At 40.5% G+C, this 144,179-nt stretch overlaps 1 protein-coding gene across 5 annotated transcripts; it reads left to right on the top strand.

The window, feature by feature from the left end:
- Positions 1–1,523: 1,523 nt before the first annotated feature.
- Positions 1,524–114,368, top strand: FAM110B (family with sequence similarity 110 member B). Of its 5 annotated transcripts, none has more exons than XM_038126568.1 (4): positions 1,524–1,938; positions 31,837–31,966; positions 95,471–95,537; positions 110,846–114,368. In XM_038126568.1, the coding sequence occupies exon 4, from the start codon at positions 111,152–111,154 to the stop codon at positions 112,262–112,264; it is 1,113 nt and encodes a 370-aa protein (XP_037982496.1). In that variant the 5' UTR covers positions 1,524–1,938; positions 31,837–31,966; positions 95,471–95,537; positions 110,846–111,151; the 3' UTR covers positions 112,265–114,368. The 5 variants fall into 5 exon arrangements, with proteins under 5 accessions (XP_037982496.1, XP_037982513.1, XP_037982505.1 ...); XM_038126585.1 differs by lacking the exon at positions 1,524–1,938 and adding an exon at positions 1,987–2,455; XM_038126577.1 differs by lacking the exon at positions 1,524–1,938 and adding an exon at positions 9,752–14,898.
- Positions 114,369–144,179: the final 29,811 nt, after the last annotated feature.

A 144,179-nucleotide genomic window follows, 5' to 3' on the forward strand; every position in this document is an offset into this window, starting at 1 on the left:
TGGCCAGAAGTGGTAATCTAATTTCACATTACAGTTACTTTTACTTACTCCTCCCCTTATTACATACATCCTGCCTAAAGAATGAAGGGCACAATGCACGTCCCACAAGAGGTGGGATGCCTGTGGATTGGACATGTGACAAATGACTATGCCATTGTGTGGCAGAGGCTCCATTCAGCACACGCTGCAGGGCTGATGGCTGGCTTCTGGCCCTAGTGCATAATGCAGCAAGGAGATCGCAATAGCACCTAGGATGTATCTTACATCTCTAGCACACTGGCCTTTTTTAAGGCTGACTGATGTCTTAGGCAGGCTTCTTCATGCTTACTACACTGTTTTACATTTTCAGACTTTTTACCCCCAAGCACATAATTTTTTAATTTTAAGATAAAACAAAAATTATTCCCCTCCCAACAGAGCTACAGGAGTAAAGGTTCAAATTCACATACTTTTCATTCTCTTTTTCTGATGCAGCTATGCTAACACATGCAGGAAGCAGATCTGTGTGGGTAATGCAGAAAAGCTCACATGCCACGGGTTCCACTCCTTCCTCACACACCTCATAGACCATGAAGAAAAATTCTAGCTAATTAGCTAGGGGAACTGATAAATCATCTGCTTCTTTGGAGCACAAAAATGCAACATGGCCTAGTACTAAACCAGAGGAGCTGGCTTAGCATCTAAAGCTCTGTGTTGCTCTGCCCCTCTCAGTCTGGGAAGCAGAACTCTGCATAGTGAGAGCTCCCAGGTGGGATCTTTTAACTGCTGGGGCTTAATGAGCATTATGTGAAAAGACCTCTTAAAAGAGGCTGCTTAGCGTTTACTCCTGGTTATAACAACCCTAGGGTAGTCTACTTTTGTTGCTGCCTTCTTAAGAGTCCACTTGTGGATATACAGTGGCTGCTCATTCCACCTGTGTGCAAACGACTGAAGTCTAGCTATCCTTCAGAGAATGCCCCACAGAAGGGTATTTCTGTCAGTTTCTTCTAAGTTAGATGCGAATGAGGGGAAATTCTCCCACTTCTACTGTTTTAATTGGCGTGACAGGACTGCATGTGTTAACCTCAGGTACCTGAACTGAATGACTAAATCAGTAAGCTTGGAGGAGATTTATAGGATGAGCACTAAAACACGGTGAAAGACAAAAAAAGAAAAAAGCTTTGAGAAAGGTACGTTAATTGGACATGTAGATCAATAAGAGCAGCTACGTTTGAAAGATCTGTGCCCTACCACAGATAATGGGGCAAAGGTACATCTGAAATTCGTTTTTCAATGCTTCTTGGCTGCTGCCAAGCACAGACTACTAAGATACCAATCTTTGCGATGCCATCTACCTTGAGCAATAAAAACCCACCCTTAATTTAACAGGAGTCACCAGTCAGCTCCTGAGGCATAAACAGGCAGCTGAAGCACCGCGCGTAGGCTGACTTTAGTGCTGGATGCCGAGCAGCGTCTGGCACAGGTGGAGGAGTTTTCATCACAGACCCAAATTAACTCCGGTGAAGTTGTTCCGCGCCTGCCAGTGCCGGAGGAACAATCTCCGTGCGGGAGAAGCGCCCAGCGCGCCACCCGCCGCCCTCCCCTCCCGGCGCCGCTCGGCCGAACAAAGGCGACAGCGGCGGGTCCGCTCTGTGCGGCGCGGGCCGGGCAAGGGGCGAGCCCAGCGCCCGCCCCGGGCTCCCCGCCCGGCCGGCTCAGCCCGGCCCGGCTCGGCTCGGCAGCGCGTCGGAGGAAGCGCCGGCTGCGCGGCGGGCGGGCGGCTGCCAGCGGCCCCGGCCCTGCCCGCCCCCGTCTCCTCCCCTCCGCCGCCGATCCTCCGCCCCCTCCGCCTTCTCCTCGCGGCGGCGGCGGTGGCTTTCTCGGCCCCGGCTCCTCGCGGTCCTCCGCCGCTTCGCCTCGCTCCTCTCCGGGGGCTCCCGCGCCGCGCTGGCCAGCACGGTAAGGGCGAGGCTCGGGGCCGAAAGTGGCTCCGTCCCGCGGCTCCCCCGCTGGCTTGGGGCGGCCCCGGGAGCGGGGGCGGGCGGGACCCCGCAGTGCCAGCCCCGGCGGGTGTCTGGCGAAGGGGCTGCAGCGGGGCAGGGGCGCCGCGCTGCCCCGGGGCCGGGCGGGGGGCTCGCCCCAGCCGGGGGCTGCAGCAGGAACCGCCCAGCCCTGCCCTGCCCAGCCCAGCCACGCTACCGGGGGTCGGCGGGCGGGCGGCTCCCGCGGGGGACGGAGCGCAGCCCCGCGGGGTGGGTGCCGCGGGTGGTGCCCCACCGGCCGAGCCGGCTTCGCCCCCCGCCTCCGGGGCGGCGGCTCCTACCCCCAGCCCGCGAGCGGGTTCGCGGCGGAGCGGGTAGGGCGGTTTGGCTCGTCTGAAATGCCTCGCTAAATGGCAGGGGAAAGCATATGGCCCAGGAGAAAGCCGCTGGAAGCGATAGCTGTTGGGAGTCCTCCGAGTTATTTCCCCGAGTCGGTGCGTAGTGAGAACTTCCTCCCGGGATGCCCTTTCGGGGGGATGCGGGGCTGAGCACATGGCTGCCTCCCCTGGGTCTGCCCCGCGCCTGTCACAGCACCGCCTGCCAAGGGGCCTGCCGGCGCCTGCTCTCCTTTCGGAGTGCTAATCTGACCCCAAGAAAACTTTAGCTGGGCGAGGGAAGGAGGCTGCTCCAAAAGATAATTTACTTAATCGTTTTGGGTTTTTGCCCTGCTCGTCTTCTTTCCCTCGCTCAGGCCAGGCATCTGTGAAAAGGAGGGAAAGCAATGGGATTACCTCTAAGGGTCCAATACGTATGGCTGCTGATAGTTCTGAGAAGAAGGTTAAAATCTGTAAAGACTTGGCACTGGCAAATTAACATCTTCAGTGAATCATAGTATTAACTTTTTAAGCTTGAATTTTATGGTCCTTTGCATGTTGATTGTTCCTCGTGTTTAAAGTCTCTAGGTGCTCAGGTATTTAAGGATGAAACATATTCTTTGTACTTGCAATGCCAATGTTGTTGCACTTTGTAAACATCAGGACAACTTTTATCTTTAATGTAGACCCTTTTATCACTCAGCTGTATTGAGCTGTACTAAATACTTGCGCTGTTTGTAAATCTGGTGCTGATTTGTCGGGTGGCTTTGCAAAGGTCGCTTCAGTTCATCCAATACAGGCATTTTTTGTAAAACGCCTGTATTGATTTAATGTGGTACAGGGTCAGACTTGGCATTTATAAATTATTTCACATTTGTACTTGTGTGCTGTAAGAGCCATGCTTAATAAAGCAACTATTCCTTAGTTGATCCTTAAAGCCTACTGGCAGATCTTGGTGTGTGGTGTACAGGAGGTATTCAGCTTTGTGGGCATCTAATGTTAAGTGTCCTACTTATTTAAAAATGTTGAGAGCTCTAAAAGGGTCAGTGTAATCCATACCACATGTGTGCTCAACTGACCTAGAATTAACAGGATAAAACACTTTTAAGCGCTTCTGGAGTGAAAGGTAGGATGCTGTTTCCTCGTGCCTGGCTATCAATGACTTGCTTTTTCGAGGTGTCCAGTGCCATCCTCCCCAGTTCAGAGGGTGGCAGGACACCCACCCCGCTGCTGGAAAGGCTTGGCTTAAACTGGTGAGACTGGTCATGAGAGCAGAAGGCACCAGCAGCCTGGAGGTGCTCCACGGGGAGATGAACATGATGGTGGCCAAGGGAGGTGGATGCAGAGACCACCATCAATCCTTCATGGAGGGTGGGCAGCCCTTGCCGTGCTGTGGGGCTGTTTGAGCTGATTGAGCTGTGTGCCCTCTGAAGGCCCCCATTTCATGTGGGTTGGTAACTTAGCATGTCAGTTGCTATTTCATGCTGTGGTACTGAGTTTCCCCTCTGGCTTTCAGGAGGCAGCAGGCAGGTGCCTGTGCGCTGCCGTGTAGGTGCAGGCATACCAGGAATGTGGTGGTAAGTGTGATTTACTGCCTCGATGGGACTGATAGCCTGTGCCAGCAAGTTCACTCTGCTGCACAGAAGACCTGGACTGCCTTCATGCCAGTGCATCCATGTTAAGCAAATTGTATCACAAGCTAAAGTTAAGAGGGAAACCCTGTTTTCCAGGTTCTTGTGGAGATCATTCAGCCCCTCTTAGGCTTGTGGTGACCATGCTGAAGATCCAGTTGTTGCTGCACTTAATATACATGCCGTCTTCCACTGGATAGGAGACGGTTTTCTGTTAAAGGTTCATGCTTGTTTCAAAATCTGGAGGTCTAAGGTTGATTTAGCGAGGTGAAACTGAGTCAAATTGTAGGATGCAACTTTGCAAATATGTTTTGATTGCTCAGAGCTACAGAGCTCATTTTGGATAGTGTGCTAGTGGGTAAAGGGAAGGTGTTTCTCAAGTATGCTTTTTTAAGTATATTTCCCAGGGCTGACTAGTTAAGTTAGAAGTCAGTACACTGAATTATCATAGGGCAGATTTTGGCCATTAATTGTAGTGGAATGCAGAGTGAATGAAGGCTTATGTTTACAGCCTGCCCAGAACTAGAGGGTGTATCTTTAAATTCTGGAACCTCTCTGGTCTCTCACTGGCTAACAGTATGTCATGTTTTCTGCTGCTAGATTAAGGCTCCCTTCCATAAGGCCTTAAGCACATGTGTTGATCAGCCACAAGTTAATAATTTTGAATTAAACTGAAGGGTAAGTATATATCAACTACAAAGTGTTTCAAGGAGGCTTTATTTTAATAGGGCAAGTTCTGAGAAGTTAGAAGAACTAGTTTGTGTTGTCCACGGAGCTAAAGGCCTGTAGGAGTTGGAGGCTTAAATTGGAAAAAAAGAAAAAAAGCTTGGACTGTCTTAAGTGGAAAGTACAATAGCTGCTTGGAAACTGCATTTTAAGGAGAATGAAAAGCTTGCCAAGTTGGGCTGGGGACCTTGCTGTGAGAATAAGATACTGCAAGTTACCAGAAAACCTAAAAGGAGGGGATTGATTGTTGGAGAGCAGAAACTGCAGGAATAGCATGTGAACTGCCAAAAACTAGAGGATGAAGAAATTTAAGATGAAGAGACGGGAAAAAAAAAAAAAGAAAAAGAGCAGAAGAGAATTTGGCTATGATGTTGTGAGGACCAGGCTGTGTGAAAAATGCTTGATGCCTCTAAAATTATCACTTCTTGTTTTAGTTGTTTAGTTTTAGATATGCATGGGGATTTGAATGTGGGAGAAAGATAGGGTGCCGAATGGAAATGACTGGAATAAATGTCTTATGTCTGCTCCCAGTCAAACTAAGTCTAAGGGTCTCTGCTTTTGTGCTCTGAAAGAGCTGGGGCAGGGCACTGGAGCCAGGTTAAAAAATAGAATTGGGTGTTATTGGTGAGGTTGAAGGTAGCAGTTGTGATAGCAAGATAGCAAAAGATGTATAGTTCCATTTCTTTTAAAAGGAGAAGAAAAGGATATCTTCACACCTTTTACTCTGGTCACAATAGAATTTAAGGATTTTTGAATAAATTTGGAATGGAAAAAGTAATTAAGTATACAAAGCTAAGTGGAAAACAGGATAAAGAGCATCATGTATTTGCCGCAATTAGGTCATGGGAGACTAAAGTCATATTATTACTGGTTAAATACTGAATGTCCTAGACAGTAGGAGCAGAAGGCTTCAGTTCCATGTATGTATACCAAAAATAACTAAATTGGAAGTGTGAGGCTTAGCTAAAGGTGTCTCCTGAAGGAGAAATTATGAGTTTGTCTGCCTGAATAAAGGAATTATTCATGCCCTGCATCAGTATTAGTAAAGAGACCAGCTCCCCACTTCACCGTACTGGCTGAAATAACTGTACGAGAAGGAAAATTGCTGATGAGGCAAAGTTGGGAAACGTAGTCAGCACCGGGGTTGGTTGGATTATTGCACAGGAAGAATTGAATGTCTGTGATGACTGAAACAATAGGAATGCCAGGAAGTTGAATAGCTCTAAAGACAAAGTTATGTACTGAGTGATTATTAACAACACAGCTGCTATCAGCTGGCAAGTCATCCCTTAAAACAGGTTTGGAGGAAAAGGCCTGATGGCCATAGTCAAACAGGGATGACTCTCGTTTGATACTGACCATGAAATGGGAGCAAACGTGGTGCTCTGGAAGAGCTCTTCAGTGAAGATAGACAAGTTATTAGGCAAGGCATTAGGGTGACTTTTTGTCAAATACTGTACATAGTTCTGGGCACTTATGTACAGAAAATATTAAATCCTAGTGGAACATGTAGATGGACATCCAAGCTACAAAGATCATGTAGCTTGAACAGTCTGGAGTTAGATGAGAGACCAAAACAACATAAAACTACTCTGGCTTTTGTGTCTTAGTAATAGCAGAGATGGGAGATAGCAGCTGCTTAAGAATTCCCTAGAGCAAATTCTTGGAGGAGAGGAAGGGTCATAACTGAAGATTCATCTGTGATTTTGGGTTAAAAACTTGATGTACAGAAGGGTAATTTGATGGATGAGTACAAGAATAATGCACGTGGGGAATTTGAAAGGAGTTTTCTTACTGTCAGATTTTGGATGCCTTCCTAGCTGTATGTATCCTGAGTCCCAGCTAAGTGTCGAAATTTGCATGTGACTGTTCAGGAACGGAGCAGTTCAGGTAACTGAAACTGCCATATTTTATGCTTTGGTGTTCACAGTTAATCAACAGAAATAGAAGTCACTTCAGTAAAGGAGGTGTGATGAGCAGAAGCACTTATTTTTGGGGAGCATGTGTTGTCTAGTCACATGATGGTGGATGGAATTTATAGCAAGTAAAAACACTTATGTATGACATTAGTAGCTGTTTTGTTCTCTTTTTAGTGCATAATGGAGTGGAATGAAGCTTAACTCATAAAATATTTAAGATAACCGCAAATTAATATGTGTGGGACAGAAAATGCATAAATGGACATGCAGGCTGGTGGTCAGGTTGGCTGACTTGCACCCATAAATAAATAAAAGGGTTCTCCTGTCGAATGAGTGCCTGTGTTTATCCTCTGCCTGATTTCATACTCTCTGGTCTTACGAGTGTTTCATGGCACTGGCTGCCTCCTCTTGTTGGGGACTGTGCTCCTGGGCATAGGAGGCTGCCTGGGGAAGAGACTTGGGCAGAGCCTTGTAGGGTAGATGACGTGCAGAGCTGTTGAAAACCCATGGTGGAGGCTCTCAGATGGGGGATCGTGTGCTTGTGTGTGGCTTCGTTTTGCAGTACCTCACCTAGGTGTTGGTGCTGAGCTATGCAAAGGCCAGTGGTTAAGACACAACCACTGGGAAGAAATGGGGGTATGAGGCGTGCCAGTTGAGACACACTTTGTCTAGTGACAGTGCTGAAGACTTGACTGGTTCACAGTGAAGAGTTATATGCCCCATTGAAAGTGTAAAGATGGTGCATGTGGTTTGAATGAAGGCTGTGCCATGTTGACTTTGTTTGGTCTTTGCCATAGTGTCAGTCTCTCTTGGTTTATAAACTATCCTGTGGCTGGTCTGTGTATGCCCATTGAAACTTCTGGGAGTTTTGAGATGACTTCAAAAAGAAAAAAGAATACGTCACCTGTGTGAATGTATTCAGAGAAGAACCATTGAAAAAATAAGATGCTTTGAGTGTGTTTGTACATCAAAGCAAGATGAATATCGTGATATTAATTTATGACTATTTGTTTTGAATTTATAAGGCAGGTATCCTACTTCCTTAGAAATAACTCTTAGAAAAAACTCCCTTCCAATGTAGATTATTAAAAATCTGAACTATTGAATTTTAGGTGTTTGCTCTAAATGCCTGTGTATTTTTTGCTTTAAAGAGGAGCTATGTAATGAACTCAATGTGTCAGCATGCCCCATAGGAAGTAATTGTGAAAAGATTGTGTTGAGCCATCAGAAGAATAATTTAAAAATCCCAGGGAAAATTGAATGTATTGTCCTGGTAGCTTTTAGCATGTATTATTAGGCTGTTTGCTTACTGTTATTTTTAATTTACTGCTATTGCCCTATTATACAAGTGTGGGGTTTATAGTTTAAAAAGATGAGAATAGGGCTGTGGTGGTCATTATAACCTCTTTACTTGACAGCCTTCAAGTCCCAAATATGAATGGATGTGGTGGAAAAGTTATTTAATGTTTACAAGGGAGAGATTCAACCTAAATTCAAACAGTCTTTAGCAAACCAAAGAACAGAGCACTTGTCTCTTGATGCTTTGCTGTGTTCTTTAAAAACAAAAATCGCTCAAATAATTTCCTGTTACAATTTGAGGTCTTGAAAAAGTCTGCATTAAGAAATGGGAGGAAATGTTTTAAGACTTTACTGGGCAGGGAAGATAATAATTGAGTCGAGTATTGTCTGTGTTTTCTTCGTCTAGTACCTCTCCACAGTACTAGACAAGAATGTTTTAAGTAATTACCAAATTCATGAGTGGACCCAGACCTTTGGATTTGTAATGACCTTTGTGTGTTGTCTCTCTCTATTTGACAAGTTAATCTGTGCATGCTACATGCAGGCAACCACAAGGAAACTGTTTCTCCTGTATGCATGTGCATATATAGATATATGCAGTTTAAATTAGGATGGAGGAGAATCATTTAAGTAATGCTTGGGTAGAACACTTTTGAGATGATGGTGATGATGATAAAAGGAATTTTATTTGTAGTTTATTTCATATATATAAAACTTAATGTTGCTCTGATATGTTTGTCAATCTGTTAGTTATCTGTCTAACTCCAGTGGGTTTGGACCATTTTTTAAATCATACTTAAGAACCTTTTGTCACTTTTGTTGCATGCAACCACACACTTCAAGATTATCTTTTGAAAAATTCAGATTTATTACTAACATTTGTAAATTACTCATGTAAGTACAAGTAAGTAACATGATGCGTTCCACGCGCATGTTGTATTTAATTGCATTTAATATTAAGATTCTTATTATCTGTATTGTGTTGCCTTTTTGAGCTGCAATATTGCTGAATTTTATTACCGTTGGGTTGTCCCAGTGTGTTAGTTTGGGTGTTCAATGATAATTGCAGTGAGTATAAATCCTGAATGAGTTTAAATGGTAGGCAGTGTGAATGGGACTTCATGGTTTGCTTTTGCTCCATTTGGATAGATGTTGTTTTGTCACTGAAGATCACTTGTGATAGTCTCTCTACATAGTAAAACTTGATACAATATGTAGGGACTTACTGATAAATCAGTTAATTTTATTAATTAGTATCTGCTAATCAGAAATTAGAATCTCAGTTCCATAATTATGATGTTTGCAGTGTGTTTGTACAAATGCTTGGGGAGCATTGCAGATGGGAAGGCCTGCTTAATCAGATTTCCTGCAAGGCCTCCATATATGCCTTACTGAAGGATTTCAGGTGTTCTAGTTAATTTTGTCTTTATTTATTGCTGCTGTGCTGTCTCCATCTTGCACTATTTTCTCTGCAAGTTTGGAATTTACTCCTGTTGTAATATTGGGTCCTATTCTCTGCAAATGCAATGATGCTTATTAGGTTGAGCTTCAGAACTTCTAGCTGAAGTGAATCCCCCAAATTTTTGTGTATTTAAAACCACAGATTTCAGGTCTTTCCCCCTCGCACCCCTTTCTTTCTGTAGGAGTGCACAATGTTCTCTTTATTTGAAGAGAAATGTTGTTTTCCTCCGATCTTTGCTGTAGTAATTTGAAGTGTTCACTTGTGACTAAAATAATTTTTTTTTTTAATTTTGATTTTTTTCTGATGGCCTGTTTATTATAGCAGGTTTGTGGTATCACACAAATTTCTTTTAGGACTGAGAACTTTTTTTTCCCTGTTTAATTGAAAGATGATCGGTATCATTTCTCTCTTCCTTCCCTCTCAGTCTCTCTTAAACCAAAACAAACCCTTCAGTCCTTAAACAAAAGTGTCTTTGTTTTTGCATTTGTTTTATGAAATTGCTTGAATCCTCTGGGAAAAGCTTTCCTCTCACAGGAAGAGAGGGGAAAAAACCCCCCACCCTTCTAAAGCCAAAAACAGCAAGCCTGCTACCAGACATTACTTTGTTTTGCTATCTGAATAGTAGCAGATTGCATAAAAAAAAGCAATTTCTCATCTTAATGAATGAAAAGTGCAATTGCAGAAATGCACACAAATAGACAAATGGCTTTCACTCGGAAAATGTAAAATTGGTAGTATTCAGGGCAATAATTTGCTGCACGCCCTTCTGGGAGCTTCTTCACATTGGGAAGTGGAATTTTAAATGGGTATTTTGTAGTTTTAAGAGGTGCTTAGAACATCAACTGCTCTTTGGCCTTTCTGATTTTATTTTTTGATACTGTTTATTCCTAAAAGTCTCTTGGTTGTACACCTTGTACACGTGCTGTTCTGGTGCCATGGGCCCATCTGTGAAGCCATCCATCCTGTCAGACTCAGCAGTTGGGTGAAACACTGTCTCTTGACCTAGGAACCTGGAAACTGGCAGCCAACATGAGTTAAATGAAAGATAGGACCAGGAAGACAAAGAATTATGTGAAATATCATCCTGCTAGTTTGTCTACATGGGCTTTATCCAGAATATATACTAAAGAACAGAGGTCCTGATGAGATAGAACACATTTATTGCAGCAGACTTTCTCCCAAATGTAATAAAAATGCAAAATTGAGTCAGTGGCCTACTATTCTTGATCACCTGTATTATTATGCAGGCTGGAGGGATCAAGAATGAAGAAAAATTTTCTGAGTAAATGCTGAAGGTGAATGAAAAAATAAGGAGGCCTCCCTTACCACCAGGAGGTAAGGGCTTATCTGATGAAGAGTGAGAAATCAGACACTGGGCTGAAAGAAGTGGTACAGGACTGTCCTAGAGGACCCCTTTGTAAGCATTATATGGAGAATTAGGAGTATGGTGGCCTCTCTGGGTTCCAGTGACACCTTACATCTTAAGCAGCTCTTGAATTTTGCTTGACAATCCCTCTGTTGGTGTCCTGCATTGCTACTGTCCCCCTTCTGTCCCCAAAGCCCATGCTGTATCAACTTTATAGCTCATGCTGGGCTTCCATGTGTGTGCAGCTGTGAAACAGCTGTGTCCTCATGACTAGCTTATCCATAGTGTCCTGGTGAAACCTCCACGTCATTTCCTGGGCTTACTTTTTATATCCTAACCTTGCAGGTACACCTGCTTGTGCTTCTAGTGCCTGGGAAGAGAACTGTATGCTCTTCAATGCCTTCTGGAATAGCATCCATACCTCTTATAAACAGGCATGTGCAGAGACGATTATATGGATGTTCATCTTATATTTGAAACATTTTTAAGTGCTCGTCATGAAGACTAGACCAGAGAATTATAGGCTTTGGAGAGATAGAAGCTGAATTAACTTGTGCTTTGCTGGCTAAGCTGCATTAATGTTTTCATTACTTGCCCTAAAATGCAGTAGGCAAAAGCCATAGGGAGAGGCCCTGTCCCTATGCTGAATTTAATAAAATATAGGATTTCTCCTTGTAAACTTTCATTATCCAAGAACCTCTATGAACGTATCAAATGATGCTGTTTAGATTGTTGCAGTCAACTAATTTGATTTCCATATTACTTCTGGGTGACTGTTGCTGAAAAGATTTTTTTTTTTACAAGGTGCCTTGCCCCAGAAATCAGATCCTCACACACCCCCTCCTACGTATATATTTCTAGATTGTGTGGGCTGTGCTACTGAGCCAGAAAGCAGAGAGGAGTATTGGCTTCCCGTGCTGTCATTGTGGTCAAGGCTAATCAAATGCTACTAGTGACAGGAAGGCTTGCTTTACTGATGAATAGCAGGATGGTATTGTATATTTTGCTCAGAGGGGTTCAGCACAGATGCTGAGTAGAGGAGCTGCCCACCTGACAGACCCATGCTCACTCTTGCTCACCCTTTGTTCCAGTTTGCTGTGTGCCCAGAACACTTTCTCAGAAAATGCTGTTCCCTGTAGATGCTGCAGCTGAGCTGGGACAGCAAGGTGCAGACTGGAAGGACAGAGACTGCTATCCAAAAAGCCCTTGCAGTGGACATGGTTAGTATTGCAGCTCTGCAGGCCAGAGGCTTTCACATGTTGCTGCAGGTTCAAGCCTGAAGGAATTGCTGGATGACTTGGACATGAAGGCAAAGAGGCAGCTTGTATTATGGTAGTTGGGATACAGACACTGTCTAATGTGAAGTTGCCTGCTGTGAGGTTCCAGTCTTTCTCCTACGTCTTTCCCATGTCTTGAACTTTTACTAATTTAAAGCTGAACTTCTAATGAGAAGCAAAAAAACCTGTTCCTTAATCAGTGTGATTTGCTTTCATGGAATACATCATTCAGCTTAGTGCAAATTGTGAAAGCCATGTTTTTATATTTGAAAATTATGTCAGCCGTACTTGACATTGAACCAGGCAGAAGAGTGCTGACAATCCACATGAAGTCTGGCTTCAATGAAATGTAATTTAGTACCATAACATACTGAGGTGAAAGAAGCAATAAAATAGTCCTTCTTGTAGTCCTTTTTGCATTATAGTTCTGGAGTTGCAACTGTGGATTTCCCATAGTTTCCTTAGTACCTTTCTCTTCTTAATAGGCAATATATAGAATACCAAACTCCTAAAATTCACATTAAATGTTATTAGGATAACTGATATGTTGGGATGGAGATAATGGCCTCTTGTTTCTCCATAGAGCAGTCACATGGGCACAAATTCTATCTTTTTTTCTTTCTTTCTTTGAGGTTGTTTTGCAGAGTTATGCAGAAATGCAGAGAATTTTCCTAGGCTGGGATTTTTCTCAAGTCAATGTCAGAACTCACTTTTTCATAATCGCAGATTGTGGTCTCCGACAACAAGATAAACAGAACTGAGGTGAGGTATATTTTGTTCACCAAGTTGAACACCTCTTACAATTTTTTTCCATGATAAACTAACTCATTGACATGGCAATTAATAAAAATGTAAATAAAAATGTCAGAAACTCTGTGATCACTGCCCTATAAGCTTCACTGGCACCTATAGAGGGTGTTTTCCAAGGGTAAAGAAGAGGCAGAGCTGGGGTATGCAGGAGGGAATTACAGTGCTAGAGTATAGTTAATTGTGGCTTCTGTGCTTTGTACCTCCGAAGGCATCTGACAGTGGAAGGAGTGTGCCGTTGCGTTGTTGCCCAGTTTCTCTTTCTTTTAAATACTGTGATATCTGTGATCACAAATTCACAGACTTTGAGAGCTTAAAGTATAGGAGAACTTTCCTTGATGAGAAATTACAGAACATATCTGCTTATGTGTTCTGAATTACATGATGGTTTTTGTTTTAACCAGCTCTTTTCTGACTTGGGAAGAAAGGGGATATGTTCTCATGAAAAGAGATGTATTCTACATGGAAACCATGTACATAGTTTTCAGGTGATTTAAAAGCACATTTCAAGACAGATCAGAGCTATCTTGATTTATATATTTGGTCTTCAGCCTGACTATGTACAAAATGTAAAGTGAAATAAAATTAATTAATCTGGTTTATTATGTTGTCTACTCATAAAATACATCTAATTGTTCACAAGGGAAAATTTAATTGGGAAAAAGATTCAAATGAAGTACCACGTTACTGTCTCTGTTGTTACTTTTCTGTTGTCTTAATTTTTTTTTAGGTTTTTTTTTTTCCCTTCTGACAGTGCCTAGGATGTGTATTTGAGCTAACCATTAATGCTTCATTTTTGATGTCTGTAGTACTTTTACCTGTATGCTATTGTATGTAGATGAACAGGCCAGGACTTGACCTATATAATACAAGTGCTTTAATTTACTCCTATGTACATTCCAGGGTGTGGGTATTTAAATAAAAGGGGAAAAGATGAGCTGGTGCCTGGTAAAGTAATTCTAGCTGGAGACTGATACTTGTGATAGTAGGGCAGTTATCAAAATAGCCACCATCTGATGCCAGTTTTTCCCATTCCTGCTGTAAAGGAAGCTCATGGAGAACCTCTGCAGCCAGGCAGAGGCCAAGGGCCTGCTTGGGCAGAGTCATTCTTCAGTCCTCTGTTCCATCTTGATGGCAGGATGCATGTGCTGGGCTTGTCCTGGCAGCAGGGTGCACCTTGCAGCTGTGCTTCCCAATGATCTTTGATTCCAGGCAGCTCCTGGAAAGCACAGAGCCTTCCTGCTGTGCCCCAAGTTCAGGCTTCCTGCAGGAGCTCACGGGACACGGCCTGGCCTGCCTCTCCCTTGGATTAGGGCATGGCTGGCCTCTGGGTTGGACCACAGGATCTACCTGGCCATCCCTCCTGAATCCTTTGGTGTCTCTAGTTCTATGACACGCACTTAACAGGAGAATGACAGATGATTCCTTGGATGCTGTGCCAGGAATTCAGCAGTGCAGAGTGCTTGCAGGTCATAGTTGAGATTTTGCATCTTAGATAGAGAGAGAAATAACAAATCCTTCACGTTAAACAGGATGAGAATACACAAAAGAATGTTTCCAGGAAAGCATGCATGCATGAGATGGGGAAAAGGAGTTGATCTGGTTTCTGATGTGCGCCATTAACTGTGGGATCTGCAGCATTCCTCAACAGTCAAGAAACGTTTTGTGGATGTCTGCAGGTGATCTTGAGTCATCTTGGAGACAGAAGACTGAATCATCTATCCCTTGGTATTCTTTCTGTAACATGATGGTGTCCACATGTGTCCACACACAAATAATAGTCTTTGTTTAAAAGTCTTAAATGATCTAATCTTCTAGATGAGCTTTCCCTTTCTGCAGCTGGTTTGGACAGAATCTGGGGAAACAGTTCCAGTACATGGTCTGCATCCAAAGAAAAGCGTTGCTCCTCTGAGGACTGTTAGCTATGGTAGGAACGTAGTTGTTAGCAGGAGGGCTGGGCTCAAACTCTTGCCCTGCCCAGTGCTTTGAGCAGTTGTCCATGAATTCTGAGCTACAGCATTGCTCCCCTAAGTCTTCTGAAGGGTGCTGAACAGACTGTTGACAAGGCATACTGAGGTAGGCATCCAGTGCAACGTATTCCCCACGTCCCTCTCCCAGGTTCTCTCCTAAAATATCTGAAATGTTCTTAGTTTTATCCTCCTATCAGTCCTCTTACTTGGATTGTCTGGAAATAGTTACTTTCTTACAGTTCTTGCTGGTGGTATAAGATGGCTTGGCAGCATCTATGAGAAAACAGTTATATGGGGAAGATTTGAGATTTTTGTCTTAACTGGAAAAGTACCAAAAGCTGGGAAGTGCAAAATACATGTGGGGGTTTTTTTTTCCCCTGAAATTTCACACCACTTTTCAAAATAAATTCTTCTGCCTTTAAGTGGGTGAGTCCTTTCTCAAAAGTAGTGATTCCCAAATGTTCATATTTGAGCCAAGAATAAAATCTCTTTTTATGCAATCTCTTCAGAGCCTGCCTTTGAGGAAGAAAAAAAGATTTTAGTCTTCTTTTAGAGACTTTATTCTCTTTATGGAACATAATGAGTTTGCTTTTCAAAGGAAAAACTGAGAATTGCAGTGAAGGGGCTCTGTAGTATCTTGGCTTGATTTTATGCAGGATAAAGCTGTTTAGTATTTAATACAGTAAACTGTTTAAAAGGATAAGTTATATAATTACCATGAACCTTTAAATAACGATTAGTATTAGTACTTGATTGTCAGTTAAGGCTGTGGCTTTGTAAGTGGGAAAATGGTTGCGGATATATATAGTCAGAGCTTTTAAAGATTTTTTCCCCCATCCTTTTTGTTTATCCTTATTTGCATATCTTAATTATGTAAACATAACTGTTTACAGTTTGAAACTGAAATGCTATTTTATTTCTCCAAGTATCTTTTAGTATCGGCTCAGTGGCTTCCAGTTTTTAGGAGCTTGTTAACTTGCCTCTGACAGTTTCTTCATAGAAAGAAGAATATATTCATATGGCAGCTGATGTCTGAGAGCTTTAAAATAATAATGAATGCCATAAAATTCTTTGTTTGCTTAGTGATGTGATCCTGTAGCTTGATTTCAAATGAACAAGCATCCATATGGTATATGGGAATAAGTGAGTTGTCCCTTGCTGTGTGATACCTGTGGCTGCACTGCAGCTGACTCTTCAGGCAATAGAAGATCCTAGTGGTAGAGTATGAAGTGGTATGAAACCACTCCTGATGGCAATCAGCTTGTCATGCATGCTTGAGGGAAAGGGTCAGAAAGTAGCCTCCAAGCATTTCCACTTCTCGGTGTTGAATTGTGGTTTCATTATTGTCAGTATTTGGCTAATAATGCGGTAGGAGTTGAACCCATTTTGTGGGTATAGTCCACCAAATTCAGTTCTACTCCGTTTCAAGAGAAACAACACCAAATAGAAGAAAAATATCTCTTGCTCTGTTAGTATTTAAACTTTTGTAACAAAATTACTTAGGACTGAAAGCAGTAGTTTCAATCTCAGAGGCAAACAGATGCTTCCCAAAGCTGCTGCACTGGAAAGTATATTTGTCTCTGGCTCTCTTTTCATTGTACTCTATGCTAAACTTATAAACACAGGATTTAGAAACCCCTGCCATGCACTTTTTAGTAGTGACCCAATCTTTCCATGATACAAAACAGATCTGTGGACTTGAGAATGTTCATTTAGCTCCCAGATAGAGACAGCTGGAATTCCTGAGGTGCCAAGCCCAGCTGGAAGGTTCCTCCTGCAGCACCTAATGTAGTAGTACGAGAGTATCAGAAGAGGTTGTGTGAGGCAAAAGGAGATGATATTTAAAGATTACCCTTGTTCTTTTACTAGTCATTTTGCAGCACCAGATAAATGATAATTTTATTTAATTGTAAGGGGAATTCCATTGTGTTAGAAGGATTCTTCCTGTGCTCCTCGGTTTGTTGAGACCTTTACCAAGTGGGTAGACTTCATCAATTAGTGCAGGAATTTACATAAAGGTGATGCAAAGTTCACAGAGTAGTAGTGTGGTGTGGCTGTCAATTTGAACTGTTTAATATGTTCACAGCAAAGGGGTTTTTGGTTTTGGTTTTTTTTTGTCTTTTCTTGAACTTTTTCCCCACTGTCAAGTCAATCCGCAGGAATGATGGGTTGTGCATGTGTCATATCCAGGGTATCATTCTAATCACTGACAAGCTGACGTGTATGGTTATTGTTTGTTTTTTGGAGATACTCTACTTCCTAAGCCAAAGAGAAACTTTTCTCAGAGAAAACTTGATCTCTTTGTAAGTACTTTTAAATCCTGCCTGTGTATTGCAGGTGCATGCCCAGACCACATGCTGCCTGGCGACTGCTACTTCTGTGAACACAAGGATTAGAATAAAGTTTCAGCATTAATCCTGGGTTTCCTGCACTGATTCACTTAACAGTCTTATTCCTGTTTAGTTGCCTGTGTGTTAAAAAACATGTTGTTATTTATACTTGCTGTCACAAAAAAAAAAAATCCTGTGTTATTTTGGTTTTTATTGTTGATGAACTGTGTAAAGATTTATGCCTTCCCCCTACTCAGACTCTTCACAAGGTAGTAATTACCCATGTGCAATGCAAATGCATGCAGAAAACAAATTGGTTATGCGTTAATTAAAACTAAATTACAACAATTTTATATTTAGGTTACTTTAAAGTGCCTAAATGATTTTGGATTTGAAGTCTTCAGTGTTTTTCAATGTATGCCTTAGTCCCCTCTTTGTTACTTTCAAACTCTATAGTAAATGTATATGGTTTCTTATGTACAGAATTATATGCTATAATTAAAAAAAAAACCAAAAAACCACCAAAAAAACTAAACCAGTGTTTTTCTTCTTCAGGGCTTGACCTGACCTGAAGAATTTTGTGAAATGTGAAAAATAATTGTTCACTTTTTTAGTAGCCTTGCTTTCTGTACTTTTATGATCTTTGCAGTTTTAAATGTGGTGTGCAGAAATTGAACTGCATCTAAGATTTAATATTGGCCAGGACAAGATCTTGCAACTAAATTTGTTCAGCAATATGTTTAATTGACAAGAAGTTGGTAAAAGGCTATTTTCTTGTTATGCAGTCTTTTGTTTATCCTTGAAAGTTTTGCATTTAGGGAGCTGTTTCAATCATCTGTCTTTATAAATCAATAGCAAGCATACAAGATGGTTTAAGCAACAGGAAAATTAGTTTCTTGGTGTTCTAACAGATTTAAAAGAAATATTTTTGAACTGTGTTGTAATGGCATAGGATGGTTTTTTGATTAAAGAAAACATACTAGAAACATGTGTTTGTGGTGGGTTAATTTTTTTTTCAGGTTTTCATGTCTTAATTTGTTTCTTTACCAGTTTCTTTGTTTCTTTCTATTGCAAAACTGGGCTCAGTGCCCTGGTGAGTCCTCTGAGGGTTGTGTGAAAATCAAAAGTGTGTGAAAATTAAAGTCAAAATTTCAGGGGTTTCAAAACCACTAAGTCAATAAGATGTTTGACATGGAGTTAGTTTGCATTTGGGTACTACAAAAGTATAAATCTGTGGCTAAGGTGTACAGGAAAATGTATGGTGGTAAATAAAGTTGCGGGGGCCACTGGGGAAAATTTGAGATGTTGACAATTTCGCTGATGTGTTTCTGTGAAATGATTGCCAGTGTTCCCTCATTCTAATGACTCAAAAAGGTGCTTAAGTAAAAATTAAGCCTGTTGGGAGGAAGTGCTGATTAGCTCTTGTGTCCCATATGATGGAGTCAGGAGCTTGCCCCCCCGCATGGGGAGGGAAGGGAGGATAGGGAATTCTTCCATCTCTGATCCATATATTTGTAATCTCCTGCTGTTACTTTTTCAGAGGCCTAAAATATATTTGGATTCTGCTTCAAAAAGAAGATTGAATACATGTTATTGTAGGAACAGTGTTTTAGGTAGTTTAGGCAGGAAAGCAGCTGTTGTGTAAAAATGTGTATATAAGTGTAGAGTCTTCCTTTGAGACAAATAAATTTGTTTTCTATACAATTGAGTGCTGTTGGTTTGGTTTTTTTTTTTTCAATTCTTAATAGAAGCTCAGCAGTAAGCCTTGACCACAGAATAAATTCTTTATCCTGTGTGATTTGTGTGCATTTGTCTTTTAAATCTGTTTAACAAAGTAGTGCAACAAATTTGGGATTAGCAACATGCTAGTTAGCTTTGCTGGAGGAAGCTGGGACAGAAAAATGGGGAAAATCATGTTTTTTGCATTAGGTGTGATGAGCTGACACAAAGATTAGCTGTATTGGGCATTTCTTTTCAAATGGTTTCTGACCTCATGGGTGCAAGGAAGTTGTGATTCAGCTGTAGCAGGATAAATTTGGCAAAGAAAATAAGCATGGGTTTTGTGCTGATTTGTATATTGGCAGAAAGGCATTCTCAGCTCATAGACTTTCCTTTTACCTCTCACAGATTTAAAAATAAGATTGATTTAGTGCCAAATTCTTTTGCAACACATGCCCTTGTATTGTATTTTAGTGCTCTTTACTGTTTGTAGTGCCTCAATTTTTCTCTGGGTCTGCTCTGACATGTATGATATGGAGGGCTGTAAATGCAAGTAAATCAGGTACTGCTCGCAAAAGTTTCTGATACGTTATGAAACACACATTTTAAATTTCAATAACATGAAATCTGGACTGTAAAATCCTACTTTTAATCTAGGCTTATTTGGTTAGGCTATGTTAAATCCACTCCTAAAAATACTCAAGCTTTCTTGTGTTATTGTTATTATTTTCATTTGAGATCAAATCTCTTTGAACTATGTAGACACGCACCTGTGCTCATTTTAATCCCTGTGTAGTTTTCATCAATTATCACAGCAGGCAAGAAAATCAAATTCAGAAATGCTTTTGAAAAGTAAATACATGCAACTTGGGTTCAGGTTTATGTTTTAATCAAACATCATCTGTATTTGTGTTCTTAAGACAAAGCTGGGTGAGGGAGGAGCACAAAAAGCCTTTTTTTGTTATCACTGTGAAATATCTGAAGTGCTTTGCTATATGATGAGTGTAATATGTTTGTGTTTGTAGAGGAAGGTTGCGTTGTGTGTGTATATGCTTTTTTTTTTTTTTTTAAGCTGGAGAAAATCTAGGTCAAGAGATTTCATTCTTATTAATAACTTAAAGCTTTATTCCTCAAAAATTATCCTCCATGGCTAGAAAGCTTCCTCACTGCGGAAGCACTCAAACATGGATGGGAGCATTTTCCTTTCCATCAAGGTGTTAAGATGTTCACCTGAGATTCGTAGAGTCATGTACTTTTGAAAAGACCTCCAAGGTCATTGAGTCCAACCATTAACCTAAAACTGCCAACAGAGTCCACCACCAAACCATGTCTCTGAGCGCCACATCTACACAGAGGTGTCGTGACTCCATCATTTCCTTGGGCAGACTGTTTCCAATGCTTGACAGCTCTTTTGGTGAAGAATTTTTTCTATTATCCAATCTAAATCCAATCTTTACACAGCTTGAGGCAATTTCCTTTAGTACTGTTACTTGGTAGAAGAGACTGACCCCCACCTGGCTACAGCCTCTCTCTCAGCAGTTGTAGGCAGCAGTAAGGTCCCCCATGAGCATTCTTTTCTCCAGACTAAACATCCCCAGCTCCCTCAGCAGGTCCTCATAAGACTCGTGCTCCAGACCCTTCACCACCCTGTTGCTCTCCTCTGGATATGCTCCAGCACCCCAATCTTCCTTCCCCTGTGTAATGTTGAAGACCATCACAGAACCTCACAGGAGCCTGTTCTTTGTGGGTTTATCAGTGTGGGGCCAAGCTTGGGGCTGGTCATCCTTGGCATTTCTCCTTGCCTGCTGTCCAGCTCCATGCCATGTCCCCAGCTCCTGGCCCATGTGTGAGCACACTAAACCCAAAAGAGGTCTTATGGTATTCGTATAACAAAATGGGCCACAGGACTGAATTTTTGCTTTCCTGAAAACATACATCCCCATCAGCAAAATAAATGAATGTGGAAGCTTGCCAATTCTTGTAGTTCATTGAGAGATGCTAAAACATAAAATCTCTCACTTGGCCTTGTCTAGCTTTCCTGTTCCTCTTCCTCAGCAGCTACTGCCCTGTGTGTTTAGCTGCACAGCACCAGTGAATTGGCCTGGTATTATATATCTAAACTGGAAACCCTGGGAAGAGTTGAAACTGAAAGAAAAGAGAAATTCTTGACTCTTACAGATAGAGTAATCTACTGTATTAGAGTTTAAACAGACTTGGGGGAAAATAGTTGATGAAGCCTTTAATTTTATCTTAATCTTTTGTGTCACTGTAGCCCTGAAAGCAAAGGTAGTTAAATTAGGATAATTAATCATGGAGTAACTTACATAGGAGAATGTAATGAATTTTCCATCAATCTGCAAGTTATGTAAATCAAGATAAGAGTCTTCTCATAAACATTCCAATTGCAAGCTATGGACAAAAAAAAAAGGTTAATTTAGATGCTCTTTGTGTTGGCATTTTGAAGTTGTTTCTGGTTTACTTCCTTCAAATATTAGAATTTAGAACTTTAATTTTTTGTGTTTTGATGTCTGGCACTGTATGAAAGAGGGCAGACTTGAGGGAGAAAGGGTACTTTTTAGTTAAAATGCTTGTGTTAAGGATTTCTGTATTGACTTTCTCCTGTTCCTGCACAAGATCTTGTGGATGTAGGAGAGATTGGACAGGAAACTGTTTATGTGGTGCTACAGGACCTGCAAAACTGGGTTTGTGCAGCAAGTCAAGAAATATATTTACTGCTTTCAGGGGAAGTCTTTCAATATGTGAAGTTGCAGGTCCTGACTTCCCAAAGGGAGATGTGCTGAAGCCTTAGACATCGTAGTCAGCCCATGTGATTAATATAATTGCATCTTCTTTGTGAATAACTTCTGTAGATGTGAAGCAGACTTTGAAGCAAGTCAGTTGACACCCACACAGAACCAAATTATAACATCCTGATTAAAGTGCTATGCAGTGTAAACGCTCAAGTATTGTCAATACAAAGAAAGTTTGTTCCCAACAACTCTTGAAGTGTTGAAATTCACTTGAAATTTGCTCTATTAAAAAGTTAACTTGCATAGTTAGGTTATTTGCATGTAAAATGAGGAAAGATTATCAGGATCATTAAAACCATAAAATACATGAAAGAATAATGTCAAATGTATTTTAGGAATACCTGTCAAATTCTGTTCACATCCCACATACTTTATTTTAACTTTTTTTAGTTAGTGATCAAATGGTGACTTTTGGTACACTACTTTTTCTTGAAAATATAATAAAATAATTCTCTGGTTTGTGTCAAGCAGATTGAAACATATTCTGTTTGAATTGCATCATATGAAACACTTTCTCAGCAGGGTCTGAGAAAGCATGCTTCTGAAAATTTATATCCTTTTTATGATCACAGAGCAGTGGTAGATGCCACATCTCTGGAAGCATTCAAGGTCAGGTTGAATGTCTGAGCAATCTGATCTAGTTGAAAATGTCTTTGCTCATTGCAGAGGGGTGGAACTGGATGGCCTTTGAAGGTCTCTTCCACTGCAAACTCTTCTGATTCTCTGGTAATAACTGGTCATTTAAATGCAATGTTTGTACACTGTGTGAGTGTAGGAGTAGAAATTATAGTCCTGCAATAAGAATTAAAATAGATACCTCTTTAGATGTTTGACTTATTGTTAAAGTTTGTTCCTTTTGTCTGTAGTGCTTTTGATAATTTTGATTAATTTTATGTGTTGCACAAGCGTCTCCTTTGCTCATACTGACCTTCAGAATGTTCAAATTGCATGTTTGGGGTTTAGTACTTGTTTGGGTGCCTGTCTTCCTAAATAACTTGCACAGAATTTTCTGCAGGATTGCCATATTGTCAACTTTCACAAGGAAGAATGCCATGTCAACACTTTATTAGCCTGCTGAGATCATCAAAATGCACATCTTTTGGGATATGTGGGTGCCTCCAGTGAAAAATACCTGTTTTGATGTAGAAAGATGTTGGGTTGTTTGTTGGGGTTTTTTTGGGGTTTTTTTTTGGTTTTTTTCTTAGGAGATTTTTTTGGTTACCCTAATGACCAGCATAATTTTCTTAGCTGTAGGTTCTTTTGAGATTCCAAAGGTTAACCAGTGTAAGTGTTAGCAGTCCATCTCATTATTTTAGAAGAATTGCTGGGTAGTTTCAGGATGAGTGACAGGATAGGACAATATCTCTCAGTTGCCCTTTGGCTTCAGGGTAGAACAGCATCCTTGCTTGATGGACTGATGACGTGGACTCACTAGCTGCAAGCTCCCGTACACCTTTCCTTTTATGACTGGTGCTTTGAAGTAGCTATCTGCTTTGTGAAATCTGTTTTCATTTTGTAAAGTTGGGGCTTTTTTTAAAAATTCTGCTCTTTCCTTCTTCCCTGGACTCAGTGCTATTAAATGCGGGTGAGAGTTGTCAAAGGAAGACTATGCCTATGGCTGTCCATGGCTTTTTGTCCTGCATCTGGTGACATGATGTGACTGCTTGATCTTTTTAAAGTATAAGAAAAGTGTCAAAGTTCTATGTTATCTAATGCTACGCTGAGTTTTGTTTACGTCAGAACAGAATGAGATTGTAGTCTCTTAAGTTTTACTTTTGTTTTGTTGTTTGACAGTCGAGTGGCTCAAATCAAGCTCAAACCCTTGGAGGTACTCTGCAACTGTTTCCCCTGTCATACTTTTCCATAGTGACCTGATACAAGGTTGATAAATGTTTCTAAAAGAAGCAATAAGTGGCTGAGTCCTCAGAAAGGAAGCGTGAAGCCTTCTGATTCAAACTGTTGATTTATGCTGCTCTTAACAGTAGTGGCTGGTTTGGCTGCTCGCCCCTTGCTTGTTTGCCAGCTTCCTGCTACTTGGAGATGAACAGGGTCCTGGATTTGCTTTCTCTGGAGTACGGAAATGCTTTGCCATTGCACTGAAATTCTGGTTAGTAGAAATTTGCATAAACAAGAAACTTTTTTTTTTGATAACTAGCTTTAAGCAAAGAAAAATAATCAATTGTGGCATCTTATGTATTTTCCTTCTGTACAGAAGTGCCTCAAAGGGCCTGTCTCTAGGCTGGAGTTGCATCAGTAACTACATTGCTGTTTGCTTTTCTGTCTCAAAATTGTGGTGTGCAGGACGCAAATGTTATTATTAAATACCTCTGATGAAGGTAGGCTTTTGCAGAGCTGGCATCTTCATTCCTGCTTTTGTGACCATCTGATGAGTAATCCTACATGCTGAGCCCATGGCCTGGAGATGGGCTCTACTTCTTGTCGTCCAGGGAGGAAGGCCTTTGGTAGGACATCCCTTTTCCATGGTGTGCCAGGCATGATGCAAGGAGTCTTTCCACAGCCTCATTAAAGTTAAATCATCAATATCTTATAGCCAGCACTCTTTTCCCCTGCAAGTGTGATACTGTTTTACTGTTCCTCTCAATGATGATGATAGTGTAGTATTGGAAGAGGTCACAAAGGGAAGCAATAAACTCCTTGTACTTTGTTGTAGTCCAGTATTAGGTATATTTAATAAACAACAGTAATGATTTCATGTAGTTTTTAGGAAAAGTTTTTCATGTGTGTTCTCTGAGGCATCTTGACTTGAGCCTTCCTGAATCCCCAGCTTGGTCAGTAGTGTGGGTTCTGGGGTACTCCCCAGTTTTATACTGTCCTGCTTTAAAGCCTGGATGTGAGAGCCAAGTCCCCCAGCTTGGCTGAGGATAGGGATTGGGTCTGACTGCTGGAGGAGGCAGCACATCTGTGACTGGCTGACATCTGCACGCCCTTGTACTTGCCTCTTTTTCAGTGTTGATATGTTTTCATAAATACTTCCGTACTCCCTGTCTTGTCCTTTGGCAAGTAAGTTTTAGAAATAATGTCTGATTTATATCCTCTTTGTATTTTTGACCCTGTGGCCTGACCCCAAGTCAAAGCTTTGTATATCTTCTCATTCCCAGCGAAGTGGACTGTAGGGTTTTGTTTTGAAGCCCAGCTGTAGATTTAGTATTTCCTATCATGGGTAATGTGTCTGTTTCATGTCTCTTGTTACTAACATTTCATTTGTTGATTGATTTAAAGTCAAAACTGAGGTCACCTGTTTGTATCTTTTCCTCCTCCAGCTGTAAAACATCCAAAGAGAAACAATTACAGTTGAATAATCAGGAGCTGAGTTATTCTTCCTGGTTGTACTGAGTTGTGAAGAGAGAGCTGACAGTCTGAGTATGAAGCAGGGTAAGCAAGTGGATGTCCTCAAGCAGAGATAGAATAGAGATTAAAGTGAATTCTTGCTGCTTTGGGGTTTTAATAACTTGCTGATGAAAAGTCTTTATTTGGAAACTTGAATGTAGAAATATGGGCTGGAGAGTTTCATTCCAGAGGAAGATTCATCTTTACAGGCTGTAATGTCCATCTGTGTTTCAGTCATGTGTAATGAATTGATAAATCAATGACTCTTTACCTCAGCTGACTCCTCCTGCTAGTTGTCTCTTACTTCTTATGAAGTACCTAACCTTTTTGGGTCTAACACTTTTGAAGTGTTTTGTTTGAGGTTTTTTTGTGGGAATTTTTTTTTGGTTGCCAGAGGGTGGGCTGGTGGGGTTTCCTCTGCATTTGCAGCTATCACATTATTAATAATTGTGCTTGTTCTAGTTCTGAAGCTTATATAATAAATTCAGCTCTTGTTGTGTTGGCCAGTGAGCAAACAAAGGTGACCTAAAACTCTTCCAAAATATGTTGGTGTTCTGTAGCCGTTTGGCACTTTCTCACTTCCTGATTTCCCGTAGGCCTGATGAAAGTGTCGTACTGCCTCTAGTCATTCAGGTACTTTGGAGAACCACTCTTGCAGTTCCCTGGCATCATTCCCTGGCAAAATTGCTTGGGCAGGTTTTGCTTCAGCATCTAACTGTGAGTTGAAAACCTGAGAGGTGCCTTGATCTGATTATTTAATGGAGTTGCATGTCACGTTTATTGCTTTTAATGTTGGTCACTGTCCCTTGGTCACACCCAAGAGAGAAGTAATGCATCTCATATGGGGGTTCACTACCAGGAAGGGTTAGGATTCTCATGTCTCTTGTGCAGCTTATCTAATGCAGATCTGCCAAGATGATGGAAAGATTGGAGGCTGCAGCAAATTGGTTTTATAGTTTGTATAAAAATCCTACTTCTCCTACTGTGGCTGGATTTGCAACAAAAACAATCATGAGTCCAAATCTGAAGTCATTAAGGAACATTTGTGTAACTTTGATGTTGCAAAGACTTTTGAAAGTGTCTGTGTATTCCAGACTATCATTCTTAAGATGATAATGGCATCATCACTATTAAAAGCTAGAGGTGTCACCCATGTTAGATCTAAAGTCTGTCTCGTGCATAGTTTTGCTTATATTTCCATGCTTTTCTTATGCTTAGTAGATTTCCAATTCTGCCCATTCCCCCTGTTCTCTGTTAGAATGCAGGCAGGCAGTGTAACATACGTGTTTCCCCTTTGAGCTGCAAATAATTAATTGCTCTCATGTATATTTGCATCAATGTCTTGTCTTCAGATTTTTCCAAATAGCAGGCAAAGATGGTGATAGCATATGGTTGCTTCTAATGTTTGTTCCAAAGTCAAACCAATTACTTAGCTTGCATCTTAGGAACAACAAAGTGGTTATGATTTCATGGGGACTATGAAAAATGAATGAAGCTAAATGGCAAACTGAAAAGCAGGACAGTTCAGAATTTGCCTTATTTGTGGGGTTATACCCAGGCTGTCATTCAGAAACCATTCTATTTAGGAAATAACTTTGAGACAGAGTATACAGACATCTTCCTTGGATCATCAATGAGGTCTCAGAGAGTACATTATGTTCTGAAAATTTCAAAATTAACTACTTTAATGATATCCTTTTTAGGAGCTTTGTTGACTTTTTATTTTTAGCAGATAGAGAATTCACCGAAAACTCTTACAAAAGGTCTCTTATTTTGTCTTAATTGCAGCTTCTATTCCCTGTTTTATGGTTCTCTGTAATGTTTGCAGTAATAAGGTACTGTGGCATTTTCCTATTCCCTTTCACAGTGAAAACTTGAGAAACCCAATTGTTTTGAATAAATTTCCTGGTCTTATTTACTTAAAATTAATCATGGTACCAGGCCCCTTCTTAAGCCTATCTTCTGTTGTCACTTTGTGCTGGTTTTGGCTGGGACAGAGTAAATTTTCTTCATAGTAGCTGGTCTGGAGGCATGTTTTGGATTTGTGCTGAAATCAGTGTTGATAATACAGAGATGTTTTTCTTATTCCCAAGCAGAGCTTGCACAGTGTCAAGGCATTTTCTGCTTCTCACACCACCCCACTCTTGAATCATTACACTTGGTTTTCATCATGTGCCTCATTTTCGTCTTCTTGCAGCCTTTCTTTGAACTCTTAGTTGGCTGTTGTCACCAAACCCAGGAACATTCACAAGTTTACAGGCTTTCTTCTTTCAAGTCCCTTGGCAAGAGGTGTATATTCACAAAGACTGAAGAGGGTAGGAAGTGGTACATTAACATATAAACACAGTTCATAAATTCCCAGTTGCAGTTTTTAGTTGGTACCCCTTGAACTGTGCTTTCAGGTCCCCACCTGTACTTTCCATCATCTGCTGCTTTTCTGTGGAGTTTCTTGTAGGAATGGTTTTCCATAAGAATTATGTTTATCCTTTTGATAGCCACCTGTCTTAGCAGACCTAATTCTGATTGCTTTTTTGTTGTCATTAGTTTGTTTGGCCTCTGACTGTTGTTCCTCAAGTGCACAAAGAAAGTGACAGCGTGGAAACCCATCAGGTCCATCCATGCTGCTGCTTTGTTCAAGTACTGTAATTTCCCTGCCCTTCATTCCCCTCTACAACAATTCCTCCCTCAAAAAGCACACCATCCGTTTTTGCTCATCTTTGGAGCCCTGTTTTACTAGGCTGCCTACTGATGCTTAAGGACTCTAATTACACTGTCATTATGTCTATATGTATTTTCATTTATTTTTTTAACTTTAGAAAAACAAATCCTATCCTGTAAAACCAGGTAATGGGCTGACCAGAAAACCTGTTTTTCTGTGTTCTTTTTTTGTTGTTGTTGTTGCAATTATATTTTAATGACTGATACAAACTGTAAATGAAACCCTTAGTGTTGGAGAGTAGAAAAGAGTAGCTGAGAATGTGTGCAGAAGACTAATAAAGGTAAAATGAAGATCTGCTTTTTTGTATCATCTTGCAGATATAGTTCTCAAAACCAAAAGTATTAATGTGTTGGACTTGGGGATCTGCTTCTAATTGAAGCTTCATTTCAGTATAATTAACATTTAGGAGATTAGTGCGCTTTTGTACTTCTGCAAATGTACTGTAACTTTCCCTGACAGTGGCTAGATAGCTGTGCTGAACCAGAGTCTCCTAGTGGGATACTCACAGCAGCAAGAATGGTGGAATGGTGGTAGCAAAACCTCGAAACTTTCAAAGATGTTGCTACCTTCCAGTTGTCCAGTGGATGTAACTCCTGCTTGGGAAAATTAGCAGTGTTTTCATCAAACTTTGCAGGGAGTAAGGCTCCCCTTAGTATCTTGTAGGTGTCTACTTTGCAATGAAATTTATTAGTCTTGTTCTGAATTGGGATGAACACTTCTAACAGCTGGGTACAAAGTCAGAAAACATGAATGTTTTTCTACCTCAGAAGTAAAACCTTCAGTACTGAAGATACTTTTTACTAGCCAACAAAAGTAATATAGAGTAATAATTAAAGTAGTGGTGTGTGAAGTATGAATGTATTAATATTAATTGTGGGAAGTGCCTGACCTGAGATTTTTCTGTGTCTCCTTAATTTGATTCCTCCATCTTTTCAGGGGCTTAATGCTGAATATGGGAACAGATTGCAACTTAATTTTATTGTTGATGTAAATGAAATAAGTCTGTCTGCAGGAGTAGAAACTGCCAGAGTTAGAGGATATGGGCCCTTTCTAACAAAACTCCACTGATGTTTATGAAAATTGTGTTCTCTAAATTGACTATACCTTTTAATTTATGCTTGATGTGAGATTTTTACCTGAAAATTATAGAGAGATGTGAGAGTAGTGAGTCTGTACCTACTGCCTGGGAAAACGTAGGGTCTGCATTAAAAAGGTTGAATAGTTTTCAACAATACGCATTGCCAGATATTCCCTTGTTTCTAATTCCATATAAAGCTGAGGTCTTCTTTACCTCTTCTGCTTTGGTAAATAACTTTATTCTCTCACAGAGGTTTAGCTGCAGAGAGCATTCATATATATATATTTTTTTTTTGACACAGAAAGTATATCTTACTTATTTGAGTAGCTAGATTCCTCCAGCTGCCTAGTTTCAGTTTCCTGACTTACGCTTCTCCCCTGTGACAGAGGTTAACGTAACACCTTATCAAAGCAGCAAGTTATCAAATGCTTAATCATATGCTGCTGAGCTTCCATATCAGCTTGTTTCTTTCTAAGGAAATCCTACATTTTTAAAGACTTTAGTTTAGATTATGGAAACCTCATGGTAGACTTGAGTCAGGTTTGAAGGTTTAGATTGATGCCTTTGGGATTATTAGAATAAGAGTGCCATTCATTCGTTCATTCACGAATCCTTCTAAATTACATTTGGCTTCTCTTCCATGAGATGTGTATTTTTGTAAGTATTAAAACTTTGATTTTATACTTAGCAAGAGAGGAAGAACATAGCAATTGAGGATGAAAAGTCCTTTCAGAAAAAAAAGTCTTTAGACTTGTTGATACTGGACAGCAAAGCAGGAAACTACATGTGTCATGAAAGGCCCCAGTTTGTTGGATAAAGGCTGAAACTCAGGATGTAGTCTATAAATACAAAACAGGTTAATAAAAATATTTTTAAAGTGCAGTTCTGAGCACTTTAGAAAAGCTGACTGATAACTATTCAGCTATTTAATATAAATATATTTGTGCAGATGCATACACACGCACTCAATACCATACTTTCATTTTTAAACATGAATATATTCAATTCAGTGATATTTATTTCCTTTATGAGACTGGTAACATTACTAACACCAGATATAAATTTGGGGCCATATTTTTTGCAGATTCTAAACCAGCAATTTAGTAGAGAAGCGAAATGAAAGGAACTCTAATTTCAACAGGCAGAAGGGAAGGAATTTGTGAAGCTGAATATTTACCTGCACAAAAAGTCACAACCTTTTTTCCCTATAGTATTTTGTCACAAGTTTTTGTTCTTAAGCAGTACATCTAGCAGTCTTCTGGGGGTTTTGGGATGTCTTCTATCCTGACCAGTTGATAGCTGTTAAAATTTGTCACTCGACTTGGAAATAAAAGTGTTTGTACTTGAACTTGCTCAGGCTGTTAGCCAAGCAACATGGCTGGAACAGATTTACTAGCTGCAGCTAATGAGCATGTTCACTTTTTTCCCTTTGACTTGTCAAGTATGAACTTACAAGGGATCCTTTTGCTTACATAGTTGCTTGGTTTTTAGACTGAAAGGACCATAATTCAGAATTGCTGCTTAAAATACAGTAATTTGGATATCAGAATAAGTTGTAATAGTACAAGAGTGTGTTTCTGGCTGATTATCTGTTGTTGTGCTTTGCTGTACTAAACAGGACAAGGTTAAAAAACATCTTTTTTTTTCTTTCGGTGTTTTAATTTTTTTTATCTTTTACCAAATACCATAATAACACTACTACAGTAGGCTCATAATGGTTGTGTAATGCTATGTCACTCTGAATATGCTTAAGCCTTCATCTTCCTCTTGTTATTTTTTTCTAATTTTAAGTATTTACATGCAGATACTAATCTGTCTGAAATCCCCCCATTGTTACTTGTTTCTGTTGCACAACTGTTTCAAAGGCAGCTTCCCAAGATGAGATTTCGTCCACCCACCCAACACAAACCCTTATCTTCAGTGTACTATTGTCAAGACCCAAACTCAGTCAGATTTGATGTCAGGATCTAAAGACTGTGAGTGAAGAAGCCCAAAGTAATTGATATCTGACTAACATTGCTGCCTGTTTGGTTTGTTAACAGTATAAGACCAAAAATGGTTTTTTTGAACTTGTGCTTAAGCTGTTTCTGCATGTATTTTTGAGATTTTTGTTAAATGAGCCCTGTATTTCATCTCATGGTCTGTTACTTGACTGCAGTCCTGTTTCTAGAGTGAATAGCTGATTAGAAAATTAAAGTAATTTGAAACCACTCAGAATTGTTAGCTTAAAGGAAGCTGCTGTGCCATCTGCTTGTGCCAGTAAGGGTGCTGGACCACATACTGTCAAATAAAACCAGACCATAGAAATCTCATGTACCCAAGTACTTTTCTGTGTGATTAGAGCTGGTCTTACCTCAGGTGGCATTTTGAGCAAAAGAATATAAACAGAGATTTAGGTCACAGCTTGTAAACTACCAAACTCTGTATGGCTGTTTTGCATGTAAAAAGCATTCATTTCAGGAAGGCAATGTCGTTACCCTTCCCTTCTGGTGGTGGAATTTAAGGATTTTTATTTTTATTTTTTCTAAGCATAAGACAGTGTTTTGGAGTGGACTTTTAACAAGGGTTGCTTTGTCAGCTGGGTGGAGGTCACCGGCAGGGAGGGTGGTGTTTCTTGCCTGCAAGGGCACAGGACTATATGAGTCCCTTAAGAAGATGTGTCACACTTGTGCTCTTTGCCCTGAAGCATTTCCAATGCATGTCTCTGAGCAGATTCAGTGTGGGGAAAATAATGACGTGACAGAAATTCAGAATTGATACCTGTAGGTCACCTGTTAAGTGTCAGAGCTTGGAGATTATGCTGTTGTGACTGGCAATATAAAGGCTAGAGACCATCTATAGCTGACTCAATGGTTATCCAGTATTGTTGAACACTTCTTTGCAGCCTTTAATTCTCCAAAAGAAGATGTAGGGTTCTAATTTTGGAAATTTACATTGTTTAAACCAAGATGCAGTCTTTAAGGACACTGTTCTCTTATCCATTCTAAAACTGTGATTTTGATGATGAAGCTAAATGCCTTCCCTATTGCTGTGTCTCCAGGCATTGCTGCAGGGAGCCTCTGGCAGTTCCAAGGTGAAGAGATCAGCCTTCATCTGGAGACCTCTGCTAAAGTGAAGACCTCCTAACAGGCCAGACAGCCTTAGCCAGAGTTCAGAAGTCTTACACCAAGGTAAAGTGGTTCATTTTTCAAGCAAATTGAATTGTCTGATACAATTCTCAAAATAAGTATTTTTCTTCTTGTGGAATAAACACTCAAGTGTATCTCTGAGCATTCTCCTTCTTTTGTGTATATAGCTCCTTGCTACCTGATACAAATGTTGTAATAGCAAATTCTGGGGGAGGGGAGAGGAATACAACATCATATGCATTGTAGGTTAGAGCCAGAAGTAATTCCTTAGATTATTAGTAGGAAGATACATCTACAGGTTTTTGTTGGCAAGGGAACAGGCTGTTTCTGAGCTCTACAGCATGCTCTGTTTTTAGAAACATATCCCACTTCAAGTGCCGCATTCAGAGCTTGCTTTGAGTGGCCACAAACATATGGAAACACTCTTTGGTATCTTCAGCAATGGGAGAAGAATGAGGTTTGTATATGATGATTTTCTGTTTATCAGCACTGTGGTAATTTTTTAGCATCCACAACCCAGTCTTGCTTGTATAGGATAAATACTGATGGAAGAAAAGGACATGTGACCCCAAGAACTTTGTTGAACTTATCAATGTTACAGTTGCACACATTTGGGGAGATTTGACTATGCTATGGTTTTGTTTGGCAGAGTTTTGAATGTAGTGATGATATATACAGGATCTTTCCTTCATACTGGCAAGATTAATTGAAGTGTAGAGAGATGGCTGAAAAAAGTGAGTAGTAATGGAAATGTTTCCTACAGATTTATTTAGGATTGAATGTAGGTGCTTCTAAAATTCTGTCAGCTTCTCCATTTTTAAAAACTACCTGTTGCAAGGTGCTAACTTCATTGTTGAAAAGCTTCCTAAAGGAATATTTCTTGATTCACCTGAGAAGAATTGCAGATTTTTCTAGTTAATCCTTTATTGATCTTAATTTAAAATGAAATTAGACCTCTGAACTAGACCTAAGTTCATTGTCTTTCCATCTGTGGAGTAAAATCTAAATTGTTGTTAAGTTGTCCCATTAGCAGAGTCAGTGCCTCAACTCATAACCTTCCCTCATTATCTGCTATACACATCTGGGGGTGAGTGCAGTAGGCACAGCTAGGCCCCCTCATCCCTTTGTTGCACCATGCCCTCTCTCTTTGCTTCACATTTCTTGGATTTCAGCTGCACCCATGTTTCTCCAGTCCACTAGCAAGGTCATCTTGAACAACTGAGGACACTGTATTCAAACCCTGACAGAGCAGAAAAGCTGCTGCTGATGATTACAAAGTTATTTCAAACTGAAAGCAAAAAACCCATCCAGAAATACTTATCTCTGTAATGTTTCCCTTTGTTACATTTGCCTTAGGAGTACACAAAGCAGTACAAGTTGAGATAACCATACATTACAAAGACACAGCATTTCTTCTGGGAATTATTTAAACATTTGTTTATTTTTAAAGTGCAGTTTTATGCATTGAGAGAGTAAAGACTTCACAGACGGTATCCTCATAACCCCATGGGGTGCGTGGATTTATCTAGGTGGGATGGTGGTTAGGTTTCAAACACAGCAGTATTAGTGTAGTGTTGGGTTTTGGTGATGCACAGCATCCATGAGTGAAACACAGCCTTGAACACTCTCACTGCTTCCAATAAGGCAGTTTGTTCTGTGCCTCTCTGTCTCGTTTCCCTTTGTTGGAGGGGTTTGTTGCTAACTAGAAACACATGATATGAGACAGCCAAATGTTCTGGTGAAAATCAAGGACACTTCATAGTTGTGAAGATTTTATATTTGCCTTAGATTCCTTTTTTTTTTTTTTTTTTCCTCATTGATGCAGCTGTAAGTGTTGTAAATTATATGAATAATTGATCAAGGAGTTCTTGTTACCTCAAATCATGTTATGGTTATTGCTTTTTAGAACTGTGCTGCTCTTTGTTGTACTACAGCATTGCTCCTATGCTGTTTTGTGTGTGTGGTTTTTAGGTCTTTAAAGTTTTCTTCTGCTTCTGACCCTTTGCTCTTCCCCTCTTTCCCTTTCCCTGCAAGAATGTGTTGTTTCTGCTTCAGTATATTCCGTGATCTAAGTAAAAAGCAGAGTCCTTTTTAATCAACAGTAACACGTTTTAAAAGCCCTTCCCAGCCCTGGGAACTGTGCAGTGCACACATCTGGTTTCACATAAGCATGAATTGCTGGCTTCACAGACACGGAGCATGTAGTCCTTGCCACAGAGTTAGCTAAAGTGTTCTGTAACTTGAGCCTCTATTTGAAATAAAAACAAAATTGTATAGCTTCTTTACCATGCTAATGGAAAACATTTAATTTGCTTTTTTCAAGCCAACCAAAAAGTATGACGCAATGCTGCTCAGGCAGATTTACAGTGCCTTTTCTTCCCTAGAAATCAATATAGCTTGGAGGGGCTGCTGCGGGAGCTGGCTAGCTGACTGCAGTCCAGCTGCATTCAAATGTAAACTTCTGTACCACAAACCAAAACTGGTGATTTTGATTTATTCAGGCATCACTGTATCTCTGAGAGTGTGGGGTTGGATTTTATTCTTTGCTTTATTGCCATTACTACTAGATTGGATTTCAAAATAGCAGGTTCAGTGGGCTTATGATTTTTTTTCATGAAATCTTTTAGTGATTTTCTACGTTTCCTGAATTACAGTACTTCAGTCTGTGGTAGTGATAGCAGCAAAAGCAGATGTTTATACATGGCCATGTGTGTCTTTCAGTGGAGTCCTTTTGCCCCCTTAAAAGTAAACAAAAGAAGGAGCAACACCAAAAAGCAGGCCCTCATTCATTGTGAGCATTAAAGGCTAGCATAAGCATTTTCTACTTTGCACAGAATAAGCCCTGAATATTAAATGCAATTAAATCTCCTGCTAGAAGGGGTAAAATGCAAGAGTTCTTGGTGAGCCCAAAAAAAGTTTTTAGAGGAGAGCCATGGCATTTTTTCATAAGTGAAGCCAGCACTGCAGATTTTCATAGTACACCAACTATTTTGCCTTTGTTTCCTTTCTGATTCCTCACTGTCTCCACTAATAGCTTTGACTTTATTTAAACTCTCCACTATAAGAGGCTGTTGATCTTCCTCTCCTTATTTTTTTCCTTAATGGGATTTCAGTCTTGCTTAGGAGCTTTACTTCTGGCAGAAGGTGTTCTCTAGAATGGCCCTTTGGGGTCCTTGACACTGCTTTTGTCCCCGAATGCTGTGTTTCTTTGAGAAATCCGTCACTGGTGGTCTCTGTCCTGGTCATACCAGACACAGTTCTACCTGAAGGAAAATCACAAGTTGATCACTAGCTTGCCAAAAGGACATTTCATCTTCTTTTTAAGAAGAAAAGTTCTACTTCCATTTTTCATGCAACTGTGATCCAGGTTTTTTAATCCTCCTGCCATTTTTCTCTCATATACTTAACAATCTCATGGTGGGATTTACAGCTTGAAAAGACAGCGTAGAGGAATTGAGTCCTTTTTGCAGGGATAGCTTGGGATGTCATGGGTTAGCAAAGAGGCGCAGACACATTTTGGAAATACGTTTGGCCCATATGTTTACTGTTTGACTGTTCCAAAGTTCTTGTGAGTGTGGAAGGTGTCATTACAGTTTTCCTTTTGCCATCTTCCCTGCACTAGCACTGGCAGTCCAGGTTGGAGCATGCCATAAAGACTTCTAAAGCTACACTTTGAATAAAGCTTACATTTACTACAGAATATTTGCTTTGCATGGTTACAGTACAAGCACTGTATTCCTGTGTAAACACTGTAATGAAGTTGTTAAGAAGAAAGGAAACGCTTACAGCATTTGCACTAAAGTTCATGGAGCATGAGATAGCTGTGCTTAGGATGCTGGTACTTTGAAGGGATTAGAGAAAGCTTCTCAGAAATAAACACAAATAACATTCTCAGACTAGCAAAACAGTACGCAAGTGATGAGAAGAACGGCACTAATTGTTATGTAGGGAACAATCTGACTTGAAATGTCACAGTGGAATCCACTTTATGATCTGACCTTCCTATATATGAATTGAAAAGCAGGAAAAAGTATAGGGCATGACCTAAAAATGGTAGTCTGGAAGCTTCTTTAGGTATGTTGTCGTCTTATTTTTGTCTAGCCTGAAATGTAGTTTTTCCTCTTGAGTCAAACCTGAATAAACTGGTTTGAGTGTTCACATTGTCCTCATGGTTCCAGCTTTGCCAGACATAGCTGCTTTATTTTAAGAATTGCTCTTACTTGGAATTTGAGTCCTACTGGAAACAGTATTGTCAGGAGGCTGCAGTCTTGCTATTAAGTAACTTAAATAAGATAAGGCTAATCCTATTGTATGCTTCTGCTGTCAGATGTAGTATAGAAACTTTTCCACCACACCATTCACTACCTGCTTTATGGGATTTCTCTCCTTTTTTTTCTGAATTGCTGGCTTGGCTGGACATTAATATTCAAAATGTTTCACACAGTTGTAGATGGCATTATACTGTGCCAACTTTCAGACTTACAGAAAAATAAACCAGCTCTTGTTTTCTACAAGTCAAATAAATTCACCTATAGTCTCTTCGACTGTGCCAAATTTAGGTTTTTTTAATACAGGATTTTTAAATTGTTTTATTTGTGTATCAGTAGAGATAGAGTAAGGATTAGAATACTGAATACCTGTGAGCTTTTGTTGAGATGATTTATAAGTTTCAAAACTAGAAACTCTTTGCACATAGTAAGAATTTTTGTATTGTCATTTTGGATTGGTGCTGAACCAAACTTCATTATCCTGCTTCAGGAAGAGGTAGTATTGGCTATTAAAAACAAACAAACAACAACAACCAAATTTCCTCCTATGGGTGTAGGAGGATAATCTACTTCTTTGTTCTTACCTTGATCTTTTGCGTTTAGAGATTAAACTGCAAAATATCTTCAGAATGAGGTTATCTTTTGTCTAAATCAACCTTAGGTTTCTTAAAACTTGCATCATAACAGATGATTTGTAGAGAGTTAGGCTGCTAGAGCCTGTTCTATATGTTCTTGAAATAAGTTGGTTTAGAAAAGGCACACTTTTCAGGCTCTCCTAAAAATTAGTTACTCTGTAAATCATTTAATCTTAGACAGTGGCTACGTGTCTGTGTGTGTTGTCTCTGCTCCTTTCTTCTAAAGGACCTGAAACTTTTATAAGACTGGATAGTTATCTGTAGGTTTTGACTCACTGGGAAGATCTAGATTAAGAGCAGAAACTTACTGTTGTTAAAACAGCAGCTGACTTGCTGTGTGCCCTTTGGCATGTCCTCATGACTTCCTTGCACCACTTTACCATTGTATCCACTGCTGTTGTCACCACCATAAAGTTCTTTGTAAGCCTGTAATCAAAATACAGTTGAAGCTGTTTGTTATTCTGAGTGTGCTCAACTTCATTTGCTATGCAGTTCCGCATATGGCAGTGTAAAGCACAGTGGAATTATGCAGTTTAGTCTATAAAGAACTTACACAAAATAAAACCACCTTGTGCAACCTGTATTATAGTAAAGTAGATTTGAAAAAAAAAAAACAACAAAACAACAAAACACAGAGTTTTATTTTGGATTTACGAGAGTATAGAAATACTGCTAATGGGGGATAAGATGTTTGGTTAAAAATGGGAATGCTATGATTATAAAAGTTGAGAGGGGGAAAAAAATCTGTCCTAGAAGGGCTACGTGGCAGTCTTAATTTGCCTGAGTCTTCAGCAGAGGTTTTCCACTTCTGTTTCTGCCAAGCAAATTAAATTTATGGAGCTGAACTCCAAGGGTTGGACTGTTAGTATCTTTTGACAAGGTTAATGTGGTGAAGCAGAATATTGGTAATAATGAGCTGACATTTAACAGTGGACCAGCTGGGAGATCTTGTGTTCCTACGTAATGTGAAGATTGAGTGTCCTGTAACCTTATTGTTTTATGTTTTGTACTTGCTTTTGCATGCATGCCAGGACATGCTCTGGGAAGAGGCATAAACTTTTTTTCCTTTTTTCTTTCACAAATACATTTCTTTCCTGTCTAGAGCTGGAAAAGAGGAGCACAAGAGGGGTTTTGTTAAATACAGCAAAATCTAATTACAGCTTGATTTAAAGCCACATTTACACAATGGCTGAGGGGTGAGTTCACTTCCACAAAAACAAACTTGTTGGCTTCCTACTGTGCATCAGGGTATGTGAAGATGCATGTCCTGGAGAGCAACTGCCTCCCTCTGCTGGCACCAGCTTTTCTTACGCTGTGCTACAGCTCTGCTACATGATATAAAAAAATATAACTGTACTCCTATGCAAAAGAACAGTGATGCATGAATTCACTGGTGTGTGCTCATCTTACTGGTTGTGCCGCAGGTAATACATGGGACATCGCATGTTCCATGTGATAGGCCTGATGTCTGCTTTCCACGAGCTGTAGAAACCTTGTTCCTCTAAAGGAATGGTTGTTTCCTCCAATATGTATCTTGAACAGTTATGTCCCTGGTGATTCAAGGGGAAAATGTGGGTGAACATTTTTTTGCCATTGTGGTTTTCACTCAGAGTGTACCTCTGGAAATTGCAAGATCTTTTGTTTGCCTGCTAAAGTAGCTGAAAATGTGGTTTTCTTTCTTCAACTGGTTCAAGTGTTCTGCTGTTCTTTTAACTCAGTTTCTCAGATGACAAGGCTGCACATCTCCAGCTTAGTGAAAGTTCATCATTTATAGTTGTTTTCTTACTTCCAGGGATACCTTTTGCTCAAGAATGCCATCACAGGGGGTTTCATAACAGCAGCTCATAGTTAAGACTATGGTCTTTCTTTATTCTTCCCTTGTTTCTGGCTGATGACTGCATTTTTAGCAGTTTTTTCTTATTGATTTTGCACTTTATGCTGCTACTACTACTACTTCCATTTCTCCTGCTCAAGTTCATAAAAATTAGAATGGCAGAGTTTAGAGATTAGGTGTATGCACTGCCACTATCTAGAAAAATGAGGCTCAGTGGAGGTAGAAGGTGGCTGATGCTGACTGAAGTTGCTGTGCTGCCCAGCAGTATTGCTGAGCAATGTTTGGAAGCTGTTTAGTGGAGAGATTTGTGTTAGTGAGAGGCTGGGGCAAGTGGGTTGGTGTATATGGGAAGTTTTGGGGAAGGAGGAACAGGCACAGGGTAGGTGGGGAGAGAAGGGGTACCAATATTCACAGAAATCAGGAGGGACAACAAAGCTTGCCCAGGAGAAAGCATTGCAGACACACTGGTGGAGAGGCAAAAGTAGAGATGGAGGGCCTAGTATGGACAGCATGTGGATGGAAATTAGTGGAGGGATCTATGGCCCTATGAGCTGTGTCTTTGAATTAGGGTTAGTGTTGCAAAGTCCAGAAAAGAAGAGGGATACAGATCTGCAGAGTGCTTGTGAGAGAAGCAGTGAAATGAAAGAGTGTGGCAGGGTATTTCTCGCCATGAAAGAATCACCTAAAGTTGTTGGTCCCACCAAGATTTGGCGTGCCAAAATGGGAAGAAATGTAAAGTTGCAAGAGGCAGAGAGAAGAGGGGACGAGATCTTGTAAGATGAATTGTTCTTTCACCACTAGAAACTTCCACTATCACTCCTTCTTTCTTTTGTTTGGTGTCAGCCCATTTCACACGTCTCAGAGTATTTCAAACCCAGCCATATTATTATGATGCTGGTGAACAATATCTGAAGCTGATGAAGGGAAAAAGAGGACCACAAAACTTGCTGTGACACTGAGAGAGGTCAGTGAATGAGCATCACATCTCTATGTGTTTGTAGCTCTATACAATTGCACTCCAAATACTACAAGAAAGTCTCTTTACCATGAAGCCATACCCAGGGAACTCTGTCCTTCTTAAGTCTTAGAATTTTTATCAGTTTACACAAACTTTTATAAACAGCAGATCACCATTTCTTGCTGCTTCTTGAGATATTTCTGGGCTTTATTTGGTCCTTGCTGGAGTTCCGTTATTCAGCGTTTTGCATTTTCTCAGAGAATTAGTCATGTGAAGGTCATCAGCTGCAGAAAGAGAAATAAGTTGTCTTTTCCAGCACTGCTTTGTCTGCACTGTATGTGACCTACAAACCTTAAGATGTCCCTAACTGCTAGGAGGATCCCCTTATGACTTAGCTTTTTCCATCATATAATGTTCTGACCTTGTAGAAGGAAGATGAGCATTAATCAAGATAAAAAAGCAGTTGGGTCTCACCTTACAGTAGTCTTCTCCAAGCCAATACGGTGAAGAAAATGCTTGTGGGAAGGAGAATCTTTGAGCACATTTATGAGTGTCCAGGGATCAGAGTCAATGTTTTGTTTGGCTGCCCACAGGAGAATAGTGGCATTCACATTGCAGTACAGGGTGCAGTGAAGTACTCACTGTCACAACCCATGTGGTCCCTGTTCTTAGTCTCCCAGGTGGCTCCGGGCAGTCACTGCTGGAAACCACACAGATACCTGAAGGAGTTGTGTGGCTTTTGCATTGTCTCATGTCAACCAGAAGTTCTGCAGTTGGCTTCTCAAGAGGACATGACTTGAAGGGCAGAGGTCTATGGATTGCCTCTCCCTTTTCTTCTGATTATTTTTTATTGTTAAATGCTTACAAAAAACCAAAGCCAACAATCAACAGTTCTATGAGATCCCAGCTGCTAGTCAGTGTTGATGTGCAGAAGTCAGTTGGTATGAGTTGCAAGCTTTGTTCTTTTGGAAGCTTTTCTTTCAGCTGTGACAATTGTAAAGTTATTCTCCTAGAAGATGTTCAGATCTTCTGCCCTCAACCCTAGTAACTGAACTGACTAGGTGTTCCTGCTGTTTCTTCAGTGGACACATATTCAGAGATAATGACATTTTCAGCTGTTATAATTACCAGGCGTACGCCATCAGAACACAAGGTATGTGATCTTATTACTTCCCTGAAAGAGCCATAAAACCAAAAACAACCAAATTCTGGCCCTTGTAAAGTTTTTGTAAGGAAGATTAAACTTAAATTTATGAAGAAGGATATTCCAAAAGCATGTAGTATATGAGAGAGGTTGTTTTCTTTGTTCTAATTACATTGGATCTTTTCTCCATTTTAAAGAAATTTAACTCCTGTGGTGAATCGATTTTTTATTTAACCAAAAGGTTTTTTGGGGCCCTGTCCAAGTGAGAAAGTTTACAGAATTGAGGCATTGGGTGGGATAATCCTTCTGTTACATCTACTAGATATGGTTGCGTAAGGGACTTGATGTACCAAATGTGGCCAGTAGATCAAATTAATCAATTGACTGCTGATCTTGAGTGTTGAGTGCCCCCTGTGAATTATTCACTGAAGCCTGGTTAACGCTGACCAGTAGTGACTGTTCAGAAGGCAGTGGCTGCGTGTTTTCTGCACCCAGAACTCCTGCACCTCTCCTTCGTGGTGGAAGCAGCTCTCTTTAGCTGCAAGGCAGTGAGCCGTAAGTGAATTTCCAGTGGAGGACCTCAGTCCTGGAATTTCCTCACTGTCATTGCCTGTTCTGGAGTTCTCTCCCAGCTCACCGGAAGTTACAACATGGTACCAAATGTAGCTTTTCAAAATAGTCCTTATCCTTCCATAAGGGCAGCTAGTGTCATGGTGGTGGTAGTGGGTGATCCAGAATTACCTGCTCTGCAATAAAATTAAATGTTTCCACCTAGGCCTGTTTCTTAGAAGTTGTGTTGAATGAAAAGAGCCTCTATTTTTTTCCAGAAGAGCTGGTACTAGGCCTTGTGATCTCTTGAAATCTGAAGAGTACAAAGAATACAAAATAATTTCTCTGTGAACTCTTTTGTGGCTGATTCTGTTTTTCCACTGTTGTCCCTGAGTCCTCCTCCAATGACACAATGTAATGAGAAGAGCTTGTTACTCCCAACAATTAGCAAGTTTCTTCTTAACAGACTTCTTAATAGACTTAAGTATAAATACTTGTGCTAGATTAATACAAAATTTGAAAGCTAAGTCAGCCTTCCCTGATTTGTGTCAACATCTTCAAAATAGTTTTTTGATCTGTAAAGTATTTTCCAGAAAGAAACATATTTTTGCATAGATCTGTTTAATACTGTTCAACCAAAAAAAAAGTTAATAAAGAATATCACTGTGTCTCTTTTATTGCTGCTGCCTGTTGCAGCCACAATTTGTAATTTATACTAGATTAGGTGCTCTAAGCTTTCAAAGAAGTGTTTTCTTCTATGTCATATAAACAGTATTTGATCAGAAGCACCCAAGAGTGAGCCACTCAAATAAAGAAAGACCAAAATACATGACCTCAGCAAAAAACCAGTAATTTCAATGTGATTTAAGTTGTCTTTATCTGGAACTGTTTGGCATTTAAGTGTAATCAGTCCAATTTCCAAGCTTGCTATATTTGCATCAGTTGTAAATGAAGTCTTATGTTGCCTGTGGATTATTCCTGTAGAGTTTTGTGTTCTGTAGAGCTTTGTTTGTCATCTCTCTTCTCTTTCTGTGTTCTACTAACAAGAACAGGTTCAAAGAAATTGATAATTCTATATAAACAATGCTTACTTTGTGACTGCTTCAAGTTGCATTTTAACTCATTTCTACAATAATGTCTTTTGCATTGCTCATTCACTTTTTTCACTGCAATAGTGGCCTGTAATAAAAATGTTGACTCACCTGAATGATGTCTCTGTTTTCTTTATTCTCTAGATCAGATTGCAAGATAATTTTAAATTACAAGTATTTGATCACATTTCCTTGGACAATTGCTTTTGATTATATTAAGTTACTGCACTCACCTATTTAAGTCACAGTCAACATTTAAAATATCAGTGTTAAGGGAAGCAGGAGAGGGTGTTCTAAATGATGTTTGCTCCATATCTTGTTAACTTAATATTTTGAGTCTCTTCAAATTAATGGTACTCCTTGCATTGCATAAAAAAGGCAATTGATTTGTCTTGTAACAAAAAATACAGGTAATCTTGGCAAGGGGGGGTGGGGCAGAAGGGATCTATGAGATGCAGCCTGGATATGCACATAGTGTAGTCTTTCATTATTTTATAGATTGCATGGCAGCAGCCTTTAATTTTTGAATGCTTTAATTCTAGTGCAAGTACTGAAATGACTCACCGGTTATCTAAAGCATCAGGTAACTATACCGATCTTTAGCTTTGTTCTATCTTCTTATCCTTGTTTCTATCTTCATTTTCTCAGTGGCAGGCTACAGTGAGTTTAATTAATGTTTAGGAAAACAATAACCCAAAACAATGTGGGAAGTGTTCCCAAGTGCTCTCACGAATACAGCCTCTGCAGGCTTTCTCTTGGGATGGTCAAGGCATACGGAGGATAGGTTCTCCATCTCTTTTCACAGTACCTTCAAACACAACATAACTTGACCCCAACCTGCCAACAGGCTGCAATTCTCAGTTGGAAGTGATACTATTTTTAAGAAGAGATGTCTTCTCTCTACCTGCAGTGGTACCTTCGTTTTGGTGGTTGATCTTTGCCAAGGCATTGATCAGCTTAGCTACATTCTCCCTCCAACAAGGAATTGCTGTGTGCCACAGAGCATGGTATTTAACCACGGTGGGGGGGGGGGTCAGCCCTTCTAGCTAATCCTATCAAAGTGCTGAATTGCAGGGGTTCAGACAAGAAATCAATACTCTTTTTCCATCTGATTGCCTCGAAGACTATGTAAATTAAATCTGTCTGTCTGTAAAAAAAAGTTACGTCTACACTACAAGAAATACAGTTGGCAAGTATGAGCTGCTGCTTGTGCTGCTGGGAAGGATCTTGCCTGGATAATTTTGTTTTCAATGTAGTTATTGGTAAGTTCCTCTGAGCTTTGTAATAGTGAGATGCAAATAATCTATACAACAATGACAATTCTTCTGTTTTCCTCACAAGTTGTGTATATCTGCCTGCAGCAGGCTTTGCAAGTTGATGAGGTGAGTGAAGATATATTGCCACCTGGGAGGCATCCTTTGTTTTCTAGAGTTCTCTGCCTATTAATACTTTTCATGTGTATTTTTGTTGCCTTTTTCTTCTTTGACACATGCTTTTTTGATTTCCTTTGGTTTTGTTGTGTTTAGGCTTTTTCTGACATAACGTACTTCTCAAGTACAGACAAGCATCTCCTTCACCACCAGCAGCTTCTACAGATTTTAGAGTTTATTTTTCTAATATAGGCCAGATCACTCATCCCCAGTTAGTTAGTTTTGTATTTTTATTTACTTGAGGAAGTTACCTGTAAGTTCTGCCAAACTTTAACTCAGACTCAGCTGCACTAAGGCTGGAGGAGTGTCATGGGTTGGGAGACATGAGATGTTGTAACATATGATACAATTGGGAAGACTGTAACTAAAGTTTCTGGTTTAACTCCAATTTTTTTCTAACACTAGTTTTGGGAATTGAAATAATAAGTATACAGAGACCCAAAAAAATGATGTGAATACTGTAAAACATGATAGATAATTTTCAGACTTTTTCTTTATGCACTCTTAGGTCTGAGAAAGTCATTTTAAATCCCAAGTTCTGAATGAATACAGACTTCTGGAATAGTTTTTTGCTCCGAGATAGAGTGTAGGATTTTAAAAGTGAAACAGTACATCTAATTTGGTTGGTTTTTAGTCTCATTTTATTGATGTGATGCAAAACAATACTAGAAGCTACTTTTACCTGATGTAGTGTACTAGTTTACCACAAGAGTTTATTATATATGGAGTACCCCAAGAGAAAATGAGCCTTCTAAATTCTTCCAACATCAGTATGTCAAAGCTGTTTCAGTTTGTTTTAAATGAAACAGATATGGAATTATATAAATGGGGGAGTTGTATGTACTCTGAACAGCTTAAATACTGTGAGATAAATGAGTAGATTTTTGCTAGTTAGCTGTGCAGATGCTGCAGCCTATGTGCTGAACTGATCAGCATGAGAACTCAGTCCTGTGTGCGGGGCTATCCACGTTGCTTCCACTTGGTCCTTCCAAATAGGAATATTCATATCAGTGAGTGGGATATGGTGGAATTGCCAGCAGCAGTCCAACTGTGTATAGAAATTATGACATTTTTCAAGTTCTGCCATTTTTCATAGTTATGCAGTTTCTGTTATAGAATACAATTAATGCCTACAGTGAAGTTGGTGTTTAACATTTAAGTAGCTCTGATATTTGCTAATGTTTCATTTTTCTAGCAGCCCTTTTACTGTGGTTATGCTGCTTATGTTTTGACTACAGACTACTGGAATTTGCTTTGAAAATATCAGTGTCTGTTTTATTTGAGGATTACTTTTGGAGCAGCTTCTTCTATAAATCCTGATTAAGGCAAGAAGAGACTTTCTTGGCTCATGTCAGTAAAAACTGCATTGTTGTAGAACATGCAGGAGATAAATATTTGAGACTGACTGAAATGTCTAATTCTGACTTCACTTAGTTTTGAATGCTCACCTTTTGATCTTATCTTCCCCTGTTTGTGCCTACTTTCTGCAGGGACAAAGAAGGTTCCTGTTATGCTATTAAGGTTATGTTGTATGGGATTACTGATTGCCCATCCTACCTCTGATATGTTTAGGACTTTACAACTCACTGCTGAGAGTCATCCACTTGATGTAGTGGGAAATCAATGATCTCAGAAATGCACTGAGCTTCACTGGGTACTTTATTAGAAAAGCTGAGTTATACTTGCTGTATGTTCGTGCTCCCAAACCATATGTGAGTTTGCAGTGAAGACTAGGTTCAGGCCTGTAACCATTATCCTGATTTTTCCTAATCTTATGTTGATATAAATTCTTGACAAAATAATAAATGCCCGCTAACGCAATGTGTGTACAAGCAGTGTTAAATTACAGTGCCTGTGAGATGAAGGCTGTTACGTATTTCTAATTTGCTTAATTTAAGACTGAAAATTTTAATGCTTGTGCTTTTAGAAACTTGTTCTGGAAGTGCAGTAGAGTTACATCTGGGACAAAGGTCTAAAAGGTTCCATCCAGTTTGGGTGCTTCATAAGATTTGCCACCTGAAGAAATTCTGGTAATTGACACCAGTAGTATTACAAGTGGTGGCTTATGTGAGGCTACTGTGCCGTGCAGGCGTGTGCTTCTGGGAAATTGGGCATTTTTTTTCCCTCCCAGGACTAGGAAAGGAGGATGAAGAAAAGGCCTACTGCTTTGCCCAAGAAGGGCAGAACAGCAGGTAATTTGTCTCTAGAATCTGGCAGAATTCCCCTAGTGCATGTTTCCTTGTCTTCTTCAGAGCACTTCTCAGTGCTCATGCTGTTTTTGGTAGGATCATCACTCTCCCCTTCACCTTAGTTGGAGCACCATGCAGGGAGGGAAGTATCTGCTTGAATGTTCAGAGAAGGATGGAAAGGAAGGGGTGGGAGCCAGTCAGCTTGAGGAATGGCCACTCATTTGTTTCCATTTATGCTAAGTATTTATAGCCCTTCTTATGTGACCTGTGTACTCATTTTGCATTAGAGGATTGGACAAAAGCATCGAGCAGTTCTTGGAAGAAGGGTAAGAGGATCTTATCAGCTCAGCAAAATTTAACTTGCTAGGTGTACAAGCTGCCCAAGATGAAAGTATGCTCTTCTTTAGGAACATTATATGGAATAAGAGTCCTGATGACTCTTTCATAAGAGAGCTTTTGGCTTGCTCTATTAAATAATTAAATCTCTCTTCCTGGAGAGGCTTTTCATCTGTGCCAGCAAAATGCTTCTGGCTTCTTGTAAGAAGACCGTGAGACTGGGTTCCAGTACGGCGAGGCACGGTTGCTGGTTTTATATGGACACAATTTCTAGAAATTTAATTATAATCTTTCTAAGATTAGAATCTAAATTTATTTTACTTTTGGCTAAAAGGGCTTGACATTTAATAGGCTGTCTTCAAACTCGTTAACCTTGATTTCTGTGGTAACCAAAACCATTGCATAGTTTTCTTCAGGGATTCATTGTACTAAATATTTTCAATTCTAGTGTAAAGTAATAAGATCTTAAAGTTGTTCTGAAACCCTGAATTATGGGTGTGGACTGGAGACTTGAAGTCTCAGAGGTTTGCAATCTCTGAGCTTCCAGAGAGCTACCTGGCAGCAAGGAAGGTTTTGTGCAAGTACCTGTATGCATTAGTGTCTGCAAAGAACCACTTCATGTTCCAACAGTCGCACCTTGACTTGCTTTCTAGTTGCATCTTGCAGCTCAACATAAACACCATGGATATTACACCTTCTCACATAGAGAGATGTAAGAGAGTGAAAAACAGTCTTTGAAGAATAAAAAAACAATGGGGTTTAGAGAGCCTGATGGGTCTTCATTGTCATCACAGAAGATCAAAGAAAACCATGGAGCTGCTCTTTCTACTCAGAATTGGAAATAACATTCTTAATTACAGAAGTGAGCAGGTCTGACAGAGTTTTTTCTTCAAAGGGAGGAATGCTATGCTTCATCTTTCAGCCTTTGCACTCTTTGCAGCATAGCATTTTTGAAAAATTACACCTGTCCTCTAATGGAAGACTTGTATTTAAAGTTTTCCCAGGCCAGTCTTATCTCAGCTGGATATACTCAGCATCACGTTGTGTCACCCATTTCAGCAAGGTGATCATAGTGAGCACTCTACTAAATAGAGAAGAAGAAAATGTCACCAGGGTGATGAAGATTAATAATGTGGAGGTGCTGGAAGTTTACTTACTATATTGCAAGCTCTTTTTTCTGCTTTTCCACTAGAGAAATCAGTATTTGTCTATCAGCTTTCTGGCTTAAGTGATGCTCTCAGGGTCCCTATTTTCCACCAACAACTACAAAAAATGTGTCTCCACTTATGAAGCCCTTTTGTGGCTTGTTCCAGTGTAGTCTTAACCTCCTGTGTCCTTGTTTTTAAGCAGTTAACTTTTGTTACCATTACACCTTGTGTTAGGACTTCAACATCTTACGTCAGTCATGGGGGGTGTTTTTGTTTTGGTTTGGTTTTTTTGGGGTTTTTTTGTTTGGTTTTTTTTCTGGGTTTTTTTGTTTGGTTGGTTGGTTTTTGGGTTTTTTTACTCTTTTTTTTAAACCTGTTTGTTCTGGTCTGCAAATGTGTCTTTCTCACTTAACCATTTAAAAGCAGAGGCTGTTTTTTCCATAATGTATTTTCCAATCTTTGACTCGCTAGGGTCATGATCTCACACAGGGTTCTGTGTGAGTCAGTCATGCATTATATGGGGTCAGTGTTCTGGATGCATTGTTTAAAGCTATTTCTGTGCTTATTTTAAACAGTGTGGTCCCTTTCTGTGGTTCACCAACTTTTGTGGCCATCTGGTTGGTCAGCCAGAGGCTGTGAAATGGTGGCTAGAAGGGACGACACGTGTTTTGGTCTTGAGAAGGCCTTGGTTGTGCTGACTGGTGTTACTCCTTTCAAAAGGGACAGTTCATACTGAGTCTCTGCTGTGAGGAAAGGAAGTGGAGGGAAGAGTAAGTAAGGTGGAGATGTGAGAGGGCACAAAGCATATTGGTGTCATTTGAGATGACTGCTGAAATATGGTAGAGATTTGAAGGAAACCTGGCACTGGAGGAAAAATGGATGGAACTTGAGGAGGAATGGAAAGTTGACATTGGTATGGAGATGTGTTGGGTGGCATGTTTCAGGGTGATGTGAAGTCTTTTACATGACCTTTTGTTTGGGACTTTTGTGTTCATAAGACTAAAATAATATTATTCCCCTTTTGGTTTTGTGTCCGAAGTGCAAGTGCTCAGCATAGCAAACGTCTGCAGGCTTCACGTCAGAGCCTTTTATGCCACATGCATCAGCGATAGGATGAAACACCTCACTGACAGCTGAACTGCTCCTCCCCTGGCTCTCTGAGGTGGCAGGGATGGACTGGTGTCATCATTTCAGTCAGTCAGGGCTGCAGTGAAGGTACTGCTAGCATGTAGGTCTGTGAAGGTGAGGGATGGTACTGTACCTTGAAGTTTGAGTGTGGGGCATTTTTTTGTTTGGTTTTGCTATGATTTTGAGATAAAAGTGAATAAGAATACTATAGGAAATAGTTTGTAGTCTCTGGCATTAATAAAGAGACATCTCTGCTTGTTATTAAACATACAGAGAAGCTGTGTCTGAGGCCTTTATAATGAGCATATTTATAAAAAAAAAGAAGCTTGAAGTTCCAGCTTATCTGCCCAACTTCAAAATATGATTGAGAGCATTGACAAATGCACATGTGTGGATGGGTAACTGCTTGCTTACTAATCACAATTGGGGCAATCCAAGAAATGTCCTCGTGCTGCACAAAATAAAACTAAGTTTGTTCACACTGAGTGCCAACTCCAAGGCATTTGTGACTTCCAGAGAAAAGTTTATGCAGCAAACACTTGGACCGTGTTTTATTTTCCTCCATAAATGATGATGATAAGTGATGAGTTTGCCACCAATTGGCAGACTTCCCATATACTTGCTAGGAAAGGAAAGAGCTCAGCAAATAGCTATTGTGAAATCAAAGGTTGTTTTCAAAAGAAAAAGAAAATAACGCTAGATAAATTTATTTGGGAAGGAAAACTGGAATGTAGAAAAATTAGTGGAAGAAAAAATTATCCCCTTATCTTTTAAATTGTGTGAATGTCAGGAGTACCATCCAAAAACTGTAAGATTTTGTTTTATGTAAACATAACCATGGGATGGTTTAACTTACTTCTAAAAGTCTAATGAATGCATCAAGCCAAGTAAAATATTCATTAGAGTAATTGGTTCAGTTCAACCTCTCAAGGCTACAGCTTGGAAATATACACACTATTGCCTTTAGAAATGCAGCATGTTGATTCACCAGCCATTTTTGCTCAACTCATTTTCATTCCATATGCTTACTATACTTTGCAAAATCTAATTAAGTAACTGAGGTAGCAGTTTGCAAGCAATATTTGATACATTTTTAAGTCAAAGGTTAAGTGGTATCCAGAGCAAAACCTGTTCGGTTGCAAGAGGCATCAAAAATTTTTAAGATATTCTTGTATTAAAATAATTGGATATGGAAGTATTTACACAAGTAATAATAATATAGGAAAAAGTTATTTGTTCCAAAATAGTAATCTGTTTGTTAATTCTCTTAGATATGCCTAAATGAAGTGTATAATTCATTAATGTGCTAGCTAGACAGTTTTCACTGTAGGAAGCTAGTTTTAGTGTCATATGATGAATTCATCATACCCTCATAGGTTTTCCTCTCTCCTCCCCTCTGTGATGGGCATCTGCCTCTGACCATATGGTTTTGGAAAATTTTAATTGAAATTCTTCTGTAAAGGAGCTGAGCTAGAGAAAGCCTAACTTGCTTATAATTGCTAAAAATGTTGTAGAGACCTTCTGTTTCCATGCGGAGGAGCAGGAACTTGAAGCTTAGCACAAGCGGGTAGCTTGTGCCAGGGACAGGCTTTTGCTTTCGATGAAAGTCTGCCGAATATTGGCCAACTTGTGTACCTTTCACAATTTCTTCATTTCCAACAGAGACTTGCTGGAGTCTCTTGTGACTGTGTCCTCATGAAACCTGTGTTCTCTGGGATCTGATGATTCTCTTGTGACTGTGTCCTTATGAAACCTCTCTTGGCTTCTCTTGCTGGCGCATCTATAGATGGCTCTATCCTGTCACAGGTCCAGTGCATGGTCCAGGTGCTCGTGTGCCATCACCACGGGTGGCAGGGCAGGCTGGTGGAGCTCTGCATCGTCCTCAGTTGGAGTTTTAGCCATCTGCCATTGCCAAATGTGGGTTCTTGTGAATGACCACTGACTCTAAATGTTAGTCCGGCTGTGCATTCTCCATATCTTCCTGACCCAGCATATCCTCACGATGTTTAAAAGCGAGTGTAAAAATTGCCATAGACATTGGCACTCTTTTGGCTGATCTGCAAAGCCAAGCACAGAGGTTTAGTGAGTATTGATTCTGTTGCTGAGACAAATAGGTGTTTCTTGAAATTCACCTTTGCAGCTGTTTGTGGGTTCTTCAACTACTGCTGCTACTATGATGCTTTAAAAAAGAAAGCAACTCCTGGAATCAACACCCTGCTGCAATGGTGTGTTGAGAGTGTGCTGCCAGGGCAGTCCTTGCTGGGGCTGTGGGTGAATGCCCTTGGAGCCAGCAGCTCTGTGGGAGGAGGCAGAGGCTGGCTGCGGGGAAGCCATGCTGGAGCTGAACAGGGTGAAGCAGCGAGGGCTCGGGGAGCTGCTGGGCAGAGGGGGGACACACATGTAGGCTTAGCAGCTTGCATGGGAGGGAGCCAAAACTGAGAGTCCCATAGCAACTGAAGCCTGGTTAATTCCTGTTTCAGGTTTTTTTGGTCATTTTTTCAAGTGTCATATGTGCCTTGATGGTTTGTGAGTGGGGATTAGATTAAAATAATTATTTGAGTCTCTTTGACTTTATTTTCCTTTGTGTTTGTGCATCTTTTCTTTTGCTCTAGCAAATGTGAGCATTCCCAATAATCAGAGGACGAGGGTAAAGACTTTTATTGGTCTTATTCCCCTGTTGCTACCTTTGGCAAAATAACAACATTTTGGATCTGATCATGTAATCATTGTGCATCTTTTTCACATGCCTCTTGAACTCTACCAATTAAGTTTTTAACCCCTGTATAACTGCCTCTCATGCCTTTTTTCATTAAGTACATAGTTTTATGGTTTCAAGCAATATGGCTGAGAAACTTGGAATATTCCACAGTATTGTAAAGAAACACATTTTATAAAAACTGATGAGCTTCTTAGATGATGTAATCTAAAAAGAAAGACTTAATAAAACAGGCTTCTTTTATCAAAACACAAAACTTAATGTTGACTGAATATTGAATCAAAGAATAAAATGTCACCATTCCTGCATTTTTTTTTATTTCTAGCCATATATAGGTTTGAGAATATTATTCTTACAGCCATGAAGTCGGCTTCCAGCACAGAGCAACTCTTTATGAGCAATTTTCACTGGCAGATTAAGAAAGTTGTGACATAGCTATTTACATATTGCCAGTAAATATGGTCTTGCACTGTTACCACATTGAGATCTTGTTCCATTAATAAAATTTTACATAGTATCAAATATAATTTTTTGTACCTAAGTAAGTACAATAGCTAGAAAGTGTTTATAGACAGCCTTTAATATCATGCTCTTGGACTGTGCCTGATACTGTATGGTGCTGGTGATAAGAGTAAAGAATTAGGAAAAATGCCAGTGTGGGCACAGTGGAATTCATTATTGCTGTGGGGTTCAAGATCTTGCTAGTGTAATGTTTATGGATATGGTTTATGTGTAACTTAGTGAAACGTCTTAAAAATGCATTGTAGTTTGTGTATGCATAATGCTGTAGCATTATGATATTTCTGTAATATCAGTCATGAAAAATGTATTGTATCTCACAAGGGAGAGCTGGTGCCACAACTGTTTTTTCTGATAGTCAGGCTGTGTATTTTCGTCTTGTCACTGATGTTTGAAAACCTTTTGGTCAGTGTAGAGCTTAGGTGATTTTATGAACCATGTGGGAACAGGAAACATCTGAAGAGTTTTTTTCTGTTTGTGCTAAACAGTGAGGATTAATTGAAGTGTACTACCAAGGAAGACTAAACAAGTGTCTGTATCTTTTTTTCATGATTTTTCATATTTACCTGATGTTGTAAATCTCCCAGCATCTTTCAAGTACACAGTGTTCTCTTGGATCATAACATTCCTTTGTTCTGTGGACTTATTTATAGAATAAGCATAAGTAAGCGTGTAGGACTTGGTTTTGTTAGTACCCCATGCATCTAAGTAGTCTTTGCTCATGATAAGTTTTTCCCAAACAATATAAATTGTTTTGCATAATGGCAAAAATTTCCTTGGCATTTGCACCCTAGCCTCGTGAAAGCTTAGTTAGGACTTTATGTGCCAATGCATGCAGAAGCCTTCTGATCATCTGAGTGTCCACCCACGGGTAAATGTAAAGGACAGAGGGGGTCCTGTTGGCTTCTGTAGGGCTGCTGTGCACTGAAAGCATGTGCATATTGCCTTGCTGGTCTGAGGTCCACGTTGTAGCCTGTGCAGTAATGCACAAAAGCTGAGATCTGCTCTGCATGGTGCTGGCAATGGGTACATTCAAAACAAGAATTCCTACTGGCTGCACAAACATCTTCGTTTTATTGTCTCCTTAGAACAGACCTAGCAAACTACGAGTGGTCAGCCTCTCAAAGGGCACACCTACATAGATCCTGCTTTTCAGAGATGGAGGCAAACCCCCTCATAGGTGAATCACTCAGCAGAACAACACCACCACCACAAAAACCCAGCCAGGGATTTTATGGCGACGCAGCCGGACAAACAGCAGTCCCAGACGTTGATGCTGCAGGCTGCAAGGTGTGCTCGGCCGGGCTGCATTTCCGCGGGTGCCTCGGCAGCCCTGTGCTCGGCGAAGGGCTATAATTAGATTAGCAGCCTGCTCAGCAGCGGTGCCAGCCTGCGAGCCTCAGCGAGCATGTGCTGGATTCTGCATGTGCCTCCCGCTTATTGGCGGCCGGGGTTGCTGCCTGCCGGTTTGATAGGTTTCCCCAGTAATCTTTATGCTGCATTACAGACATAGATACAGAGGTACTGCGTGCATGCAACGGGAGAGGTGCTCAGCTTGTAGCGTAAAAGAAAGCCCACAGATGAAAGGCACTGGTCTTTGTTGCAAAGCATCAGTACTTAAGGACTGCTAGCTGGGAGCAGAGAGGTCAGTGAAGGAGTTTTACTTGGTGGTAATTACTTTCAGGTCTTTATCTCTCCGGTAAAACAGTCATGCATGAAATGAATACTGTTAATCATGTCATCTGTTTAATTTGATCTTGCTTTCGTTAATGTCATGTATACTCCGGTGGGAGAGCCGTCAGATTACAAAACATATCATTGGAGTGGGTCCAGTTCAAAAATAGAGCATATTTCTATGAGAATATTGCTTTCATCTGAAATTTTGAGCCTGTGCATGAGAGTGATTTTACTGATTGCCTTTTGTTATGCTAATAGAAATATTTCTTTTATTGGAATGTTTTCTACCGAGCAATTGAATTAGAGCATTTATCACTATTAGCATATGAAGATAAACCTGTAAATATTGATCAGTTTAAAGAATAATTTTGTGAAGTATTCTTTAATATGATCACAGCAATAACTATCTTGATGGTTCTCTTGCAACAAGGTAGAGGGATGAGGAGTATTATGCTATTGTTCTTTCAACAAAGATGCTGGAGCCTTCATGTTTGGGTGGATTCTTTGTTTCATTTACTGGCTTTTATTTTAAGTGGCTTTCAAAATGAAACTGAAGCTATTCAGCCTGGTAGATTTCAATATATCCTTTGCTTGCACATACATGTATTTTGTACGTATTTATTGTTCTCAAAGGCTGAATTTTGGCCCAAAGCCTTGTTTATTGTGAGAACTGCCTTCAGCAGTAGAAAGAAACAAGATATATGTATGCCAATCTTTTAATCTATGATTCTGAGACTATTACAGTATTTATCATAGCGTCATACTCATTTAAGTTTTTTCGTAGTTGACCCACGCATCAATTGATCACAACTTTTCCTACAAAAAGCATGCATATTTAATGAAAACATTCTACAGTGAAAGCTATTCAGAACAAAAGAAAGCAAGCATAAAGTATTTTTAAAAAGCCTCATAATGTAGTCATGACTCATTTGATGAGTTTTGGATATTAAGGCTGACTGGTGAGACTTCAGAGTTAATGCCCTTGTCTGTGTCAGACTCCAGAGCCCACATGAACTTGTGTATTAAGTCACCAGTCATCTGGCTGGCTGGCTGCCACCATGCGTCCGAGGTACGAGTAGATTGTCTCAGCCAGGATCAGAAAGGTGTTAGGAACAGGAGCTATTTTGGTATTAGTCTTCATTCTTCCCTCTGTACTTATCCTTGAAGAGGTTTTTTCCTACTGTATAAGCCAAAGTATCATTTACCTTGTTCCCTTTTTAAGCATATGGTGTGAAACTGTGTTACCTTCTGAGTAGATACCCTCAAATGTGAGCATTTACTCAGTTACCAACTTTATATGGCAGTGGGTACAGCAAAGACACATTTTTTATTTGTGATTCAATATTCAGACAGAAGAGTATTTGGAAGGTTTAATTACAGCTGGTACATAACAGTTGGTTTGGAGTTTTGCTGTCGACTAAAACAGGTAACTTGGTATCTATTTTAGTCAAGAACAAGTTGTTTTTTCACAGTCTAGGAGCTGGTTTTGAAGTTGTTTTCCTTTAGGCAGACTTGGAAAATGGCATTTTTGCATTGTGACAGTTAAGCCTGGACAGGGAAGACTCAGGATGTGAAGGCATGTTATTCTTGAGCTGTTCCATATTCCCTCCTTGCCCCAGGTTACCAACCAAAAGTGTTTTAAAGATGCTCTAAGCTGATTTATGCCTTCTGCCTTTTTTAAACAGAGGATCTCCTTTAGTGATTTATCTATGTTTTTATAGCCTTTGCAACAGTATCCCATGAAGGAGTAACTGAAATCAATGTTGGTAATAATGAAATGTAGAAGGTAAATATCCTCATCTGAATCACATGTTTACCATATCCAGACGAGTGGGTTTCTGAGAGAGGAGAGGCTGATGTTTTCTACTCCATGTATTAGGCTATTCTTATTTGTTAGCAACATAAAGTATGTCTGGAAAAATGCCATAGAAGTTATCGTATTTTTGGTGGTGGATACAGGTAATACCACCACCCACTGGAACTGAAGTGATGCACCAGCAGCTGTTCACCTATTTTGCCTCCAGAAAGAGCTGTGATGATCTATGCAAGCATCACAAGAAAACGTGACAGAAGTGAAACTAGAACTGGTGATCTTGTAATTTAACTTTGCAATAGCTTGACAGCAAGGAATATGCTACTTTGTTATTGCTTCATTTTGTAACAACCTCATTTTTCTTCTCGGTAAACGAAGAAAACAAATCGGAGCAACAGTTTGTGTGATTACTCTCTAAAAAGTTGACATCATTGCTGCTATAAGCATATTTTAACTATAACCAGCGTACTGCTCCAGGAAATTTAACACACTTCAGATTATTATCAATGAGATTTTGTATTCAAGCTTTGTCAGGGATTTTCTTGATGTTAAAGTTTTTAATTACTCTTTTGTTAGGAGATGTATGCATTGCATGTTTGTTATGTGCCTCTGTGAGCTGTTCTCATTTCTGATGTGTTGCCTGTAGTTAAATCTCAAAGTCCTTAGTTATGTGAAAAGGAAACTTTTTTCCCCAACAGGAATACAGTATGTATGTGTATATACAGATGTGTGGTAAAGGCACAAAAGTATGTTGTGAAAATCAAGATCTCAAGTGTTTAATTTATATATGCAGGTAAACATTTAAAAATACATATATATCTTCAACCATATAACTCTAACATATGTTTGTGTAGAAAACACTTTCAATGAGAATACCAGTATTGTCATAATGATCCAATAGAAATACTCTTGGAAGAGTAGTGTTAGAAGTACCAGATTTGGCTGCTGGCTGGAGATGGGATATGTGCAGTAAATGGAGTGGCTGTAATAAACAGTGCTGCACTAGCTCTTCCCTTCTAAGATATTATGTCCTTGTACTGCTATGCATATAAGTGAATTTTGCATTACTTAAACCCTTACCAAGTCTAAAGGGGAAAGATGATACTTAAGGTTAATGCATTTTTTTTGTAGCCTGTTAGCAATGAAAGAGATACTCCAGAAAAAGTCGTAAGGATTTAAAGTATTACCACAGTGTTTATTTTGCAGGATTTGTACTTACATGCCTTACAGTTTTTAAGTCGAGTAGCAGCCAGTGATATATGCATAAAGGTTTATATTAGAATAAGAAAAGTGACATTGTGCCCTAAAGCTCCTTTTTGCTTTTCCTCTGTTTTTGGAGCCATCTCCAGTTATTACTTTGCTGATGAAATGACTGTCTGCTTAAATGGTCGAGACATTCAATAGCCCGTCTATAAATGCTTATTATAACACTTTGAGAGTTCACAGGAAATCAATAGCCTGTTTTCTGTATTTTGTTGAGTGAAGATCATTTCATTCTTCAAATCTGAAGACTGTTCAGCTGGGTGAAGAGGCAGGATGAGTCCTCTCAGTGCATCAGCTTGGGAAGGCCTTATTGTTGTGAAACTCTTCCCACACTGATGCAGCAGCACTGTTTAATGGGGTCCGAAATGTTCCTTGTATGCAGACAGCTGTTGCTCCAGTTCAGGGACATGTGTCCTTCTATGCTGGGCATGGGAGAGCGGGTGGCAGGGAATGTTTGCCCTGCCCTGCCTTCCCCTCCTGCAGGGCTCTTTGCCTAGCACAAGTTACCCTGGGGACCAACCATGTGGATTTAGAAACTGGATGACTGAAATATGTCTAGCTTTGGGCAGCTGTGTGTCAGACATTTGCAATGTTAAGAGTAGAATTGTGTTTTATAGAGCAGGAAGTGAATGTAAGGCTCTTTTTTGCAGTTCTCACAATGGTATGGTGAATTAAAAGCAAAATGGATATTAATATAATAATTTTTTACACTTAATCTCCTGTTGTGATTAATTTAAATTGTTCTTAAATGTATTACCTGCAGTATTAAGTGTGACTTGATAGATTAAACGCAGAATACAGCCAGCAAATGGTAATCTTGGATGCTATTGTCTCCATAATCCTGGTAATGAGATTCCTGTCTTAATTTCACGATATCTTTCATGGCTGTGCTGTGGCCACCTGTAGACACAAATATTTGCTGCATCTTTCCATGACGCACCCAGGACTTCCAACCCCAATCCTCACTTTGTATATATGTCATTTATAAACATTAATTGTCTGTTCCATAACAGATGTTATTTGGATTTGTGCCCTGTTGTGTAGCTGTTGCATATTTCTGTAGTATATTGGTTTATTAATTGAAACAATATTTATACTTTGATGATGATCCTATGGCTGTCTACTTATTTGGCTGCTTATCTGTTGGATATTATAGAATAATTTTACTGTATCATCCATACTTTCCTGAATGGTTGTAAGAGAAAAACCCTAATTAAGGGCAAAGAAGGCCATTAAATTATTTCTTCTTTTAAGAGAGCTTAACATTGTGAAAGTTGGTAGACTAAACCAAAGGTTATTCTCCTTCGTGATTAGGAAGTCTGTAAAACAATGCTGTAAGAAAGTGATGCAATGTGTGAGAAGACTTGTACATGTTATTAGTGCTGTTTAACTGGAAAGAAATACCTAGATTTGCAGTGGTATGCACATTTTCACAAGTTTGTTAACCTTTGGCTATTTCATCTATTTTGGGTCCTCTAGAGTCCAGTCCTCTGGATATAAGTGGTTTTTTTTAAGGTCTGGTTTTGTATATAAATGTTACTGAAGGAGAGATGTTAATACAATGTGGTGTGTTGGCATATAATACAAAAGCACAATATGATACAGTGTCTATGCCAAAATGTTTCCTGCCTGGATAATCTAGGCAGAAAAAGGCTAGAGTGGAAGGGAGAAATGGAGACAATAAAGATGAATTATCTTTTGTGTGACCACAAACTGTGGAGTTGCAAGGTAGACTGAACAGCTTGTGCTTTAGGATTATAAACCATCACTGCAAATGTCTTTACAAAGAATAAAAAATATAAGATCAGTGTAACTATTCCTGTCTATACAGTACAAACTTCCCTGGGTAAGGATGATTTCCTTCTGTCTCAATGTCATAATTGTCACTGGATATTTTGGGCATTGCAGTCATCTGGAAATGAGTGTGCAGCTTTGTATTTCTACTGTGACATTACTACAGCAGTCTAGTCAGAAGATATATGAGGGATGTGATAAATTATATCCCTTCCTCTTCCATTACTGTTACATCAGCCCTACTGTAATCCATGGTTCTGTGCCGTGTGGTGTCCCCTATTTTCCTTTACCATATGGTGGAGCGCAGAGGTTGCTATTTTGGCCCCTAGCTCTCCAAGGGCTGCATAAAGTCTGGCAGGAGTTGTGCAATTACTGTAAATTTTCTGTGAAACAGAGGTACCATAGAGGGTGCAGCAGAAGAGGACGTCCAAATATGATGATGTCATTACCCATCGGTGTTTTGCTGCTTCTTGTTTCCTTCACCACAATTCTCCTCTCCTTGCTGCCACCACCTTTCTAAATTTGTCTGCTCCATTTTCCCATTTAAATGTACTCTTCTCTTTTTCCCACTTTCTCCAATCCCTCTTTCTGCACTTCAGTTTTTCCCTGTCATTCAACCTTGGGTTCTTTGACATCTTTGCAGCCACCTCCCCCTTTTTGGGAGGTGAATATCTGTGCTGCTTTCTGCTGGGGTAGTTTAATTTCTTCCCAGTGGCTGGTATGGGGCTGTGTTTTGGATTTGTGCTGAGCACAGAACTGATAATGCAGAGATGGTTTTGTTGTCACTGAGCGGGGCTTGCACAGAGCCAAGGCCTCTCCTCCTTTTTGTGCTGCCACGCTGGTGAGGGGACTGGGGGTGCTTGGGAGGGTGGGAGGAGACACAGCCAGGAGAGGTGACCCCAGCTGACCAAAGGGATATTCCAGACCCTATGGCATCATGTTCAGTCCAAAAAGCTGGGGGAAGAAGGAGGAAGGGTGGATGTTTGGAGTGATGGTGCTTGTCTTCCCAAGTCACTGTTGCATGTGATGGGCTCTGCTCTCCCAGGAGTTGGCTGAACACCTGCCTGCCCATGGGAAGCAACAAAGTAACTCCTTGGTTTATTTTCCCTATTCACCCGTCCTTATCTCAACCCATGAGTTTTCTAGCTCTTCCTATTCTCTCCCTGATCCTGCTGGTCAGGAGAGTGAGCAAGTGGCTGCTGACTAGAGTTAAGCCACAACAATATCCAAAAATATCACTTATGAATAGATGCCCAAGGACAGCAGACAGGTGAAGAATGTAAGTTCTCTTACCAAAGATCCTTGATTTTTTTAAGTTATTATGTATTTATTTGTTAGAGCAAGATGTCCTTGACTCCTGCTTGGAAAGCTCGTTCTGACAAATACAAATTGTGCCCCTGACCTTTTCGAGTCTGACATATCTGCTTTTTTTCTCTCAGCCAGTTACCTCTTTACTGAAAGCAAGCATCTCTGTTCATCTTCCTGTCATCTCCAAATCAGGCCTTTCTCGAGTGATTTATGAGCTTTGCTGACCACTTTCTGCAAACAGGGCTCCTTTCTTGTCCTGCCTTCATGCAGGTACCTCACACCAGCTGTGTTTCTGCAAGAGCTTGACCCAAGGAGCTGCTTCTGCTCCTCCTGCTTTTCAAATGTGTCTCAGACAGTTGTGGCATGTTACCGACCTGAATTTTGACAGCTTCACTGGTGCCTGCAGGGCTCCAAGGTGTGTGGGTACTTAACTGCCTTAAAGTCACATTTATTTTGCTCTTCTTCTTTTGCTGGCACTTGGCACGTTTGCCACATTAGGTGCCTAAAGGATCCTGCCACAGGCTGTCCACTGGGAAGAAGTTTTTTAGACTGCCTTCATTAAATCCTCACAGAAAAACAGCCAAGCAGATTATGCTCCTATCCTGTGCTGAAGTATAAAGAATTTGGGTTCTTCATTTGTAGTGTGACTTGATCAGGACTATGGTATGTGTAGAAAAACTGGGATGCTTTTTTACTATCAACTCTGATTTTGATCTCCATGGAAAAGACAGAGTTTTTGCAAGTATTTTCTCTTATGCCACAAAACAACTTAAAAATTCATATTTTATTTCAGCATAAAGTACTGAAGCCTAAATTTGCAACTCTGAAGCCTAAATTTGCAACAAAAGCATGTCTATAACTAACTCTTAAAAACACATCCATTCTTAGAAAACATTACAGATACTAAATCCATCTGGTGTTGAATTACCACTGATTTTTTTATAACTACTCTTACTTCTGTGGAAAATAGTCCTGGAAGCATTAAGATCCTTTAGGATGTTTCACAGTGCCCTTTTTTTTTTTTGTTTTCCCTCCCTGATTTTAACTAAAATTAATTATGGAATTTTCAGTGTGTGTCAATACCTGATTGAGGGAGTAAAGAACCTGGAGCCTTCTCAGTGGTTTCCCATGACAGGACCAGAAGCAATGGGCACAACCTGAAATACAGGCAATTCCATTTAAGTGTAAGCAAACTATTTTATACTCTGAGGATGGTCAAATGCTGGCAGAGGTTACCTTGAGTGGTGGTGAAGTCTTCACCCTTGGAGATTTTCAGAACCCAGCTGAGATGTGGTCCTGGACAACCTGTTCCAGGTGGCCCTGTTGTCAACAAGGGCTTGAACTAGACAGGCTCCAGAAGTGCCTTGCAGCCTCAGCTGTCCTGTGATTCTGTAACTAGAAGTCTCCAACCAGACCTTGCAACTCTAGGCAAGTTATTTTTTTATATGTTAATTCTGCAATCCAAATAGTGTAACATTTTATAGCTGGGTATACTCTAGATATGAGTGTACACATGTATAGGTATGTTTACACCTACTTATTTCTGTCTCCAGTGCAAACATACTTGAAAATTAGGACAAGCTGGGGAATATCAGAGATGGAAAAGGGAGGAGTAGAATGTTTATATATATTTTTTTAAAATAATCTAATGTCATTTCATACAGGCCACACATGCTTTATGCAGTCATTGAGGGTTTTTTTTCCCTTCCCCATATACATGCTACATGTGTATAGTAAAAAAAACGTTGGATAAAATTGCTTTAAAGAAAGCTTTATTTTTATTAGATCATTTCTTTTGGGCACTATTTACACATAATTGCATCTTTGTTCTGGGGCACATTGAGTGTAAGTGGGCACAAATCATCCAGGAGGAGATCTGGAGGAGAGAAAGCAGGGAGCAAAAGGCTCTGGGTCAGAAGAGGGAAGTTCACCCTCAGCTGAACTCCTCTTTCTCAAAAAGGTAGCTCCAAATTAGGCAGCAAACACATAAAAATTGGCCTGAATTTGTGTCTATATAGAGTACTCAATACTTTGGACTTTTTCAAACACTTTTTGGAGTCCTTTATGTGCATAATTATGGCTTTGCTGGTATTCAGCCCTATTTCTGCAGCCCACAGCTGTGTCTGGGTGTTCTGGAAAACTAGGAAGCTGGACAAGGCTGCTAAAATTACATGTAGTCTCTTGGCTTATAGGTGATTCTGGGGGGTAGTGTTGGAGGAAGCTGTCTGAGAGCATCCTTTGTAGCATGAATTGGATACTTTGTGGGGAAAAGGAGACACTTGCACAGTTCTTCATCAAGTCCCTTCAAAGCCATGAATCTTGCCTTATAGTATTAATGCATTTTCTTTCTCCTTTTCAACCCATATTAAAGTCAATCTGCCCCTTCTTTAAATGATGACCATTATGTTGTTTGGGGTTGAAGATATTTTCTTTGTTGTATCTTGGCCAAGATAGGTGACAAAGCATTCAGACTTGAGGTTTTATATAAAAAGTTGAAAAAAATATTATCTTCCTTCCCATAAGCATTTGGATTTTTATTTAAGTAAATAGATTACTTTCTTGGGTCAGTGCAGTTGTCTTTTGAAAATCATTTCGAGGTATCCACTGGTAGTAAAGTTGTCTTGTCAGGAAGACAAACATGCAGGAAGAATGAATGGGTTTGCACTGACAGCTCCAGTCTCCCTTCCCTGCTTTTCTTTACCTCCTTGCCTGTGTGTTTTTGATCATCCCTTCCTCTTTCTGTTCTCCAGCCCCTTTTCTTCCCAAATCTGTAATGCTCATGTTTGCTGTGATTTTCAGTTTCAAGGACTGTTAGGCCATCTGAAGCAAGAAAAATTCCTGTTCATATGTTAAAGTGTGAAACTCGCTTTTCATTTCCTTTTCATGATATATCTGGAAATGTTCACGTGTATGACGTGAACACATTCTTCAGTAAAAAGTGGGACCTGCCTGTGATTGAAGCTGTCCTGCAAGTCAGAGGCTGGCTGGGCACTGCCAGCAGTGAGCGGCCACAGGCTGCCAGCAGTGTGACTATTGCCTTCTTGCATGGTTCTGCCCTTCTAAACTCCACAGGGAAGAGACAATGGAATTGTCAGAAGTTCCTGTTCAGCTGCTTGGAGCACTTCCATGGTGTTCCATGATGAAGGGTATGCTTGGAGTTTACTGGGTTTTCTTTAGGAGCTTGGTATCAGACCTTCAAAATGGGATTAGCAATAGTGCCTTCAACATGTACTAGGGTGTGAGTTGCCTGTTTTTCCTCACAGCTGGAAAGGAGTTTTCATTAAGTGTGAAGGTGTTGGATGAGCCCTTTTTAGGATTTTTCTTCCTGAAGCCTGCCACTTTGAGGATTCTGTCACACCAAGTCCAGTGGTGGTGAAACAACTGCAAGTTCCACCAAGCTACACTTGCACCAGGGGCTTTTATGTAGAGCACTGTGACAGAGGTGGGACTTCTTGAGACTGTTGCAATGTTTGGTTTCTTTCAGCCAGAGGTACCAATCAAAACATGACTCTGTACCTCGCACTACTGCATCAGTGCCCTTGCTCTGTTATGGAAAAATTTGGAAGCTCTGAGTGTTTGTTTAAAGAGGAGAGAAACACAGCTATGGTGATGCCTTTTGGGACTCCATTTGAGTTTTGTCTTCAAAATGAAATTGTTTATTGCATTTAGAAAATAAGTAACTAGGACTAAGAAGCAGGTGGATGAAGTTAATTTTTACTAGTTCATTTCAATTTTTACTGCTTTATTTAAATTTTTTACACTTGTGGGAGAAGTCAGGTGGCCCAGATACAAATGCAGAACTGATACAATCTCAAAAAAAGTAATTGCATTTTTCCTTCTCAGTGAGAAAAACCATACTAAGTGTAATTTTGTTTCAGTCCCTATTGTATCTAGCATGATTTTAGCTTGGTTTTGGAATCCGAGGGGATTTTTTTATTTCACATAAGCTGTCACCTGAGGTGATTCGTACTTCTCTAAATGTACTCTCCCTTGAAACTGAAGTCCTTAAATAGTCTACCTAAGTTTTGAATGCTTGTATTGCCTTTGATATAGTTAGATTAAAACTTTTATTTCTGTATAGATGTGGGGGTTTGTCTGTATAATTTTTAAGTACATAAAAACAGGGTTAGCATTAATCTCCCTTCTAAGTTGTCCTCTGCTCAGCTGGAATCTTTAATTTGCTTTCAGAGCCTTTTAAACCCCTGAAGTGTCCCAATATTTCTTGTCAATAAAGGTCACTTACCTCGTGTAGGAAGTGCAATTTCTGTCAAGTTAGTCTGCTGAGAGCCTTGTGCTTTAAGGAGCCTTTGTGATGGTTTTTCCAGACAATGCAGCACTTAAACCACTTTCATAATTTCTCCATAAGGTAAAAATTCTGCAATCCTCTTGAATCAGAAATATCTTTTTCTTCCTGTCTTAAACATGTTAATCTTCTATAATAATAATAATAATAATATTAATAATAATAATGGAGATGTAAACAAAAGTAGTCATTACCACACACTGTAGCAGTGGAATAAAAACTGACCAGTCCTTCCTACCCCTATTTTATTTCTTCCAAGGACCTCACAAGCAGGAAAAGCCCATGTATTGAAGATTTTCCTAGTGTAGCATGTCTGAGATGCAGGCTTCTCTATCTGCCCATGCTGTGAAATCTGCCATCCGTGTGTCTTATCCTACTACTGAAGTACTCTGTTGTCACTTTCCTAGCCTGGATGAAAGCAGCCTTGTCCCACTTACATCAATTCTGAATATTGCTTGAAAAAGTGTTTCCCAGAGCATGTGGCTTTGATCATATCATCTGGCTTTGCATCTTTTGTTGGTTCCTTCTTCTCTATTGTACCCAATATTGAAACTCTTGGTAAGATATCCTAACACTATCCATCATCTTCCATCTATTACCAAAATTTTTGGTTTCTTGTCTCCATAATGCCATCCTAAGTCACCTAGTCATTACACTTTCAAACAGTAATCTTTGTGCTTTGTTTTACATCCTTAGTTTTACATCCTTTCTACCTGGGAAGAGCTAATACTGTTTAAATAAATTCAGTGTGCTCCACTGTTTTTTTTAATTTACCTAGTATCAACAGGCAATCTTGCAAAATGAGTATTAGTAACATTTCAATTAAGACTTAGGTCCTTCTGAAAAGATCTTTTTCTGTGTTTGTGTTTGCATTGCATCTGCAGAATCATATCTGCTGGGAAGATTTTTATGTGAAGATGATGGGCAAAGGCTTGTAATGCCACAGAAACTTGCTGTGGTGTCACTGGTTACAGAGAACAAGCCTAGTCTAGTGGCATTTCTAGGTGAATGGATTTGTCTGCAATGAGAAATACCATCAGTTACAAAAGCAAATTGTCCTGGGAAGGAAGATAAAGTATGACATTAATACAAAATAAAGAAAATCTTAAAGGATAATGAAACAAAATACAATTTGTTAAGGAGCTATTTGGTATTGAAGGTACTAAAGAAACTCGGTATGTGTTTTCTGGAGCTTCCCAAAATGGGTTGTGCATGTCTGGTGGCTGTGGGAGCAAAGGGAGACGCTGTCATTTGGGAAGACTTGAGGGTTGCATTGAGGCCTGGCAGAGGGGATGCAACCTACCTTTAGTAGCCAGGAATTGCAATAATTATTGCACTTCTCTTCCACTGACTGAGTGCTTTTCTTTATGTACAAAACAGAAGCAACATGGTCAAATCCATGTCATGGTTTCAAGCATTAATTAACTCTCTTTAATACTGTTCTGGAAAACCAGTGGGAGTTTTATTGTTGTCCTTTCAGGTTTGGTGGTGGGGTTTTTTTAAAAGATGCCTGAAAGTCTTAAGGCCAATTGTGTTTGCCAGATTATTCAAAACTGTGTTGCATGCATTGGCAATGCTACTGTGAGGTCACTCAGTTAACAAAAAGAGAAGAACCAAAAGAAAAAAAAACAACACCCATCACAAAGAACCAACAACCAAACCTATTTATTCAGGCCTTAACCTCTGTTTCCAGTATTCACATAAAAACACCTGGAAGTGCAGGGCTATTGAAATCACTGGAGCACTGTTGAAAGGACTCAAAAAAGCTTCTGAACATTTACTGCTACTAGATGTTTAGGAGAGATTTGCAAACAGTGCCTTTCTTAAGAATTAAGGAAGTATTATTTGGTTTTGTTATACTGAGAATTATGAGCATAAAGAATGTAACCGGTCCCTTGGAGGTGCCAAGTGAGTTGTTTGTGAAATGCCATCACAGAGGTCCACTTGGTAGCACCACACTGTCATAAGTGAAAGTTACTGGTGATAAATTAGGGCAGATAAGTTTTCAAAAAGAACTGGGTACTAGTTTAAAGGAGGGAATGAACAGAGTAAAATTAAGGAATTTCCTGGTTTAAGGGTTGACATAAGTACAGGAAACAAGATGCACGTTGAAAGTCAGATGGACTCTGAGCCTTTCTCTGTCTTAGAAACATGGTGGCCTATTACTTTTGGATTTACCACAGGGGCAACATTTTGTTGAAGCTATTTTAGTGTAAGGGTAACATGTGAGAGAAGTTCACAGTTGCCACTGAGGATCACAGAAAATGAACAAAACCACTGGGGCTGGGCAATTCTCAGCTCTGGCCTGGACTGCAGTGGGGGAAGCTGGAACAAGCAGGGGACCCTGGGCTAAGCCAATCCTGTTGTCACAGTGCCAGTGAAGAGAAATGGGCAGGTGTGATTCTGGCTTCTCCAGCCAGCTTGGGTGGTGGGTGGGGAGGGTCCTTCTCCCCTGCCAGCTGTGGGAGGGACAGGATGCATGGCTTTTATGTGGCTGCAGCTTGTTGACTTGCATTGCTGTACTTGAAAAACTGTTTCTGAACCTAACTCCTGTACTGGTTACAAATGGTTTCATTTACAGCATAAATTTTTACTTTTAGTTAGCAGTGTTTCCTATACTGGTAATATCAAACTTGTTGCACTGCAGTGTGGTGTGGGATTTTTTTTTCCCTCCATATGTACACTTCTGTGGAGTGAAGCATTTTTAAAAAATAAAATATTTTTTTCCAGCATGGTTTGTATAGGTTGTATGCATCTAGTGGCAGTTTACTACAGAGTGATGGAAGAATCTTTGTTCCACATCAAAATCTGTGTATTCTCACAAACATATATCTGTATCTATCTACATGTAAAGTCTTAAAATCTGAAAGCATTTGGCATGACAATGGTGTGCGATCATAAAGGCCAAAAGTTTTGTGCAATTTGGCCAGTGCTTCCCACCGAAACTGATAACAGGTGTGGGAATTGCCTGTAATGGTCACTGCCTATACGATTCATAGCTTGGGAAGAAACCTGGTCTCTACCACAGTAGGGCAAGTTCAGGGACAGCTTTTCTATCTCAATTGCTTTTTAAGGCAGCTGTGGTTTGTATGCGTGTGGTAACTGAGGAAAGGGTGTAGCTGGCATCTTCACAATTTCAAGTCATCCCATAACCAGTGCAGGGGTGCTTTGCTGTGCCTCTCTGTGGTTCTGGGAGTTTTGGAATGTGTGAGAAAGCAGGAGGGACATGCTGCTGTTGGGGCTGGGGCCATCCTGGGGCTGAGTCGGTGTGTTCCTCATGTGCCTGTCTGTATGCTGAGAGGTGGGTGTGCCAAGTCCATTGACTGAAATCTCCTAAGGTTTTCTACTAGTTGCTAAGCAACTGCAAAACACTTCAAAATGGGATTATTTTCCTTACCCACAGACTGTTTTTGTGGCAGGTAGAGGAGAAGGTGAGTGAGGAGCACTGTGGAGTGGCTGCCCAGAAGCCCCTCTCCTTCTTTCCACATGTGATGGCCAAGGTGATGGAGAAGGACCCAGTCTTGTACTGTGCTCCCCTTGCAAATTCACAACTCTTCCACTCTGTTACAGCAGTTTCTTTTTTTTGCCATGTACATAAATATTGCTCTTGACAAGAGAAGTTGCTGTATTTTAAACATTCCTCTGGCAAACAGCAAAAATTTTTGGTAAAACTTTGGTGTTTTAAGGAAGACAGTTGTGCAGCGAAGGGACATAATATGAGGGGGATGATGATGATGATCCAGAAGTGCTCTCCACCCTTAAAGGAAAGGAATGCTTTCAGTGTGGTCATCATTGAAAATAACTTTACGTTTTACATGACCCCATCAGTTTCCACACTATAAAAACAACCAGGTGTGTGAATTGTTTTAGCAGTTGGCATCCCATCTATTAAGTCATAAGTTCTACAGTTGGTATTTCAAATTATTTCCTATAAGTGATGTCTTACGTGTGAGGATTATGTTCAAATGATTGCAGCTTGAAATTGGCTGGTTTCTCATGCATTTTTATCACCAAAATACAATGTCCTCATTGACAGTAGCTTAGTTTTGGTATTTGATTTATTTTCAAGCATCTTACTTTTACAAGTCATGTATTGTTTTTTGGCAGAAAGGCAGCTGCTTGGCATTCAGAACCACTAGTTTGCAGTAACAGTTGTTGATTCTGGTCTTTATTGGTTTTTCTTTCCAATTAAGATGCAGCTGTTATGACTTCTGGAGTGAGGATTGTTTTATCTAATGATGTAAATGGAAAAATCCTAAAGTAAGGATTCAGTAAAGTAAGCTGTCCTTCAAAACAGCTGGGAAAAGACCAGGTTGTAAGGCCTCAATGTTAAGTGAGAAGTACCCCGGGCTGTGATTTTTGTGACAAACTGCGTAAAAAGATCGGGTGTTTCTTTTCTCATGTAAATGGAAGGGAATTAATGATTTGGAGAAGATTATCCTAAAGGATTTTTCACACTGCATCTTTTACAACATAATAGGGGAATGTACAATTGCTAATGCCTTTGAACTTGGTTTTTTTGTGACATTTGGAGCACTTGCAGATATAGCGCTTTTGTACTTTCAGGGAGTAAAAATAAGATTGTGGTATTTTTAACTTTTTCGCTCAGGTATGTGTTCAGTGCTGTATATGAAAAATCCCTGAGCCACCTTTTGTTTTAGCTATGGCCTAAAAGCTGTAATCAGCAGAAGAGGAAGCCACACACACAAATCATTGCAGTGTATTGCAGACTGGACAATTCTGTTAAACAAGCCATTTAAAGTTAGGAAGTCAAGCAGGCTGAAGGTGAACAATGATTTGAGCTTGATGTGTAATTTCACTTTGGTAGCTCATTCATGCATATTTGTTTTTTGAAAAGATTGTGGTGCACCCATTCCCCGAACTCCACCCATACAGCAGAAAGTCACTCATACCAAATAAGTGCATCCACACTGGAAATCACACGAGTTAAACTGTTGCACTATAAATTCATTCACAGAGAGATTGTGTATATGCACATATGTATATATGCCACTACACATGTAAATATAGGATATTTTGACTGTCGTTCTCCTTTATGTCTTCCAGATGTGATTTTTTTGGAAAACTGGAGGTGAAATGGGATGGGAATCCCATGGTACTCTCTCCTTTACTGCTGTTTCATGGAACAAAGGAAGACGAGGAGCAATTGTGGGCTCTTATAAGTCTTCTTGGAAGGATTTGCATAGTGTCTTTGGACACTGTTTCTTCTTTTTCCTTCAGCTTTCTGAAAGGAATATAAATTATATCATGTTGTTTTGGTAGTTTAATCAAATATGCTTAGGCATTACCTCTAAACTATAAATGGCAGTGTCATATAGTAGAATAAAAACTAGTCAGCCAGACCAAAAGTAGGGAAGATCGATATTTGATATATTCTTGCACTAATAAAGGGAGTAAAATTCTTATTAATTTTCATAACAAAAGTGTATCTAACTTCATAAATTATTGAACTAAGAGATCAACTTTGAATGTCAGTGCTATTGGCAAGTGATATTGTAAACCAATACATCAAGCTCTTATTGACACAACTATAAATCAATGACTTTTATTTTCCTCTTTCATTTCAACACGAGTCAGAAATAAGTTCATATAATCTCTATATTTTTTTAAATTTTTCTTTTTATAGACAGCAAGACCACAGGAATGCCCCAAGGAGGTGGTTACAGTCATCTTATGATACAAAAAATATACAATTAGATACTATCTCTTAATAGAAAATATCCAAAAACAAGTTTTCAGGATTTTGATTCAAATACTTGATGTTGTTTCAGTAAAGACCATTGCATGAAGACTTCCTGGTTGGATGTGGCTCCTTGTCCACGTGGGATCCTGTAGTGGCCCTTGTTGGTGAGGGTTGGCTGTACAGAGATCATTTATGGTGATGGTTTTCTTTTGGAGATACAAAGAAACTCATGGGTTTAACAAATTTGTGTGAATGTAGGACAGATACTCTGGTCTGTGTGGATGTGATGACTGTGAAGATGATGTCTTTTGAACACTGAACTTTACATGAGAATGTTTTTAACTTGAGTATTCTCAGTTTGAAAATTGTCTGATCAAGGATGGCAGGTTGACTTTTAGGGCATCCATTGCCATTTAAAACGCCCCAGGTTATCAGAGACAGCGTGTTGGGCAGGATCCTGGTGTGTAAGGAGCTCTGAGAGTGAGATGTTGCTGTGTTTTAAATAGTGTTGTGACAAGGAAAGAATGTCTTCTGTTTGTGAGCAGTCTGCAAAAGTAAAATCAGAGGTAGGGTGTTAAAACTTTATATGCCTAGGAACTGGAACTATGACTACCCTTAGCAAGTCCTGAGAGCTGATTTTTTTTGCTGGTGGTGGTGATACTATATCTGTTATTTATTCCTGCTAGATAAACAAAACAAATTCTTAACAATATTCTAAAAAGGTGTAGGAATAGTAAAAATAATAATAGAGTTAAAAGAACCAAATACAAACAAAGGAAAAAGCTCAATAACACCCCAACCTCCCAGAAAGCAAGAGTTTTTATAACTCGCTTGGTCACTAACTTGATTGTAGTGGCTGTATAAAAAGTGGTCCATTTTGGTAGTACATTGTGTTACCATGGTAACATTGACATACTAATATAGAAACCCTTCAGGCTAGCTTTGAGAACACGAACATTGCACTCGTATACCAAAACATGAAAAGACTTATTGTGAAAGTAACTGCTAAATGTTTAGGATGACCCCTTTAAATACATGTGGACTTTTTTTCCCCCTCAAAATTTCTGTTAGGATCCACATTTGCTTATACTGTTAAAAATATCTGAACCAGATTCATCTTAATGGTTTTACAATGTTTCTCATGAAATGTTTTTGTTTTCTTCTTGGAATTGGACCTTGGGGTCCCATTGTGAAGGCCATGTTAGGTGCAGATCCTTTGTCCCCCAGCTGCAGGGGGCTGTTTTAGGGGTACTTACTTCATTCTCTTGGTACATGGACTGTAAATTGCACTTTGGGTCCTGGGTGTTAACAGGTCCTGCATCATCTTACTTGTGTGCAGTCACAGATTTTTTTTCCAGTGGCATTGAACTGTGTCAGCTGGACCAGTGAGTTTGATGCCATTTAACTGCATCTTTGAAAAAGAATAGTTCTGTTGAAGTGCGATGTAACTTGTGCTATGATACTCAATTTATAAACAACCAAAGAAACTTGCCAGAAGTAGGAAGCATGCCTGTTACACTTCCTGTTGTAGGTGACTTCCTATGTGGTAGAGAAATTTGTAGGCTCAATCCCTTGAACCTGTGCTCATAACACCCTCAAAGGCTGCCATGAGCCCTTGAGGTTGATACAAGCTGGAGTTATGTGGGATTAGCAAGGCCTGAGCATGCCTGAGGTGCTGCTAAACTATGGTCTTTTTCATTACAGGGGATTTTTGGTGACAATTCTTCACTCACAGTAGAAAGTACCATGTTTTTTCTGTTTCATATCAATATTTACATGCACATAACTGGATTTATCACTTCGTTACCTCCGTTAAGTTTAGCAAAATGAATCTTAGCATGGGAATTAAGTATTATTTATTAGATCTCAGTTGAACTGATTCTACAGTCTAACTAGAGAAGACTTTTGCCTGAAAATAACTGACAAAAAGATTGGAATAACTAGAAATAGAGTTAAAACAGATTTGGCTGAACAGTAATCTCCTTTACCGAGTCTGCTTTGTGGCAACTTGCTTTATTTCTTGTTTCATGATAATTTCTTTAATCCCTTTTTGGGAGTGGAGGTAGGTTTTAATCTTAATTTTTAAGTGATACTAAATTGACAGATCTAGAAATCAACAGGCAGGATTAGGTTGTAACACCAGCTTGGGCAAAATGAGGGTGTTCTGGATTCTGAGCTTTTATTAAAAAAAAAAGGGGGGGAAAAAGTGAAAGGTAATTTGAGCCCTTCTGATCACAAGGATTACTGTTAAATCTGTGAGCAGAATGCAGCTGGCAGATTCTCAGGTGTCTCTATGCTGTGAAGATGGTACATGTGCCACACCAGCCCAAGAAGTGTTGACTCTGAAGCAGAACAGCTTCAGCCTGTGTGTGAGGGCTGCTGTATGTTCTCATCTGAGCAGGCAGTGAGTGCTCCTGTGTGCAGGGCTCCTCTGCAGCTCGAGGGGGGAAACACCCCAAACCAAAACAGGGGTGGTGCTGTGTTTGTGCCAGGATTTCAGGCTTCCCCATCATGATTAATGCTGTGCAGGTATGAATTTATAAGGAGTAACCAGAGCTGTGAACAGGGCATGTCATATGTGTTTAACCAAGTGGTTAAAGTTACGATTTTTAAAGAAAAACTGAACTAAGATAATCATGCATGTTTCTCACAGTTATAAGTCTACTCACAATTGAGCCCAGATACAAATCATGCTTTTCCTCCATGTCTCCCCTACCTCCTTTCGAGAGGATGGCATTAATTTTTTCCTGGATCGCGTCTTTATCTTGATTTTGCTGCCCCTCTACAAGCAGTTGCAGCAGTGTAACCCAAGCATTTTTCAGAGGTGAGAGAAAGGTCTTGCTGCCACTCAAGAGACAGACAAAGCTATGTTCTCAGTAGAGTACAGATCCCAGCAGCCTTATTCAATTTCAGAGAGTGCCTGCAGCCACCCTCATCACCAAGCCTCTTCTCTTGGTAACCTGTCCCTGCCCAGACACTCAGCCTTCAGCATGCTGGTGATGTGCTGCTGGGCCAAAATGGTTCATTTTAGGTCAGAGAGGTAACTTATCAGTGCAGGAATGGTACCTAAGGAAGCTGATCTGAGACTGGGATGGGCTCCTGACCAGATCTCAGGGTGAGGTTGGAGCACACATCCATGGGACTCTTCCAAGAACGCTGGTGCTGGATGTAGCAAGGAGGGGAGCACTGGTGGGGATGGAGTGGGTGGGAACCCAGCCTCTTCTCATCAGTATGGGTGAAAGGTAGATCATGTCTTAAGGCTGAGTTTGCGTGCTGGGTGGAGAGTGCAAGCTGGAGCTGCTGGGACCACAGCTGTGTGTTCCAGCCTGGCTCTGCTCCCCCTTCCCCTGCAGCCTCCTGGCCCAGCCAGAGGCCATGGCATGGGGGAGCGCGTGGCGGCTCGTGCTGCTGAGTTATCCCAGCTGTGCTTCAGCTGCTCCCTTTCCCCTGCAAGAGTAAATAAATATTTAGAGTTTGAATTACATTAGCAAGCAAGAACAATTTCCTTTTTTCATGTGCTTTTTTCATGTGCTTTGCTCCTTAGAGCTCACTAGCAGCAGCAGCAATGACATTGGGGAATTATTTAGAGACAAAAAAAAATTGTAAGTCTGTCTGGATTTACCTACTAAAAATACATTTTGACAACAGTCATTTAGTTTAAGAATTTGTGTCCTGCCTGAGCACCCTGTTTAGTTTGTCTGGTTCCATATTCCTTTGCTACTAAATGTTTTTCTGGATGGCTAAGAGGCTTTTCTCATCTCCAGTTGCTAGAAAATCAGTATCTTATAGTTTTTCAAGCTTGAAATAGATTATGGTGATTTTTTATAACCATAATTTAATTGATTTCAGAGGGCTTGGGAGGGGGAGGTGAAGGGCATACAGTGGTGGTGGTTTCCTTCTTTTTTTTTTCTTTTATTATGTTGAGTCCTTGGGTTTGGTTTGGGGATTTTTGTTTGGGTTGTGGTTTCAGTTTGGAAGGGTTCTGGGTTTTGGAGAGTTAGTTATTTTATTTGTTTGTCTTGTTTTGTTTTCTCTAAGTGTACTATTTGCCTGCTTGCCAGATGAGGAGACTGATGTAGGGAGGACAAGCCGAATCCCTCCAACAGCAGCCGCCACCCGCTGCCATGCTGCGGTACAGAATGTGAAAGCAGAGGCTGTTTTGTTTCTTTCCATGCCCCAAATCCAAACACTTCCAGCATCCTGATGCAGGCTGTTTGTGAGCCAGTTGTGGACTGGCAGTACAGGACAGCCCTGTCCTCTCCTCATTCCTTCACCTGGAAGGAAGACGTGGGTGCATCACCACCCGGCTCTTGGGGCTGTCCCTTCCACAAAGGTGGGGTGCTCTTACCCACAGTGCCTGTACCAGTGTCCTGTTTGACACTTAAGTTTTGTGCTAGTGCAGTACAGACTGGTTGGATTTATAGGAGAGTGTTCCAGACCTCTTTTCCAAGCATATTGTATGGATTTTTTTGTTGTTGTATGCTTTTTCAAAAGCTGCATGCTTCGTCCTCGGTCCAGAATTATTTTTGTTTCATTTAACCTACCTTCTCTGAACACCTTAGAAGTTGTTACTTCTTTGTGCACTCAGCAAAGCTTCCCATCAGGAAAAAGATGGTTTGCAGGGCTGGTCATTCAGTTTTTGTTCCCAGTTCCAAGCTTTTATTTGCCTATACATTAATATTTGCCATGCCTGATGAGACTGGGCTTTGCTCTTGGTGTCAGTGACACAAGTTGCACGTTTTCTCACAGTCTAGCAAAGGGATAGACAACAGAGCTGTTGTCACAACTGGAATTAACACACCATATGGTCCCTACATCACCTCTCTTTTCTATATTTGTCTACTGCAGAAAAATTATTGAAAACAGTCATCCATTTCCAAACTCAAGTCTTCAAACTGTTTCTTTTTCTTCCTCAGCTTCCTGTGTTTTGTTTCCAGAGGCACTGTTGTTGCTCTTTGGCTAACAAATAAAAAAACTCCTCAGGTGCTAAAAATAACCTAGCCATAACTCTATAAAAAATTATTTTCTGCAATTTCTTACTTTTTAAGCAGCGATGTTATTTAGTATTCCCAGTAGGTGGGCAACTCTGTCATGTCTGTTTTTCTCTAATACAGCAATATAATCTCTGATCCATGGGTCTGTTACTGTTGTCTTCCCCTCCGTTTGCAGCTTCCCATTGCTTTATTAAAGAAGTCAGTCTAAGCTTATATAACTTTAATTCGGGGTTGTCTGTGTTTTTTCCTTCAAAATAGGTTCTATTTCATTTATGCCAGTATTTTCGGACTTACAGTCAAAATTACTTCAGCAAAATAATCTGATGGGGAGTGTGATAAAACAGGATTTATCTGTGTATTTCTTTAGAAACTTTGTCCTGCTTTCTCTCTCCAAAATGCTTAATTTTTGTCCTTTCTAAACTAAACTAATCATACAAAGAGGATTCAGATGATGTATGAATGACATTCGAATTATGTAGAGCTGAAAATACATGTCTGGACAAATATTCAAAGTTCAAAAGAACCTAAAGAGGTCAGAAACATAAAACAAAATGCAAAACTGCAATTAACTTTACAGAAGTGTATCCCAAGTGAAACTATTGCATGTTGTGGAGAGACTTCAAAAAGGGCAATGCCATAAAATACTTGGGAATAATACCAGGAAGGGCCTGAAATACAGTGGGAGGGAGCCTTGCAACAGTTGGCCATATAAAGATGCTCAACTTCAGGGGGGAGTAGTGGCTCTGAAGGTTTGATTCTCACCCCACTGAAGTTGGATCCCTGTTGCTGTTGGTTGGCATTGCATCAAACTCTGTTTCTCCTGTGTGGACACCTCATCTATGCAGTCAGTTGTAGATGCTTTATACCTTGGGGGATACTGTCAACAAAATTTTAAGTATTTCAGGAGAGAAAAGAACAAATGTGTGAAATAAAATTGAGGGCGAAATTTACAAAAGAAACTTTCAATAAAGGTGATGTAACAAGAATCAGGAATTAACAGAGAAAAACATAAAAGTACTCATTTTGTAGATGCATATATCCAGAGAATGGTCTGCTACAGAAACTGGGAAAAGGCTCTACCACCTGTGGTTTCTAGTTCTAGGTCTTACAAGTCATTAGCTAAGAGGTGGTAGAGAATAATCATCAATTTGTAGGATTGGAGAAAAGATCAGTCCCTTTTCCTAACATCTATAATTCCTAATTGCTTATTAGTCTTTTAGCTGTGTGAAAGTTATAAGAACAATGCCTGTCTCTGATTCTCCCACTAATGAAAAAAAAAATATACCCTGTGAATGAACTTTGCTGTTTCTCTAAAAACCTGTTAACTAAATTAGGCAATATGAACTTTACTTATTATGACAGATCTGCTTTCTGTTGTCATAATACAGAGATGATACTGACTTTTCTTCCTTTTATAATTTCATTCTCAGCTCTTTCATGTAACCTGTCTCCATCTACATAAAGTGTGGGGGTTTCTTTCCCCCAGGTTGGATCTACTCTGGCACATCATCTTGTTCTATTCTTTAAAACTGAGAATCAAATAATCATTTAGGTTGGAAAGGACATACAGTGTCACCAAGTTCAGCCCTTAACCCAGCACTGCCAAGGGCACCATTAAATCATGTCCCTAAGCACCACATCTCCACATATTTTACATAACTCCGCTCAACCCTTTCCGTGGGCAGCCTGTTCCAGTGCTTTCCATTAGAATTTTTTTCCTAGTGTCCAATCTCAACCTTCCATAGCACAACTTGAGGCCGTTTGCTCTTGTCCTATTGCTTGTTACCTGGAAGACGAGACTGACCCCACTTCACTACAAGATCCTTTCAGGTGGTTGTTGAAAAGGATAAGGTCTCCCCTGAGCCTTCTTTTCTCCAGGATGAACAGCCCCAGCTCCCTTAGCTGCTCCTCGTAATACTTGTGCTCTACATCCTTCACCAGCTCCTTTGCCCTTCCCTGGACATGCTCCAACATCTCAGTTTCTTTCTTGTAGTGAAATGCTCCAAAACTGGACACAGGATTCAAGATTCAGCCTCACTAGTGCCAAGTACAGGAGATCACTATTCTAGTCTTGCTGGCCACACTATTTCATCCTAAAACATCAATAAGCATAGGTAAAACATCAGTTACCCATGCATTTATCCAAAACTCATTAAAACAATGTTCCTCCTCCTACTAGAGCCTGTCCAGATTGGTTTTCCCCTTTGGGAGTCTTTTGCAGTGCTCTGTGACAAGCTTGGCTGCTTTATTTGCTAGTGGGTATTCAGTAGGTGTTGCTTCTCTGGTTGATCCCTCTGTTAATCTTTGTCTAAGCCTATAGCCACTGAGCAAAGTTCCTTCCAGGTTACCTTCCTTTGGACTGCTCATGCCGCTTGTGCTTGAGGATGTCCACAGGGGTGTGTTGCAGTTTTGAACCAGCAGGATAAGAGTTAGGGGCAAGCTAAAATATCTCATATTGCTATCCATTAAGCTTTTCCCCTTTGGACTCATGTGTAGTTAAACACCATAGTTGTGCAGGAACCATTCTTCTGTATCAACAGTCGCTGTGTTGTGCAAAGCGTATAATTTTTTTTTTTTTAAGAGCTACAGGAGAATAAACACAAATGTTGAGTCCCAGAACTAGAAAGCAGTTTGAGTAGGTGTTGTTACAAAGGTGCAGTTGCAGCTGGCCCTGCCTCCTGCTCCAACCCTCCAGCGAATAGCAGAGCTCCAAGAGAAGAGAGTTGGGGCTTTCTCCCTTTCACCTTCCACTACCATGGGACCTGGCTACATTTTCTGCAGCAAACACAAGCAGCTATTTCCTCAAGGAGTTTTACTCTCTTGAATGTGGCGGGGTTGGCTCATTTGCAGCAAGGTGGGTACTCCGCTGGTTTGACAGCCTCAGCGCCCGAGGTGCCGCATTTATCATCAGCGGGCTCTGGCCTCGGCGCCGGCTCCCCCCCAGCATTTGTCAGCGCTGAGTCGAGGTGCTGGCGCGGCAGCCAGCAGCCTCCAGCAGAGATAATTCTTATCGTGTGTGCTGCTGGCTCAGCTCCGCTTTGCCTCACATGGTGACAATTTCTGCCTGCCATCGGTCCCCCCTTTGGATCCCAGTCATGCAGGCGCCAAAGGATGCGTGTCCGTGCAGTTTTAGTGTTTGCGCCTTCGGTCTCCATCAGCAAACTTTGGGGAAATGAACTCTTTTTCCCACTCACTTTGCCCCTTTCCTAGCATATTTAGCATTCAATATCTCCTGTGCTGACCTTGTTTTTTTAAATTGCATTGGGACTTGTCTTGTTCGAGACGCAGGTCAGCAGGAGAACAGTCAAGTGTGGAAAAACACACTGTCGCTGTTCACTGGGGTCAGAGCAGCACAAGTGACCTAAATTTGAAATGCTCCATACTCCGTGGCTGATCCAGCATCCTTAGGCTGCAGCCTGTCTGTCTGCTGCAGTTGCAGACCAAGAAGTGATTTTTGTTCAGGAGCAAGATTTCTACCAATTTAATCTACTAAAATTTGGAGTTTGGAAATCTGGGGCAAAATGGAGGGGAAAAGAGAAAGCAAGAGAAGGAAATGCAGAAAAAGACAAGTTGTAATTGAGAAGCTTGAGTGAAACACATTTTGGTCATACGGTGGGGTGTGTTTTGGCAGTTCAATTTGTTAATTTTCTAGAACAGGCATGAAATCGCTGTATTTATGTATATAGCTATTAATAATAGCTTACAAAAGCAACACATTAGCTTTTTTTTTGGTGGGAGGAGAAACCAAGAGCTGCCTGAAGGCGAAACATTTCTAATTCCCTTTTTTAACTTCTTTCTGTTTTAATTCTTTTGATAGAGCTCCTTTTTCATTGTGTGCGCTGCTGTTGCCCACACTGGTGCTGGAGGAGAGCATCTGTGCAGTCTGCATAAATTGATTCGGAGGGTGGCCGACCGTGCTTGGTGCTTCCTTCAGGTCACGGCTGCCACGGTTTGCCACGGTCTTTTATGCGTGCATAAGCACGGGCAAACACATCCAAGATGTGGGAGTGCGAGTTTGAGGAGTGCTTGGCATCAGCCCCCGCACATGCCGGCTGTGATGCCTGCTCACAGAAAAACACAGAGCAGAAAAAGCCAGGGAGGTTTTCCTCTGTGAGGTGAAGCTTGTAGGAGCACGCCTGGCATTGCTTTTGCTGTTAAAAGCAGATACATTTTTGTTGGTTTGCTGCTAGGCCACTAAATGCTCCTGACTTCTTTTCTGACCCCCCAGTATTGGCACTAGTATCACAGGAAGGGAATCCTGTCATTCCCTCTTGGACAAGGGACAAACCCTGGGTCAGTGGTGATGACCCAGGAGTACTTTCTACAGCTAATGTGAAAAATCTGGGGGGTTTTGGTAGAGGTTTTGAACACAATAGGAGAGAGGGTTTAGTGTGGATCCCCTCCCACCCCTTTTTTTTTTCTTTAATTATGAGAAGTTTCTGAGTGATTGTGCTGGTTGAACCATCCAGGGGAAAACAGCAGCATTCCTGCAGAGGCTTGCAAGAATTTATACTGGGTTTTCGCTGACACCTATTTTTATATCAGAGATGGCAAAAACATACTGACATATCTAGTCTATCTGCTTGTGAATATATTTCATTTCCATATGCATCCAGCCTTGCAGTGTGTTTGGTAAGTTGGGTTACTTGTTTTAGCTCATCTGTGCTTCTCCCTTCCTCTGGAGCTAATCCAGAAAATGTCTTGAAAGAAAAGGTTTTGTGGGGGGGAGAAGTAGATTTAATTTGCATCATGAGGAAAATATGAAGAGTTTTCACAACAAGATGTGATGACTATATTTGATATCCTGTAGCTTTTGTTAGTCTAGAAGTGATTTTTTTTCTCCTCCCTCTGAATCTGAGTGATCTGGGGGGATGGTGATCATCTATTCTTATTCTTCTTCTTCAGTATTCTAATCTAGGCTGCCCAGGGCAGTGGTGGGATCACCATTCCTGGTAGTGTGGTATGTAGATGTGGCACATGGAGATATGGCTTAGTGCTAACATGGTACTGCTGGGTTAAAGGTTGGCTCAATGATCTTAGAGGCCTTTTCCAACCTTAATGATTCTGTAATCCTAATTATCTCTTCAGGTATTAAGCTTTCTCCTGCAACACTGGTATTAATGGTGACATTTGACATTTCAGTTGCTTGTTTTCTGCTGCTGATTAATGGAGGTATATAACTGAATTCAAGTGTGGAAACAAAACCAGTTTTATAAGGATTAGTAAGATAATGTAAAAAAAATCATGATCTTGTATAGAAGTTTTCACTATCATCATGGTTTATATTTATCTTTTCAGTGCATGCATGACATTCACCTGAAAAAGGTGTAACATTGATAGACTGTGGTGCTTCACTGTGAAAATGCAGCACTTTCAGATTTATTTAGCAATTTTGTGTGGTTTTTACTCAAAGTTATGCTTTTATGTACTTCGAGAGAAATGCACGTATGTATACATGTAGGTCTTACATATTTACTGACATAAATTTCTTCAGAAAGAGCAGTAGTTCACTTCGTGAACTGTGGGAATTAAGTAAATGTTCATACTTGTTAAATTTTATTTTTCACTACTGAGAAGAAAACAAAAAAGATTTACCCAAAGTTTGTGCCCAAAAATCAGAATACTCTATGTTTGTGCTGAAGTTCTGGAGCAATTGCAAGAAACAAAGAGAATCTAAGAAGAAGAATATGCAGTTCTTTATTTTAAATACTGCCCAAATTGGTGGTTTTGACAGATATTTCTTGTTGACTATTGCCTCCCATGCATTTTGCAAGATAAAGATTAAAAACCTGATTTTTGATCTACCTACTCATTCCTGTTTTATCTTATCCTTTTGTTTTTATCCATGTATTTTAATCCAGAACTTATAATGAAATTCAAGCTTTCTAAACAGTTCACAAAATCAGCAATTTAATGCATGGTTTGTCGCTTTTACTTTCGTAACAGCTGTAAGATAAATAAAATAATGAGATATTTACAGCACAAGGTCAGGCAGTTTTTGTGATAGCAGCTTTTCATATAAGATTACAGCTAAAAAAGAGGGGAAGTGCTGAGTTACATAATTCACTAAAGTTTGACACTTACAATTTGTGTTATAAAGCACTTCATCATAGGCTATAGATGGGGCCGTTTCAAGTTCTGTTGTAAATCTGACTTTACAAGGCTTTAATGTTCTGTAGGCTAATAAAAATCTAGGATTGAATGTGTGAAATAAAAAAAAAAAGGTGTTTTTAATATTTTTTAATGCTCAGGGTACTTTGTCATCTTTGATTGTTTTTCGCCAAGATTGCATTGCTCTTGGATTTTTGAATAAATCTTAAAGCTTACCTTCATGTCTGAGGGAGGAGGGGCAAGAAAGAAAAGGAAAAAATAAAAAGGCATCCCAAAAATAGAAGTCTTGCATTTGCACAGTAAAGTTTAAGGTATCAATGTGAGCTTTTGGCACTGGAGAAAAGGGCATAAATATTGAGCATGAAATATAGTGTAATAATAAGTGATAGCATTTTCACATGGTTGAAGTATAAGCCTTCCAGGAGCTACAGAGGATAAACTGTAAGCCCAAGAAAGTCAGCTTTTCTGGAAGACTACCCCTGTGCACTGCACATCTCTCCTTGTTTGAAATGTCTGGGGTGCTTAAGAGGAGAGGAAATTGTCTGACCTGAGATTTCGCGGGTTTATGTAGCTTTTGCATAATATTGTTTGAAGGATTCACCTGCTTGGCAAATACTATGGAAATGCCAACAGTTACGAAGTGTGATTAAAAATATCCGTCTGGATTCCACATAAGCAGCAGTGGCTCACAGGAGTTAGCCCTCAGCCAAACGTGCTGCACTTTGCCATTTAGGCAATCTCGGAGCAAGGCAGTGCAGGGCTGCCATAACAACCTGCCCCAGAGACCTGGCTCCCTTCCCTTGGTGGTAGTGATGTGAGAACAGTGAAAACTTCAGGTCAGGAATACTGTACTAACATTTCCCACAATCCTCATGCTACTTTGTCATTTATGCTAGTTGTACTCAGTACTGGAGTTGTTGTTTCTGGCTACCTTGTCTAATCTGGAAGGAGAGGACTGTCACGTGCAAGGGTGACACCAGCCCAACCATGACCTGCAAGGCTTTCAATGGCCTCATCTGAGGGAAGGAAATCCATGCAAGAGCATAAACTTAAGGCCAGGAGGGGCCTGGGAGCAAACACCTACAAATTTCTCACATCCCTACTCCTTTCCCTGTGTCTGTGGGCTTCAAGTCATTGGTTTCCTCATTGAGTATGATAAGGTTTCATCAGTGTTTGGTGACAGTAGCGTGCTACCCTTCTTCACTGCGCTGTGGTGTCCCAAGTACCTCTGGCATTGCTATTCCAGCTGGTTTCCATGCACAGGGCATGTTGCATTTTGTTGCTGTTGGATGAAGGAGAGAGAACTGGGGAAGCTGTTGACTCTGCCCACCACATAAAATGGGCTGCGGACACCCAAGGGAGCCCCAGCAGTCACAAAACCTGCGGCACACAGTGTGTACTTTGGGCAAGGGCACACTGTTTTGTCTGTAACTCAGCCACTGGGAGGGACCCCGTGTGTGCTCTTTTGGGCTGACGGAGATAACCAGGCTTGCATTGTACAGGTGCACAAGAGACCTGCCAGGGATAAGAGGGGAAATCAGTGTAGGATAAAAGCAGCTCCAAAAGATAGTGTGTCCTGTCACCTTGGTCCCTGGCGAGGTGGCCAGCTGCCAGCTCCTCCCAGACAGCTTCAACATGGGTTTAAATGAAGTTTAGGACTGCTGGCTGTTTATCTAACATAGTTCATTGTTCTGTACAGGCTATTGCAGAAGTTAAAGATTCATATATGAGGGTAAAAAAAAAAAACTTGTTTTTTCAGATTTTTACGTATTGCCTTTATTCTGCATATTTGAGAAGCTACAGTCCACAGCTTTCCTCGCAGTTAGGCAAGTAGCTTTTCTTTACATTAGACACTGTTGCTTCAGGTTAGAGAGAGAGAGATTGAAAATTTAGGGGACTTGTGAAACTGTCTCCCTCAGATATACTCTGTGGTTAAAAAAGAAAGGCTTTTTATTAGTATCATTTTTCCTATAGCTGGATCTTCCCTTGAACACTTTTGTGTGCTGTATTCTTTACTCGTGTTTTCTGACTTGGGCTTAAAACTTCCAGGCAGCTGAGGACTTCCTTTCCCTAGTTCTTGTTCACAAGGAATTTCTGGACAGGAAGAGAGAGAAGTTCCTGCAAGAAGCAAGGCAAGGACAGGAGCTTCAGGTGCGCACATCAGAACTCCTCCTAGAGAAAGAGAATTAAGGTATCTTTGGTGGTATGAATTCTTTATTTGGCTCAATTTGCATCCTTTGAATTCATATCGTACTGAAGTCATGCTCTATCATGACACTTGTTCAAGTGCCCAATATTTTGAGCACACACAATAACAAGATCCTTTTAAAATGATGATATGATGATACCTGGTTGGAGTATATTTGATCGTGTGTTAGAACTGTTAGACGTAGGAGGTTTTGTTTTAGGAAGTGTAAAATTATGTGCCTGCAGGCAGCTGTGCAGCTTTGGTGTGAGGAGGACTGTGCTGGATGGTTTCAGAGGTGTAAAACAAAAAAAAAGTGCACTCATTTTAACCCTCAGTGCCTTATGTAGTTTCATTTCAAAGTATGGAATCTCTTACTTTATGCAGTTTCTATTCCTAGTGAGGGTTTAGTTAAGGGACAAAAGCACAGACAAGTCTGAGCACCGATCAGTTGTTTGTTTTGCTTTTATGTGCTTTGGTGTCAGCAGTGCATGGTGAATTGGCTGCACAGCAAGTCCTGTGGTACGAGTGAATGCCTGGGCCTTAGGCTGTCCCTGTGCTCCACCTTGAAATCTTCTGGGTATCTCCTGCTCTGAATGGGGTTGAACATAACATGAGGGGTGTATTCTTACAGATAGTGAGAAAGCATCTGAGCAATTATTCTTCTTGAGAGGTGCTGATTTGAAGGGAAAGGAGGGGGACAGAAGCTGCTCTGTGTTGGCATGTGGTGCAAGTGGCTGCTTGTGGGTACCACCTCTGCTTGTGTTGTGGAGGTCCCAGGACAGATAAAGCCAGGTTTAGGCACACACATTTTTTTCAATTACATAACCCTTTGGGGGTGGATTTGTATACTCATCTACTACCAGATCAGAAAAAAGGAGTAGTCTTACTAAGCCTTTTGCCACATGTTTGTTGAGGTTGTGGAAGCACACAGTGAGGGTTCTTTTGCATTGTGTAGAAAGCAAGTTCTTCCTTGGAGATCTGCTTATTTTTACTTTTGAGTGTGTGCAGATTTAACTGAAGAACATGCATTCACACAGTTGTGCTATTTAAGTTAATGTGGGGTGACTCAGTGTGTATTCACTGCTTCGAGCCCACAGCGACTGCGACAGAACATTTTATTGTCTGAAGACAATGCTAATAATGATAGCATTAAAACAGCATTGGAATTTCACAAGACAATATTCTGTTCCCAGAACTGCCAAGGGACAAAGAGATTTGCCATCGTCAGACAGGGGAACAGGAGCTGGCCTGCAGTGCAAACAGTGCCCTCTGCTTCCGCTGGGCTGGGCTGGGGTGTCCTGCCCCCCTCTGTGCTCCTGCTTCCAGGAACCTGCTCCAGACTTTGTCACAGCTGCAAGCACCTCTGCAATGCAAGCACTGCAGCAGTTGGCTCTGCTGAGAGCTGTTGTAACACGGCCCCTTCCCAGGATGATCCTACTCTAAGCTGCTTTCATCCAACAGGTGAGATATCTTGGCCAGCTGAAAGGGCTGGAAAGGGCAGGCACTTCTTTGGCTGCTCTGGTGCTTGGTCCCACCAGGTATGCAGTTTGCTGAAGGAGAATTTGGGATAGGTGTAGTGTTTTGCAGTTAATACATTGTGGCTGCTCTGGCATTCCCATAACTCACAAAACAGTGATTCAGAAGTGATGCAGTTTATATTGGTTTTGCATTTCTTTACCATGAGCTTTGGTGGAGGGATTGTAGGATGAAACCAGTGTGGCTGTGGTGACAAACAGAGGGCAGCTGTGCTGTCTTTGTAGCTGAGGTATGGGTTATAAGTGCAAATAAGTTGTTCATTATGAAATTTAAAAGCATTACATATTAATCCTTAACTATAATTAACTACATATTAATCCTTAGCACCACCTCTTATTGTGTAAAAACAGTAATAGTTTCCTTAACAAAATAGTTGTTAATAATGCTTGAATCCTGAAAGCAAAGATGCAGTGGTGGGAGCTGTATGCATTTATTCTTTCATAGGAAATATTTAAAGTAGAACGTTTCTGCTCTCATAAGTACTCCTTTGCAGCAGGTTCCTGGTTTGTTGGTATAAGTCAGATTGGATAATGACAGCACAGACAATAAGATGAGAAAAATAACTCAAGAAGAGACTGTTGGCGGTGCAGAGACACTGGCTGGAAACCTCACCAACCATAAACCACATTTGTACTATCATGGCTTACATCCAGTGTGGACAGCATCTGCAGTGCAGAGTCATTTGGAGGCTCACTGGTGGTGAGCACAAAGTTTGCTCTCTGCATTAGTAACTAGCAGATAAGATAGCTGTGAATCTGTCTTGCACTGAACATCCCTAAGATGAGAATTCACTGAGTGCTTGCTTCTTTAATGACTCCCAGCAGCATTTCCTAGGAGCCATGTGACAAAGTACCAGAGGGTTGGGCTTTGATTTCAGTAGCTTCATTATGGAGTTGTGCTTATCTCTTAAAATGGATCCTTTCAAAATGTAGTTTGTGTTTGGTGGGGATAGTGAAGAAAAAGAGCTGATTTAAGGAAAATTGAATGGGGGAAGTGTCACATGCTTTGCAGTGTTGAGATTCCAGGCATCTTTGCTGTGAAAAATGGGAGTTTAATTACCCAGGTTTTGTGTGGGTTTGCTGAGTTGCTTTAGTTTGTTTGTCCTCTGTCAGTCTCTAATAATGCTATTATTTACTTTCACTAAACAGAAAAAATTAATTCAGTGATCTCTGTTGCTCAGTGTCTGCTGGGAATACTGGTACTGAGTTGTATCACTGCAAATATTGGTATGTTCTCACTTGTACTGTTGGCAGAAACACTGGGGAGGGTCAAACAGCCTAACTCAATATTGCTTACGTATCTTCTATTTTCTTTTGACAAAATCATTGCACGGTTCTTCGTCAACATGGTCTTCTGTGAGCTGAATGGACCAGATGACATCATTGTTGAACTGGTTAGTTCAGTCCGTGTGATATGTACCATAGAACTTTATGGAGTACTTTTGGCAATTTCCCTGTCTAATATATGTTTTGGAGCATCAGAACATCTTTGATTAGACAGTTTCTAAATAGCAGCATTTGTTAGACCTGTCACTTGATTTTTGTCCCAGTATATCATGTGTGTCCCTTTGTATCCCTGCATATCTGTATCACCAATGCAGGGAATTTGGGGCATGTTTTCAGCATGACAACCAGACTTGCACAGAATGTCACAGCCCATCAGCCCTCTGTTTAGCCTCTACTCACAGTTAAACACTGGCATTAGCAGCTTTTTATCCTTCTCACACCTTTCCTGGACTGATCCCTTAATGCTGTACACAAAGCAGTCCTGCACAGTGCTGCCAGTTAAGTCGCTGTCTTGCTGAATAAATTACAGGTGCCTGCTGCTAAAAAGGAAGCGATGGTGCTTTTCTTTCTCTACGTGGTTCTTGTTCTCTTCCTCATGTTTTCTTGATTTTCTCAAGTCATCCTGTTTTGTTTGCTGTTGGCAAGTAAATCACTGAGAGATGCAAAAAGCAAAAGAGCAGAGGAAATGCCCGGTGCATACTAAGAAGCAAATATTCCAGTCTTTCAAGCGTGGAGAAATGGAAAGAGGTGGATATAGATAGTGATGAATTTAAACATGTACTACTTATTTATTACTCTGTCTTCCATGTCTGGATCATCTGCTGCTGAGGAGAGGATGGGACAAAGAAACGCTTGATTTTTGGCACCACTGAAATGAGGTGGCAAGATGAGATCAGAGAATTGAAAGGGACTTGCAGAGGTCAGCTAATCCATCCTGCTGACCAACCTGAATCCCATCTGATCAGGTTGCTCAAGGCCATGTACAGGACACTTTTCAGTATCTCCAAGGATGAAAGTCCAGCAGACTCTCTGGACTTCTGTTTCAGTGATTCACTTCCCTGAAAATAAAATTTTTCTCCCCCATATATGGCTGTAATATCCCATGCTGCAGCTCTGGTTGATGCTCCCCTTCCTCCCTGTGTACCTTTGAGGACAGTCTGTGTCCCCTCCCATCAGGCAGTAGCAGGTAGTGGGTAGGTGTCCCTGTAGCCCTCTCTTCTCATGACTGAGCAAACACAGTGCACTCATCCTCTCCTCCTATGCTTCAGCTCCTCAACTGGCTCTGGCACTGTCTGTGCTGCTCCTGGCAGCATGTCTACAGGAAAAACTCTTTTCTGTGCTGCATCCCATGAGTACCCTGAGACTGGTTTCTCTTTTCATGTCAACTGACCCTAATTTCTTTCCTTTTTCAGCCTTTTTGCATGATATCTCCAAACAGCAGCATTTTCAAGCTATAGCTTTCATCATATTATGGTATGATGTCACCAAACTCTATGTATGACAGTAGAAAAGAAAAGAAGCAACTGTTAAGTCTTAACTCAGTTGCTTTTATCTCTCATCATGTTCATTTTTACAACTATACCCATCCAGCAAGACTTGATCCTGACTTTTTTTTCTTGAAGAACTTCAAATGTGTTGCCCAGTGTGAAATTAAATATTCTGCAGTCAAATACGAACATTCAACCCAAAAAGGCAGATGCTACTCCAGGTCCAGTATCTATGTGTAAGTCATATTATGCTAGCAAATGAAGAGGAAAAAATGGCTCTTAAGTAGTTTCTTCTGCTGCTTCCCTATTTTTTTATATTAGGTTGCCCCTGGTATTTCAAGAGTTTTTATCCAGGTACTGTATACTCTCACTGCGAATCCAAATACAGTTTAGCAGGGCAAAGAACATTTACAGACTGGCTCAGTGCCCAGAGCCTGCTTTTAACCTCTGCAAAGGCCCTTGTCTTTCTCAGCAGCACTGAGTGTGGTGTAGATATCCAACATTTCCTAGCTATGGGAGAAAAAAGAAAATTTCAAGACGGAATTTCTGAATCTTAGTGAATCGGGTGTAAAAAATACTGGCCTAAAAGAGGACATCAAATTGTAAAGATCCTAAGAAGCAGGATCGGGCATGCTCAAACACCCAGGTTAATGAGCAGAGAGGCACTTGATGAATTCTCGTGCAATTTTTAAAGATATCCACTATCTCCCAGCTGAAAATTCACACACAGTTATTCTGTATATATATTCTAAAAACGTTACAACCATTAAATATTGTCTAATATATGTATAAATTCTGCATGGCTAATTTAGACTTTGGGCGATTCATTTTCTTCTTACAAGTATATTGGAAAATTCCTCTAGGGTAATCCACCAACTCATCAAGGAACTATTGAGTATAAGTTAAAGCAAATAGTATGTCAAGACTGACAACTTGATTTTATGTTGTTATTTCTCACTGACTGAAGAAATTGGATCTGTCTCTCCATCCCTAAAATAAAGTAATCCCAACACAATATTGAAGCACTCATGAAGAGCTGTTGCTCGTAGCATGATGCTTCTCTTGGAACTTGAAATAATGTGCATCTCTTTAGAAGGTGCATGAATAAAATATTAGACAGGTAGAGTTTGTGACCTAGTTAAAAGTTATGTGCATGATCTCTTCTCCTTGGTTGAACTGAGGAATCATCTGTAGTGGGGGATATCTTTACGTACAACTAACCTTATCTGAGTTTTTGGTTTTGTTTCTTTTTGTGAAAGGGTCATTTATGAATATGTGCTCTTTTGATTTGGGGCTGAGCTTAAAATAGCTAGACATCCAAAAACTTAATATGCACGGTAAAATTTAATTAGGCAACTGCATAAAATCAAAGGGATTCTTTTGTAGACAGGAAGCAAGAATCCCCTTTTGGCACTTTCAGCACATATGCAGCTAAGTCCTGTTTTCATCTCCTCCTCTTCAGCAAGAGGTCTTAATAATAGATGTGTATGATCTGCTGCCAAGGGTGATGGGCCAGGGATGTGAGGAGGAATGGACTATATATTCCTTCCACTTGCATGGTACCTTCTTCACGTAGCAAAAGTGACAAAGTCTAATATTTCAAAAGGCAGTCTTCAACTTTGTACATCCCAATTTGATTGCTAAATTTGGTCTCCACAGACACCAAGCACCTATTTCATGGTCACAGTTTGACTTTTGGATGCTAAGTACCTTTTGAAAGTATACACAGAATTTCTGAATTTAGGCTTAATTAAGCATTTCCCTGAAAGATACAAGCCTAGCTTTTTCAGTGTCTGAATTCATCTTTCATCTTTTGGTAAAAGTTAAGAAAAAAGTATATCTGTTTCTAAAAACATTTTATATCTATAATGTGGATTAACTGTTGGGAAAGATAGTAAGCTTCAAATGTTCTCCAGTTACATCTCTCCAAATTAAATAATTTATTTCAAAAATCGGTTTTCTTTTTTAGATATTAGGCAAAATTTTTTTACCAAATTTATTTACCGAATAAAATTATATTTTTTTAAAAATCTGTTCAATGTTAACTCTCAGAATGAGAGGCTACCTGCAATATTTGTGAATTATAATTATGTGAGACTCATTAAAAAAAAAAAAGCCACCAAAACACAGAATTGCAGAATGAACTAGGTTGGAAATAACCTTTGAGATCAACACAAAAAACTGCCATGCAAGTGAAGAAACAGAGGATTCCATTAAGGGAAACACCAGGTACACTTTCTGAGCAAGATCACTGACACATCCAAATATGAATATTTCATATAAGCCATCACACTTTTAAAATCACCTTTTGCTGGCAGTTACTGAAGCCAGCAAAATTTCCCAATGTTTCATTCAGGGAAAGGTCGGTGATGAATTGAATTTAATTCTCTTAAACATTTCCATTTCTTTTTTGTCACTGTGTTGCTGCCTTGATTGTTTGGGGTTTGTTTTGTTTTGTTTTATGCCCTCTATTACGTTTTTTGTTTTTGATTATGAGGTGTTTTACTTTTTTTCTTTTTCTTTTTTTTTTTTTTTTTTTTACTCAAGGGAAACATATTGGAAGTAACCTTTTCTGTATAGTGCAACTTGTGGTTCCCACCTCCTGGTGTATTTAATGCACTGTGTGCTCCTCAGCAGAGCATGGGCAGCACCTTCGAGCTCCCTCTCCACTCATTTACAGCTTGGCCAGCTTGGGCACAGAGCATTCCTCTCTGTGTGTCTGCACATGTCGGTGTGTGGTGTCCTAATTAAGATTTGTTGTCATCCAGGTAGTTCAAATAAAGTTTCATATGTGGTTTTCACTTTTCCTGTTGTGGTATTTCTATGATTTTAATGTTCAAGGGCGAGACTTCTCTGAACCTGTATGAAGGCAAAAAGCAGTGCAGCTATAGAAAGTATATTGGGTATAAATTTTTTAGCTTTTCATAAGATGCATTTAGTTGGCATGATGTTGCCTATCTGAAAATTGTTTAATAATAATTTCATCCCATTTTTCTTTCATTTCAGTTTCCATCAGCAAGGCAAAACAGTCTTTGCTTTAATTATTCTTCATTAAGATTCATATCTCTGAGATTAAACTGAGATAAGCTTTGGCAATTCTCAGGTTGTGGTTGTCTAAAGAGGAGCCAGGCTGAGGAATAAAACTCCCTGTTTTCCAGCAAGTAAAAATAGGAAAAATCAACTACAATCCCTGAATCCTCACTACAGTGCCTGCATGCTTACCCCAGGCACGGGGCACACCATGCTTCTGAGTTAAGAGATGCTGGAGAAGATACATCCTTGGCAATGCCTTTGAGAATTTGTTATGTGTCCCTCTGCTGATAATATCCAGGGACAGATGTCTCTTCCATTCTTCAGATGTATCTCAAATAAGAAATCCAGATGTTAGGCTGGCCTCTTTCTCCCTTTTAAAATCCTCACTGGGCTCTTGCTTGCGTGGCAAACACTTTGGTCATTCCTTCCTTTGGGGTTTTTAAATTTTGAATATGCAATGCCAGTCACAGGACTCTGAGATTTGTTTTTCTCATATCATGGGTGCTTTTTATTGTAAGACTATTCAACTGGCAAGGGACCAGCTAAAGGGATCACTGGTGGAACAAGGTGGCGTTTTCTGTAGTTTTGTGTGTTATGTTCACGTTTCAATAACTCTTAGTTCTAAAGGTCTTAACCTCATTGTGAAGATACTATTTAATGACTCTTCTGAATGTGTTGTATCACTAGAGTGGCCTGGCACCAAAAATGGCAGGAGAGTTTCTGTTCTGCCAGTACCCAGCCTGGGTGTGGCTGTCCCCAAGTCAGTCAGTCTGTCTTGAAAAGGAGCATCACTCCTGCCTGAAAAATTTGCATATCCTTTTGCTCACCAAATGGTAAAAAAATACGTTTCTAAAAAATGGTAAAAATGTTTAGAAATTATCAAGTTACAGACTTTAGATGCACAGATCTCCTCATATTAGTGGTTAAAATTTTCCACTTGACCTTGATTTCAGCAGCAGATAAGACATTTCCTGTTGAAGTTAGGATAATGAGCCATTGCAGTATGCCAGCTGCCCAGCCATTGTGGACTGTTTTTCTAGGCATTCCAGAAGGATTTTTTTGAAAGAAATTTGAATGAGTGTGGGATTTTGTAGAGAAAAAAGCTACAGAGAAATGTCAGTTCAGAGGAGAAAGTGGTAGCTCACACCCATGTAATTAAAGAAGTTAATATATTTTTACAGTCTGAGTCCAGTCCAGAGTTTCTTATCTTGGTTTAGGTGCTCCCTGTCTAGGTGAGGCATTTTCTGCTCTTGCAGAGGAGATTAAATCTTAGCTGAAGCTCAGAAGGGAAACCAGCTTTGTGTATGCCACTCAGTGTCATGATATTTTTGTGATTTTGAGAAGTCTGACATTGGCTGTCCTTACGTTGTTTTGGATCTCAGATGGTTTAGAGTATTTTTTTGGTTTTTTTCTTTCTCTCTCTTTTCTCTCTCTATTTTTTTTCCCCTCCAAAGAGAACTGAAAAGATGAGGATAGTTGCTTTAAATATTCGTGTTGAGACCATTTGCACCTGTCTAGTAGGAGCCAGTGATCAATCAGTTCTTTGCACATATCTCAGCTGCTGTGTGTTCGGCACTACATCAGCATATCTATTATTGATTTTTAGAAGAACCATGTGGGGGCACCTAAGAGGAAGTATTGCCGAGATCAATTCTTTCCTGTTGGAGTGAACCAGGCTGGATGAGGCTTTGAGCCAACTTGGTCTAGTGGAAGGTGTCCCTGGCCATGTGGGGATGTTGGAACCATATGATCTTTAAGGTCCCTTCAAACCCAAGTCCCTCTCTGATTCTGTGATACAAATCTGCTTGCACAGGCCTTGTTAAGTTACTTAAAAGGAAAAAAAAAAAAAAGATCTAAGAAAGATTGTCAGTGAGGAAGGAATGGAATGGTGACTGCACACCATGGCAGCTGTGCCCCACTGTGCCTGCCTGCAGGAAGCAGGTCTGTCCATCACCAGGAAGAAGCATTGAGCTCTCAGTGGTAACAAACATTTTCAAACTCTACTGTGCATCCAGTGTAAAGCTGTACAGCAACATATTCTGCTGTATTTTCATCTGGGTCATACAACTGCAGGAGAAATGAAATCCTGGGCCTCCAGATCCAGGAAGAATGCAAGAAAGAATTAAAAAGCACCTAAGAATCAACTGTAGCAGTTGTCAGACATAAGTTGCCTTCTTGGAGGCCAAGCATTTGGTATTGGTTTATCACAAGTAGGTTGGTTCTTCCAATGCAAGGCTGGCCTGGTATTCTACTGCAAATTCTATGGAAGGAGTGGGACAAGCAGAGTCTGTTTACTTCTTGTCTATTTATCGTCTTCCTTTCATATTTTCATGGAGAAAAACAAGTGCCTGTAACTTGTTGGTGTCCTTTCTGGGTTCTTCTGCATTGGAACTGGGCCATACAGGAAGGTAGCTGGAATAACCAAAAATTGGTGACAGGGATCTGGCATGGTGCTTGCTAAACACATAAGAATTGCACTTGTGTGAGTAATTAGAACTTGAAAAATATTCATGGGAGACCTCTTATGCTAAACAGTATATTAAATTGAGAAAGGAAGATCTGGTGCTTTTAGCTATCCTGATAAGTCCTTGCTCATAAATTCTACTGAAATTTGTGCTATATTCTTCATTTTCTCTATTTTTTCTTGCTGTTCCATGTTAATGTTTAAAAATACTCACTGTGGTGTGTGTGGCCCTTCTCAGCTGTGTTAAGGGTTCTGTGTTGATTAAGAGATTTGTCTGAAATGTGTTGCTGAAGGGCACTATTTTGGACTGATAAAGTGCTACTGGACATCTATTACCAGAACAGTGCATCTGCTCAAACAGGGCAATTAGTACATAGTTCTGCCTTGGGCTGTTCATCCTGCATCTGCCAGTGCTGCCTGTCTGAGGATTTGCTGTCCTGCTGGCAGAGACATGAGTCCTCACAGAGGGTTGTCCACACTGCTGCTTCACAGTCCCGTGCATGAGAATATTGTGTGTTACGTTGAAGAACCTACACAGTCTGTAACTCAATTCAGAACTTGGTCCGCCTCCACATTACTCTACAAGCTTTATCCATGGACAGTTTGGTCAGTGCACACTGCTGTTGCAGATGCTAAATAGTATCATTGGGGTTTGTTCCATGGCATAAATGGTGAAACCAGTCATGTGCTAAAAGCTCCACAGAATGTTTGACTGAGTTTTGCATGTATATCTTCTTCAGTCATTTCTGTCCTGGGTCCAGAGCCAAGCTCAATGAAGCCCGTGGGGTGTGTGCTTTCCTGGTGGTTTCATAATTTAATGGCGACCCTCTTGGGAAATCCTTGAGACCTGGAGCAGTATGTTTATTTTGGCACCAGAGGATTTCAGCAACTCACTGTACAATAAGTACTCCAGTATCAATACTTCCACTTTTTATTACTGTGACCTCTTTATAACACTTAGAAGATAAAATAGGCTATACAAGCTTAACATAGTGTACACTGGTGTTCACTAAACAACAATGTATTTCATAGTTCACACTGACATTCATATCATAAATGTGTCTGTTTGAATTACTACTATTGGAATAAACCACACGTATGTTAGTCATTATGTCTATATACTTGTGTCATTTGGAAAGTAAAAGTGTATTCTTGTTGGTACGGGAAGATGAGAACTCTTTTGAGCATGCACTTATGTGGTAACTGCGTACTGGAGCTCTCTTAAAAGCCATTATGATAGTTGGTCTTCCTCAGCTTGGCATTTCTGCCCTTCTCTGGCTGTCTCCAGCCTCACAGCAGAGAGGAAAACTGCTTCTCCCCTTCCTCCATCACTGCCTTTTTTCCACATAAAAAGATGTGTAGAAAGCTGCACCTCACAGCAGAGGTGTTTTCCTCCCTAAGAAATACACTGACTTATTTTTCCCTTACCTATTGCATACACAAATGCTTAATTACAGGAAAATGATCTCAAAATTTTAAAATTATGTGCTTTTCTGTCAGCCAATTTATTGTGAAGATATTTGCAATCATTTTTAGCAGGTGACACAAAATGTAAAGGTTTGGGGTTTTTTTTTTGTGTGGACTTTAATAACTGGTTTAAAACTCCAAAAAGCAGGTAATAATTTTGTGGAGAAAAAAGGAGAAGGTGTTGCATATGAAATTAAATATGTATTGACTGACTAGATGGGAGTAGTGTTTTCTAAATACAATACTGTCATGGTTTTAAAAGGCATTGTCTAAAATAAATGTTTTAGAAAAGGGAAAGACACTAAGAAAAAAAAAAAGCAATATTTTTACATATAGACGTATAAAAATTAAAGAGTAGATTTTTTTGGTGCTTTTTGTTGTTAGCTTAGAACATATCCTCTCATTCCTCCCAGCAAGCGAGGTGTGGGGGGTTTTTGAGCACACAAATATTTTGCTCTCTGGCCTTAACTTTGACTATGGGAAAATAGACCATCACTGTAGATTCCATATTTTCATGTCAAAATCAACTAGCAGCTGCCCTAAAATAACACTACCATTTACATATTGATATTTTTCCCTCAGTTACTTGTAAAGTAGCTGACATTGATTCCATGCCCTACTGAATTTTTATCATAGAAACAGTTATGGTTTTTTCTTTGCAGTATTTTTTCTCTTCTTTATTTGTAAATACCCCAAAACACAACAAAAGGGGTTGTTTATCTATAACAGGAACTTAAAAGGCACAATTTTTTTTTTGTCCTTCATCAGTCAATTAAAAATTGCATTTTGACATTTTGGCCCTGTTTGCATTTATTCATTGATCCCCAGAACAGATGCATTTCATCTCATACATCAGATACTGCATCATGTGCAAGCTTGTGTTCTGAGACTTCCCTAATGACCTTTTAATTAGTTGTTATTATTACACAGCTCACAGGCTTCAGCCACGTTGATGTCATCATTTATCTCACCTTTCATGTGAAATAGTGCCAGTTGCTGCTGTGGCTGCCTTGCACTTTTTCCCCTCCCTTCTCCTGGCATGGACTGGACTTGGTGTCCTGTTTCCATGACCTTCAACACTGACGTACATGCACCTGCAGTGTTACTGTTATTTTGTGGTATTGGGGGTTTTTAATGCCTTTTTCATATATTCTTTTTTATCTTTTTTTTCAGAATACTCTGGAGCATTACATTCCCCTGTTTGGAGTGTGGACAAGAGTTTGGCATTCTGCTTTTACAGGTACCTTTTTGAATTAAAAATGCACTTTTTTTCCCCCAGGGGTTGATAAAAGGAGAGCAATTCCAGAATGATTTTACTATGTCCTCCTGTGCTGTCTTGGGACGTATGTTGTGATAATGAGTTTCTCTTCCTCCACCTTTACTACTCCATTGGGTTGGCAAATTCATTAGTTGCAAGTGTATCGTTGAATGCCATTTCAGGAAGATTGAGGCTTTCTCTTTTCTTGCTGGCCTCACTCATGCAGCCATGTATGTGCTGCAGAATCCTTTTTGGAAGTACTCCAGTAGTTCCAGACTTTTTCTCATCCTTTATTCCCAATCTGTACTTTGATTGCAGTCGCTCCATTCAGTAAATTTGTTTTAGCTTTTACAATGAAGACCTCCAGTGCAAGTAAACACTTCTTGCCTTAGTCCTCCAGAGCTTTCTATTTATTTCTGTTACTTACCTGACTCCTTTTTGGAAGTATTCCAGTAGTTCCAGGCTTTTTACCGTCCTTTATTCCCAGCCTGTACTTTGGTTACTGTTTTTCCATTCAGTAGATTTTGTTAGCTTTTTGTAACAGAGACCTTTAGTGCAAATGAGCATTGGTAGCCTGAGCACTTCAGAGCTTTCTGTTAATTATTTGGTTATTACTACTGCTTTCCAATTTGGTTATTACTACTGCTTTCCAAATAGTGAGTCACATAGAATCAGAGAATGGATGAGGTTGGGGGTCATCTGATCCAACCTCCCTGCTTAAGTCATCCTAAAGTACATGGTACAGAATTTTGTCCAGACAGTTCTTGAATATCTCCAGTGACGGAGACTCTACATCCTTTCTGGGCAATCTGTTCCGGTCCTTGGTGAAGAAGTCCTGCTGGTAAAGAAGTTCCTCCTCATATTCAGGTGGAACTTTCTGTGGATCAAAGTCTGCCTGTTGCCTCTTGTTCTGTTGCTTCACATCTCTGAGAAGAGCCTGGATCCATCATTGATGAGGTCCTCTCTCAGTCATTTCTTCTCAAGGCTGAACAGGCCCAACTCTCTCAGTCTTTCCTCATAAGAGAGATGCTCCAGTCCCTTAATTATCTTTATTGCCTTTTGCTGGACCTACTCCAGGAGCTCCATGTCTTTCTTGTGCTGAGGAGCTCAGAGTTAACACAGCACTCATGGCATGGCCTCACCAGGGCTGAGGAGAGGGGCAGTATCACCTCCCTCGACCTCCTGGCAATGTCCTTCCTAATGCAGCCCAGGACACCTTTGGCTTTCTTGGCCACCAGAGCACTGCTGGCTCATGGACAGATGTTGTCCACCAGAACCCCCAGGTTCTTCTCTGCAGAGCTGCTTTCCAGCCGCTCAGCCCTCAGCCTGTGCTGGTGCATGCAATTGTTCCTCCCCAGGTGCAGGACTCTGCATTTGCCCTTGCTAAACTTCAGAAGATTCTTCTCTGCCCATCTCTGCAGACTGTCGAGGTCCCTTTGACAGACCACACTGCCCTCTGCGGAATCGACCACTGCTCCCAGCTTGGTGTCATCCGTGAACTTCCGGAGGAGGCATCTGCCCCTTCATCCAAACCACTGATGAACAAGCTAAGCAGTACTGGGCCCAGTGTGGAACTCTGGGGGACACCACTGGTGACAGGCCTCTGACTAGACCCTGTGCCCCTGATAACGACCCTTGGGATCTGCTGTTTAGCCTCTTCTCAATCCACCTCACTGTCCAGGCATCCAGCCCACATTTCCTGAGTTTGCCTATGAGGATGTTGTGAGACACAGTGTCAAGAGCTGTACTGAAGTCAAGGAAGGCAATATCCACTGCTGTCCCCCCATGCATCCAGGTAGTTGTTTCATCACAGAAGGCAATCAAGTTGGTCAAGCATGATTTACTTTTAGTGAGATATTAAACTGATACTAGTGAGGTAATAAACTGGTACTCCTGAGCACCTTCTTGTCATCCATGTGGATCGAGATGGCCTCCAGAATAAGCCACTCCATCACCTTTCCAGGGAGGAAGGAGTGGCTGTCTGGCTGGTAGTTCCCTGTATCCTCTTTCCTGCCCATTTTGAAAGCTGGGGTGCTTTTTTCCAGTCCTCAGGCACAAGTACATCCACAACACTCTGAGCTTGATCTCAAGGTCTGAGCAGAAGATGAGGATTAAAGCTTAAAATCTTTATTTTTGTCACTAAATCTCCAAAACAAAAGGTGTCAGGAATAATGGACAGAGTAGCTTCATCCTTGGTGAGTACAAGTAAACCATCTGAAACCCATGAGGACAGGAGGGGACGGGAGCTGAACATGTGGCACTTTGTAACAACGGTTGTAAAATTCTTGAAAGATTAATAAGGCACTTCTGGTATTTTATTGTAGCAAAGAAAAAAATCAGGAATCAATGTCTGATGTGTCATGTGTCAAGTTAGCAATACACTTTCCTAATACTTAGTTTTAATTCTGCTCAGTAAAAGGCATTTCATGTTCAGCTGCTTCCAATCAGCATATTTGGCTCCAGAACATAAATTTGCATTGTGTGGGGTCTTAAATTAACAATTATCACTGCTGTTTTATTTCAAGACAAAATGTTAAGTCTGAGAGTACACATGGCTAATTTAAGGGTAGAAATCTGTTCCCAGAATGTGAAAATCATCTCAGAAGCCATTTGTATCAGCTGAGGAATTTGGAACTTGAAATTCCAGATATGTTTCATACATAGTATGAAATTAAGACAGCAAAACCATTTTAGCTGTGCCATGGACTGACACCAGGAACATTCAAAATCTGCATTAATTTTTGTGATCACAAGTTAACCTACACTAATTTTTCAGTCACGTTTCATATTTTTACCTCCCTCATGTCGTGCTGCATGGGATTTATTTCTGCCGTCTTATAAATGGGATTCAATGTTCTGTGTTCATACAGATGCTCCAGTAGGTCTGTAGTTTTGTTGGAAATATATTGCTCATTTTGTCAACAGAAAAAATTGGATTTGTTATTTATAATGAAAGCAGCATTCAGTCCTGGCTGGGGTGACACAGCCAGCCCTTCCTTTACATTAACTTTTAAAGAATGCCTTGAAACCAGTCCAGATCAGTGATGAACTGGAACTGGGACTGAGGGACATCTTCAGTGGAGGGACTCAGTTCCTCAGCAGTGGTGGGGATGGTGTGCTGGCAGAGCAGCTGGGCAAGAGAGGTTATCTTTATGAAGCAGGCGTGAGCAGATGAAAAAAGAGACACCATGTGTCCTCATTTGAGGTTTGGCGCCTTGGTTTCCATGTCCCATTATTTGTCTGCTTTAGGCACCTTAACTCTGCCATGCAGGGTTAAGTAGTTTCAGTCAACTACTTAAAAACTTCACTGATACTCATCTCTTAATACAAGATTGGCATACCTCTATCCAATTTTATCTGGGTTTGGGATAAATTTCTAACATTACTTTGGGCAGCCAGTATCAATCCTGTATTTAACTTCCAGTTTGGAGATTTACTTTTGTTTACAGAAGAGGGAAGATCTGTTAGTGTGGCTGTGTATCACATATCTTAGAGGAGAATGGATATGTAGCAATCTTGGGGTAGTCTGATACTCTCAGGGAGGGCAGGAATGGAGGAGTAGTTCAAGCAGACTTTCTAAGCAATAGTCTATGGCACCTGTGAGGGCAGGGTGGAGAGCATCCCTAGTTGAGGACTCCCCAGGGACAAGCCTGTTGTGTATCTGGTCATGCAATCAACATGTGAAAGGGGTCTGAATCATTGCCAAAAGAACTGGATTTACTGAGGAGTCTGCAGCAAACCTCAGCACTGATTCAATTCACTGGTCAGTATTTCTGGTTGCAGGATTTACTCCACTATGCATTTTCGTCCTGAAAGTGCACGGTGCTCTGAGCATGGTATCCCTCTGTGATATGCTCCTGCCAACCATCCAGTGCCAGCTCCTTTGCCCCCAGCCTTCCAAGTTCAGCAGACAGTGTGCCCCAGGCACAGAGGCTGCAGGAGAGAGAAGATGTATCTCTCTCCTGCAAACCAAAAATGGTCTGGTATAGCAGGAGCTTTGCTTCAGGAGGAGCTTCACTGAGAGCTTCACCTTTCTCCACAATGCCCTTATGCTGGCTCTGTTCCTTCTGTAGGATGTAGGAGCTGCAAGAGAGGAGATGAGGAAGAGAACTTGAGCTGTCTCTTCATTTTTCCTATAATCCTTCTCTGTCCTTGTAATCTACTTCTGTTTCCCAATTCACTCTTCAGTGCTTCCTTCTCTGTTCCCAGCACCTTCTCCTCTCTTTGCCTGGTTAATAGCATTTCTCTTCTATCTCTTTGTGTCTTGTCATTTCTCACTTTTCTTTTGTCTGGCCCCACGCTCACAATTCCAGGTTTTGGGTTTCTTTAGTTTGTTTGTTTTCTTTCAGTCCCTGCACTGCCTTCCTCTCTCCGTTTAATTAAATGCAGTGGTCATGACTTGATGTAGCTTTTGTTTTCATTAAGATGGCGAGTATTTTATAGTTTCTTAAAATCAGTGGTCAGGAAGAATTTCCAGCATCATCATCATAACTTCACCTAACCCCTCAGATAAGCAAAAACCATTCAAAAGAATCTGGACCGTCTGATTTCTGAAAGGAGGCTTTTCAAGAATATTGTTTTAGTGAAGGGTCATTAAATTAAACAGTAATACAAAACTCCATTTTGAGTGTCAAATTTGCTCATTAAACAAAAGTTTGGATGCTCATTGACAAGTAGCTAGCTGGATGTTCATCTGCAATTAAATAGATTGTGAATAGTTTGTGAAGATCTGTGGCACGTATTTATGCAGCAACCAGGAAGAATACACTCAGTGTATTCTAACAGCAAACACCTCAACAGCTGTGGTCAATGCTGGTATAATCTGAGCCGTTACACCCACAAGTGTGTGACCATGCACAAGTGTAGCACTTGTGTTGAGTTATACAGCTGTAATCATTAATTGCCACATCATCATAGTAATGAAGACCTAAATTGCCTTGTGTTCCAGTGCCAAAACTGCTATGTTTAACCATCTGCTTGAAGAACTCTGTAGTATACAGGTACATCTTCAAGACATAATGTTATGCATGCCTTCAGTTTTCTTTCTTGACTTCTAACAACATGTACCTTCAGACATGAGACTGGAAAGAAGGGGAATGAACTATCTTGTGGTATGGGAAAATGTCCTCTTATCTAGAGAAAAACATAATTCAAAAATGAAAGACATTATTCATGGAGTTGCTCTGAAGGTTGCAGTGCTCTTGAACACTGCTGTAAATCATGTATGGTTTGTTTTTGTTGGTTTTTTTTTTTTCCAAATGTAATTTTAAAAAGACTAGATTTGTTTTTGCATAGTCAAAACTTTTATAGTGTGTTTATTTAAGAAAAAAACCCCAATATTTCATGTGTGTAGAGTTGCAATGCTTAGGAATTATTAACTCAGGGCAATTCATTTGTAGACATTATTTTTAAATAGCCATGCTGACCTTACTGCAGTAATATCTCCTGTTACAGAAAAGGCTGTTTAATGCAAAGAGTTTTGACAAACAAGACCCCACAGCTAATCAGAAGAGCAGCTCAAAGTCTGCACTTGTCATAATTAGGCCACTCTATTGTATCCCCCTGGCTGAACATTATCATTTTTATAATGGTTCTGGTTTTACCATGCTCATTTTTAATTGTGCCTACTGTATTGCCTCTTAAAGGTGGCCTTGTAAGTTTTTAACATCAGTAGCAGACGTAAATTAGCTTTATTTTAGTATTTATTTCTAAAGATTAAATGCTTGTGTTCATGTATAGAATTTATTAAAAAGAATTTTCCATGTAACAAGCTGTTAAAGTAAGAAAATATTTAAATATTAATAATTAGGTGGCTTTCTGAGTTCTTGCTTTTAAAATCTTGACAAGTACTATAATAAATATTCAGTGTGCTTAGGCACTGTTTCTTTCAAATATATTTTCACAACATGTAAGAAACTTCAGGAAGGTGCTATTAAGCTTTGTTTTGAAACTTTGAAAATAAGCATTTTCAAAAGATTATTTTTCTATGTACATCTCTAAAGGAAAGGAAATTTTAAGTAGGATGTCGTTTTCCATTTATAATAGCTCTTCATGGTTTCTGGTTTTTTCACTGCATAAATTGTTGGAATTGTTTTTCTTTTCTGGGCTGTATTTGTTTACTTTGGGCCTTCATGTATTTGAACATTTCTGGAGTTTTGCAGGATGAGTAACTGCAAGGGAGTGTCTAACTGAAGCTGTTTTCATTGTGGGTTTATTGTTATTTCTCACATAAAATCCGTTCATACCTATGATACTATATTCCTTTAATGTATTTCTCATTGTAAACAGTTTTAGAGAACTTTCATCAATAACTAAGAGTCTAAACATGGCAACTTGATATTTCAGGGCCTCAGCCCTTTTATGACAGTTGGATAAATTTTTGCCGTTCCCACATGAATAAGCTGGCAGCAGTGTTTATGCACATAAAATCAGAGATTGCTGAACTCTTTTGAGAAATGAGAGATTGGATCAAATCCCCAGTCCCCAAACTGGGGCAAGTTTCTGACCTCCTGAGGAAGAACTGAGTTGGTCTTCCTATTTCAGCTGAAATGTCCTACTTGCTAGAAATTATTTAATTGCACTGGAGCAGGGTTAGTAACCCAATTTCCTTGTCAAGTACCATATGTGGTCTTTTTTTTGCTCTTTTCCTTACTTAAAGAAAACTTGCAAGTACTTTTGTTTGTTTGTTTGCTTGTTTTAAAGTGGAAGTCTTTGAAAGAAAGTGCTGGAAAAGGATCTGTGTCTACATACTGAATCACAGAATTGTTGGGGTTGGAAGGCACCTCTGGAGATCACCCCATCCAATGCACCTGCCAAGGCAGGGTCACCTAGAGCAGGTGACACAGGAAGGTGTCCAGGTGGATTTTGAATGTCTTCAGAGAGGGAGACTCCACAACATCTCTGGGCAGCCTGTTCCAGTGCTCTGCCCCCCTCAATGTAAGGAAGTTCTTCCTCTGTGGAACTTCCTCTGTTTTTGTTCATGGCCATTACTCCTTATCCTGTCACTAGCACCACTGGAAAGAGCCTGGCACCCTTGACAGCCACATTGAGGCATTTGTATAATACAAGGTATAGCCTGGTACTTTGAGTATCTGCCCTGGAAGGCTGCTTCCAGTCTGGACTCCAAATCTAGTGGAGGAAGTGTTTTATTTGTCATCCTCCCCAGCTCTGACTGTGTTTTGAAGTCTGACAGGTACCTGCTGGATGAGACAATGTGGATGACTAAGGTGAGGAGATCCCTGGTTTTACTACAGTTTGGGAATTATCATTAGGCTTAGTTGCTTGCATGTCTTTTAGTAGAAATAAGAACTTCACTTGTGCTAGGTGGCATGGCGGCTCAGGGCATGCCCAGGGGGCCTCTTTCCCTGAACATATCTTCTATCCTACATGCTCATGATCATTCCAGATTCTTCACAGCTCTGTAGAAGTGAAGAAGGGGAAATGGGCAGCCATAGAAGTCATATATGGGAGATGGAGAAAGTGTCCATGTTTTGACTTGGTTTGATGTTCAGGACACAGCTGAGGCAGGAGAGCTCAGAAGTGATTCTCAATGTATTAGTTGAGGGAGAAAAGTACTGGCAGAGGAACATGTGGTAAGGTCCAAGCCTAAATATCAGCTACCCAAGATTTTGTAAGTCCTGCTGTCACTTAAACAGTGAACAGACTCTGTTTCCCCACAGAATATGCCATTTTAGCTGTGTGTGTTTCAGTGCTGATGTGTTTTGAAGGCTCAGCTTGATGTTGTCATGCAGCAGTAGCCATGAAGGAGAAGAACCTACAGAAGTCTTCTGGTCCATGGGTTCTTCAGTCTTTGACTACAAGGCTGTGTTGGTAGGCACACTGCACATTCACTACAAACATTCGTTTTGAAAATCTATACTTGCACTTCACCCATTTAAATCTGGCTTGATTTGTTAGTATTTCCAAGGTAAAAAGTTCTTCTAAGCCAAAGTGGTTTATGTTTTAGGGCTTACTCCATAGTGTAATTAAGGCCAAGTCTAATCCCATAGCTGCACTGCTGTGCTGCAGTAGAGTGCTTTAACATTCATACAAGTTTTCAAACAATGAAAGGACTTAGGACTATTTTTACTTTATCCCAGTGTGGCAAATGGCTCAGAATTGGCATTTTGAAAATACTGCTATCAAGATGTATGCTCTGTAGGTGAGTTATAACTATGATTTTTTTGGTGAGCGATGCTGCAGAAGTTACTGAGCTGTTTCCCAGCTGCCTGATTACTGATGAGACTTGTGCTTCTGCTGTTGAGGACCAGACTTGGCAGTGTTATTGGGGGACCACGTGGGTGATAGAGCCTGAGAATCCTGCTAGTGAGGTGATGTGTCTGTGGTAATACTGGGAGGAGGGTGTTTTGCAGATGTATCTCCACATTTTTGTGGATAGATTTTTTTTTCCTTCTTTGCAAGTGCATTTGATTTCTACGGAACTTGTTGCCATAAAGATTTTGGTGGCTTAAAATATGTCTCACTCTGAAGGTGGGCTTGTTAAGAATTACCATGGACTTGAGATGGGAACTAAAATAAAAAGTTTTCCATTTAAAACATTTTTGCTGAGCTACATAATTGAAATTATTTTGTTGTTCTGCTTCCTCTGTTTTCCCCCACTTCACAGCAGTGAACCCTCAATTAACTTTTTTCTTTTTTTCCCCATATATTGGAAGTGCTACCACCAGCAAAAAGGTGGTTTACTAGGACGCCGAATCCAAACATGGCCGTGAAGGAAATCTACCAGGAGCAAGAAGATGAGATGCTAGCTTTTCCTATCAGTAGAAAAAAAAGGAAAAGTGTAGTGCAGATAGCACTGCTCCTTCCCTCAGAGCAGAGCAGGAGTTACTGCATCTTGCAGAAGTAGGAGAGAAGTAAAAGCCTCCCTTTTTCCAGAGAAGAGGGACCAAGCAGGGGGAACTTGGTACATCAGGGACCTATATCAGGGTTTGATGAACCTCTGAAATGTAACTGAACACCAGAGACAAGTATCCTGTATTGAAGAAGGGGATTGTGTTGATCTCTGAAAGTGCATAAAAGATCCTAGGAAAACTGTGTAGGTTCAGGGGACCACAGGATAAACTGGGAATTGTGGCCTTGTTGTAGGGAGAAGGCTGTAAATTTAAAACATGATGGTTTATGGAGAGACGCAGAATTAAAAGTATCAAAGTGTTTTAGACTTGAGACTATTGACGCTGGCTGATGAACAAGAAGTAAGGGTGTTTCCTAAAACTTTGTGAGGTGTTTAGAGCATCATTCTCATAAAATGCACACTGAAATAGAAATATTCACGTAAAGCTACAAATGTAGTAAAACATTATATTCCTTATGAGAATTTTTAGGCCCTTCTTTGTTGTGTTGGTTTTTTTGTTTGTTTTTTTTTTTTTTTTTTTAATGAGAGACTGAAATTATTGCAAAGGACACAATGCTGTCTAAGCAACACAGGCATCCAAAGAAAAACAGAACTGATTTTCACTACAGCTTTTACAAACACAGCCTGTAGTACTGCTCTAAATAATAAGACATTTTATTTTGGTTTCTACTGTCTCATTAGAAGAAAGGGGAATTTCATTTCTGGGCTTTCTTCTGCATTTATGCAGGCTGTTGAAAGAAATCAGAGTTTTCATCATTGTGAGGTATCTACAGGGCAGTATTTAACCCAGAAGCATCCCTGGGAGTGGATTACTGCTGCTGGGTAGGAGATATAACAGTGATGGATTTCAGAACTAAAAAGAAGCAAAATATTTTCCAAAGTTTTTTTCTTTCAAAGAGGCATCTCTATCCAGCTCCCAGTGAGATCTAGGCATACATTACAGGGTTAGTATGTAAGTATAGCTGCTAGGTTGCTTTCCTGCTTTCCAGATGTTTATACCTCCATGGATTTTCCAGCAGCTATTTCAACTTAACAGTGGTAGCATTTTTGGTTATGGCAACGTCCTGCTTTAAGCCTCATCATTTTCACTGCACATTGAAATAGAAAGAGTGCTCAGTGGTGACACTGTTGTGTTTATGGAGAGTTTTGTCTTAAAAGTCTTTGATGTAAGAGCAAAGCAGAATTACCATAAGTATATCAGCCTGTATTATGCTCAGCTCAAACAATGCTAGTTGTAGTTTGGGTCTTTTTGGTTGGAAGTAACACATCAGCAGTGACTGCCTTTGCCAAAGTTCCTACCTTCCCACTGGGTGGAAATTTCTCATGCCTACGTAATTCTGCCACTCTTAGTTTCAGGTCACTGTAGTTCGCATTATTCATGACCTTTTGAAGGTTTAAATGTATACTTGACCAGATGCCTGTTGCTCTTACTGTTCACTGTACCACTTTTTAGGGGGGAGCAAAGTTGAAAACAGGCACTTTCATTTGTATTTTGAGTCATGGTAGATCTGGAAGACTATTTCATCTCTTCAAGCTTTATCTTGACAGTTAATATTATATGAGACCAAGACTACACAGCATACACATCCTTATCTAAAATTGGCTTAAAAAATGAAATACTGCTGCCATTCTGGATATGGATGACCTTTTATCAATTTCAGCCAAGTTTACTTAGGCTTTGCCTGTTTTTTTAAACTTAGTAACATATATACGTGAGGTTTACAATGACAATTACCCACAGAATAACTTGTATCAGTTTTAGGCATACATATTAGTATAACTTAACACACAGACCTGTAGCCAGTGATTCTCAGTGAAGCTGTCATTTGTAGGCTTTGCAGTGACTGTTAAATAAACAGTATCTTCATAATAGGGCCTGCAGCTCTGAAGCACACCCAGGTGTTAGAGGAACCTGACATTTTCCATCTGTGTCCTGCGTAGGTTTTGTTTTGTGATCTCTTTGAGTCCTGTTGCAGCCACTTCTTGATTACTTATATTGGGATTTATGTCATGTTTATGGTGCATCTTGAGGTAGTGGTAGTTATATTTTATCACCTGGAAAATAAAATTGACACAGGCCTTTAAATATCAAGGAAGGCAGAGTAAAGGCTGTCAGCCTTCGTTATATTTATCCACTGTACATCATCCTCCTTTCTGTGCAATCCCTTCATCTGCTGTCCCAGAGGGATAAATTAGGAGAATGAGCTTCATTGTAGCTTCATCAGGTGAAGCAATGTCCTCACCAAAGTCAAGGACAGAAATTTCACTCATTTCATTTGGACCACATTTTCATGTGGCTTTTTTGCTGCTTTTTCTGTAACTTGAACGCTGCCAAAATGTGTAATGCCTTTCTGTGGATACTTTTAGACAATGACTGGGTGAAACGTGGCCAAATGCGTGGGAGCTACAGGACACCACAGAACTGAGGAGGCAAGTGTGTCATTTACTGTCAGTTGACACCATTCAGTCTGTATTTAGAATGCAGTTTTAGGTATGAGAGGAAAAAAATGAACTCTATTATTGTACAATACTGTTGTATTCATAATAGTGCTAGAAATAAATACTTGCCACAGTGGGGTCTGTTCATAAATTTCTCATACATTTCAAGAAACTGCATATTTAGAATATATGGACCTGGGATTCCAAAGTTTCTGCATAGTTTATATCTTCCTACTGCCTTGGTTTTAAGGAAAGAATATTTTATAGGAAATTTATTTGTGGTTAATGTTAGTTGTGTGCTCTAGGCTGTGTTGTGTTCCCCTAAATCATGCAGATAGTGCATTGGTTATTTAAATATGAATATCTGACAAACATATTATGGACTCAAGAGTGATTAAATTATGATTCCTAGAATGAATTAAGTGCTTTTAATCTCTGCCTATGCCACAAAGGAATCCTGAGGTGAAGTGTCTGGCTGAAAATGCAGCTTTAAAAACCCAAAACTTTGTGCATTTTGTATTCTACTCAGCAGGTGTGCAATAGTTGTGGGATATTAGAGGAGCTCAGTAAGACCTTTCAGAAAGGTTTTATTAATGTATACATGGTATTAAATAGAACTATGTTTGAATGCATCGATAAGGTTTTTGTCTTCATTTTTCTTGAAATAATTTTTTAAGTCTAGTAGTTTTGTAAGGAAGAGCAGTAATGGAAATCCAGAGTAAATCCTGAAAAACACAGTTCAGTCCATAGGAGGATTATACCTATACAGCAGACCTCTGGATGTAAACAGAGAGAAAGGAATATTTCTTGGGTCCCTAGATATATTGCACACATTTTCTGGGAGTTTCTGAAGAAAACCTATTTGCCCCTTTGCGTTTCTGCAGGGTGTTACGGGTACCAGAGATGTACCCAACAGGGAATTCAGATGCCTAAGCCATGAGTTTCTTTGAAGTTTAAGCCAGAAAAAAAGCCATTTCCCTGCCCTGGTTGCTGCAATGATGGTTTTCACAACTAGAATCTAAGTCTTCCTGAGACTACACTGTACTGCTGCTCTCAGCCTCTATCATGAACAATGAAATTAATAAGTAGCAAGGCTCTGTAGTGTTGCTGTGGTGTTTCAGGTGCCCATGGACAGAAGAAAGTCTGGTAGGAATTGAACTCATTTTCCCATTAGCAGTAGGATCAGGCTGCAGCCATCACCAGCACAGGGAGAAGTTTCATTAGATTTTACATTCATCCACCTCTCTTTCATCACACTTTCTTTTTTTGCTGTATCTGGTTAAATCTAATTTTTATCTCTCTGAGAGGAGAATACTGAATAAGCTTTCTGGTGATATTCAAATGCAGCAGTTCAGTGAAATGGAGCAATTTAAACAATACACAAAAAGTTGATCCCTTTTCACAGCTGTATGTTCCTTAATTTATTGCAGCAGCTCCACAGGTACAAAGCTTCCATGGCTGGCCACGTAACCACTTGACTGTTACCCCCCAGGCTCCCTGTGCTGGCTCAGGTGGACATTTCTGTCCTGGCTCCTCACCAGGTCCTTGCTTTTCTTTCTAGACATGCCTGAAGCACGTTGCCAGTTGCAGCATATTTCTATTGACTCCAGGGCACTTGGCTCCATCCGTGCTTGCAAACAAGCACACTTGTTCTCTCAGATAAACACTCATGCATGGTGGGATTTATTTTTCTGCTTTTTTTTTCCTTTTAAGTGTGGTGTTGAAGCCAATGTGGATGCTCAGCCTACTGGGCAATGCTTGCTGACATTGATGAAGACTAGCCAAAGTGAGGAAGTTGTTCAATGCTAGGAAAACTCTTCCAAAAGCAGCCTTGAGCTGAAGGCGTCGGTTCCCACAGCTCTGATCTGTAGTGGTGTGCGGAGCCACTCACCAGGAGGAGAATGGAGTTGGCAGCTGTCCTCAGGGGCAGGACCACGGTCACCTTTAATGACAGTGGTCTAGCAGGAGAGTTGTCTTGCTTACTTGAGTGGTATTAATTCGGTTGGGTGACAGTGTTAAGTACAAAGAGCTGGGTTGTTTATGGGGCTTTTCCTCCTCTTGACAAAACCCCTGCTCTCACACAGATTTGATTTCTGCACACAAGTATTAGATATGTGCATCAATGGGGTATTTATACAGGCACTTAGCCATCCAGCTCTGAGCTGACAATGTGGAAAGATTTGCTTTGTGTGTACAGAAGAGAAACGTGTGTGCAGATGCAAGCTGGAATTGCCTTCTGCACATTTGGAAGTTTCATACTTAATTTCGAAACAGTACCAATAAATATGTTGATTCAAATGAGGAAAGCTTTTTCTCTTTCAGGGAGACTTAGTTTAAATTCAGGAAGACAAACTGCTGAGGAGTTAGCACTAGGATTTATAAAACAACATTGAAAGAGAAGCTTAATTAACATTTCACTACCCTTTCAATTGTACTGAATCTGTGTCTGGTTTATCACCCACCTAAACATGTTCGTTTGTATTTGAAGAATGCTTGTGACAGTGAGCCTTCAGGAGAAAGCTCAGCTTTTTCCTATAATCTCATTATAGCATTTGTATATTTTATTTGCTCGCTTTGACCTTGGATAATATGTAGAAAATATTTAATGTGTATATATATATACACACACACACACACACATATATATATCACATGTTTCTGGTCATCAGGGATTGAGGTTGTTTTGTTTTTACTGTTAATGTAACTTCAGCTGGAATTTCAAGTTGGGTATTGATGGATGAGAACACATAGGATGACAGCAACATGAAAGCAAATCCCAGGGAAGTATGCTGCTCTGTGTTCTTTAGGATAGAGTGAAGAAGTAGCAGCTGCTTTTCTTTCTCTCCCTGAAGATCACAGTGATAATAGAAATGGGATATTAAAGAGGGCAGCATAGATTAATGGGGCAGTAATAAAACAAATGAGACCCATTAGCGAAATCACTGCTTGAAAAGTAGATTCCATGGTAAGTGCCCTTCAGTGCCTCGTTTAGGAAAAATTGTTTCAGCACTTGTAATGCCATCCATGGTGTTGGATTTTAGACTGTTGTGACAATCTCAGTGATAAAACCTTAAAATAATTTAGATGAAGATAAATTTCATTTGTACTTACTGCTTGATAGAAAACCTGAGTTATTTTATCTACATGTTGAAGACAAGTTCCTCTTTCAAACCCAGTCAAAATGGTTTTTCATGTTCCCAAAGTCTTACATAAAAAACCAAAAACATTTTTTGTTGTTCTGTTAAGCCTGTAAGGTGATCCTGACAGCTTGGAAGGCCTTCTTTTATTGCTGGAGCATGAGTGCTGTGGTTACTAATGTTCAAACAGACTAGGAACTGGAATTGGTGGATTTAGTGACATCTCCTGGTTTATTTGTTGATTCTATATTTGATTAGCAATGAGAGATGTGCATTGCACTTAAAACTCTGCATGCCTCTGTTTGCTCTCTGCTTTTTAGACCAGATTGTTTTCTGGACGATTTAATGAGCAAGGAAAATACACTTGATTGCTGAGATGTATACAGTATGTTGCCTATAAGGAGAAAAATGTTTGGTGGTTAGAGATAAAACATGTTCACAATTCTACGTAACTAAGCCAAATATATTAATATTAAGTGCTTTTTTACTGGGGGATGTGTGGCTTCAAGTTCCTGAATTGTCTCATTCTGCTTCCCTTTCTCCCTCTAGAAATGTATGGCTGTGTCGTAGTGGAGCTTTTTGTTTTTGTTTTTGTTTTTTTTTTTTTCCCCAATGTGATTTTGTTAAATCCAAGCTCAGAGTGTAAATATCAAACGATACCTGTTTTGTGAGACGCCGAGAGGTGCTGGGCAGGAGCGGAGCAGGGGCGCGATGAGCGCTGCCTGCCTGCCTGTGCCAGCCTCCCGGGCGACGGTGGGAGAGGAGGGCCGGGAGGCGGCTGTTGCTATCGCTCTGATGTCAGGCACTCCCGCTAACGTGTGGTTGGTTATTCTGCCTTTCAGATCGCTGCCGCTCGCTCGTGGAGCGCAGAGGGGACGGCGAGACTCCCACATCTTTCAGCGAGAAGAAAGGAGCCAGCGGAGCAGACTAACACGGACTTGTGTCGGGTGCCCTTGCCCTACAAAGGCTGCCTTTAAAAGAGAAACGCAGTGCTATTTAATGAGCTGTGAGATGAGGCACTGCTGCTAACGCTCAGATCCCAGGATTCATCGGCTATTCATTGTGCTTAATGTACATGTTTCTGCACCGTGCATTTAGGAGATCCCAGAGAAGAATCCAAAACGGCTGCGGGGGAAAGACCACCAAACATGCCTACAGAAACATTACCGACAGGTAGCATGGTGAAGCCGGTCAGCCCTGCCGTGACTTTCACATCTGCCGTTCCTCTCCGCATCCTGAACAAAGGACCTGACTATTTTCGCAGGCAGGCGGAGCCTAATCCAAAAAGACTGAGTGCAGTGGAGAGGCTCGAAGCCGACAAGGCGAAATACGTCAAGAGCCAGGAGGTCATCAATGCCAAGCAGGAGCCTGTGAAGCCAGCGGTGCTGGCGAAGCCGCCGGTCTGTCCTGCAGCCAAGCGAGCACTGGGGAGCCCCACCTTGAAAGTCTTCAGCAACAATGCAAAGACTGAGAGTGGAGTCCAGAGAGAAAATCTGAAACTTGAGATTTTGAAGAACATCATCAACAGCTCTGAAGGCTCCAGCTCAGGTTCAGGGCATAAGCACGGTCCCCGAAATTGGCCACCCCACAGGGCCGATTCGACAGAGCTGAACCGACACTCGTTCGCCGAATCCTTGAAGGTTTACCCCACGCAGGGCCGGAGCAGCCCACAGGAGAGCAGCTCCAATGTCAGCAGAAGGCTCCTAGATCAGTCAGCAGAGACTTTCTTGCATGTCTCTCACAGCTCTTCAGACATTAGGAAAGTAACTAGTGCAAAGCCCTTAAAAGCAATACCCTGCAGTAGTTCAGCCCCACCTCTGCCTCCAAAGCCCAAAATCGCTGCCATTGCCACCCTGAAATCTCCAGAGATTGAGGCAGTGGAGTCTGGATGCGGAGTTAGTAGAAGACCCTCCCTACAGCGATCAAAATCAGACTTAAGCGACAGATACTTTCGCGTTGACGCAGATGTTGAACGATTCTTTAACTACTGCGGACTGGATCCTGAAGAGCTTGAAAACCTTGGGATGGAAAACTTTGCAAGGGCTAACTCTGATATTATATCCCTCAACTTTCGCAGTGCAAGCATGATTAGCTCAGACTGTGAACAGTCTCAGGACAGCAACAGTGACCTTAGAAATGATGACAGTGCCAATGACCGTGTGCCATACGGCATTTCTGCCATTGAAAGGAATGCCAGAATCATCAAGTGGTTATATAGCATCAAGCAAGCTAGAGAGTCACAGAAAGTGTCCCATGTGTGAGAGAGAAATCCACCATAGAAAAAAGCAAGGACTGTATCTTTGTCTGTGAATATTCAGTTTGTGAAGGGTTGTGAAGTCTACTTGAAGTCTTGTACCCTTCTCAAATCTCTTTGTGTTGCTTGTTGTGCAATGTTTCCAAGTTGCATGCCTGTCAACATGTGAGCTGACCTGGCTTCCACTTGAACAGTAACTAACTACAAAGCCTGGCTGAGCATACACATTATCTGCCAAAAGTTTAAGACAAGAATCTGATTAGGGCTTCAGTATAATCAAAGTGTTTACATGGAAAGGTTATATGACTTCTTTGGTATTTATGTGGTTCCTCGTGGATTTTATATATGTCACTTTTTGTCTTAATACAGATATCGTCAACTGATGTTACTCGTTTCCAAGTTGAAACAGAATCCCTTTGGGGGGAAGAAAAGTGGAATTGGCCGAAATATGAGGTTTAGGCATACAATGATAGGCAAAGCAGCCTTATCTCTTGTAAAAAGTGCATTATTGGCACACGAAAGCTGTTTCTAAAAGGCAAAGAATGCTATGTTCTTAAATTATGTATCGTTGTTAAACTATATATCCCTACTTGTAGTAAGGCACTGTTCAGTAAAAGTTTATTTTTCCTAGGTAAGCTCCCTCTGTTTTACAGCAGAAGTAGTCTAGTGAATCTGCTTGACCTCTCATAAACTAAATGAGTCTTGCATTTGGGTTGGTGTAAGCATTTTAATGATTTTGTATTATACCAGTTGGAAAAGCTTAAAGAAGGTTGGACTCAACAGATGGAAATGGCGCAGGTGCCATTTTGTGGGTTTGATTTTTATGCAAAGATTCCTGGTCTTAAACTTTTGACGGGAATAATTAGATCCTATAGCTGATATTGAATGCCTTTATTAGTCAAAACACATCATGACTACAAACTCCATGCTGTCTTAATTTTTTTTGTAGACCTATTTGAAGAGTTAATGAACAAAAATGGAAACACACAGCCATATCAATATAACGCCTCCTATTCAGAAGTAAATACACTCAGTAGCTGAAGTATATCTGAAAAAATGTGATTATGTTGTCTTGCATATGTTATATCTAAGGCTGTGAAAGTTTGTTCCAGCTCTAGGAAAGTGTAGAAACATGACAGTATGTAGCTTTTCTTTTCTCTTTTTTTTTTTTTTCCTCTTAAGACGGTTAGTGCTGCGAATCAGCCTGTTACAAATCTTTCAACAATCTGTCTTCCCAGTGGTTTAATTAACTGTCATTTCAGCTGACAGTGGTGGTGTGGTAGTGGAGAAGTTGAAAGTACAGTGGTCTCCCTCATTGTATTCATGCTTTGAAGTAAATTGCAGCACTACCTTATACTACATCAGCTAATAGGAAACTTTTTTATTGTGTAAATGCTGTAAGACTTTGTATATACTTCAGTTGTTACAAAATCTTTAAAAGGAAGAGTGTTATGCTAATAAATAGCTCCTGGTGCAGGTATGGTAGGGTTTTTCTGTTCTTATTTTCACCCCTCCCATTCTTAAAACTGTATCAGGAACTCAATTGCAGTGTGTTTTAGTGCTGTAGAAGGTCTTGGTTAAACAATAGTTCCAGTAAAAGGTTTCTTTTACTAAAGTGCTTTTCAGAATATAATTTTTTATAAAATAACTATAGCAGCATGATCTGTCTGAAGAACTAGAAGAGATTTTCAAGACTCCTAAAATAGCTTGCTTCTTCCTTACCTAGCAATGTTACTGTTCCTGTTTATAGCATCTGTTCGTAATGAATCACCGCAGTCTTCTGAATTATTCTTCAGTAGTGCTTATTTATATATTTGAATATTAAAGATGTTTTACAAAGTCGGGTTCTCTCTTTTCTCTGAGAAGCCTGTAGCCCAACTTATAACAGACAGCTACAGTTAATGCAGGCAAGACTGGAAGCGGAGCCATGCAGTCATTTGTTTCCTATGGAATTATCCTACATCCAGTTTTATATAATTGTTCTCTAAATGTTTGTTTATGGAGGTAGGGAAGCACACATTCAGTTTCAGCACACATTCAGCTTCAGGAGGCTACTCTGTGATTTTTACAGTTGACTTCACAACCTAAGACTTACAACATTCCTAGCTCAGACAAAAAAAAAAAAAAAAAAGAGGAGCTCTGTATTTCAGCTACAGGCCCATTTGTGACATTTTAAGCTCCATGGGTTTCAGTTGGCATTGACATCACACTGGTTTTTCAAGCATATTTTTCCAATAGTAAGTTCTACTCAGTTCAGTGACTGTTTTGCCAAGGAAAATAATGCTTGAGGGATTAAAGCCAAGTGTAATGCATCTGTACAGCAATGAAATAAAGAAGTTAAAACCAAAATACAAAATGCACCCACATTGTTCTCTCTCAAGTGTTTTAAGAATAACGATAAACATGCTATCTCAAGTGTTGTCAGCCAAAAACAGTAATAAAGAAGCTTTTATAACTAGAAAATGGATTAGAGCATATTCTGGTATTCTGAATTTGTGTCCTAAGGTTAGTTGGGAAGCCATAGGCTCTTGAGAAATCAAATTAATTTCCTTTTATAATCACAAAAGGGGTTGTGAACTATCTATAAGAGGGGGTTTTCTCACTCAAAATCTTAGGCAGCACCTTTGAAACAGCACAGGTGCTGATCTGCCTTTGCTGTCCCTGCTTCCTATAGTGTGCACATGGGTAAGATTTTACAGGGCCTAGACCTTCACAGTCAGCTGGACTTGCAGCTCTGGTGAGATTGCAGTAATAGAAATCATGGGATTGCAGAATGTTCACAAGGCTTTGAACAAGCAGGTATCAATTGCCTTTATTTGTCGCTTTATTGCCGTTTGTGCCGATATTATTTAATTATTAGTCACCCCAGGACCGTAGTCTTGTTATTACCCTGTATGTTTGCATAAAATCCAGATCACTGGTGTCTGATTGCTTTTGTATTCAAATGGGAATAACCATTCTTTACAATATAATATTATATACTATCTGCCTTTGCAGACGGGTAATCCTGTCATGTCAAGAGCGCATTACTTGTCTCTGCCTTAGGAGATTCCTGAGTGCTGAATGCTGAATTCACAAAGAGTTGTAACCAGATGAAATGGTTTGTCAGGGACCTGTTCTGGTCATGTTCCTGCTGTGTCCAGCAGGCATTTACCCAGGTACAAAGTGCACAGCAGGTGTTCACAGCTAAACAACAGCCCTTGTTGCAGCTCTGGAGGGAAATGCAAGCCCGTCCTGTGAAAGCTGGTACTGACAGTACTGACCACAGCAGTGAAGAAAAATGGAGTGTGTCTTCAGTGATTGGTATAAACTCATACACACACACTTACACGCAGACAAAAGAAACCACCACAGAGGTTTATGGTGGTTCTGTTACTTTGACTTGCCCGAGAGGGAAGGGAAGAGGAAAACCGTGGGACCAATTACACTTTGAAAGCTACCTACAGAGGTAAACCATTTATCTGAGTCAAAGAGGTGAGCATCAAAGTAAAACTGGTCTTTCAGCCACTTCATATTATATAGTAACAATGTCATGAAAGATGAGAGATAAAAGATCTGTGCCACAAATTTACATTCAACAAATACAAGTACTGAAATTGTCTTTTTTTTATGAATACTGTTTCTGGAAAGGAGAGCTCTGAGCTGTGAGTGTATGCACCATCTGAGTGACCGAGGGCTTTTGAAGGGGAAACACAGAATGATGATGCTTTTGGCTGTAATTCAAAAATCAAAAGGCATGCTCTAACAACAGAGCCAATCAGTATTGCTGACTTATCTCTTTTTGCAGCAGTTTATCCATCCGTGGAGGCCATACGCACTTGATTCTAGTCATTGAATGAAAAACAAAGTGCTTAATGGAGCTCTGCAGTACAGAGCTGAATAATTGCAGTCTGCAGGAGAACGGGAAGGGAACTAACCCTCTAAAACAGTCTTCCTGATACCTATTGATTATGGGGTGATAATGTTTAGTACATTATATTCAGAGTTCATTTGTTTATAGGAAACATTTTACTGAGCGGAGTAGTCGAACAAATCTGGGAGGTTCCATTTTCCAAGGCCGTAAAACTCTTGTTCATTGTGATTAATGCTGCTACACCAGTAACTGAACACATAAAGCTCAGAATATAAGAGCATCTGGAGTTTTGTTCCCATGAACAGTAAGGGTCCATTGCCTATTTTAATATAAATGTGAATATAAATGTGCTATACAGGAGAATAAATTGGTCAAGGTGTTTTGTCCTGAAATATGAGATAGCTCTATATTAAAATCCTTGTTACCAAGGCTTAAATATTCACTGATATTCTGAATTAATTTGACATTCCTGCTGTCAGCAGAAAGACTCCAATAATCTGCCCTTTGAAATATGTCATCCATAGCCTAATGGGAAAGGCCATTAAAAATGTCTGTTCAGTGTAAGGACTTTTATCTCCTGATGATAGCATCTATTAAGTGAACCTCTAAATAAGCACATTTCAGTCAGAAGTATTAACCCATAAATGTCTTTTATTTTTCTTCCTGAAAGCCCAAATGGTGATCAATAGCTGAGTCCTACCATTTGTTAACAGTTACTACATTATTGCTAAATACTCAGTTGATGTCCTTTGGGCAGCAGTGCAATCTAAAGTGGAGACACCTACATTACACCATCTGTCTTGCCCTGGTAGGTATGAACAGCCTTCAAGCATATTCTACATTTGATTACTTAGGAACTTGTTTGTGGCTGCCCATCAAAACTGAGTAATAATAAGCAACAACTTTTTTAAAAAAAATAATGAAAAACAATCATTTATAGATCAAAAAAGTAGTCTCTTGAATATCATTCTTCTAAATTTAAAGTCATTTTCATGATGATCTTATGACAAGAGTAAGAGAGTGCTAGTATCTCTGCTATTACTGTTTCTTACTTTTGGCACAGCAAGTCCTCTCCACCTTCTTGGTGTCTTGCCCTTTCTGAGTTTTCCCAGCTTTCTTCTTCTTTTCTGTGTCTTCCTTCCCTTGTGGTGTCTGACTTTTACATCATCTCTCCTTTGAAACTGACGACCAAGGTCATCATATTCTCCTCGCTTGACCTTCTTTCAAAGCAACTTTCCCACAACTTGTTCTGTCTTTTATAACCACTGTATTTGTGACAGCCTGCTCCCAGGAGAGTAACTCTGTGGCTACAGTTGAGCTGCCATGTCCTGAAAAGATAGTAATCTTTTCAATGGATTATTTTTAATTTCTGGGGTGTCGTGTTATTTACAGGCAAGATGAAGCAGCAAGAGGTGCTTCTTCAGGAAGATGCAGGGATTGAAAACACTCACGAAGAGCAGGATGTCAAACATATGTCAGAAGTATCAACTTCTTGGTCCAAAATTGTCTGTATTTTTTTTCTCTGTCATATTTCACTCAATGCATAGTCCTGCTATTTCTTTGTCTCCAAATAAAATGCTGGCTTGAGGACAACAGTGTGCAAATGTGGTACAATTTCCAGTGAGCAGAATTCTATGGGCCCACTGTCCAAGAAATATTTATTGTTTTACCTTCTGCTATTTGGTAACATAGGGTACCTGTCTGTCTTGCACCTTTGGCACCCAGACCACTTGTGCTGCGTGTGCAGTTCCCAGGCAGCTGGTCAGAGAGCACTGCCTAAAAGGATTTGTAACACAAAAGGACAATGAAAGATCCAGGAGGGACAAAGTCTCTCCTCACCCTGACTGTTGTGGAAAACTTTCAGCTGTGGTAAGAGAAGGTTTAGAAGCTGAAGTCCCCAAATTGCCATCTCATGCCGCCCTGGGGCTAAAGGTCTGAGACTTCAATCCTGTGTATGAGAGAAGAGTGTCTGGGTGTCTGGGAGACAGGATAAATCAGTGTGTAGAAGCAGAAGGCACTTGCTGAAGCATGCTACTGTATCACTAAATGCCTGCTATTCATGTCTTATAACATGAAGACAAAAAAGGAACATGGTTGAAATTTGGAGAGCAACTGTGAATGCAAATGCTTTCAGACGAGATGCGGAGGTGGGCAGATAGTTTTGCTTTTTAAGAAAGGAAGCTTTTAAAAGATCTTTTAATAAATGACCTGCTTTTCAAGTAAATTAATTTTTTATGAAGTCTCTCTTGCCATTCTGAACTGTAAAAGCTTTGCTACTCTCAGCACACAGCATTTAGAAATGTACCAACAGTGATTTGGAGTGACTTAAATAACAGGATGCTTAGCTGAATGTGAACCTTATTTTACTAAAATTTTGGATGGTGAAGGTTTTGTTTTTAATTTTAAAATGATTGTAGGGGGCAATAGAAAACTAACAGTCTTATTTATTAACTTCCTGCAAATGAGACTGGAAAGTACAGATTAATGTGTCTGCATGAACATTACAGCATTAGGTTTTGGCTAAGACTTGATTTTCTTCATTGCTTTGCATACCTCGCAGCATATCAGTTTACAGAAAATTGGCATAAAACTCAATCATCCCATCTGAAAATGCTTTCGGCAAACTTATGGGTTTGTGTCCACCTGGTGTATTTTCTACAAGACTGACACTGAGGTGCTGGAGCATTTCTAGAGAAGGGCAATGGAGCTGGGGAAGGGTCTGGAGCACAAGTCTTGTGAGGAGCAGCTGAGGGAGCTGGGGTTGTTTAGCCTGGAGAAAAGGACGCTCAGGTGGAGACCTTATTGCTCTCTAGGACTACCTGAAAGGAGGTTGTAGCCAGGTGGGAGTCTATCTTCTCCTAAATAACAAGTGACAGGATAAGGGGAAAAGGCATTTTATGGTAGAGTCACCATCCCTGGAGGTATTTAAAAGATGTGAACATGTGGTGCTCAGGGGCGTGGTTTTTTTGTTCTTGTGTGGTGAACTTGGTGGTGCTGAGTTAATGGTTGCACTTGGTGATCCTAAAGGTCTTTTCCAACCTAACAGATTCTGTGATTGTTTTGTGTTTAATGACTCTGAACAAAGAGCTTTCAAAGTGCTTTCAATTTCCCCTGTTTTTTTTCTAGCCCATTCATCCTCCTCCTCTCCTACAGATGGAGTGAAAATAGGAGCTTTTTATCAGTATAAATATTCTCTGGTATTGAATTCAGGAAGTAGAGAACAGGCATGGAGCCACAGCATAAAACAATTTTTTTGCTGGTGGTTTTTTGTAATGAAATTACAAGTTTAATGGGTTTTTTCCTCCAAGATGCTGTACAGTCAAACAGAGCCAAACAAGCCAATAAAGTGTGTGGGGGTGTGTGTGCGTGTGTTTGCACTTATAAATTGCAAAAATATATCATAGAGCCAGTAGCAATAGGACAAGGTATAATGGGTTTAAACTGAAAGAAGGTAGAGTCAGACTAGATATTTAGATATTTAGAAGAAATTTTTTGCTATGAGTGTGCTAAAATACTGGAACAGGTTGCCCAGAGAGGCGGTGGATGTCCCATCCATGGAGACATTCAAGGTCAGGTTAGATTGGGCTGTGGGCAACATGGTCTAGTTGAAGATGTCCCTGCTCATTGCAGAGGGATTGTGCTAGATGGCCTTTAAAAGTCTCTTCCAACCCAAGTTATTCCATGATTCTGGGTTTTCCCCACAGGAAACCTTAAAACTTGTTTGGCATAAAGAAACCTTGAAACATCTCTGGACACTTCATCTGGGAAGACCATGGGAAAATGAATATCCAAATTCTAGCCCCATTGAAGTCAAGGGGAACTTTACTACTGATCTTTAGTGGGGCAGACGGCATTTCACCCACTGCGAGAACTTAACATTTTGGCCTATTTAGGGATGGGGTTTCTTTCTCTGTATTGTGAATATCATGCACTAATTTTCTACCACTTTCTCACCTATTATTCTGTCATCTCAAAAAGTACAAGGGGGAAATCCCTCCAGACACTGCAGGTAAGAGCCATGAGAGGAGCAAAACCTTGCAGAGACGAGTCAAAGAAGAGGTTTGGTGAAGCACAGTACTGGTGTGAGGAGAAGGTCAGGACCACAGGGTGTGTCTCAACACATAAGTAGCATATAATTGTTTTCTGAATTTTTACTGAACAGCTGATGAGCAGATTATGGAAAACCTACAAACTAATGAGCCGTCATGAATATTCATATCAAGCCTCAGAGGTGCCCCTGCTGCTCATCTCTAACCACCAATGAGGTCTTACAGGAGCAGTGTATGACCAGTGCTATTTGAAAACAAATTTGCCCTACTCCAAACCACATTAATGTAGTCAGCTGTGATATCAAAAACCTTTATGGGCCCTTATTTTTTTGAGAGGTAATTTATGAATTTTTGGGATGGACCCTGCTCCTTGGAGGTCACCATGGAAAAGCGTTTACTTATGTCATTATCCTATTTCCAGCTCGGCTACACAAGAGCAAGCAAGCAGAGCTCTTCAGGGCCCTGTTCTGGCTATTCCCCCACCATGTGCAGGACATCCATGTGCTGTCATCGCTCAGAGACATGGATGGTGTGATACCCGGAGGCAGCTGTGGTGTAAAATTGAAGATTTTTCTCGTGGGCTCATTCCCACACCATTTCCACAGAGACCTGATGCTCAGGGTCACACTGTGTTCAGGGGGGTGCTGAGTGAGCAGATGTGTAATGCCATGAAATTGTGGAATGTGTTGAAAACTTATGGAAAGGGGTTTCCTGACCATGTTTTGCTGAGTAAAAAATGGCATTTCCCATGGTTGAAATCTTGGCCAAGCACTCATTCAGTAGATACTGGGCAAAAGCCACTGGTCTGATGGGCTTACTGAAGGGCGGAGTTCATGTGACTTCAGGAGCAATGCAGCTGCCTCACCCCCTTCTGTGATGCAGCACAACGTGTTTGGTACGGGGAAGAGTGAGTGCACTGGAAGGAGGGATTATCTCTACAAAGCCATGCCACCAGCCAGGCTTACGCAATTAATTAATGTTTTAATAAGTATTTTATAGAATAATTTATAGGCTCACATAAACATGCAGTAAATTTAGTCCATTTTCTAAATGTGTTTGTGAATAGTGGTGGTTTATTTTTTTTTTATATTAAGTTTAAGAAGTAGTTTAATATGAACCCCTGGCAGTTATTGACATACAGCACCTTTTTTTTACTAGGCCAGATGAGAGCAGGTCATGTAGATAATAATATGGGGCTGTTAGTAGGTTATGACTAGCTGAGTTATGAAGATGAACCTCTTCAGAAAAATATTAAAAAGAAAACATAGACATGATTTTCCTGACTATTGCATGATGCTGACTATTGCATGTTGTAAGTTGTAAGGCCCCAAAAATGTAGATTGACTTGCTGTCTTTAAAACCATTGAATGAGAAAGCAGGAAAGAGAGCATGAATTTTTAGAGCAACCTTGATGTTAGTGTATCCTGATCATGTCGTGTCTGGTATGGGGGGACAGCAAGGGAAGAGATGGCTGCTTTAGCACATGGACTGCAGGAGAGGAGAAGGGAGAACAGAAATGTGACCTGAAAATAATATTAACTGTGACAATCTGACCATAAGATCTTCCTCATGAACAGTCTGCAGGAGCAGAGCTTGTCACCAGGTTTAAATGCCAGGCATTTCAGAGCAGGGATGTGGAACAGTTTCACTGCCCAGGGCTCCCAAAGGATCTGACTGGCCAAGGCCACCGGTGCCGGCTTTTTAGTTTTTATTACTGCTTTCACAATACATCCCTACAGACTCATTTGTAATGCTTCTCTCATTCCTCTAAGTGGGGAATGCCAAGATAAGAATACTGGAGGTCTTTGTACTCTCAGCAGTAAAGCACAGCAGAGATGAGATCAATAGGAAAGGTCCAGGAGTCCAGGGCATTTTTCTCAGTTGGTTCCCTTCAGAAACCGCCCCCTTTGGGGGCAGAAACTGCAATAGTGGAGGCAGGAGCTGCGGCCCTTAAAGGTTTTGGGAAGGAATTGCCCACCTCGTTGAACAAGATGCTAAATCCAGGCACCCTCAGGGCTTCTGCTGAAAACAGATTTGCAACTGTTTTCAGTCCTGCCCTGCATGCCACCACATTTTTGCTGCCGCAAATAAGCAGCATTTCTCCAGTGATCTAGTAGGTGTGGGGAGAAATGACACACTCAGGCTCACATGTGCCTTCCCACCGTGGTGTAGGAAGTTATGCTTCTGCAGAGCAATGCTTCTTGTCTCTGTGTTTGCCCTGCATTTCACCACTGCTGTTTCTTTCCCAGCCCCATGTTTCCACATCAGGAAACTGAACATCTCAGTTCTATTCAGGAGCTGAACATCCTTTCTCCTGCACCTTATTATTTTGATGTTGGGCGGTGAAACCAGAGGCCAGGGCTGCAGCTGTTTGCCTTATCCTTGAAATTTTTCTGACAACAACCTCGGTCTCCACTTTATTTATGACCAGCCATATGAAACTGTTTCATGAAGCATATCACTAAAATTTTAGTTTTCCTGTTGCTTTTTTCTTACTGGGAGATAAGGCCATTTATCTTCCTTGCTGATGTTTTCAGTTTTTCAGCCTCCTCAGGTTGAAGCATTTATTTCTTTAGGCAATACTTTCTACATTCTTTGAGAGACAGTCTATTTTTTAACACTATGGTACATGTAATTCTGCTAAACTATTGCATGCATGTAGTTACTCCATTGCATAAATATGAATTTATGACCAGGATGAAGGAACAGTAAGTTCATGGAAAAATTTAAAAATAAATTTTTGAGGAGAGGTTTGGAGCAGTTCCAGTGTATCTGAGCACTGCAGATGTAGTGCAGGCTGCCTGCATTTGCAATGCACAGTAAAAATTATCAGAAGATTCTGATTAGCAAATGGAATGTGTAATGTGTTCCCAACAGACCGTTTTCCCAGAAGAAATAACTCATTTTGAGCCCTGCTTATTTTTCAAAAGTGCATAATAGAGCTGACATTGAGAAAATTTTATGTGGAACGGGGGAAATAAAAAAGCCACCTTCAAGTTATAGTAACTCCAAATCAAATAATTCAGTTGAAACAGTTCTGCCTTATTTCTAGCAAAGAATTTGATTGACAAGTGAGCCATGAAAGAGCAGTAAACCTCTGCTCCCAGAGATGTGTGGACTTTAGGCAGTGGAAGGGCCCTGCTGCTGCCCTCAGCCCACCCCACTGCTGTCCCAACCCACTGCTCACAGGCTGCTGCTCACAAGTGGAGCTGGCTCCATCTTTAAGATGAGTAAGTTTATTATCTGAATTGCTGCCCGAAGATGGCAGCTGCTTTATCAAGTTCTCTTTTCCCTGCTTCCCAAAGACAGGTCTCCTTCAAAAAACATGAGCAGCCCTTGCACCACCATGAATTGTTTAATGTGCGCTGTAAGAGCAAACACTTGGCACGGTGTGAAAGTATTTACACAACATCATATCATAACTGGTGATGGACAGCAAAGCAGCTGGTGTCCCACAATGTACCAGCTACATCTGGCAACTCATGTCTAAACTGGGTGGATCTCTGGGGTCTGGAGAATTCACAGACATCAAAATCAATATGTCCCTTGGTCAAGTCACCTCTGCTCTGAAATCCTATACTTCTGTATCACAAAGGCTGATGTTTTCTGCTCTTTGTGAGCTTTTAAAATTATTTGAAATTTGAATTTTGAGATCTCAGTCTTTTCTGGAGAGAATTCTTCCATGAGACAGGGTTGCTTTTGTCAGCACATCTGCCAGCTGTTGTTTCAGGCTAATCTGTAAGGTGAAGCAGGCATTTATGGCCGTTGCAGTCCTTCCTTTTTCCAGTTCTCGCAAAAATATCCAAAAAACATAGAGATGTGTTCTCTGTAGGAAAATGTAGGAATAAAACCTCCTTTTCTGAGGCTTTCTGAGAGTGCTCACGAAAAGGATCTGTGTTCATACCAAATATTCTAAAATATGTACATTTGTCACACGTAAACCACTGAAAACTAAACAAACAGAGGCTTCAGATTTTTCTTTATGCAGATTAGGTTACAGACTGTAAAACAGCTGCAAGTTGGCCACCACTGAGAGGTGGGATTGGATTGGCTGCTTTCTCAAACAAAGTGCCACCTCAAAACGAAAACATGAAAAACAAAATGCTGCATTTCAGCTTGGCAGTCAGCCCCGGTCAGAATTTGAACAGGAGGCTTCTTTGAGGTCCTTGGATGCTGAGTGAAATGTCTCTGACAATTCAGTATGTGCACAGAGATAACATGTCAGTGTATCAAAATGCAACAGGCTTTGCATTGAGGACCCAATATTTTTCTGACCTCTCCTCTCCTGGTAACTTTGCTCTAAAAAGGGTTATTGTCTTTGTTTTGGAAACTTTGTCCATCATCTCTTTCACCTAATCTGTTTTATTTCAATGTGTTTAAAATGCATCATATACATTTTCATTTGTAGTTAAATTTCTGGGCTGCTAGCAGTGATGGCATGTACTCTGCATTTTCACTTTGATTTTGAGACCTTCCTAACACTAAACTATAAAAGCCACCAGATCATTATTTCTAAGGATGCCACACTGATATAAATGCAACACTCTGTAGTTGAAAAATACCAGTGACATCCTTCTGTTCGTCTAATCCTTGACTTCAAGACATCATCAGATCAAAGCCAACCACTCAGCCAGTGTATGCTAGGTTTTCTTTATTTCCAAAAGAAATACCACAACTTGCAGAGCAGAAAATCCCCTGTATCCTTCTATAAAATCCTTCAGAATGAGACATGCTTATGGCTGTGAAAGGAGGGAAAAAGCAGATAAAATTCTGACCTCCTGTAGAAATGAAACTCCTGTTATTTCTTTCACTGAGGCTCTGATTTCACCCAAGAATTACAACTGTGACTTCCTTTAAAAAGTAACTTTTCTCCTTAAACAATTTTTTTAATAAATGCATCACTATCAGCCAAGGTATGGATTTGTGCTAGTGGAAAGAGACACTCTGTAGTGAAATGCTGCCTCTAGAAATTAATTCCCCCGAGTCAGTTTTGTTACATTTGGTTTGGGTTTTTTTTCCTTTTAAAAAGACTCATCAATTTTTAGGTCAGATGAGATCACTTTAATTGTTTTGCTTTTCTCTCTAATACCAATTATATCCAGGCATGAATTATTTCCCATTCGAATTACACAGTATTTCAGTTGAGAAACCCTATTTTGATTTAAACAAAGGCAGTGATGGAGAACCCACAACAGCTTTTACTAAATCATTTCAGTGGTTAATAACCCCCTGCCTAGATAAATTGTAATCTCCTTTGCAGTCTGAATTTGTCCAGCTTCAAAGAGCAGCCCCAAGGTAGTGCCGTACATTTGCTGCTCAGCTTGAAGAGCCCACTGCCACAGCTTTGCTCACTGCACAGAGACTGTGAGTGTGTCTGCCTTTAACTTTTTATTGGGTACACTAAACAGCTGTCAGATAAAGAGATTTTCATGCTACCTGTTCCAAGGTGTCCTAGCAGAAGTGACTAGCACAGCCAAGATAACCCTGCATCACCAAGGATGTAGTGTTAATGATATTTTGTCTTTGTGCAGTCTTTGCACGTGTTGGAACGATGGCTGAGTTTCACACGCCATGTCTGAAATTACTCCTCCCTGCCTGACCAGAGCTTTGCCCCTTCCTGCCATCCACAAGGCAGAAAATCACCAGATCTGCTAGCACAACACCCCTTTCCATTTCTCCCTAACCCACTTCAGCTGCAGTGATATATGTTGAAGAAACAATTCACAAACCAACAGGAAAAAAGCAACACATTGCCCTAAGTGTCCAGGCTAACCCAGATCCCAGTGACAGAACGGGGCTGGGGAGCGATTGCATCAGCAGCTGCCCTGGGTCACCTGCACATTCCATTGAACAGCCCTTCTTAGGAACCCCTTTTTCTGGAATATTTACAACTAATTTAGTACCCAGTTGTGCACTGTCCCTTCAAGACACATGGCCTTGTATTGGCTGATGGTTAAGCTCACCAGATCACTCTGAGCAGGCACCTTGCTGTGTTAGAGTGTGCAGGCTCTTTGCTTGCTCTGGCACAACCAAAACAGTTTTGCTCCATTTTCATATTTCCTTAATTCTTTTTTCTGTTAAAAAAAAGCCAACGTCTCTTCGAAGTTCTTAAGCAATTGCAGTTCTCAAGATTGATGATCTATTACTAATAATGTTTTATAGTTTTCTCTTTCAGTGAGTTATTGTTGCAAGTCCTTGCCTAATTTTAATGAGTAACCCTACTGACACACTTGTGGGAACTTTTGAGGATTACGGACATGTAACCCTCAATGTTGTCTTCAGAGATCACGTAAAGACAGCTGCAGTGTTCATCAGTCTGCATCACCACTTGGAGGAGTTACTTTCTCCTGGTGACTCCCTTTTCTCTTTCATTCCCTCAGAAATAGAGCCCCAGTGTCGTGGTGCCTGGAGCACAAGCTTTCAGAAGGACTTATGTCTCCTCTAGCAACTGATTCTTATAACAGGCACCATGAAGTATCACCAGAGAAAATTTTAGTACAGCTGTGTCTTCATTTTCCTTTTGACATCACACTTGAAGCTTCCTTAGAAATATGTTAATTAAAAAAAAAAAGAAGTTATTTTCAGCGGAAGAGAGATGAAACACAGTGCTGCATGTGTGTAAGTGTCCAGTTGCTGAGGGTGGGGTTCCCATCATCTCTCAAACAGCCTGACCTCTTCATAATGGCTTATTCCTGCTGAAATGTATTTGACTTGAAAGAGTGAAAATAATGATTTTGCTTCTTACTCGTCTAGTTCATATATCAGCCAACAATTGTTGGCTTTGCCAAGGGCAACTCTTGCTCTATTAATCCACAAGCTTGCTCTCCAGAGTCCTTCACTGTGGCCTCACCCCAGCCTGCCAACTTCTGGGTCTACTCAGGGCTTCTTACCCACACACAGCACAGAAATGACATTAACAGCATCCACTTAAATCAACAAGACAGCTTTAGGACTATGCTTACAACTGCTAAGCCAAAGCATAAATACTTCTGGAAAGCTCAAAAATGTAAATTTAGAGTGGGAAACTGCTTGAAAATTCACCTGTCACAGGTACTACTGCAGTTCCAGGGTCATATAAACATGAAGTAACCTTTTTTTTAACTTAGTAGGATTCCTAATGAAATATTTTGTGACTGCTTTTGTTTTTAAATTTACTATGCTTTAGTTCAGTAATCGGTTTATGACTGTAATTATTAGTCTTTCAGGCAGCACTTTTTAAAAACAAATTAGGTTGCTGCAAACTCTGGTGATTTCATGATCACATAGATCCATATAAATCACAGTTAATTAAGCTCTTTATCACTTAGGTTTTCCTTACACAATGTATTTACAGCATTGCAATAACAGGCAATATTCCTACCTTTCCATACCAATTTAGTCATATTAAAACAAAAATGGGTTTGTAACAACAGAGGTTGAAAACCAGAATTTACTTAAGTAGCCTGCTGCACACTAACAATGATATGATGGTGTAAGCTGATAGTGTTTATCTAGAGAGGGGAAAAAAGCCCTAGAAATATAAGCATAATCTGAAAAACGTTATTTTAAAAAAGGGAAAATAAAGCAAGCCAAGTTAAAACTCTCTGAATATATGTTTCCTTTCCAAGTCTTATCTGAGTTGTTACAGGGTATAATTCTGGCTGCACTAAAATGAAAGAAAACAAAACTAACCAAACACCTAAGCCAGTTAAGAGTGCAAGTATTCCTTAAGATGTCCAAGTTGAAATGTGTAAATAAATATAGTCGGGACTTGTTTTCTTCTTTACAAGATCCACTCTCTAATAAATTTCTCTTTAATAGCTATTACCACTTCCATTAAAGATTTTTGTACTAAAACAGCTACAGAATGTCTCCTGACTTGGAGGAGTCTCTGAGAAGTAAAGTTAAAAACTAAAATGTGCCATTGAATTCAGGAGTTTTATCTTGAATTAGGATCCTTCAGTGGCAACTCTACTAAAACTTCCAGGCCAAGATTCAACAGTAGCAAGTTTTGATCTTCAAAAAGGTATAGTTCAAAATAGAGATGGTTTTTAATGCTTATGGAAAAAAAAAAAAAATCATCCCTCAACCAAACCACTTGCACTGACCTTCTTCATTTTTGCTTTCATATTTATTATGACTGGAGAAATGCACCAGTTAAAAATTATTAACTTAATGCAGTAGAAAGTAGTTAGGAGCTGCTTCCACCTCCCCTGCACACATGAAGGCCATGCTGGGTGAGAGGTATCTGGCTGTACTCTGCAGGGTGACCCATGGCACCATGAAGGGACTGGCAGGGGAGATGTCCATCTGCAGCCCAGCACTGGCTGACCAGTGCCTCCAGGGCCTGAGATAAAATAATACTAATAATAAATACTGTTGTCAGGCTGAACTGACTAACATCACAGATAATTTATTAAAGCTAGCTGCTGTGGGGATGAATATTTTTGGGCTGCTGGCATAAAGTAATGACTCGACATATCAACATTTCCTCGTATAATCACTACACGGTTCCTACAGACACACGTGTATTATTGTTTCATGCAATACATCTTTATCCCATTAGTTTAGTGACTTTAATGGCAGCTTTTGTGAGATGCTTCAATCCTGACTGGCATAGAGCACCTCCACTGTGAGATGTAGCATGTTATCATCTCATGTTTTCTGTTTCTTCATCAATATTTTTTTAAGTGGATGCCCTGTTCCCAAACACTCAGCAACCCATTTCTGGCTGTGGTATATTGATAATCTGAGTATATTTATGAAGATATTAGGAGCCATGCTTTCTTTATATTTATGAATTCATTTGCATTTCTCTAGCCCTGAAAAACTCATTAAATAAAACAATAAGGTGGAGGTTGGAGCCAGTTTGAAAGAGAAAATGATTTTGTGAAATACTATATTTTAAATGTTATTTTAGCAGGTGGGAGAAGCATACTTATAATGGGCAAAAAAAAAAAAAAAAAGAGAAAAGATCATTAAAAAGAAAAAAAAGTCCTACCTCAAATGTTACCAAAATGTCACATCACATAAAAACACTTTCAAAGAGGAAGATATGTTCTTTCCTGATGCACCAGTTCCATAATATTGTGACATTTACATTCTAATGATAACTAAACTTTGATCTTTGGGAAATTTTAGAGCAAAGAGCCTGATTTGCTGTGATTTTGCCACCTCCCTGAGGGAACTAGATGCAGCCTGCAAACCTCCCAGGAGTTATACAAACAGAAAATAAGAAAGTAAAATATTGGAAAAGAAGGCTGTTTGGATTATGTGTGCACAGAGAAGTCATGAGGATTAACCAGGTTGAACACTGAGGTTTGGTTAAGGATAGCTACGCAAAACCCATGCAAACACTCCCCTGCACTTAGGAGGACAGAGAGCTAAAGACATAAACTTGAACCCATCTATCTTTTACTGACACTGGGTCTTGAGAAGCTGGGAAGTAATGGGCTAAAGGGATTGCAGAGCTTCAACCTTACTCCTAATCCATGTCACAGAATTAAAAATAACAAGGGGAGGAAGCCCCCTAAAAACCCTCCCTGGAAGGGAGTAAATGACATCATTCTGCACACAGCTAGGTAGAGCACAAGCAAAGTGGAGGCTGTGGAGCCTCCTTACTTTTGCAGGGCATGCTGTCACATGTCCTGATAGAAATATCTACTTTAACAATTAAGCTTGGGCTTGACTCAAGGTGCAGGAAAGGTTTGCACTTCTGGGGAAATGCTGGCATCTGGATGCTGCTGAAGGCAAATCCTCATTGTACACTGAAGCCATTCTTTGGTCTCTCTCTCCTCAGACCCTGGAAGGAAACTTTTCCTTCATAATGTTTTTCTTTCAAAAACCCAGCAGCTACTGAGTTTTTAGGAATTGTTTTTTTTTCCTTTGATGTGCTGGGAAAGTGGCTGCCTTTAGTGTGAGTAAAAGGGGAAAGAGCAATTTTACCTGGGTTTGTACCTTGCTGGATCCTGCAAGGCACATCATGCAACTCAGTGATATATTGGAGTGAGCAGGTTCCTTGCAACAGGGAGATAGAAAAAAAAGAAGAAAATAGGTGGTACACATTGCCATGCAACCAAAGATGTTTTGCTTCTGTAATCATCTGCTGCCATACCCCTATCCTGGGCAATGTTGTGCTTCTACAAATTGGAGAAGCCTTTAGGTTCATTAAGGTCTCCCAAAGACAAGCACATTCTGCCCCAAATTAATTTTCATCAAGTGCCCTTCAAAGTAATATATGGGACAGAATCAATTAACACTTAAGGACTAGAATCTGAGCTGCATGTAGTAAATCCAACTCCTTGCTCCTGGATGGAATTTTTGCTGTAAGTAGGAATCTTCTTAGCATCAGAATGCTCAAGATAATAGTCTGTGGTGTGGCTTTTCAGAGCTAAATTATCAAACAATGTATATTCTGTGTATTTGAGTAATTCAATGATACCACCAATATTAACCTTTCTGCTGGAACTGGTGTGTAGCAAAATATCTCCAATAAGAGAAATATGAGAATAAAGTTCTTGCATGAGCTTTTCATACAATAATTCTGAACTTCAAATAATATGATATTACATTGAATTAAAAAATGTGATTCTCCCATCTGAAAACGAAAAGTGTCTTTTGTGATTGACATAGAGTGTTTAAGGGTTAGTATACAGAGTTCTCATATGCGAGGAAATATCTGTGGAAGAAAATACAAACTTTGCAAATTGTTCTTGGTTTGCTTAGTTAATAACACTCAATGTTTTATATTTAATTACAGTAGATTGCAATTCATTATTTCAAAGAGATTTAAAACCTAATAAGCATCAGACTGCAGAGCAAATACTCTTTCTTTGTGGACATAACCACTTCCAGCTTCTCAACCTTTTGTAATATAAGTACAGGAAAAAGAATTTAAAATATGTACATAAAGGGAGATACACTTGTCTGATCATTGGAGCTGGATAGTCAACACGACAAGAAAAATTAAACTGGGATTTAGAGACACTTTTTTTACCTTGTAGAATGAAGAGCTTTCATGATTTTACTTTAATTACCTTCTTGTTCAGTTTTTCCTTTGTTGTCTGAAATATCAATGAGATTTCTTCTTCTATTTTCCATTGTTATGAATCTCTTGAGCAAAATTGCTGCCTTCAAGTAAGAGCAGAATAGAAACCAGAGACAAAGGCACAGAAATGTTTAGGCAACAGATTACATTAATAAAAAAAAAAAGAGTAATCTAGAGGAAGAAAGTGCATCTTAGTGAAGCAAAATTTATAAATAATTTCGTTTCTTCCTACTGCAGAAACTTCCTGACCTCCTCCAGGATATTTTCCCAAAACTGCTGTGAAGGAAGCAAGGTAGACGATGGATGGAGAGACTGCAGCGCTCTGCCCTTCTGCCCCTGCTGAGCTCTGCCACAAGGCAATGCCAACTCAGCTCTGTCCTCTTCCAGTCCCTTGATCCACTTCTTACTCCTGCCTTGTCTCTAGTCAGACTTCTAAGCTGTCTTGGGAAGAAAAAGAGCTAGAAGAAGCACACTGAGGAAACCTGCTGGCTAACCCTGGGCATTAGGTATATTCAGGTCACTGCAGCTCACACAATGTGGCAGCTGAAATGAAGCAGCACCATAAGAGCCATAAAATCATACAATCATTCATGTTGGAAAAGACCTCTCAAATCCTTGAGTCCAACCATAAACCCAGCACTGCCAAGTCACCACTAAATCGTGTCCCTAAGTGCCATAATTACACATCTTCTAAATACCTCCAGGGATAGTGACTCATCAAAGGAAAACCTTTTTCTAAAGCAAAGAAGGCTGAATTAACCAAAGCTTGGTAAAATGAGGATAAGATTAATAGCAGTGTACCATTTCTAGAATTACAGTGTTGGCAGAAAGGTATTTGTTTAAAAGAATTCTTTCTTTAAAGAAATACACTACATTATTATCATAACTGTAATAAACCCAAAAGATTTCAATCATAATTTTGTCTGGGAAACTAACCGTGAAATAACAAAGTCCCCACAACTTCACTTTTGGTATGTGAAAGAGAACACATCTAAATTAATCCTCACATCCTTTCACAGCTAGATTGATGAATAACTATGTCCTAGAAAACAAAAGTAGGATTTCCAAAGACTGGAAAGCAGAGAAGCTGGACTATTGCTCCTTCAAGCACCTTTTACTCTACACCAGTGATTGAAGAAAGTGGGATGGAGATCATTGAGGACTTAAGACAACAGAGCTGAAAACAGATAAGTTCTTCTTTTCCAAAAGGTTGTTTAGGAGAGGCAGACAGCCTTATTCCCAAACAAAACACATGGTCCAAGTGGCTCCGGACCCTCCATCCATGCCAGCATGTGCTCTAACTTAAACAAGGAGAGGTCAGCCTTGGCCACAGGTACCAAATCTACCAGATTGCTGTCAAATGAGCATAAACCTCTCAGAGCAGAAGTGCCATGGCCCAGCTTCCCAGAAAAGCCAGCAGCCAGCTGTGAAAAGTTTTTGTTCTTAAGAAAGAGCATTGCTCTGCCAGCCCACTGAGCTCACAGAGAGCTTCTGATCAGCTGGAGCTAAGATACTTAAAGGACAGCTTAAGTTAATCAAGGCCTAGTACAGATATGTGAAAAAATGTGAGGTCTTTTTAATCTCTCAATTGTATTTTTACATTGGGCTTCTACTAAGGGGGGGAGGGGAGTAAGATCTGCAATGTTTCTTCAGTGTGTATAAACCCCAAGAATTTGAAACACCTTCATGATACTTGGTATGAATGCAAATGGCTCTTCCCAGGTCTTTGTTTTCCTTTTTCTAAGTTGTTAATGAGTTTGGCCTCGGAGTCCCTCACTCTTGAACTCTAGCGTAGAAAATAATAGGTGTTAGTCTGGTTATTCTGAGCCCCAGGAAAGTATAATGCTCACTTGCAGCAGTCCTTGCCAACCCTGTGAATAATAAACTGCACTTAATAGCACAGTAGCCAGCTTTAGGATGTGTCCATAGGCACTATTTCACCAGCATCTTGTTCTGGGGAAAGACCTTCACCTGGGACACCTTCAGTTTAGGTTCAGAGTCTAGATGTGTGACAGAGATTATTTCGTGGATGTGAAGCCATTCATTGTCTCTGCTTTATACCTGAAATGGGGAGGACCATGTTTCACCTGTAAGAGGCTGAGGTAGTACTAATTTGCTGAGGTTTCAGAGGATTGAGAGAACTGCATCAGTGCTTAGAAGATTTAGCAGAGTCACATCTGTATAATGTCTAAGAGATTTTCATGGGGTAGATATTGTGCTGGGGTTTTAAATGGAGGTGGAATATGGTGAATCTCTGCAAGCTCAGAAGAAGTCTCAATCCTACTGCAAGGTCTGAGCAGAGCTCTCAGTTCAGGAGGAAATCCTTCATCTTGCTTTCTTGTCTGCCTGCAGATGGCTTAAAGACACTATAGAATATTTTTCCTAAGGTAAAAAATGCCTCTGCAGAAGACTAGGTTTTAAAAGCCTGTTTCTTATCAATTGAATTCTGAGTTGAAATTGAATAGTGGCTGCCTTAGACCAGTATATGGCTTGTAAAGTGAAGGCCTGACAGGCAAATCACACACCTTCTTCTATCTTGTGTTTATTCTTTTTTACGGCCCAGTCAAGACAGGAAATATTAAATGCACTGTTACATTATAAATTTACTTGTGAACTACTTTCCCGGGAAGGCTGGTGTGAGCTGAATGTCCCCCTCCTCTCACTAAAGCTCCCAAGCTCCCAATCTTTATAAATGACAGTCTCCTCTCTTTCTGTAGATGTCTCCAAGAGCCATTGCCTGCAGCTCTCTGCTCTGCTGACAACCTTGGGGAGCAGCATGTCTGGGTGAGCATGGATGTCTCTCCCCAGCTGTGTCCCCACATCCTTGCATGGCACTGACTGCTATGGCTCTCTTCTCCACCATGGGGAGGGCAGACAGCATTTTAGGAATGAATGTGCAATACCAGACAAGAAAGAGGGAGAATGGTTAAAACCAGGTCATCCTCAGAGGTCTGTATTTCTTCTCAGCAGCTCTGTTGCATGGGAAGATGTAAATCTCCAAGCTGCTCTCTGCAAACAACTTCTGTGACGAATTTAGACTCTCCGCGCCTGTTGCTTGCCAGAAATTCTTGTGAGAATACACCAGACATGAAGAAAGGCAGAGAAACAGCCACAGCTGGAGCCTGGCCAGCCCAGCTGGCATGGTGGTGTGTGTGAAGCCCCTGGAGCCTGTCCAGGGACAGGATGGTGGGGGAAGATGCTGGCAGCATGGCCTGCCTTCCTTCTCCCACACATGACAATAGCCAGGTCATGGTGAAAGGGGAGCCAGACTCAGAACAAAAACAGTGGGCTGCACTCATGAGAACTACTGCACCACTGAACAGCTGGAGACCGCTGATGCTTATCTCTAGGGGAAACATGGCTGTTTCCATTTTGCCTTCATGTTGCTACACGCTTTGCAAGAAAGGGCAACCCCTTCTGGAGATAAACCACTGAGCCCCTGAGCCAGAGGAGCTGCACCATGATTCAAAGGGCTTTGGCCTGTTTGTTTATTACACCTCACCTTCCCTGTAAATGTGTGTTGGCATAATGGCAGCGCTGGAACTTCTTTTTGTCAATGATCTACTGAGAAGTCCCTCGGTGAGATGTGTGCTCAGGTAAATTGTGCTGATTAGCTTTTCAAGAGGGGCTAATGAAAATCACATTAGCACTATTTAACAAAAAGGTAAATAAGGAAATCTTTTGGAACTGGGCAAATATTTGGCATCAGTCATGTGTTTCTGTGAACAAACCTTTTTAGAGTGGCTGCTGATGCCATTGTCTACAAAGAGCCATGCATACAGGTTAGGAGAAAAAACTGATGTTGCTAAGGTAAATATTGATTGTTTACATTAATATTAATATTTAAGGTAATTTTACATTAATACTAATATTTAAGGTAAATATTGATTATTTACATTACTGATGTGTAAGGTAAATATTTTGTTTTACAACTGAAGAACTTGCGGTAATCACACTCTCAGGATTATACAAAAGGAATTATATCATTTTCAGGGCTATGAGTACAGACCAGACAATTTAGCAAAGAAGACACCTAATTTCTAATCTAAAGGCTTCATCAAGTATTTTCATTACTAACACTAACTGTAATGCTTGACTTAAAAAAAAAAAAAAAAAAAAAAAAGGTGGTGGGGCTAAGGGATTAAATGAGCCTAGTAGTTTTCTGGAATACATATATACAGACAATCACCATAACAGCTTGTCCCAGACTGAGACATTTTGTAATCTGCTGGCTTTAACTCATATCATGATAAGAGCAAGACACACAAGTGTTCCTTTGAAAATGTGAGCAGTTCTCTATCTTTCTGTATAACTGAAGGCTAAGCCTGCAAGGATTTTTAGAGTAACTCCAGGGAGGAGGTTTCTAGGAAAAGAACTCATTGTACCCAGAGATGGCTCTTGCTATGCTTGTAGGAGTACATCCTGCAGGCAGCTTCCCAGCAAGAAAGAATAATTCTAATTAGAAATGTGGGGAGGCATTGGGCTAGAATGACGGTCAAGAAACTTCGAAAAATATTTGCATTTTATTAGAAAAGCTTCTACAATACATAAATGTCCAGACATTTCATTAAACAGAATCTGTAGCATATCAATAATAGAACTGGCTGATGTCTCTTGATTGTACTATAGCCGTCACATCCAGTATTACCTTCTTTTTCCATAAGCAGGGATAGATTTTTACAATTAACTACAGCATTTGTTGGACTCCATAACAGTAACTTCTTTCCTTAAGCTGCTCTTTTCCAAGGTCAGAAGGAAATTGCCCTCTCTTCACCTTCAGTATTGCACTGTTGTCATGGAATATCAGTCATGGATAGGCTCTTCCATTTTCCTCACATGAATCCCAGTCATTACCAAATGCAGGAGTCCTGACTTGGGGGCAGAGGGATGGGATAGAAAACCTGTTTGATCTAGCACAGCAAATACTCTGTTGAAGTTTGGAATCCTCCAAATTCCCTTAATCTGTGTCTCAACCCTATTCCTGCATATTCTCACATGAAGGAAAGCACACCGCATCTTCATATGTCTAGATAATAAGAATTGGTTTCAATCATGACAGAGCCAAAATTGCCAATGTAGATAGTAACTTCAACTGCAATTTAAATGCTGGACTCAAAAAAGAGAATTCAAACAGAGTCTTTTTATCTACTATCTTGAGATGCTGTAGGAGGGCAAGAGAAACCATACAGCTGGAGTAAGTGGTTTTTCTCTACACTTAAAAATCCTTTTATTGAAGAGGGAGGAAAAAAGTGGAATTTCAAAATCTATGTATCTGATGAAAGAATTTTTTTTGTGCCTAATCTGGAAAGAAAAACAATCCATTGCTATGGTAAAAGGTTTCTTCTGTATGTCTGCCAAGGTCATTGAATGCATAAATCCAGGGAGAGTACAGACTTTGAAAGCAGCTCAGCTGTTTCTCCACAGCAGCTCTCTTAGGACTCAGAAGGGTGAGAGAATTTTCTTGACATTGCAAAACTGTTAAATACAACTGAAAATACTTTTTCTACATTTGGCAGTTTGAGATCTCAACAATATGTAATGGATCTACTGATACCCAAGAAATCATTATGGACAAGAAGTCAATATGCCCATGTTTCTTTCCCAAGATCTCCTTCCTTCACAGATCCCGCTGTGACGTTTCTGTGTCGCAGTCTTTCAACAACTGGGCTTGTTTTCAGGTTCTTTGAATTCAGGTCAGTCTGTTCTCTGTTTTTTTCCATTTCTGCTTTGCAAGGCAGTGCAGTTGAACAATTCAGAACACGTGCATGGGTTAAGCCCCTCAAAAGTCTCTTCCTCCAGCCAACACCCTTCTCCTGAAGTAACCCATATGATTTCAGATGTTTTACTGGAATTGAAGAACATCAGGGTGTCAAAACATAAACGCTCAGTGAAAAAGAAAGTTCTGTTTCAATGTACTCAGGTTGCCTCCTGTGTGCAACTGTCTAAGTGCCTCTTGGTACATCTGACTACCTGCTACAGACTCCTGAATCCCAAGTAAACATTTGGAGATGAGAGCTGTGGTGTCACAGCATGGGCTTTCAGCACTGTGGTAGGAAGCCTGCGTCTTCTGGATCTATATCCTGAGAAATGTAGAAGTCCTGGCCTTGCTCCATTGGTGGGGCTCTCAGGCTTTCCAAGTTGTTTGTTCTGGGAGACACTGGAGAATATCCAGTGGAAGGTTAACAGGAAAGTCCAGCAGGATTAATCCTGTAATGAAAGGCTGGGCTTCTTTAGTCTGGTGAAGAGAAGGCCGGAGGGAATCCAATAGGAGCCTACAAATTTTCAGAATCACAGAATCATGCAATGGTTTGGGTTGCAAGGGACCTTAAAGATCACCCAGTTCCAGCCACCCTGCCATAGGCAGGGACAGCTTCCACTAGTCCCAATCTAATCTGGCCTTGAACACTTCCAGGGGAGGGGCATCCACAGGTGCTCTGAGCAACCTGTTGCACTGCCTCACCATCTTCACAGCGCAGAATTTCTTCTTATCATCTAATATAAACCTACTCTCAGTTTGAAGCCATTCCCCTTTGTCCTGTCACTAAATGCTCTTGTAAATAGTCCTTCTAGTATTTCTTGTAAGTTCCATTCAGGTAGTGGAAGGCCACAATGAGATCACCCTGAAGCCTTTTCCAGGCTGAGCAATTCCAATTGTCCTAGCCCTTCCTCATCAGAGAAGTGCTCCATTGCTCAGCTTGGTGGCCTTCCTCTGGACTTGCTCCAACAGGTCCATGTCTTTCTTGTGCTGGGGACCCCAGAGCTGGACGCAGCACTGCAGCTGGGGTCTCACCAGAATGGAGTAGGGAGGCAGAACCCCCTCCCTCACCCTGCTGTTCATGCTATTTGGATTCAGCCCAGGACACGTTTGGCTTTCTGGGCTGTGAGTGCCCATGGCTGGGTCATGTCCAGCTTCTCATCCACCAAGGCCCCACATCCTTCTTGCAGAACTGCTCTTGGTCTGTTCATCCCCAGCCTGTGTTGAGACAGAGGGTTGAGCCAGGTGCAGCACCAGCACTTGGTCTTGTTAAACCTCATGAGGGTTCACTTCTTGAACTTGTCCACACTTGCACCACTCAGCTCAGTGTCATCTGCACATTTGCTGAGGGTCCCTTCATCTATGTCAATAATGAAGATAATAAATAACACAGGTTATTTAATATAACCAGTGTTGCAAAGATTATACAAATCCATTGTAGTGGCAGACCACGTGACAAAGGGCAATAGCCACAAGCTCTGTGCTCAGTGGTTCAGGACAGGCATTAGACAAGACCTCTTTACTGAGGTGACAGCACAGCACCAAAGCATGATATCCATTGAGGTTGTAGAATCTCCATCCCTCAAGCTTTTTGATATTTAGAAGTATTAGACAAAGCCATGAATTCATGCAGTGTTGATGATAAACATATTTTAGCAGGAGTTTGAACTAGACAGCTCCATATGGTGCCTTCTGACCTACACTTCCATGAATCTATGGTGATTTGAAAGCTTCTAGGAGTTCAGCTCTTCAGATAAGCAAGATCACAGGCAGGAACAGCTTATTTATCTTTCAGAAACAGATAAACAATCTGCTCTTTTCCTCCCAGGACAGCTGCACTTTTTCCCTCTCCTTCCTCAGGTTGCACACATGCTGAATTTCCTGTCTGTGAGAACTTCAGAGAGGTTTAAACTTTGTTCTGTGTTGAGATGGCAAGAATTTTGCATCTGTGGGTTTCCATGGGACTTCATTAAGGATGTTGCCACCATGAGCAAATCACTGTCATGGCCAGGCTGGCAGATGCAGATAGAGACTGGAGATCACCAGCACAAACCTGCCCCAACATTCATTGAACTGTTTCAGTAGCTGGGCCAGCGCTCCCAGGCATCTCCCCTCCCAAATACCCGAGGTGGAATTGTTCTTAGCTTCAGTGTATCATGCTCCATCCAAGAGGGAAGTTGGAGTCCTGATATCTGTCTCCCCTTCTGGTGCTGCACATGGGCTTATCCCCCAGAATCAGGCTTGCCATTAAGAGTATTTGCAATAGTCTCTGCAAAGTTGCCAGAAAACCTTGCTGCTGCCTACACTTTACCTCAAACAAATTGAAAGGCTTTTCTGTGATTTTTTTCTAACCACTCAGCAGCAACAGCAGCACAGTCTGAACCTGCAAAACAGCTCCACTGAGCACATCAGCTGAGTCACTGCTTTTTACCATAAACCCCTCACAGCAGAACCTGGAGAAATCAATAACATCAAGCAGCTTAGTAAAAGTGCTGAGGTTTTGCAAGGTTCTTATATAGAAACACACCAAGTGTTCACAGCAGGAAAAGCACCTCAGCTCATTAACACTGGAGAAAACCCCTAATTCACCACACACACCGAGGTGCCACCTCTGTGATGAGAGAAGGTGATGGCTGAAGACATACAGGAAGGATGTGGAATCAGTGACACCACCAGAGGGGGAAAAGACCAGTTTTATAACTGAGCCTTGGAATACTGTTAATTGCATTTTGTATTCATCTCTATTCTGAGCACAGAGCCTGCACATTACATGGATCCTGAACCGAGGCAAAAGACGAGGTCTTCTCACACTGTAATGCTGAGCCTGTCTGAGGGCAGGAGCACTACAGGCGAGCTGAATGCCCTCTCCCTTGGCAAGTCACCCTGTAAACCCTCGTATTTCTGGGAGACTGTGTTCCCATTATCCTCTGTGGAAGGGATAACAAGATGCCAAATCCCCAAGATAACAAGAGCAGGGGAGGCTGTGCTACTCTCACCATCTATGCATAGGGAACTCTCAGCCTGCAGCACTGCCAGTGGCAAGAGTCAAGACTCAGGATAACAGCCTGTTCCAGTCTTCTTGAAAACACACAAACACACACACACACACACACAAACACACACACATCCACCCATGCATGTACATCCTAGCTTGCATTCTGCATTCTACAAATCTCCTCTAAGAAACTTGTCTCTAAGTATTCGCCAGCTCCTTTGATAACTCTGTGAAACTCTTTGCATATTGCAGTGATTTTTGTCTTGCCTGCTCTAAAATTTGGAAGACCTGCTGGACATTTCACCAGAGTAAATATATTGAAGCATAACACTAGCTATCCACTACACATTTCTTCACTCTAGAGGCAAATTTATATGAAAATGGTGAAGTGTCTCTTTCTTTTGACAATTTTTTCCATCTTGCATCAAGAGGCATTTGATTTCACTTTTTCCCTCTTCTCTGTTTTAACTTTAATCTGTGAAAAGGTAGAGACTCCGTCCAGAACAGTAAGACTTTCCGCAGCCAGTAAGCAGATGTTCTTTGCTTGAAATCATATCCCAGCACACACTCATCTCTTGTCTGCTAATATCTTGTGATGATTATAATCACAGGGTTCTTCTAATTATTACAATATTTTCTTTATTCAGTTATGAAACTGGTCCATGGGAACTTGACTGCATTCCACAGGGCATTTCAGCTCTCTGGCATTTCAAAGTCTGTGACTTCTGTAGCAGCAGTGGTGACCTCCCCCTTGAAAACTTTTAGGGCCAAAGAAAGAAATTACAGCTGTGCAGGAAAACCCAGTTTGAAGAAGTGTAACCAGACAGGTTACAACCTAAGTGTCCCTAGGGTGAGCTAAGGCATTGTCTCCATCAAAGAGGCCCCTGGAACACTGTCACAGCACCTCAGGGGCCACTGCTCTGTCTTTCTTCACTTTTCACACCTCAGTTTAGCTGCTAAGACTTAAGGAATATGAGCAGGGCACCTTATGCATACACAGGCCATGGTGGGATTGGTTTTGTTAGGGTTGAGCTGACCTTTTGTGTTTAACATTTTTGGTTTGAAAGAAAACAATGGTATTTGCCTTACATGACATGTAGACTTTCTAAAACCATTCAGCTTCCCTATTGTCTGGTGATATTGAATCCATGCTCTGCAAAATACATCTTCTCAGCTGTTGAGAATGAACCTGTAAAGGGCAAAGAAAAGCCTGATGGAATAAAAAGGGGTAGTGTGAGGCTGTGAGGCAGAAACCTCCACAAGGCTTCTCTGGATCTGAATTACTTTCCTTACTAGCAAACACTGATATTTTATTTATTTGCTCTGTGATAATTGCGAGAATTCAAAGAGCAGGTGAAAGACTGAGATGTATGCAGCAAGACAGGAAGAGTACACACATCCCATCTTATTAAAAAAAAATCTTCCTTTAAGTAAAAGGTTTATTTTCACATCTTTATTTGGTGCAGCTAACATAACAAACGCATAAAGACAAAATACACCTGGAATTATTTACCACATTCTCTTGTGTTCAAATTACTTATCTACAAAGAAACAGGTAAAAAACACCTCCTCCTATAGAAAAAGCAGTTGCACCCAAAAAGGCCTCTTGCCTCTCACCTCCAGTGTCCCCCAGCATGATGGAAACACCAAACCTGACACCTCCAGTTTCATGGCCTGTGACTTCAAATTCTTTCCAAAGTAAGCAACCTTTTTAAAATTTTAAATTGCTTCCTACAACTAAGAGAGCCACTTCTTGGCGCAAGCTGGGGAGATTCCTCTGCTCCTACTGCACAACTCATTGCTGCACAGTGCCTATGAGAGGATACACTTTGTCCAATTACTTTGTACCAAGCTACTTTTCAGCTTTACAGCCTAGATTGGATGAAGATTTAAAATCCACACAAAGAGAACCCAGTCTGGTGAGGCTCTCAAGTAGCCAGACCAACCAGCTGAGCCCTTCTTTTACTGACCTACAAGAAACTGTGTGAAAAACTGCTTAGCACAAGGTGAACAATGGAGTGAAGGTATGACTCAAGATGACACTTTTGAGACTTATTACTGGGCTAAAAGAGGACATACAGTGATTTATCCTATCTAGAGATAAAGAGACAGCAGGGTGAGGCTCCTCCATCATTAGATATGCTAAATATGAGGTTGTAATGGCTGATGTCTTCAGAACATTAGCACTACAGGGTAAAGAATCCTTAGCAATTCACTTTATAAAATCAGCTGTCCGGGGGTAATCATTTTTACTGTCTATGTTCTTGCACTCTTCTATTCCGCAGAGGGAAAAGTGCAGCTCTTATTCTTCTCTGCAGTTTTCCCCACTATTTCCTCATTTTTGCTTTAAAAGCACTCTCAAATTCTTCTTCCCATGCCCTCTACATATATTTTCTCCTTTGTTATACTGTAAGAAAAGCAAACTTGCAGTACAAAGGAGGTCTGTGGCTTTGTGTTTTTTAATGGCAAATCTTTCAACAAGTAGGTGAGGCATCTGATGGTCTGTAGGCCTTCAAAGCTGCTCACAGGTAGCAAGCACTGCTAAGTTCCTGCCAATCCACATTTGTGCTGACTGACTGAACTAAGTTTCTTCTCTATTATTGCATATTTGTCTTTGGAGAACCATCTCCAAGAAGGTCCTGCACTTGCCCTCTGAGCCCCTGTACCTTATGCCAGTGCATGGTGCTCTCCAGTTAGAGATCAAGCCCACTTGCTGCTGTCACAGAGGCACCACAGGGCTGGGGTGAAGCTCTAGGCACACACTGCAAGTCACTCTTCACAGGCAATACCAGAACTGGCTGCAGACCAAAGGGCTACAAGTGGCTCAAACTCAGCCCACAGCCCAGGGTAACAGTGAAACTGTTGTGACTATCTTCCCAAGTGCCAATTCTGACCTCATCAGCAATCCTGCAGGAGGGAGTGAGGCTCCTGAGAACCCACTCATCTCTGTCTCCCTAACGCCAGTGCTGGGTATGTGTCCACAAAATCACAGAAGTGTAAGCACACGTGCTTGCAGAACATCCCAGACCTTGGGATGATGGTTTGAACTGGCTTTTTGAGCGAGGACCAGACTACATTTATTTGCACTCTGCAGAATATCTAGCTTTTAACCTACTGGTTGAACTGTGGAGAATTCGCTGAAGGGAGGGATTGCTGGTCTCACAGCACTGGTTGAGGACAAAAGCAGGGCAAATATGTTTGGACAGTTGTCCTTGCTAGTTATTTTTTCAAAGGAGGTTTTGAGCCATTGTCTTGGTTTCAAAAGACAGGTGTCTGCTAAGGAGGGCAGGAGCCTCCACTGGAATGGAAAATGTAAACCCTCTCCCTCCAAATTGCCATAAATTTTAAATTAAGGGGCTCTCAGGCAAAAATATGGGAGCAGGAATAACAGTTCTTTATTAGGGAAGAAAACAAGAAGATGAAACAAACAATGCAGTAAACTAAAACACTGACAGAGTCAGAACACAACCTGACACCCCATTGGTCAGGGTGCTGGCAGCAGTCCAATTGGAATTGTGGCTTGCAGTCCTCCTGGAGTGTCAGGTGTGGTTCTGTTGGAGCAGAGATCCTGTAAAAGGGTGTAGTCTTCCTCTGAAGATCCAGTGGAAGAGGCAGCTGTTCCTCTGGGAAATCCAGCGGAGAAGCCATGCTGGTGTTCCAGAATCTCCAGATTATATCCGGGTAGGAATGCTTGGCTCTTCCCTCTGGGTGGAGCATCTCCCAGTGGGATGCTATAGTTCTTATCAGTCATGCAGTGACATTCAATAGCCCATTATCAGCAGATGTCACCCCGGAGAGAGGATTGGTTGTGGAAGAGATAAGGAAAAACTTCCCACTTAACAGAAGACAACTGCCATACATATGGCAAATAGAATACTATTTGCTTGGCAATCCAGGACAACTATCAACACACACAATTTTTTTGACGTATTCATGGAACACTGTGTACTGAAATTTTGTCTGCAGTGAATCTATTCTTTTGGTGGGAAGGTTCTCAATCTGTCAAGCCTTCCCTTCCAAGTCAGGGGTGAGTCCTTGGACAGCTGGAGGTCTGTCTTGGTTTAGGGCAAATTTGGGAGAAAATTTTTAAAGGGGTTTTTTTAGAAAGTAGATTTAAGTGGTTCTTTTTTTAACTGGTTTGGGAAAATTGGTGTTTTTTTGGAGAAAAGTGGAAAAAACCTATTTATTTAATAGGTAAAGTATTTACTAGTACAAAAAAATTGAACAATATTAAACAATAAAAC

The sequence above is a fragment of the Motacilla alba genome, chromosome 2, assembly GCF_015832195.1.
Source record: "Motacilla alba alba isolate MOTALB_02 chromosome 2, Motacilla_alba_V1.0_pri, whole genome shotgun sequence".
NCBI classification, from domain to species: Eukaryota; Metazoa; Chordata; class Aves; order Passeriformes; family Motacillidae; genus Motacilla; species Motacilla alba.

What these genes read in the sequence shown, in the direction of transcription:
- FAM110B (XM_038126568.1), top strand. Translation starts at nt 111,152, where the DNA reads ATGCCTACAGAAACATTACCGACAGGTAGCATGGTGAAGCCGGTCAGC.